This window comes from Sciurus carolinensis, chromosome 3 (assembly GCF_902686445.1).
Source record: "Sciurus carolinensis chromosome 3, mSciCar1.2, whole genome shotgun sequence".
Lineage (NCBI taxonomy): Eukaryota > Metazoa > Chordata > Mammalia > Rodentia > Sciuridae > Sciurus > Sciurus carolinensis.
Window position 1 is genome coordinate 71,735,776 of NC_062215.1, and position 144,179 is coordinate 71,879,954.

General features: G+C 37.1%; 2 protein-coding genes, 1 non-coding gene and 1 pseudogene across 5 annotated transcripts; 3 read left to right on the forward strand and 1 right to left on the reverse strand.

Moving 5' to 3' along the window:
* The first annotated feature begins 8,519 nt into the window (after positions 1 to 8,519).
* Positions 8,520 to 88,247, forward strand: Map3k2 (mitogen-activated protein kinase kinase kinase 2). The gene is given in 19 exon segments (XM_047544582.1): positions 8,520 to 8,997; positions 50,267 to 50,335; positions 54,496 to 54,614; positions 56,073 to 56,113; positions 58,100 to 58,199; positions 65,858 to 65,971; positions 66,448 to 66,535; positions 70,000 to 70,130; positions 71,207 to 71,286; positions 72,656 to 72,723; positions 72,893 to 72,985; positions 73,654 to 73,860; positions 76,326 to 76,474; positions 76,836 to 76,967; positions 81,836 to 81,965; positions 85,831 to 86,008; positions 87,261 to 87,399; positions 87,401 to 87,440; positions 87,443 to 88,247. Coding segments are annotated over 18 exon segments (1,860 nt in total). The 5' UTR covers positions 8,520 to 8,997; positions 50,267 to 50,328; the 3' UTR covers positions 87,487 to 88,247.
* LOC124979435 (melanoma inhibitory activity protein 2-like) lies at positions 9,137 to 22,439 on the reverse strand (annotated as a pseudogene).
* On the forward strand, positions 61,192 to 61,265 carry Trnat-ugu (transfer RNA threonine (anticodon UGU)). Its single transcript has one exon. It is a non-coding gene; the product is annotated as a tRNA-Thr (tRNA).
* Positions 88,248 to 102,823: 14,576 nt separating the features above from the next.
* Ercc3 (ERCC excision repair 3, TFIIH core complex helicase subunit) lies at positions 102,824 to 127,954 on the forward strand. 3 transcript variants are annotated; one of them, XM_047547016.1, is made up of 15 exons: positions 102,824 to 102,942; positions 103,283 to 103,488; positions 104,121 to 104,357; positions 106,051 to 106,100; positions 106,529 to 106,664; positions 106,843 to 107,007; positions 107,454 to 107,658; positions 108,479 to 108,793; positions 110,942 to 111,126; positions 114,892 to 115,094; positions 120,484 to 120,580; positions 121,425 to 121,542; positions 123,816 to 123,934; positions 125,788 to 125,940; positions 127,490 to 127,954. In XM_047547016.1, exons 1-15 carry the CDS (start codon positions 102,915 to 102,917, stop codon positions 127,619 to 127,621), a joined length of 2,349 nt encoding a protein of 782 aa, XP_047402972.1. In that variant the 5' UTR covers positions 102,824 to 102,914; the 3' UTR covers positions 127,622 to 127,954. The 3 variants fall into 3 exon arrangements, with proteins under 3 accessions (XP_047402972.1, XP_047402970.1, XP_047402973.1); XM_047547014.1 differs by having other exon boundaries at positions 102,844 to 102,963; XM_047547017.1 differs by lacking the exon at positions 127,490 to 127,954 and having other exon boundaries at positions 102,844 to 102,963; positions 121,425 to 121,541; positions 123,814 to 123,934; positions 125,788 to 125,920.
* The last annotated feature ends 16,225 nt before the right edge of the window (positions 127,955 to 144,179 follow it).

Consider the following 144,179-nt stretch of genomic DNA (forward strand, 5'->3'; position numbering starts at 1 on the left):
ATCTGTAATGGTGTGCACTGAGTTCAGTTGTGGTATCACAGGGTGGTGAAACTGGTATCAGTCCCAACGAGGCACTGCAGCTTCTCTGCTCCAAAATATCTGCAAACTTCACAATTTAATAAACCTCCTGGGAATAGCATTTTTCAGTTTTTTTGTCCTTTGGCATGAGTTACTTTCATGGCAAAACTTGAGTAGCTGGTTCTTAATGTTGGGTGGGGGTAATGGTGCAGGGGGGGTTTGGAGAGTATGAGTGGTCTTGGGGTCTCCCACAGTGATGGAAACTGCAGACTTCTGGCACAGACATTCTGCCATCCTCAAGGCTAATCGGTTGGCTGACTTGTGAAAGAGTCACTGATTGGAATGAACTGCTCCAGGAATTAGAGGTGGTGACTCATAATGTGGGGTCACAGTCTAAGAGTCTGGTCACATCTGGTACATTCTATTCTGAAGGGTCTGCTGGCTCTGGAATCTCCTGGGGTGGGTGTGCAGCATGGCCTCTTCTGGCCAGCAGGTGTGGGACAATGATATCTGTCACCAGTGGCTTTCACACATGCCTTACCCCACTGGCCTCCACCATGGTCCTGAGGACAGGATGCCTTTTTCTATCTTCTGGAGGCTCAGCAAGCAAGGCGAGAAGGGCAGGCACAAGTCCCTGTGATTCCAGCATGCTTCACAGTCCAGCCTGGCCAGAGCTGCCTGGGTTGGAGGTAGGAGCCCAGATGGTGTGTGAGGCTCAGGGAGCCCTACTCTCTAAGAGTGGTCTGAGCACTCCTGGAAGTCTGGAGGAAATAGGAAGCTGGTTGCACTGCTGCCTCTCAGGATGTACTGTCCTGCTTGGCTTCAGCCAGCCAGACTGGCCAATGATGAGAAAGCGAAGCCAACCCTTGTGACTTGACTTGCAGGCACTCTTTCTGGAAGGAGCTACATCATGCTGGTTTAAGGGGTATGATGAGCCATAAGGAGGAAGATGACTAACTCTATCGTTTCTGCTGTGTGAACCCGGATGATGGGAAACCCAGAGGGCTAAGGGTCCTGCAAATGAAATCAGGGAGGGGTCTGGAGGGTTTGGGTGAAGGAAGCCTGTGGTTTCAAAAATGGTAAGGCCCACCTTGGAGGTAGAGCCTAGGAGCCAGGAGGGGCAGCTGGAGATGACAAACCAGGGAGGGGCACCTGGAGCCTTAGGCAATCAGAAGGAGGGGCCTGCCAGATGGGCTCTAAGTTCCCTAAGGTATCCTCTGGCTGCTCCAATTGTGTCCCTGGGGCCTGGTGACAGGCATCCGACCTTTCTCTGCCACTTTTTCCTCATATGCAACATGAGAATAATAATTCTTCTGACCTACTTCTCAGGATATTTGTGAAAAACAACTAATAAAACATAGTAAATTAAAAAGGGCGGAGTAAAAATAGAGTGGAAAAGAGGAACAGGAAGAGAGTAAAAAGATGATATAAATGGGAACAAGGGAAGATACAAATAATTCTCATTTTGTTGCCCGGACAGACAAGCTACAAGGAGCAGACCATTAGACCCTTAGGACAGTGCCACAGTGATGGAGAACACTAGGAAGACCCAGGCAAAGTGCCAACTTCTAAATACTGAGCTATTGATGTTAACAGTGTGATATTTTAAAAGCCTATTCTTTTACTAAAGGCTCAGAATGCATTTACTCAGAAAACTCATTTGATTTAAGGACCTTTGGGTCCTTTCCCTAGTGTTTCCCCCAACAGCAGCCCATAATATTTCTTTTTGCTTGTATCGTGAAAGTGAGCAAAATTAGGTAATACTGTTAAGGACCAGAGGAATGTGCAAGGAACTTGTTCCCAGGCAAGCATGTGAGTTTCACTTCTCAAATTTAAGTCAGCATCTGTACCGTGGACTCTCTCTGCTTCAAACAATAGGGGCAAAAAGAAACCTCTCCCTATTGCATTCTCTAGTAACTGCAGTGTCATGAGCTCTATGTCCTTTCTTTTTCTCTTTTTTCTTTTTCTGGGGATTGAACCAAGGGGCACTCTACCGCTGAGCTACCTCCCCAAAGTTTTTTATATTTTAATTTTGAGACAAGGTCTCCCTAAGTTGCTTAGGGCCTAAGTTGTTGAAGCTGACTTTGAACTTGTGATCCTCCTGCCTCAGCCTCCAGAGAAGCTGGGATTATAGACAGGTACCACCACAACTGGTTTCTATGTCCATTTTTGAACATGTTTCACTTAAAAAATTAGAATACAGGTAAAATTTTAAATATAATTCCAGCTACTCAAAATTATGTCTGTAAATATTAAGGAAACTACGTGAAACTAATTATGCTGTGTTAAGTGAAAAAAGGATACAAAATTATATGTATAGGAGACATTCCAACCACCTAAAAACTATCTAAAATTGTATGCACAAGTAAGAAATACCCTCATGACAAAGCTGTATGCATAAAAATTGCAGAAATAAAAATACAAAAGGAATGAGAGTTCTCTTTTTCTTCCTTGTGTTTCCATATTTTCTAGTATAAATATATATAAAATGGAAAATATGTAATAGTTTGTTTATTTATTTTTTTGGTACCAGGGATTGAACCCAGGGTGCTTTACTACTGAGTCACATCCCCAGCCCTTTTAAAATATTTTTTATTTAGAGATAGGGTCTCACTGAGTTGCTTAGTGCCTTGCTAAGTTGCTGAGGCTGGCCTGGAATTTGTGATCCTTCTGCCTCAGCCTCCCAAGCCACTGAGATCACAGGCATGCACCATTATGCCCAGCTTTGTAAAAAACAATTATAAAGTCACAAGTTTATGTACTAGAAACTGATGAAAGAAACAATTAGAGATAATCAAGATCACAGAGAGGTATGGTGGCACATACCTGTAATCCCAGCAACTTAGGAGGCTGAGACAGAGTCTTACCAGTTCAAGGACAGCCTCAACAACTTAGTGAGACCCTGTCTCAAAATAAAAAATAAAAAGATCTAGGGATGATGCTTAGTGGTAAAGTGACCCTTGGTTCAATCCCTGGTACTAAAGTCAATCAACCAATTGAAATCACAGAAAATTCCTGCCAGTCCTCTGTGGAAATCTTTTTTTTCCCCTCTCTCTGTAGAAATCTTGACACACTGCCTCTTTCTAACTGTCTTAGTATGTTTTATGTTTCTATAGCAGAATACCTGAGACTGGGTAATTTATTTTTAAAAAGGTTTATTTTGGCTCACAGTCTTGGAGGCCTGCAAGTCCAAGAGTATACTGTCAGCAACTACTCAGCTTCCAGAAGGGCCAAAAAAAGGGAAACTGTGTGTGTGTAGAAGAGAGTAGGGAACAAAGTGGGAGGGATGCTTGATAACAACCTGCTGTCAGGACTCTGGAGAGAAATATGCTAATTTCTTCATGAAGGTGGAGTTCTCAACACCCCAGACATCTCTAAAAGGTCTACTATCTCTCAATACTGTTACACTGGCAATTAAATTTCAACATGAGTTTTGGCAGGGACAAACCATGTCCAAACCAGAGCACATACTCAGAAAACTTGGATGTGAATTCCAAACAAAAAAATTCTAGAAATGACTTTTCCTCAACTGTGGAAGCACTGTGGTCTTTTAATCAGATTTCCTTACTAATGTTTTGTGTACTGTAATGGTAAAGTGGGTCTCCATCCGCCTTCCATAAGGATAATCACAACAGATTTACACAGCACAGCACTTGCCTATGAGGTCCCACTCTGATTCCCCAAGTCCTGCCTCTCCATGGACTTCTTGGCAGACACCATTGATTGCTGTGCAAGAGACACCCATTCCTCTGCTCTCTTGTAACAAGATCCAGCTTCTGTTCAGATTTGGCAAGGTAGTTTGCCCAGTCAGAGGTGACCCCATTATGGGCATCCTGGTTCCTGCAGGGCATAGTCACTTGACTCCGCTATAGCCAATGTGATGCTATTAGGAGTATGTTCAGTCAACAGGGAAAATCATTTACTTCTCATCTCAAGGTACAAAGCCCTTGGTCCAGTCTGGGAGAGAGTTCTGTTCCCAGACTTACCATTCTTGTGTGTCTCCCCTTATCATCACCTTCCAAGATGGTCAGCAGGTATCCTGGTATGAGGAAGGGATGAAGGAGAAAAACCAGGGTTCTCTAAAGAAGGGTGTCTCAAGGAAGATACTTGGATGGACACTTCTTGTGATTCTTCTTTAGCCAATATTTAGTTAATTGGCCATATATAGCTACAAGAGGGACTGAGGAACAAACTCTTTATTATGGAGGTACTATGTGCTCAGGTAAGATATGATTACAATCTTAAGAAGACAATTAACTTGGGGGCACAATTAGCAAATACAGCTCTACATCCCACTTAGTTGGCTTTACTGCAAAATCAAAAGGACCAGTCTGCTGCAGGGGCTAATATGAAAGACTGTTCTTGAAGAAAAAGAGAATCCTGAGCATACCTAGCTTCAGATCTGGGTTTCTAATACCTTTCTCCAATAAAAGGAACTGGAAGGATCCCTAGAAGAAATGAACTGGGGAAGTAAATATTCAAGATGAACCTGGAACATCGGTAGCACCCGAAAGTAAGAAAAGTAAGGAAGTTCTCAAAAGCGGGGGAAAAAAAAGAAACAAAAAACCTATAATGATTGGGGTATATCCAAGTGAGTCAGAAGCTAACTGAAAGAGGTCCCAGTGACCCAACCTGGAATAAATGGAATTTAAAAAAAAAGTTGTATTAGACTGTAACCTAAAATATATACCTGTGAGTCTATGCTGACTTAAGAATTCCAGGGCTGGGGAGATAGCTCAGTCAGTAGAGTGCTTGCCTTGTAAGCACAAGGCCCTGGGTTTGATCCCCAGCACCGCTAAAAAAAAAAAAAAAAAAAAAAAGAATTCTAGGTAATTTATGTAGTTACTTTGCATGCAGGAAGGTGGAGCATAATCCCTTACTCCTTGCAAAGAAAAAGTTTGTTTGTTTGTTTTGGTGATGGAATTGAACTCAGGGCCTTGCACATACTAGTCAAATGCTCTATCACCAAGCTACACCTCCAGTCCTCCAGGGTCTTGCTGAGTTGCTGAGGCTGTCCTTGAACTTGTGATCCTACTGCTTCAGACTCTCAGGTTGCTGGGATTACAGGTATGTATTGACGTATCCAACAAAGAAGAGTAATTTTATAGTGGAGACAAGTGAGAAGCTCTACCTCAACCAGGTGATCAAGGTCAACACCAACAGTCATAAATCATGTCAACACTATGTACTTGGTATGTTTGAGTTTCTTCTTCAAATTCATGCGCTAGCATCTTGATCTCCAATGCAGAGTTGTTGGGAGGTGGGCCTTAAGAGTTGTTTAGATTAATGCTGTTACTGTGGGAGTAGGTTATTTATAAAAGGACAAGAATAAAAATAAAGGACAAGTTTGGCCCCCTCTTGTACACTTGCATGCTCTCTCCCAGTGACCAGTAACTCTTGCCATTCTCAGGAAGGGCACATTTTCTCATACTTCCAGGTTTATATGCACTTTCTTCTACCTGAATGCTCACTTCTCCCAGTAAATACCAACCTCCATTCAGGTTTCAGCTCAGGAATGTGCAGTAGGTGGGATTCTAGGATGTCCCTAAAGATCCCCGTCCACACAATCCTTAGTACTGTGAATATAATGGATTTTACTCCTGTGATTAAGTATTGTGATATGAGACACAGTTGACTTTAAGATCACCCAGATAGGCCTGATCTAACCATATGAACTCTTTAAAAGCAGAAAGTTTTCTGTTTGGTAGCAAAAGAGGAAGTCAAGAGATTTGATGTAGAGGTTTATATGACAACAAGAGTTCTCCATTGCTAGTGTTGAGGACAGAGGGGGCAGTGTAGCCAGAAATGTGGGTGGCTTTTATGAGCCAAAAGCAGGCCCAGGAAATAAGGACAATCACAAGGAGCTGAATTTTGTCATCAAGAGTGAACTTGGAAAGCTGGGTATGGTGGCACACATTTGATGGGTTAGACAGTATAGGGAAGAATGGTACAGTAAATTTTAAGAGGTATTTAAGGAAAGGAGAACAGATGGGGTGGAAAGGATGCTTTCTGGATGAGTAGGATAGAAAATCTCAATCCCAGCTCTTCAGAGGTTGAGGTGCATGGCCCTGGGTTCAATCCTCAGTATGAGTGAGGGGGAAAAAAAAGTGACTTTGGAAAAACTTCTACAGTACCTCCAGATGAGAACTAGCCCAGCTGATCTGGTTTATGACAACCCTGAGGAGAGACTCAGCCATGCCCCTGTGGAAATTTCAGATCCACAGAACTGTAAGCTAATCAGTAGCTGTTGTTTGAAGTCTTAAATGTGGGTATTGTGTTATGCAGCAACAAAAGCCTCAAAAGCCATGCCTCCTCTCTGGCATCCCCTTTCCCTCAAGACACACCTGTAACATCTTCCTCTTCACTGCTGGGGCACCTGATACACATCCCTGCTACAGTGCAAGTCCTTCTGTGTGCTCTTCTTACCAGATTCTGAGTCTGTAGGAGATAGGGACTATGTTATTTATCATGGCAAGCCAAGGCATAGCAGGAAGAAAAAAAAAAAAAAAAACTTCATTGAATGAAGTTTTCATTGGGAAAAAAATCCCAAAATCATTAATTTGTAATCATATATACTAAAATAACCAAGTATGTCAGAGATTTAATATCTAAGCAACAGAAGGAGGTACAAGTATAAAAAGAGAGTGGAGAGCTGGGTGCAGTGGCACACGCCTGAAATCCCAGCAGCTCCAGAGGCTGAGGCAGGAGGATTGAGAGTTCAAAACTAGTCTCATCAATTTAGTGAGGCCTTAAATAACTCAGCAAGATCCTGTCTCTAAATAAAATGTTTTTAAAAAATGCTGGGGATATGGCTCAGTGCTTAAGTGCCCCTGGGTTCAATCCCCAGTAATAAATAAATAAATAAATAAATAAATAAATGGAGAAAGAGTAGCTACTATAAAACATCCACATGAGGTGTTTCTAAGGACTCCAGTAGTGAGTGAAGTCCCTATTTGTTGTAGGTGAGGGGAGGGAGTGGAGGAGTGAGCAGAGGTATGAGGAAAAATCTATCTCAAGATTACTTGGTAAATAAGTATGTATTTATTGAATGCCTGCTATGTGGTCATGCCAGGAACTCTGGCAAATGAGGGAGAATTTTAAGATTTAAATGCTATCCTGGCTGTAGGTGTAGCCCAGTGTAGCTTACTTAGCATGCATGAGGTCCTGTGTTCTATCCCCAGCACCAAAAGGAAAAAAACAAAACCCAAAACTATCCTTAAGGATTCTAAGATCCTCCCTCCCTTCTGTGCCACACAGGTCTTAGAATGTTAGAATCAAAAGGAATCTTATAAAACTTCTTGAGATTTTAGGTGTAACTAAGTTTAAAAGATTTTCACTGTTTTAAACAACTGGGAGCAAACTGCTTTTCCTTTTAGCTCTGTATTTCTGAGGTGGACATCTTTGTTCCTGTGCTGTTGACACCTCTGCTAATGAATGTCTAATAAAAATTCCTGGAAGGGGACTCAGATATTTCGATATTACAACATGCTCTTCCTCAGTTCCTGCCCCATCCTTGACCAGGGCCTCTGAATTGGAGCAGCTCCTTCCCTCTGGGCCTGGTGTATGCAGTTCCCAATTCTCTCATTTTGTGCTGGAGTAGAAGTGTGGTCTGGAACAAGTAGGAAAGGGGCGTGATCTTGGTATCAAGAAAACAAATACACAGTACAGGGAAAATGGTACAGGAAATTTTAAGAGGTTTAAGGAAAGGAGAACAGACGGGGTGGAAAGGATGCTTTCTAGATGAGTAGGCTAGAAAATCTCAAATGCAGGTTAGTAACACCACGGAGGGACTCCAGGGATACCACGATTAATTTGCATTTTACCCCATGGACAACCGGCACCAGGGAAAGATATGGTGAAAGAGATTTGTGGTTTTAGTCTCTGCCACTAGTTGTGTGTGCGTGTGTATGTGGCGTGGTGTCAGCTTATCTCTCTGGGCTGAAGTTTCCATATCTGGTAAACTTGGTTAAGTAATACTTGCCGGGTCAAGCTAGAATGGTGGTAAGAACTAAACTGAAAATACACAAAACTTAGGCGGTCTTCTGGGGTTGGTTTAAGGTTGGGTAGGAAGTCTTTTAGGGAAGAATTCTGAAACTTGATTCACAAACTTCAGACGGCTCTTCACCTTGCAAACGACTTGCCATGGATTCAGTCTTTTGCACCACGTAGAAGACCCTTCTCCGGCTTCGCTTTGACCTCGCGGATCCGACACAGGCGCACGTGCGAGAGGACCACGGTGCTGCTGAGCAGTTACAGCGGGCGGGTATGCAGCTACAGCGGGCCGGAACCCCACGGCAGGAGCCAGGACCGAGTACACCGCACCGCACGGTGGGCGGGGCCCAGACGTCTGCACGGTCACAGCTGGCCACTGCGCAGGCGCCGACCCGCTCCCTTTGGTCGGGCGCGCGCCCGCGGCGAATTCGGCTTTCAGCGGGCCGAGGGGCTGCGCGCGCACGAACGAGCGGCCGTGACGTGCGCCGCGTTACGCCCGACGTCACGGGTCTGTGTGTAGTGGCGGCCCGGGCTGCCCGTAGCTGCGGAGCCTGACGAAGGTGGTGCGGCCGCTGGGCGCGGTATTCGGGGTCGCACGGCCAGTTGCAGCTACTACGAGGACGACGACTCTGACGTTCTGGGGCCCAGATTGCGGAGTCGTCGCTTCTCTCTCTTTTTCGGCCTCCGGCAGCGTCGGCCCACGGCTTCCTCCTTTCCTGCCGACCTCCCCGCGGGCCTCGGAGCTGCTGCGGCGAGAAGCACCCAGGGGCGTGAGAGGCCCCGACCCACCGGGGCTCCATGTGAGGGAGGAACGGGCCTGCCCCCGGCCCGCGCTCTACTCCTTGCGCGCCCCTCCGGCCCCCGGGGGCCCCGTGGGCTCCCCTGACCGGGGGCCGCGGTGACAGGCCGCGCGGGGGCGGAGGGGCTTGCTCGGCGGCGGCCGCCCCTCCTCCGGCCTGCGGCTCCCTAGGTCCCTCCGGAGCGCTGGTGAGTGTGTGTGTGTGTCGGGGGGTCGCGGGCCCGGCGTGGGGTGGAGAGGGTGCTGACGGTGGCCTGTGCGCTGCTCCGGGGATGGGATTTCGTTGGGTGATGGGCCTGATCCGGTAGGGTAGACATCGGGCCCCCATCATCCCGTCCCGAAGCTCGGATCAGCTACAAGTAGGCTGCTGGGCTGTTTAGCTGTCAGACACGTACTGTGCCGGGATTCTTGTCGCAAGGTTGCCGCTGATCCCAGGGGCGAAGCAGAAATGTTACATGCTGTAAGCGAAAAACTGCTTTGCATTGTCAGAGTGTGATAATCTATCCATTAGGGTTGTTTCCCCCCTTCTCTCTTTATGGAGCATTTAGCTTATTGTGCTCTTGCCCTATGCCCGGTAGTTGCGTGATATTTCATTCCGTTTTCCTAGCCCGGTGAGGTGGGCTTGTTGCCTTCCCATCTTACAGATTAAACATTGAGGCTCAGAGAGATAGATTTAAGGCATTTGCCCAAGGTCACGCAGCTAGTAATGGAGGAAGACGTGGCTCAGATATGTAGATGACTTTCTGTAGGACTATATTTCTCTGACTTGGAAAAATAAGTATGTGAGGATGAGACTGGCTGGATATTTTCATCTTGGGCGTAAATTCTAAACACGTAGATAGATAGTTTACTTTTCTCTGACGTAGGTTGCCCGATGTGTTTTGCTTCATCCCTGCCAAATCGTTTTTTTGATTGGAAAAAAAAATTACTTGTAAAAGGTGGACCCAGGCACTTTTAGGTGGTAGAACTGGATAGGGGAAAACAAAAACAAAAACAAAAACAAAAAAACCTTCTCTTAGAAAAAATAAATATATTTGATATATTTGATGAAACTTCACTTTTCTTGAGAAATTACAGTTTTACTTTTGCAGTTCTTGATGCATACAGGGAACTTGCAGTTGGGTTATTTGCTTGAGATTTCCTTATTGCAAAATTTGTTGCTGGATTATGTGGCAATGTCAACACGTAGTAATTTTGCATTGTCTTATGCAATAATTCTGAGTTTAATGTCAAAATTTAATGTGTAGAATATTGCAGGAAGTTTTTTGATGGTGTGATTTTTTTTTTCATTAGTGCAGTGTTACTAACCAATGCTTGTTTATAAACTAACTGAAAATTCTCATTTTAGCATTTTTCTGTACTGTTTAACTGTGGTTAATTAAAAAGTAGAGCCAGAGTTCTTTACAGAAAGATAAATTCTCTTGAGTAATTGAAGTTTCATGCAGTTGCAAATGTTTAAGAAACCTATTTATGCTCCGTTACGATATTCTGTAGTTCCATTAGTATATTATCAGGTTGAAGAAAATTTGTAGTTGAATGTCTTTCTAATGTCTGTAAGGAAAAGGTAACATTAAGAAGTTAACAGGTGTGCTGGGGATATAGCTCAGTTGGTAGAGTGCTTGCCTTGCAAGCATAAAGCCCTGGGTTCGATCCCCAGCACTGCAAAAAAAAAAAAAAAAGTTAACAGGTGAATGGCAGTATGTAGATTGCCTTGTTGTTAGGTTAAAATATGAACATTTGTTCAATCTTGTTGTTGAATTGGATTGAATTATGATATCACAGAATGGTTATCTAATTGTTTTCTCTTTGTGTTTTATTTTGAGAGAACTAGCTGTTAAGGGCTTATTTTAAATAATTGTTTTTATATTATAGACTGAATCTTTTAAGCACTGAATCTTTATAAAGCTTTTTAGGTGGAACTTTTTTCCTACTTTATTGCTATCAAAGGGGCAAACCTGTATTTAGTAGGTATATTAAAATGAAGTCATGTTTGATACTCTAGTTTGTACAGTTTTACTTCAGATGGATTTTTTTTTTCTTGTAGAGTTGACGCTTTCTAGGCACCCCCCCAACTTTTTATTATAAAACAATGTCAAATGCACAGAAAATTGGTAATAGTGAACTCTTATAATGATGATTCTTTAGATTCAACATTTGTTGACATCTTGCCTTTTTTTTTCTGTAAATACATGTATATTATTTTTGACTGGACCATTAAAAACTAAGCTGATGGTTTAATGGCACTTTATCCCCAAATATGTCAGTATGTCTTTCTTAAAGGTAAGGACATTTTCTTACATAGCTAAAATACTATTCTTGTTAATTTTTTTTTAGGTGTGATAATTCTTTAGTGTAATCCAATAACCATCCATATTTAAATCTTTTAATTTACACTAAAAGTTCTTTTCTGGCTTTCTATATCCTCCCTTACCAAACCAGGAATCCAGGATCCTATCAAAGTTTACTTGTTGCATTTGGTTGTTAAGATCTCTTCTAATGTAGAACAGCCTCACCCTCCTACCTATTTTTTTTGGTGGTACAGTGGATTGAGGCAATCTAGCCCTTTTTATTTTTTATTTTGAGGCAGTGTCTTGCTAAGTCTCTGAGCCTTGCTTTGAACTTGTAATCCTCCTGCCTCAGCCTCACAAGTCAGTGGGATCACAGGTGAATACCACCATGTCTGGCACCTCCTCCCTTCTTTTAAAATGACATTGATATTTTCTAAAACATCAAGAAAATGGTTCTTATAAAATGATTTTATGAAATTATGTCATTTGTAAGAAAATGGATGAGACTTAAGAGCATTGTGTTAAGTGAAATAAGCTAAATTCTGAAAGTTAAGGATCCTGTGTTTTCTCTCATATGTAGAAACTAGAGAGAAAAAAGGAAAAAAAAAAAAATCTGTGAAGGCACTCATAAAAATGAAGGGGGAAATAGAGGAAAGGGACCAGGGGGAATTAAGAGGGGAGGAAAAGGAAATACTGGGGAATGATACAGTCCGAATTTTATTGTTATATTGTGTGCATATATGAATATGTAACAAATCCTATCTTATATGGTTATAATGACCTGATAAAACATGTGGAAAAAATGATTCACATTCTGAATTTGTCAGAATTTTTCCTTTCATGGTATCATTTAGCTTGTTCCTCTATTCCCCCATACTAGCTATTCCTGTAAAGCAGGCTTAAAGGGTTGATTATTTTCAAATTAAAAATTTGGAACAAGAATCCCTAAGCGATGTTGTATACTTCATATTGCCTCCCATCAGAAGACATATACTGTCCATTCCCATTATTTGTGATGCTGTTTGTTTACTTGTTTGTGGGGTTTAAGGTAAGGTCTGTTTCCCACTGCAATTAGCAAGTAAACTGTGACATAATAAATTAGCACATGGTGGTGCAAGCCTGTTCTTTAATAATCTTTCACTTAATAGTTACGCTGTCTGTTGCTGATCCTTGTCAGGCTAACTTTTGAATTTCAGTGTTAATAATCTTTTGTTAGTCTATAGATGGAAACAAAGATCACAGAAACTGTAAAATATCTTGTGCAACTACATTAATTAAAATCTGATTTTGGGGGCTGGGGAGATAGCTCAGTTGGTAGAGTGCTTGCCTTGTAAGCACAAGGCCCTGGGTTCGATTCCCAGCACCCCCCCCCCCCAAAAAAATCTGATTTTATGGATTTTTAATATTTTTAATGACAAATCTAAGGTATATCCGGTTACAAGTTTTAAAAGAAACCTCATTTCAGAAAAATGGGAAAACTCAACACCTGTCTTTTTGTATACTCTTTTTTTTTTTTCTTTTTGTATATTCTTAAGAAGTATGTTTAAATTTTTTCTTGGTCAACATTTGTTGCACAAGAATGGCCAGAAATAGAAAGTAAGGTTGGATCTACTAAAAATCATTTTGAGGAGATTGTATTTTCTGGTATATTGGTGGGCTCTTCTAACTGGATTGAGAGTTGGAAGTTCTGGATTCTATTCTTCTTTTTTTTTTTTTTTTCCTGTCTTTTGTAATTCTGGGTTTTTTATTTATTTATTTATTTATTTATTTATTTATTTATTTATTTTTGCCGTACTGGGGATCAAACTCAGGGTCTTGTGCTTATGAGGCAAGCACTCTATCAACTGAGCTATCTCCCCAGCCCTAATTCTGGGTATTGAACCCAGAGCCTTACTACACAAATGAGGTAAGTGCTGTACCATTGAGTTATATCCCTTGTCCCTGGATTCTAGTTTTAATTTTATCAGTATGTGTAGTTGAAGAATTATAAATTTTGGGTTGGGGGTTATGTAGCTCCCTGGTAGGGTATGTACTTTGCATTTTTGAGACCCTGAGTTCAATCCCCAACACACACACAAAAAAAGGAAGAAAATTATGTTTTAAACTTTACTCTGTATTCTCATTTCATGATGATTATGTTAGTGAACATTTTTGAGTAAAGATTGAATTGATTTTTAATGATGAGATATATTAATTACATTTTTATTAAGTTGGATGTAAATAAATCAAATACATAATATAAAATTGATTTTCCAACTGATTAATATTTAGTTGATTATTTTTCTTTGTTTTTGTGATCCTCTTGCCTCAGCCTCCCTGCCTTACCCTCCTAGTACCTGGAATTAATTACAAGTGTGTACCTCTGTACCTGGAAGTAGATGATTGTTTTAAAGAGGGTTTCATGATATAATTTCCTTAAGCAATCCATTCTTATTAAAAATACAATTTAATTCATGAAACAGTTCACATGAAATTTTTTCACTTTTTTTTGTAAATCAGGATGAACCATATATATAGAAATAAAAAAATTTCCCCTTTATTCAAAAAGTACTCCTTTAAACAATGTAATTCACTTAATCCCTACACCAATCCAGTGAATTAGTTACTATTATATCTATATTGCAGATGAGGAAACTGAAGCTCAGGGACAATAAATAACTTGTCCATGGTTCTACATCTTGTCTGTGATGGAGCTAAAACGATTTAGGCTGTCTGCCTCCAGAATCTGCATTTATTTATTTATTTATTTTTCAGGGATTAAGCCTGGAGTGCTCTACTATCAAGAGATATCTCCAGCCCTTTTTATTTTTATTTTGAGATAGAGCCTTACTAAGTAAGCCCAGGCTAGCTTTGAACATGCTTCTGCCTCAGCCTCCAGAGTTACTGGGATAACAGGTTTGTGCCACCATGCCTGGCCAGAGTCAGTGCATTTATCATGTTGCCTCTGTGCTTTTTCCAGACAATGAGAAAATTGGATTTGATTTACCAAAGCGTAGTACGTATTATCATTTATAGCGTGTGTACTATGTACCAGGGTGGGGAGGGTGCTTCCAGAAGACCTTGAAGAATAGGCAATAGTTGAACTAAGTTAACAAGCACTATATGTTAACTAACTGTGTTTATAATATTTACTGAAACATTTAAAAATACAGAAAAGAAAATAAAGGTAGTAAATAGCAAAGAATATGAACTGGGAGTCAGACCTTTGTTAGTTTTAGTGCTGCTATTTAATTTCTTGAAACTTCATTTACCTTATTCATAAAATAATTATAATAGTGCCTAGTTTATAGGTTTGTAATGAAGTTGAAATGGGATAATGTTTGACACAATACCTAGCATGTATGTGTTCAAAAAGTCAAAACAGTTTTTGTACAAATCTTCCACAATCCACACAGATCCTGTCTTATTTTGATGTACATAGAAGCTCTCTTTATTTAATAAGGTTAAGGTTGATAGTATTCAGTTTAATTTAGAAATTATTAATTTCAGGGGAATAAAATGACACATTTTTATGTTAAATTTTTTTTGTTTAAAAAACATAGACATGTAAAGCAGTCTAAGTATATGATCCATCTAGAGTTATATGATCTTTCCACCTAGTCTTTTACAGTTGATTCACCTATAACTCAGTTTAACAAGTTTTTTAAATTGACTCTGAATCTTTCTAGATATTTGACATCATTTCTTAGAACAAATATTTTTATTAAAATTTTAGAAAACTTTTTACATTTACTGTTTTAGTTTACATATTTAATTACTAAATGTTATAAGCACATAAACATAATTAATTCTATTTTTTAACTTTATTTCTCATTTTTTTAGTTGTTTATGTGGTTCTGAGGATCGAACTCAGTGCCTCACATGTGCGAGGCAAGCACTCTACCACTAAGCCACAACCTCAGCCCCCATAATAAATTGATAAATTGATGGAGCAAAAATGTAAACTTAACTAGTTGTGAATGTTTAGTAATTGTTGGTGAACTTTCCAAATTTGTTAAGGAAGTTGGATGAGAAAATACTTTTGCTTTGCCTTCTAGTATCTCTGAGTATGCATATCTATTATTAAATAGATATTTAAACCAAGATTCAGAGCTACATAATCATAATACCTCAGCTTTGTTTCAGTTCTTTCAAGGATTTTTTTTTTTTAAATGTCTGTCGTTTTTTCTTTGTGTTCTAGTTCCTTTAGAACATGTGTGTTTTTTAGATTAGATCTCCATCTCGTATCTGTCATCTTCTCTCAACATTTTTATCTCTTTGTTATTTTACTTTGCATTTTAGTAGGTTTTTCTTGGATTTGTCCTCCATGCTACTCCACAGTTTTGTTCTCTATAACCCTCTGAGACAAATGAAATAATATTTTAAATCTCATGAGTATTTTAATTATGCATTTGAATCTGTGTTAATCTTGGCAGTCATTGATCTCACCCATTTCCTTTTTTATCATGTCCTTGTTTTGTCAATCAGCCTAGTCTCTTCTTTGGCTTTTTCTTCCTGTTTCAGAAGGCATGTCTTCTGGCCTTGAGAAGGCCATCACATAATTTTTATAAATTTCAGACTGCATTTTAGGAGGAAGGGGGAAGTAATATTTGAGTGTTTCCTATGTGCCAGAAACCTCATTCCACTGTGTGTGTGTGTGTGTTTTGCTGGGGATTGAATGCAGGTCCTTGCTAGGCAAGGACTCTACCACTGACCCACACCCCCCCAGCCCTCACTCCAGATTCTTTAACTTTATAGTAACCACGGTTGATTCTATTATCCTATTTTACTCGTACAGAAAATGGCTCCGAGATGTAAAGGATCTTGCTCAGACTCACATAATGAAGTTGGGATTTTGTATGGTTCTTTCAGTTAGAGCAAGGGTTCCTAACCCTTTCATGGCGTCCACATTGCTCACATGTTCTCATTATGTACAACATTCTCTATGGGAATGTGTGCACTGGAATCTTCTGTGATGGGTCAACATAGCTAAAACAACCCTCTCAGATTTAGATGTTCTTACCTCTCATCTTTTATAATTACTAAGCCACAGAGTTCTGATCAATACTTGAGTAAACCTGAATGATGTCTTTATATTACATATAAATAGAATGAGAGTAGAATGAGAATAAATTGATTTATTTTATTTTATTTTTTGGTATTAGGAATTGAACCCAGAGGCACTTTACCACTGAGCCACATCCTCAGCCCTTTTTTAAATTTGTAATTTGACACAGGGTCTCATTCAGTTGCTTAGGGCCTTGCTAAGTTCCTGAGACTGGCCTTGAACTTGTATCCTCCTGTCTCAGCCTTCCATACGCTGGGGTTACAAGCATGTGCCCGATACCATGCTGGGTTCAACTGATCTATTTTAAATAAATGGTATGAAAATTGTGTTCACTCTAGGAGAAAATAATTTGGAAGACCTTAATGTATTCCACTATAGAACTGATGATACATTTTCTTGAATAGAATAAACCTTAAAAATTTTCATTAAGTTTTAGACTGATTTTGAGTAGACTGTGAACATTAACTCCCAAATCTCCATGCCCCAACACAAAAGCTTATTTCTGCTCATGCTGTGTGTTCTTGGAGGGAGGGTACTCCCCTTCAGAACTCTAGGCCAGAAATTCCTCAGGCACATCCCTGAGTAAACCTTCTAACCCTAAGGCCAGCGTCCAGTAACCCCATGACCACGGGATAAAATTTTGTGATGCTAATTAATGTATATTGCACCATCTTAGAACACATAACTGATCTTCTCTTTCTTAAATCACAGGGCAAGATTACATGTGCCACAGACATAGAATCACTTGTGGGGAAAGTTTTTAGTAATAAAACCAAGCTAGTAAGCATTGAGCCATAGAAAATAAAGAGAACTGAATTATTCTGATGTTAAGAGTGGAGAAACCAAGAAAATTGAAATACATTTTTGGAAATATGTTTCAAAACACTTTTGCTAAAAATAGGGGATCATTTTTGGGAAAGGAAAAAAAAAGTATTGAAAAAGTTGTTCATACAGTCTGTTATGTCCAGTAGAAACTTAAAAATAATTTTAGGGAGATACTTGGATAAGCCTAAACTTAATCACATTTTTAAAAAGCAACTCTTCCCTGCTTCCACTGAACAAGACATTGAAGATAAACCATACACCAACCATATTTTTCTTCTCAGAATTTTTGTGTCCCTTGCCCTTTTCTTTTTTCCCTCTTGACATCACTAACCAAAGCACAGAATTACCCCTCAGTGTTCTCTGCTAATCTTGTTCTTAGCAAGTAAATTGGTATTGACATTTGCTAATCTGATACCCATTGTATCTAGTATTCTCCATTAAATCTGCTTGATCTTTTGTTAATAGGAGGATTAAGTAGGGAGGTGTGGAATCTTGCATTCCAAAGAAACAAAGAATCTTTGGAAACAAAGATGGGCAGTGCAGAACTGATAAAACAGGGTTCTATTGGAAGCAAGGAAAGGACTGAGTGGCTCTAGGTTGGATATATAAGAGAATATCAGAAGGCAAGGTGCACAGATTTCTTGTTCAGTAGATGGGAGGAGGCTTGAGTACTTAACATCATCTAAGAGTTCAGTCAAGGAAGCAAAAGCCATTATAATGTTTTGGAAACAGGAATTTATGAAAGGAATAAGATCCTATATAGTTATGGGCGAAACTCAGAATCAGAGAAAAGTCTCTAGGTGTTTTCCTGAAGCAGTGGTGCAGTGGGCAAGTTAGAGTTGGCAGGTGAGTCTGAAAAACCTCGTATTCCCAGCTGCTGGAGTGGGACCACACAGTGGAACTTACGGAAAGTCTGTGAAGAGTCATTACTTCTGCACAGCCACCTCCTTTGGTCCTCAGTCAGGCTTTTGGTGGTGGTGGACTTGGGGTTGCTGTTGACAAGTTGGGCAATCAGGAAGGTAAAGCTATATGCAGAGTAGGGGAGAGCAGGAATATGGTAGAATCTGCTGTCAACTCTGGCATCTCTAACAATGATCTTTAGAGAGTACTTTGCTTATTTGGAAGAAGATTCTGGAAAATGTATTTTGAACTTAACCATAGTATACACTGCCACAGCAGTTAAGGGAGAAAACAAAACAAAATGGGAGGATGTTAAAGTTGTGGGGATCCACTGTGGTATTTTCTAGATCTAGGCTTTAATGTGAGAGAGCAAGTTGCTTAAGCTCTCCAAGCCTGTTTCCCCTTCTGTGATTTGGGGAAGCAACATATACCTTATAGGATTGTTATAAATGGAATGTGTGTAAACCATTTAGCAGAGTGTCAGCACAATGTAAGCCATAAATAGTAGTTTTAATTATCAGTAGTAATTGCAGTAGTAGGGAGAAGAGATTGAGAAATAGGAAGGGTACATTTTGGAAGGAGATGGCAAGAAGAGAGATGAGAGAAGAAAAGAGTATGTAGTTCCTTTTGTTTGAGGATATTGCAGTCTGGTTACAGAGAATACATATACACATATGGACTAGTAGGAACCTATTATGTGAAGTAATAACCTTTAAGAAAAATGACTGTAATGAGTGGAAAGATAGTAAATGCTGTCATTCCAATAATAGTTAGGGTTAAGTGATATTGTTTGTGAAATTCCTAGCACACTGTCAGTTTACAGATCATAATTCTTTTCTGTAATTATAAAGAGAAAGATGAGTTGGTGTAGAGGACAGGGAGGGCTTGAGCTGAGTCCTTCTAAGATGGATTGGACAAGTAGAAGAAGGGAAGTATTTCAGACAGTACAGAGACAAAAGGTATGCATCCAAAGGCAAATGGAGTCTTTCATGTTGACCTCTACTGTTTTCTTTTTGCTTATTTTATGTAATTTGTAGAGATTCTTATGTTTAATTCAGCTTGGGTTGGTTGCCCACCCTCTGAACCATCAGTTATGGGAATGGTGTGGACCCACACTGCTGATTTGACACACTCTGTAATCAAGAGAGTAGTGAGGTGGTAGGTGGTAGAAGGGTCAGGTTTCTAGGAGAAGGGAGCTTCTGGAAAAAAGTTCCCACTGTGGGTGAATAATTCAGTCATCCCCTTTTATCTTATGTGCTATAGTTATTATGTATTATAATTCTACCCATTGTATCAGTTGCCCCAAATTAAACTTTTTTCTTGTTCTACACAATTAATATTTAAGTTTACAACATTTATCAATTTCTTGCTGAGCTTTGTTTTTCTGGAATCACTTTCTTGAAGTGTTGTATCTTTTGGAAGTTTCTCTAAGTTTGGTGGTAAACTGTTTTTTGCTTGTCTGAAATCTTTAACTCTGTTCTCAAATATGTTAGTTGTTGGTGACAGTCTAGATTTGATAGCTATTTTCCCTTCAGTGTTGTAAAAAAATATAGCTTCTGTCTTTTGCCATATAACCAGAAATAGGCTATATGGATGCTTTACTAAAAATGCTGTATTTTATTGCCATGTTAGAACATCTATAATTGGTTTTTGGATATTCATATATTAGTATTTCTTTTTCTTCTTACTATTGTCTATTGTACCTTTTTTTTTTTTTTTGGTGGTGGTACTGGAGGTTGAACCCAGGGTCACGCTCTACCACTGAGTTGGCCTCCCATTTATAATCATCCTGCCTTCCAGGTAGTGAGTTCGGATCAAATAGATTTTCACTGAAAATTTATTGAAAATCTTATGACATATCAAAGGGTATCAGTAAAATAAGCCTTTCAGTAATTTGCAAACTAGTTTTGGTTGTACACTTGCATTATTATCAAAATGTTTTGACTTCCTTTTCTGTATTAACTCTGAGGATAAACAATTAAATCAGTCATTGTTTCTATAATTGTAGAGCTTCATTCTGGTGGGGGAGAGGATTGTATTAGGGTGGCCATATAATTTATTAGCCAAAGCTGAGTGTGTAAGAAGCCTGATTTATGGGCCGGGGTTGTAGCTCAGTGGTAGAGCACTTGCCTCACATGCGTGGGGCACTGGGTTTGATCCTCAGCACCCATAAATAAACAAAATAAAGGTATTGTGTCCATCTACAACTACCAAAAAATTTTAAAAGGCTAATTTTAATAATTATCCTAGATGTATATTGTGCTGATGGTTTCATGGATGTATATTTAACTCCTACCCCCATCAGGTTGTATACATGAAGTAGACAGCTCTTTGCATGGCAATCATACCTCAATAAAGTGGTTTTTTTTTTCATATTGAAATCATCTTTATTTATATAGTATTATCCTCAGAATTCTAATTTAATTAAGCTTCGGTTGGAGCAAAAATATAATAACTAAAAGTTACTTAAACTAAAAATAAGAGATGTCATATTTTGAAGAGAGATCAAAATATTGTCAGGATTCATGTTGTGGTTCTGGATGTTCAATAGCAGGCTCATTTGAAGGTGGAATCAACCCTGAAGGGAACTCACTTCTCCTTTCAGAATGTGGGGGTAGGGGGGAAAAATTCAGCTCTTGGTGGAGGATAATGAGGAAAACGCCTCAGTGAATAGACATTTTTGCATTGGATTGGAGGCAGTTCTCCTGGTTCCGATATTATTAGAATAATATCCATGTTGCCTTTGTAGAAGAGAAGGTGGATTAGAATATGGTTGGCCTGGTGGAGGGATCATCATCTTACGTTCGGTTTCCCGTGGCAGTGACAGGGGCCCAGTGCCAGCAGGTGCTCTGTGAGGATCAGTTACTGAATCAGAGCTTGATTCTCTTCTTTCCATTGCTAATCTGATGGTCCAGAGGATTCTCTAGGCCTCCTGAGCCTCTTCCTCCTTTCCCTGGATGTAAATCTGGGTGAACCTGCTTTTCCAAAGGAAAAGCTCTCATTTCAGATGAAGGTCCACTCAATGGTGAGGGACCTTATGGGGACTGCCCTCTGGCAATGCTGTATTTGAAACATCAAGTGCATACCGATCTTCTAAAAGTTTAAATTGAAACTCCATTTCAGTTAATTTTGTCTCTTGTGAACATTTACTGTCTTGAAATACTTGAGGTTTTTTTTCAGCTCTCTAAGCTGCCAACGCATTATCATGTGCTTTTTTCTCATAGGAAATACTCTGCCTCTCATAATAATGAACGATTGTATCCAACTCTTCCTCAAGTTCTTTGGCTCGATTTCTATAGGTCTCCAGCTCTATAGCTGCATGGTTGATCTTTTTATCAACTTCGGAAAACCTCTCCTGTTCCTCTAACCGGCACTTTTCTCTACTCTTACTTTCCTGTGGAGTTTCACTGCGTTTCTTGATGTTGTTCCATCTTTACTTTAAATTTCTGCTGAAGCTCTGATTCTCATTTTCAAACTGTGTGTTTTCTGACTGCAAAGATTCTTGTTCAGTCTGAAGATTTTTAATACGTTCTATCGGATCTTTTTTGTTTATCTACTTCAGATAATAAAGTGTAAATTGATGTCTTCTCCTTCTAAGGTTTCTAAAGAGGCATTTAACTCAGCTGCATAAACCAGTTCCTTCAAGGCTTCTTTTGACTGATTACCTAAGTGAGCACCAATTTTGATTCACTCTTCATCTCCATCTCCAATTTACCATCATCTGTTAGGTCTTCTCCAAGCACAGGAGCCTGATCTTTCATCTTCAGCAAGCATTCAGTCAGAGTTTTAATGTGATTTTCTTTATCACTTAGAACTTGTTCTGCCTGTATTTAGAGTCTTCGAATGTTATTTTCTGTTTTTTAAGGTCACTCACTTTTTCCTTCCATACTTCAGCAGCTTGTAAAAGGTGTTTCTGACTTTCCTGCAGTTGGGAATTTTCATTCAAAGCCTCTTTTATTGCTACCTTAAGGTCTTCTTCATTCATTTGAAATAGTCTTAAGGTTGTTTTAGCTTCAGCTACTTGTGATATGAGGGATTTTGATTCCTCTTCTAGGGACTTTATCCTTTTTGATATATCTACCATCAATTCATCCTATTCAGAACGTTCAGATTTCTCTTCTTTTAGCTCTGTTTCTAGAAAGAGTGTTTTAGCCTCAAGTTTAGATTTGGACCTATTCAGCATTTCATGTATTATCTCCAAATGTTGCACTTCTTTTGATGCCTTCTCAGGATTGGCATCCTTGAAAGACAACTGTAAGCCTTCATGCTCTTTTTGAAGAAGGCTAACTTTATCAAGTAGTTTACATTTGTCTTCAATTAGTTCAGAAAGTTTTAGAGCAAGCTTTTTTCTCTTTTTCACATAAAGCCTGGTTTTAACAGACTGAACACTTCTCCACAAAAACAAGAGAACAGTAAAAAATCCAATAGCTGCACGTATTACTAGCTCCAGACGAAAGGTATCAGGATTAGGGCCTGGTGTGCCGTCTTCAGGCAATGCTGGCACAACCCTGAATATTTTTTCCAGACCCAGGTCCCAGTAAGACTGAGGGGTGGCCCTTGGCCCCTCCATCGCACCAAAACTACTTTGGCGACTACATCCTGCCCAGCCATGAAAACAGGCTTTAGACTTGGGGTGGGAGCCCAAACCTGCATCTGTGACCAAGCTGATCACTAGGAACAGAATGCCCGAGGTGGGTGGGGAGCCAGGCAAACTGGCCCCCACCAGCTTTGTGATTTCACTGCCCCGCCTGCCCCCTCCCCCTCTGCTATGCCCCGCCCACACCCCAAGCCACATAGGTTTAAGCCAGTCCTCCTGGAGCCCCCTTGCAGCCCACCCCTCTGGTTTCAGCCAGGCCGCCATAACACTTATTAAGCGCTACTTATTTTGTGCAGTCAAAATATCATCCAGTTGATATAACTAAAATTCTAAAGCTTAGTAAACTTTTTTGTAAGAGCTTTAATGTCATATATTTTTAGTTGTACCACATGCCCTTTTGTTTTAATGACTCATTCCTTTCTGTCTCCTCCCCTTTCCTTCCTTTTTTCTTTTTCCTTCCCTCCCTTTCCCTTCCTTCCCTGTCCTCTTCTTGCAGTGTTGGGGGGGTTAAACTCCAAGACCTTGTGCATGCTAGGCAAGCTCTCTACCACTGAGCCTCATCCCCAGCCCTGTTGACACTTTCTATGGAAGTAATTTGAATTACTTCTACAGAAAAACTCTCCTGTTAGGGCTGGGGAGATAGCTCAGTCGGTAGAGTGCTTGCCTTGCATGCACAAGGCCCTGGGTTCGATCCCCAGCACTGCAAAAAAAAAAAAAAAAAAAAAAAAAAAACACTCTCCTGTTAGACTATTTGAAAAGTAACTTTAGAAGAGTTTCTAACATGGGCACAAATTAGTTATGACAAGTTATTTTTTTAAAGTACAACATATCTAATGTTTTTAAAAAGAAGGAGCTTGAAATGAGTTGTTTTCACGTCAGTTATTCTAGACTACTATTTAAGAGACTTCAAAATCCTTTTTCAGATGTTCTTTTCTTTTGACTTCTCATAGGACTTAGAAACATCTAAATAACTTGGTGGTTATGACTATATAACAAAGAGAAGTTAAGGTATGACACTTAAATGGTTTTAGCTCCTGAAGGTGAATTATGTTGTTCAGATAAGTAGTTCATTGCTTTGTGTAAATAAAAGATATCCAAATAACATTTTTTATTTCTAGATATGCTGGAATTGTTGATGAGCCAGATCTAATATTTGAAGGAAAACATTCACTAGTAGTCATTGGTTTTCTAAATATCTCTAAATACATGACATGTTCAAAGGCATTATGCCACCATGTATGATGACACCAATTATTATTTATACTTCTATGGCCAGAGTTCAATCAGTGTAAACTAAAACACTTATCCTATTCTGTATGGTATGAAAGTTTAGGAACTTCTTAATGAATGTAATTACATTCGTGAGGTAATGGATATGTTAATTAGTTTGATTGTGGCGGATATTTCACAATGTATATATGTGTATCAGAATCAAATTATCAGCTGGGCATAGTATCTCACACCTGTTATCCCAGCCACTGAGGAGACTGAGGCAGGAGGTTCACAAGTTCAAGGTCAACCTCAACAAAATTAGTGAGACCCTGAGGAACTTAGTGAGACCCTGTCTCAAATAAAAAATAAAAAAAGGGGCTGGGAATGTGGGCCTAGTGGTTAAGTGTCCCTGGTTCAATCTGTGCTATGAAAAAAAAATATATATATATATATGTACATATTTTATATATATAAATTAACCTTGTCCAATGAATGTACCTTCCATATAGAGATAAAATACAACTTTGGGTATTATAATTCAGTACCCATTACATCCTAAACACACAGAGACTTAGAAATGTTATTTCACGGCTTACAAAAGTATTGTCACATACATTATCTCATTCATTCTTGCAAAATCCTGTGGGCTAGGGATGCACAAGAGGAGAGAGTTAATATGTGAAACAAAAGAAGAAAAAGAATAAGATGTCCAACAACTGCTTTTCTACTCCTCTACAAATGTGACTGGCTGACATATCTGGCTCCATTAGAATGTTCTAGGCCAGACTATGAGGGAATGATAAACAGACTCCATTTTGCTCTGAGACTCCATGTTGTGTAGGAAATAAGCTCCTCCTATGGGAAACACCGGCCTCTGTACCCATCACTAGTTACTTAGTGTGACATGTTTAACAATACAGAATGATAATTCCTATGTAAAGAAAATTGCTCTCTTTTGATTCCTATTGCTCTAAAAGTGTACCATGTGAACAGTGATTGTGTGGATGTTAGTAACCATTCTTTAGTTTGTACCTAGGTAAGGGTCACTTTGACACTCTTTCCCCCTCTGTTGATGATCTCATGATGTTAGTTTGTAATTTTGAATCATAGCAACAGACACTTATAATTGATGTGATTTTTGGTATAAGAACCCCTGCAACCCGGTGGTCGGGGCTGTTTTCCCAAAGCCATTTTGGGGGCATTGTGTGAAGACAGTCAGCCGGCCAGCTTAATAAAGACTCTCAAATTGAACTTCTCAGTGCTCATGGGTCTGTTCTTAAGTTGTGCCCCATAACACTGCAGTGTGGTGATCTTGGATTTTTAAGTTTCTTTTTCCTCTTACTTATGGATTCATGTGCATGAATATTATACCTGGTTCTGCTGAACTGTACTTAATTCCCTCTCATCTCAGTTTTCTTTATCAGTTCATACCTCAAAACTTATGGAACGCTTTGACATTTTTTTCAAGTAGCATTTTAAAAACTCTTTAAAAATTAAAACATTGTATATATAGCCTCATAACACCACATAGCTGTTTTAAACAAATCAGTCAATGCCACATGTAATTACACGGAGAGATCTGAAAAATGTAGAGTGGAAGTAACAGATTACAGATCAATATGCACAATAATTACCTTCTTTGCAAATAATGCAAACTGTGCACACCAGATACACACACACACAAAAGCGATACACACACACTATTGCATTCCCATTTACTCATTCTGCTGGTGAGTTAAATACCCTGCACTTCCTATTTTAAACTTTTCAACACCTTCCTCCAAGTATGCTTTCGTTTTTACAATATCAAAAGTATGTATTTTTTTTAAAATTTATTTTTATTGTAAACAAATGGGATATGTGTTCTTTTTGTACATGGAACATACCATTTGTGTAATCATACATTCACATAGGGTAATGAGGTTTGATTCATTCTGTTATTTTTTCTCCCTCCCACCCCTCTTTTCCCTCTATACAGTCCCTCCTTCCTCCATTCTTGCCCCCCTCCCACCCCCCATTATGTGTCATCATCTGCTTATCAGTGAGATCATTCGTCTTTTGGATTTTTGAGATTGGCTTATCTCACTTAGTGTGATATTCTCCAATTTCATCCATTTGCCTGCAAATGCCATAATTTTTTTATTCTTTATAGCTGAGTAATATTATATATATATATATATATATATCACAGTTTCTTTATCCAGTCATCAATTGAAGGACATCTAGGTTGGTTCCACAGCCTGGCTATTGTGAATTGAGCAGCTATGAACATTGATGTGGCTGTATCTCTGTAGTATGCTGATTTTAAGTCCTTTGGGTAAAGGCCGAGGAGTGGGATAGCTGGGTCAAATGGGTCCATTCCAAGTTTTCTAAGGAATCTCCACACTGCTTTCCAGAGTGGCTGCACTAATTTGCAGCCCCACCAGCAATGTATGAGTGTACCTTTCTCCCCACATCCTCGCCAACACCTGTTGTTGCTTGTATTCTTGATAATCGCCATTCTAATTGGGGTGAGATGGAATCTTAGGGTGGTTTTGATTTGCATTTCTCTTATTATTAGAGATGTTGAACATTTTTCCATGTTTATTGATTGCTTGTAGATCTTCTTCTGTGAAGTGTCTATTCATTTCCTTAGCCCATTTGTCGATTGGATTATTTGCATTCTTGGTGTAGAGTTTTTTGAGTTCTTTATATATTCTGGAAATTAGTGCTCTATCTGAAGTATGAGTGGCAAAGATATTCTCCCACTCTGTAGGCTCTCTCTTCACATTACTGATAGTTTCCTTTGCTGAGAGAAAGCTATTTAGTTTGAATCTATCCCAGTTATTGATTCTTGCTTTTATTTCTTGTGCTATGGGAGTCCCGTTAAGGAAGTCTGATCCTAAGCTGACATGTTGAAGATTTGGACCTACTTTTTCTTCTATAAGATGCAAGGTCTCTGGTCTGATTCCGAGGTCCTTGATCCATTTTGAGTTGAGTTTTGTGCAAGGTGAGAGATATGGGTTTAGTTTCATTCTGTTGCATATGGATTTCCAGTTTTCCCAGCACCTTTTGTTGAAGAGGCTATCTTTTCTCCACTGCATATTTTTGGACCCTTTGTCTAGTATGAGAAAATTGTATTTATTTGGGTTTGTGTCCGTGTCCTCTATTCTGTACCATTGATCTACCTGTCTATTTTGGTGCCAATACCATGCCGTTTTTGTTACTATTGCTTTGTAGTAGAGTTGAAGATCTGGTATTGCGATACCCCCTGTTTCATTCTTCCTGCTAAGGATTGCTTTAGCTATTCTGGGTTTCTTATTCTTCCAGATGAATTTCATGATTGCTTGTTCTATTTCTGCAAGGTATGTCATTGGGATTTTAATTGGAATTGCATTGAATCTGTATAGCACTTTTGGTAGTATGGCCATTTTGACAATATTAATTCTGCCTATCCAAGAACATGGGAGATCTTTCCATCTTCTAAGGTCTTCCTCAATTTCTTTCTTCAATGTTTTGTAGTTTTCATTGTAGAGATCTTTTATCTTTTTGGTTAGATTGATTCCCAAGTATTTTATTTATTTATTTATTTTTTGAGGCTATTGCATATGGAGTTGTTTTCCTCATTTCCCTTTCAACTGTTTCGTCGCTTGTGTATAAAAATGCTTTAGATTTATGCGTGTTGATTTTATAGCCTGCTCTTTTGCTGAATTCATTGACGAGGTCTGGAAGTTTTCTGGAGAAGGTTTTTGGATCCTCTAAATATAGAATCATGTCATCAGCAAATAGTGACAGCTTAAGTTCCTTTTTTCCTATTCGTATCCCTTTAATTTCTTTGGTCTGCCTAATTGCTCTGGCTAGAGTTTTGAGGACAATGTTGAATAGAAGTGGTGAAAGAGGACATCCCTGTCTTGTTCCCGTTTTTAAAGGGAATGGTTTCAGTTTTTCTCCATTAAGAATGATGTTGGCCATGGGCTTAGCATAAATAGCCTTTACAGTGTTCAGGTATGTTCCTACTATCCCTATTTTTTCTAGTGTTTTCAGCATGAAGGGGTGTTGTATTTTGTCGAACACTTTTTCTGCGTAAATTGAAATAACCATTTGATTCTTATCCTTAAGTCTATTGACATGGTGGATTACATTTATTGATTTACGGATGTTAAACCATCCTTGCATTCCAGGGATGAACCCCACTTGATCGTGGTGCACAATTTTCTTAATATGTTTTTGGATACGGTTTGCCAATATTTTGTTAAGGATCTTTGCATCTATATTCATCAAGAATGTTGGCCTGAAATTTTCTTTCCTTTATGTGTCTTTGCCTGGTTTGGGTATGAGGGTGATATTAGCTTCATAGAATGAGTTTGGTTGGGTACCCTCCTTTTCTATTTCCTGGAATACTTTGAGAAGTATTGGAATGAGTTCTTCTTTGAAGGTCTTGTAGAACTCGACTGAGAATCCGTCTGGTCCAGGGTTTTTCTTAGATGGTAGATTTTTAGTGGCTTCTTCTATTTCATTGCTTGATATTGATCTGTTTAAATTGTGTATGTCCTCCTGGTTCAGATTGGGAGGAGCATATCTGTCTAGAAATTTGTCAATGTCTTCAGTAGTTTCTATTTTGTTGGAATACAGATTTTCAAAGTAGCTTCTCATTGTGTTCTGTATCTCAGTGGTGTCTGTCGTGATATTTCCTTTTTCATCACGAATTTTAGTAATTTGAGTTTTCTCTTTCCTCTTTGTTAGTGTGGCTAAGTGTCTATTTTGTTTATTTTCTCGAAGAATCAACTTTTAGTTTTGTCAATTTTTTGAATTGTTTCTTTTGTTTCAGTTTCTTTGATTTCAGCTCTGATTTTAATGATTTCCTGTCTTCTACTACTTTTGCTGTTATTCTGTTCTTCTTTTTCTAGGGCTTTGAGCTGTAATGTTAGGTCATTTAGTTGTTGACTTTTCATTCTTTTCTGAATGCGCTCCATGCAATGAATTTTCCTATTAGCACTGCTTTCATAGTGTCCCAGAGATTTTGATATCTTGTATCGTCGTTCTCATTGACCTCTAAGAATTTTTTAATCTCCTTCCTGATGTGTTTTGTTATCCATGTTTCATTCAATAGCATATTATTTAGTCTCCAGGTGTTGGAGTAATTTCTGTTTTTTTTTTTTGTCATTGATTTCTACTCTCAGTCCATTATGATCTGATAGAACACAAGGCAGTATATCTATTCTTTTGCATTTCCTAAGGGCTAGCCGCTTTGTGTCATAACATATGGTCTTTTTCGAGAAGGTTCCATGTGCTGCTGAGAAGAAAGTGAATCCGCTCATTGATGGATGGAATATTCTATATATGTCTATTAAGTCTAGGTTATTGATTGTGTTATTGAGTTCTATGGTTTCTTTGTTCGATTTTTGTTTGGAAGATCTATCTAGTAGTGACAGTGGTGTGTTAAAGTCACCCAGAATTATTGTGTTGTGGTCTGTGTGATTCCTGAAATTGAGGATTTGTTTGATGTACCGGGATGCACCATTGGTTGGGGCGTAAATATTTACTATTGTTATGTCTTCCTGATTTATGGTTTTCTTAAGCAGTATGAAATGTCCTTCTTTATCCCTTCTGACTAACTTTGGCTTGAAGTCCACTTTATCTGATTTAAGGATGGAAACCCCCGCTTTTTTACTGAGTCCATGTGCGTGGTATGTTTTTTCCCATCCTTTCACCTTTAGTCTGTGGATGTCTTTTTCTATGAGATGAGTCTCCTGCAGACAGCATATTGTTGGGTCTTTCTTTTTAATCCATTCTGCCAGTCTATGTCTTTTGATTGATGAGTTTTGATTGATAACGTTCAGGGTTATTATTGAGATATGATTTGTATTCCCAGTCATTTGGCTTATCTTTGGTTTTTAAGTTGACTTGGTTTCTCCTTTGAATGGTTTTTCTCTAAGGTAGTTCCTCCCTTTGCTGACCTCCTTTGTTGTTTTTCATTTCCTCCTCATGGAATATTTTGTTGAGAACATTCTGTAGCGCAGGCTTTCTATTTGTAAATTCTTTTAACTTTTGTTTATCATGGAAGGATTTTATTTCATCTTCAAATCTGAAGGTTAGTTTTGCTGGGTATAGGATTCTTGGTTGGCAACCATGTTCTTTCAGAGCTTGAAATACGTTGTTCCAGGCCCTTCTAGCTTTTAGCGTCTGGCTTGAGAAGTTGGCTGCTATCCGTATTGGTCTCCCCCTATATGTAATCTGATGCTTTTCTCTCACGGCCTTCAAAATCCTATCTTTATTTTGAATGTTAGGCATTTTCATTGTAATGTGCCTTGGTGTGGATCTGTTGTGATTTTGTGCATTTGGTGTTCTGTAAGCCTCTTGTATTTGATTTTCCATTTCATTCTTCAGGTTTGGGAAATTTTCTGATATTATTTCATTGAATAGGTTGTTCATTCCTTTGGTTTGTATCTCTGTGCCTTCCTCAATCCCAATAATTCTTAAATTTGGTCTTTTCATGATGTCCCATAATTCTTGGAGATTCTGTTCATGATTTCTTACCATCTTCTCTGTTTGAGCAACATTATTTTCAAGATTAAATATTTTGTCTTCATTGTCTGAGGTTCTGTCTTCCAAGTGGTCTAGTCTTTTGGTGATGCTTTCTTTCTATTGAGTTTTTTATTTGGTTTATTGTTTCCTTCATTTGAAGGATTTCCATTTGGTTTTTTTTTTTTGAGAATCTCTCTTTGTTGAAGTGATCTTTTGCTTCCTGCAGGTGCTCTTTCAGCTTATTGGTATTATCATTCATTGTCTGCATTTGCTCTCTTATCTCATCCTTTGCTTCGCGAATCATCTTAATCATGTATAATCTGAAGTCCTTTTCTGACATTTCTTCTAACATACTGTCATTGGATTCTATTAATATAGAATCTAGATTTGTTTGGTTCATTTTCTTCCCTTGTTTTTTCATGTTGTTCATGTATCTTCCCCTCTAGCAGTGCAGATCTGGGGTATTGCAGATTTCCCCCTATAGGCTTATAGTGGCCCTATAGGTTTCCAAAACTTTCTTTAAGGGGAGATCAATATTAGCAGTGCCCAATTCAGATACTATGCAATCCTAGACCAAATAGCCCCTAGGAGGACAATAACAAAATTGTCATAATAAACAGAATGAGTTCAAATATTATCTTCAGTAAAAAAGATAGATTTGCAATAAGGTCTGCAGTTTCAAATGGAGGACAAAGAGGATGCAGAGGGGCAGAGGGATGTAGAATGTGACTGTTAATGGGATAAGAAAAGAATATACAGAAGTTCTAGATAATAGAAAGGGTGAGAGTGTAATCAAAAGAAATTGGATGTTAGCATGCAAAAAAGGGAGAAAAAGACTCTGAGGGAACAGGTAAACAAAAGGAAAATAGAGCAAGGAAAGTAAAGAAATAAAAACTTAAATTTTTTCAATAAGGAGACCGCATCCGACCTCCAGGACCTCATGCTGACCATGGCCACACCCTGAGCTGCAGCTCCCCATTTGCCAATATGTTTCGAAGCCAGAGTGGCCATCTTGGATAATCCTGGAAGCTGTAGCTGATCTTTAGGTGGGGCAAAGCCCATCCTGAGACGCCTGCTGGAGGCTTGAAGCTCATTGTCAGGTACCTCTCATTCATCAGGCTACTGAACTCTGGGAGGTTTCATTACTATATGACTGTTATACTGTAGATTTTCTTTTTTCTCTTTATTGAAAAAATAAAGTGGTTTTTAAAACAATAAAGAAAAAACTGGTACTGTCCTTAGAAACTAAAGTGTATGGTTTTCCCTACATATTTGAAAATGTGATACAGTGAGTATTATGGGAGTTTATGTAACAATATGAAATGTAAATGTTCTAAACAGAGTAAATATAAAAATTGTAAGTAGCATAATATTCAAATACTAAAGCTACATTTAATTAAGTAGTGATGGCACTTGTACTATTGGTCTTGTAGGAATAAAGCATACCTATATGTAAGCTTAGCCTAATGAAAACAAGAAGTAAATAGACAGAAGCCTCAGTTTGGCTACAGAATGCATAAATAATTCCAAGTGTGTTAGTTTGGAGACCATGCCCAGAAATGAGGTACAAAGTGCTGAGAGTGGCAGTGAAGTTAATTGGAAACAGTTTCTTGAATAAGTTGGAGGAAGGAATTCTAAAGAGGAGGGGAAGATGGGCAGAAACTAAGAAAGTCCATCTCCCCCACTTTTGTAAACCTTACTCCTAACTTGTGTCTCAAATGAGTGATCAAAGAGTAGAATCTCAGCACTGCCACTTTCCAGCCATTTGACTTGGGAAAGTCATTTAATAGTCCTGATCCTTAGCTCTAATTCAGAATTGAGCTAAAACTTAGTTAACTGAACCTTTCTATCCCTCCATTTTCCTTCTATAAGAACGAGGATAAAGGCCCCACTACCCAAATCCGTTCACAGTTCAGTCCTGATCTCAGTGGGAGAAAGCAGATATTTTTATTATTGTAAGGAGTTAAACTTGAGGTTTGTTTGTTTAAGGTGCTTATTAATGGCTACTATGGGCTAAACTTTAGGTGCAGTAGGAGATATAAAGATATGCAAATAATGTTCCTACGTCAAGGACCTTAACATTAATGAAGACAGCCAGGAATAGAACCTTTTTACAGAGCATGAATTGAAGGAGATTGTAGGAATTGCTTTGAGAATTGACTGGGGTAGGTTTTTTGTTGGAATGTGAGGTTTAGGTAGCATGTACTGACTCCAGAGGTCTGAGTGAACAGTACTGTGTTTGGTATTATTTGGGAGTTTTGATGTATATAGTAAGCAACAAAGTTTGAAACTCCTACCAGCAAAATGTGATTGTGCTCAAATCTATTTTGAAGATAGCCCTGGTTATTTTTTTTTTTTTTATACCAGGGTTAAGGTATAAATTTTGTGTACTTTTTAAATTTTGGAAGGATTTTAGAATTTTTAAAGACATTAATATTTTGAAACAATATTTTATTAAAAATCAGGAGTGAGGGAAGCGTATTAGTACATAGTAGGCTTGTGTTAAATGATGGAATAAATAAACAAATGAGAAGCAGAACAAAGTATGTAAGAGTGGATTCTGAACAAGATTGGGTTCAAATGCTGAAGTAAATTGTTAACTTTGTGTTTGTTTTATATGTGTATTCGTAACACTTGGTTTTTCTAAATGCTTTACAAGTAATATTTCTTTTAATCCTTGTAATAATCATATGAAGTAGATATAGTTGCTGTCCTCATTTTACAAATGAGGAAACAGGCACCGAGAGCCATTATTCTAGTTATTATTACATTTTTAAAGTAGGATCTTCTGTGTTGCCCACATTGACCTGGAACTTGTGATTTTCCTGCCTCAGCCTCCCTCCTTAGTGGCCCGTTATTGCCAGTGAACATTGAGCAGTGTTATTGGTAAACCAATTATGAGTTGAGTTGTTACTTTTTTTCCTGGTACCTGGTAGAAATACATAGGACAACAGTGATGGTTCCTGTGCAACAACTTAAAGTGATTTGAGAGTTGTTTTTTTTTTTTTTTTTAGCCTAAGCTTATTAGAATACTGACTTTTTTTTTTTTTTTTTTTGCGATGCTGGGGATTTGAACCCAGGGCCTTGTGCTTGTGAGGCAAGCACTTTACCAACTGAGCTACATCCCCAGCCCTAGAATACTGATTTAAAGAGCCACCCTCTTTCTCCTTTAAGATAATCTTACAAACTACAGAAGAAAATTGAGATTTTTTTTTTTAACTTTTTTTGGTGGTGCAGTATTTCAAACCCAGAGCCATGTGTATGTTAGGCAGGTACTCTACCACATTCCCGGTCTCCCTGTCCCCAAGTTAAGATTTGTGGACACTTAAGAAATTCTCTAACATTCTTAATAACGGTTTAAGAGGTTTAAACTGTTTTAAAAGGCAGAAGAGCCCCTAAGCATTTATGTCTTAATTTTGTGTTTCTATAATAGAATATCATAGACTGGATACAATTTTTTTTAATTACCAGTTTTCTCATTCATCTACTCTTTTCTCTTATTAAAGCTTTGGGATAATTCCAGACTGGATAATCTGTAAAGAACAGAAATTTATTTCTTATAGTTCTGGAGGTTGGGAAGTCCAAGATGGTATTTGGTGAGGGCCTTCTTACTGTGTCATAATGTGATAGAAGGCATTATATGGGTGGGACCCAGTAAGAGATAGAATTTATAGCCTCAGGCCATTTTTTTTGTCAGCATTAATTCATGGAGGCAGAGCCCTAATGGCCTAAACACCTCTGAAAGGTCGTTCTAGCTCTTAACACTATTGCATTGGGGATAAGTTTTTGACTTGTGCTTTTTTGAGGACACATTCAAATCATAACAGTATGTCAACTTAATTTTGTTTAACAAGTATTTGCATAATTATTACTATAATTCTAGCACTTTACAAATATTAACTTGTTTTATTCCCATAGTAATCTAGAGATGGTATTATGCTGTAGATCTCCATATTACAGGTAAGGAAAGGAAGCAAGGAGATATTAGTCATTTGCCTTAGTTCACACACCTGTTAAGTGGCAGATGCAGATTTCAAACCAAAGCAGTATGACTCCACAGTCTAAACTCTTAACCACTGAACTTGTTCTCTTTATTTTTTTAGGCAGCATGACCCATTAAGAGGGAAAATGTGGATGAGTAAGAATCTGTTATAAATTATAAATATATTTTTCTGTGTAATATCTGAAAAAGGAGAAAAATCAGAATTTGCTATTTAGTTTAATGTGCTTTTAACCCTGAGCTATTTGGGAAAAGAGGGGGAACTGACGTTCTTTAAGAATCTCTATGTCAGGTGTTTGTGCTCTGTGTGTGTGTTATTAAGCACTTAAAGACTATCTCAGATATAATCTCTTTTTTCTTCATTTTATATACAAGGACATGGGTTTATAATAGCTCACAGCCACAAACAACTCTTGGTGGATTTTGAACCCAAGTTACTGTGTGACTCTAAAATGTTCTGTGACCATCCTCTGCTTCCTAAGAAAATGTAAAAATTCAAATTTGATTTGTCAGATAAAGTACATATTACTTTGAAATATCAGTTCAAGAAATGATAAAACATTAACTAAAAAGCCTTTTTATAATCCTGGTAAGAGAAAAATAGATTCCTAAAGGTAATAATTATCAGAGCCTCAGGGACCACCAGATGAAAATTAGATTTTTCTCTGCCTTTCTGAGGATGCACAGGTCTGTTTACAGATGACTACCATTTTATATGAAGAGTGACCATTCAACCAATTTGAGGTTTAACTATTTAGTTTTTATTAAAACTTAAGTAAATGTATTTCATCTAGGGAAGTTTTGTTTCCTTTAAGCATATCAGGAGGCTATTTATCATTTTATTATACTTTTTAAATTCCCTTTAAATTTGAGTTTTATGTTATTTTGAGTAGATAATGTGGTATAGAGTTCAAAATGTGTGAAAAGAGATACAGTAAGGGGTTTTGAGACTCTTCCTTCCCTTTGCCCCAGCCACCCAGTTCTTTTTAACTAGAAGTGACCAGTGTTACTAGGGAAATCTTTCTCTGAAATTGTCTTCAGATAGTTTAAAATATCTGCAATCAGGATATGTTGAACCAGTGATAGCAGATTTGATTTGATTTTTAAAAAGTCAGAATTCATTTACAATCTGCCAGAGTTTAGGAAATATCTTTTTAAAAAATCAAAAGCAAGGGGCGAGGGTTGAGAATGTAGCTAGCTCAGTGGTAAAGTGCTTGCCTAGAATGCACAAGGCCTTGGGTTCGGTCCCGGGTAGAACATACACACATCCACATAAAAGGGGTGTGTCTGTAAGGTAATGAAACTTGTGGTGTAACTCATAAATTAGCCTAAAGTCCGTTTTAGACTTGTGGATCTACTAGAATTAAAGAATGAATTATTTTGTAACTTGATTGAGATAATTGACATTTAATAAGCTATATTAAATTACATAATTTGGCAAATTTTGATTTATGTATGTACTGGTGGAAACATCACACATCTCAAGATAGTAAACTTCTGTCACCTTCAGGAGTTTACTTGGGCCTTTTGTATTCTATTACCATCTTGCTTCAATTCTTTGTTCCTAAGTAACCAGTGATGCTTTATGTCATTGTAAATTAGTTTGCATTTTCTGGAATTTTATATAAATGGAGTTATAACGATATATACTCTGTTGTGGGGAAGGGAGTCTGCCTTCTTTTACCTAACATAATTATTATCTTCATTATTATTTTGGTGCTAGGAGTTGAACCCAGAGTCTCATGCATGCTAAAAATGTACCTGTACTACTGAGCTAAATCTCCAACCCTCACATAATTATTTTTGATTCGTTCATATTGTTTCCATGTATTAGTAGCTATTCCTGTTTATTGCTGAATATAAATAAATATTGTATACCACAGTTTGTTTAATCTTACCTGGTGATGGACATTTGATATTCCAGTTTGGGGCAATTACAAATCTGCTAAGCTCATTTGTGTTTAAGTACTTGGGTGGGCATAGACTTTCACACTTGCACTGTCTTTACAGTGCTGCCACTGAAAGCCTGGCAGCTGCTGATCTTTACTGCCTCCATAATTTTTCTTTTTTTTGGAATGTTATATTGTTGGAATCACACAGTATGTATCCTTTGCAGATTGACTTTTTTCACTTAGCAATATGCTCTGAAGTTCCTCCCATGTCTTTTGTGCCTTGATAGTTCTTTTCTTTCCTGAATACTGTTCCCTTGTATTATGTGCCACAATTTTCTTGCCTACAGAAGATTGTCTTGTTTGTTTCCCTTTTTTAGTTTTGGAAATTTTAAATAATTGTGTTCAGGGCTTTTATGTGGATGTATGTAATTTTTCAGTTCATTTGGGTAAATACTCTAGGAGCATCATTGCTGAATTAAATGTAAAATATGTTTAGTTTTGTAAGAAACTGCCAAACTGTTTTCCAAAGTGGTTGTACCATTTAACATTTTCAGTAGTGGTATGAATAGTTAACTTGCCAGTACTTTGAATTGCCAGGCTTTTGGAATCTTGTGTTTTTGACTTATATTTCCATTTACATTTTTACTAACAATATTGAGCTTCTTCCATGTGTTTATTTGCTATTCATCTATCTTCTTTGGCAATGTGTATGTCTGAATCTTTTTCCCATTTCTTTATTGGATTATCTTTTTTTTTTTTTTTTTTTTTTTTGACTGTAAGAGTACTTTATGTTTTCTTGAGACATATGCCAGATATGTTTTGTACATATTTTCTGCTAGACTGTGGCTGTGTTTTCATTTTCTTACTGGTGTCTTTTGAAGAGTAAAAGTCTTTAATTTTAGTGAAGTTCAGTGTATTTTTAAAAAGATTAGTGCTAAAAAAAGATTGATGCTTTTATTATTCAAAATACACTATTATGGGAATGAAAAGTTTAGCAAAGTATTCAAGAAGTATTTGCTAAACTCAAAACTGTTTCTTTTCTTTTTTTTTTTTTTTTTTTTTGGGTGCTGGGGATCGAACCCAGGGCCTTGTGCTTACAAGGCAAGCACTCTACCGGCTGAGCTATCTCCCCAGCCCCTCAAAACTGTTTCTTTAATAGATATAGGACTTCTCAATTATATTTATCTTCTTGGGTAAACTTTGGTAATTTGTTTCTCTTAAGAAATTTGCCCATTTCATTTATTGTTTAATTTATAGGTATACATTTCTTCATAATATTTTGTCATTTACCTTTTAATATTTTTAGAATTTATTCTCATGTTGAAGGCTTGGTCCCCAGTGCAGCAGTGTTTAGAAGTGGGACTTTTGTGATTGGATCATGAGGGCTCTAACCTCATCAGTGAATTAATTCATTATTGAATTCATAGCTGAATGGATGGATCAGGGAAGGTGGTGGAAACTGTAGGAGGTGGTAACTAGTTGAAGGGTGTGGATCCCTTGGAGGTATATCTTGTCCCCTCCTTACTTCTCCCCCGCAACAGGTACCTGCATGTTTGCTCTCTCTCTTCCCCTTTTCCCTATCTCTCTTCCTTCCTTGATCTCACTTTTTCCACCATGATGCTGTGCCTCACCCCAGGCCAGCAGCAATAGAGCCAACTGACCATGGACTAAAACCTCAGAAGCAGTGACCCCAAATAAATCTTTCCTCCTTTGTGTTGATTTTCTCCAGTATTTTCTTACAGTGACTAAAAGCTGATTAACACATCTAATTTTTTTTGCACTTTAAATTTTTTTATTTTACATTTTTATTTATGATCATACATAATAGTGGGATTCATTGTGACATATTTGTACTTGAACATAACATAATTTGGTCAGTTTCACTCCCCAGTAACCTCCTCCTTTCCTTCCCTGCTCTCTCTCTGTGATCCTCATCCTCTCCTCTACTGTTCTCCCTTCTGTTTTTAAAACACATGTAATTTAAATTATTTCTATTTTGGACTTCTTTTACTCTTTATTTTCTGGTATGTTTAACTGTAAACTGAAGTCATTGAGACTTTAATGTAGAAATTTTTAGTGCTGTAAATTGCCTTAAATATGCCATTTCATGTAGAATAAAAAAAACTTCAACAGTATACTCCCATTATTCCCCTCCCTTTTCTGACCTTTGTTATATAGTTGTGATGCTTTTCATTTTTATATATGTTCAACTTCATAATACAGTTATCTTTTAAAGAGATTTTTAGAATAGGAAGAAATATACCTATATCTATATAACATTTCTCATGGTCTCCATTTCTTTGTATTTTGCTAGACTTTTATCTGATAATTTTTCTTCTGCCTGAATGACTTCCTTTAACTTTTGTGGTCCTTATGTGCACATCATTAGTTTCTTCTGGGTTTTTTGTTTTTGTTTTACTACCTGGAAAAGTTTTTATTTTTCATTTTTAAAAGATGTTTCCTGGATCTAGAATTATAGGTCAGCCCCCCCTCCCCCTTCAGTACTTTAAAGATGTTGTTCCAACTGGAAATAGTGGCACATTCCTATAATCCCAGTGATTTGGGAGATCTAGACAGGGGGATTACAGTCAAGGCCAGCCTCAGCAATTTAGTGAGGACCTGAGCAATTTAGAAGTGGGGCTTAGCTGAATAGTAAAGCACTCCTGGGTTCAATCCCTAGTCCCCCACCCCCAATGCAAAAAAAAAAAAAAAGTCTTCCCCTGTCTTTTAACTTTGCATTGTTCTGATGAGAAACTACTGTCATCCTTTCCTTTGTGTATAATGTACACCATGACAAGGAATTTTTGATTTATTCAAAGTATGATGGGAAACTACTGGTAGTTATGAGCAGAGAAAGAGCTATTAACATTCTCTGACTACTTTTAAAATTAATTAATTAATTAATTAATTAATTTATTTATTTTTGGTTCTGAGGATTGAACTCTACCATTGAGCTACATCCCCAGATCTTTTTATTTTAAGACAGCTTCTAAGTTGCTGAGGATTCTAAGTTGACCAAGCTGGCCTAGAAGTGGTCTCTGACTCCTTTTTTAAGAAGATGATTCTTCCTGCTCTATAGAAAATGAATTGTATGAGGGCTTGGAGTAAAAATAGGTTAAAAATCTATTTCAATAATCCATGCATAGCCAGCCAGGGTGGCGCAGGCTCCCAATGACTTGGGAGGCTGAGGCAGGAGGATTGTGAGTTTAAAGCCAGCCTCAGCAATTTAGCAAGGCCCTAAGCAACTCAGTGAGACCCTGTCTCTAAATAAAATACAAAAAAAGGCCTGAGGATGTGGCTCAGTGCTTTAGCTGGTTAAGCACCCCTGGGTTCAATCCCTAGTTCCAAAAACAAAACAAAACAAAACAAAACAAAACAAAAAATCCCTGCATGGTATGATCATGGTTTAGAGTGATGGTGGTATACACACACATATATACATCTCAGGATTTGCTGATGAATTTGAATGTAAGGTGGGAGAATGAGTGAAATCAAGAATATTCCAAACTTTTTATCTTGTGTAACTGGAAAAACCAGGTGCTTTGTGATGAAGTGGAGAAAATGGGAGGAATTGGTATTATGTTGTTTTTCAATTTTTTTCCTTTGAAACAATTTGAATCTCTATAAATTGCATAAACAGTATGAAAAAAAAAGTTTTTTAGATCATTTGAGAGTAACTTGTTACCATGAGGTTCCATTATCCCCAAACTCTTCAATTTGTAGTTGTTATCAATAAGCACATTTGCTTCCATATACAGAACCCTACCATCAAAATCAGGAAATTTAACATAACTACAATACTTATCCACAAACCCGTCAAGTTTTTCTGGTAGACCCAATAACGTCCTAATTTTTAGCAAAATAATTTAATCTAGAGTTATATTTTTCATTTAGATGTTATTTGTGTCTTTTATTTTTAAATAGTTCTTTAATTTTTTTTTTTTTTTTTTTACTTTTATGATTTTGACTTTTTTTTTTAATGCTGAGTATTGAACCAGAGACCTCACACATGCTAGGCAAACACTCTACCATGCAACTACAACCCCTACCCTTTTAAAATTTTTATTTTTGAGAGGCGGGTTCTTGCTAAACTGCCCAGACTAACCTTGAACTTGTGATCCTCCTGTTTCAACTTCATGAATAACTGTAATTACAGCTGTGTGCCACCACATCTGATGATCATGACAGTTTTGAGGTTAAAGAGCAATTAATTTTGGAGTAGTCCTCAGTTGGAGTTTGCCTGATACTTCCCTGGGATTCAATTCATGCCTGCTTTGGGGCAGGAATATCACTGAGGTGATGTGGTATCTAATTGTTCCATATCAGACGGTATTTGATTTTAATTTGCCCATTACTAGTGATCTAGTGACAATAACAAGGCTCACATGACTGAGCATTCTGTTTGGTGGGTTAATATACTAAAAAAGTTTCTTTTTTTTTTTTTCCTGTGTAATTAATGAATTTTTGTAGGGGAGGGTATGTTGAGATAAAGTAACTCATTCCTCATCACACTTTCCCTCTAGTTATAGCATTTATTGATTTTTCTTGGCTGAATTATTACTACTAATGAATTATCCACTATTGATAATTACCAAATGGAGATCTTTCTATTCATTGCACTATTATAATTTATTAGTTAACATTCTACTGAAGAAAAATCTTTGTATTATTGAGTCATTTGTTTATGTCTAAATGAACTCATTTTAAAAATTTTTATTTAGTGGATAAAGTGCATCATTTTTTTTTGATAATTCTATATTTGGCTAATGGAAGCACCTTCAAAATTTTTGTGTACTTTTGACATGTTCCCATAAATCTTTATGTGCTTTCTTTCTTCTTTCAGTAAGATGATGCAGGCTCCTTTTGTAGTTACCTGCTTCATACTTGGAATCAGCAATATCTCAGTCATAATTTGTTTCTCTTAGTGGGGAAAAATACTTAGAAACTAGCATCTGACATGAGCTCCACAAAAATGTATCCATTGTGAGTAGGTTATCACTGCTCCCAAGTTCTCTCAGTGGACAAGGCTATAAAATATGTACACACATACATCCTTCTTTATCTGTACATACTGTTTCATAATGATGTCTCCAGTCCCAGTTCAATACCACAGGGTACATTCTTGCCTTACCCCTTACTATATTTGTAATAGTCCAGAGACATTAGATGGTGCATTGTGAGGGAATGGGGGTAGAAGGTACCTATTTTCATGTTTTAATTCTATTTCATCCTGTGTATTTTCATTTTTGGAGACTTTATTTTAGCTGTGCATGTATACTGTTTATTTTCCACATTTGGAGATTTTCATGTTGTTTTTCTTTTATTTGTTTCTAGATTGATTCTGTTATGATCAGAGACGTACTTTATGTGGTTTTTATTCTTTTAAATATATTAAAGTTTAATTTATGGCCCAGGGCTATTTTAGTGTATATTGTTCTATGGATGTTTGAAAAGAACTATGTATGTAAATTAGCTTAATAAAATTGTATGGTGTTTAAGGGTTGTAATTGTGTTTTTTCCCTTATATAGGATCTACTTTCAAAATTTTGTCTTTCTGCAGTTTGACAATGTTATGTCTAGTTGCAGATCTTTTGGTGTTTAATGTATTTAGAGTTCATTTTTAAATTTCTTGGATCTGTACTGTGATGGTTTTCATTATATATTGGAATATTTGCAGCCATAACTTTAAATATTTTTTTATGTGTCTTTCCTTCTAGAGCACCTATTAACATATTTTGGCATGGTTAATGTCTCTCAGTTCTCTTAGACTGTTGGTTTTTCCTCAGTTTTTTTGTTTTTTTTTCAGTAGGTTGTATATAGTTTCTGTAGATCTTTTGTCAAGTTTGATTTTTTCTTCTGCCATCTCAGTTTTACTGTTGAATCTATCTAATGTGTTTTACACTTGGATATTATGTTTTTGAACTCTATAAAGTTTCTATTTTCTTTCTTTCTTTTTTTTTTTTAATAGTTTCTTTATTGAGGCTTCCTGTTGGTGGAATCATTTTCAATATATTTTCCTTTAATTATTTTAAATATATTTATAATAGTTGCTTTGATGTCCATTAATTTTAACATTTGAGTCTACTCAGTTTCTTTATTTTTATTTGTTCTTTTTAGATATATATGACAGTAGAGTATATTTTGACATACTATACATAGCATGGAGTATGACTTGTTCTAATTAGGATCCCATTCTTGTGGTTGTAATGATGTGGCGTTTCACTGGTTGTGTATTCATATATGAACATAGGAAAGTAATGTCTGATTCATTCTACTGTCTTTCCTGTTCCCATCCCCCACTTCTTTCTCTTTAATTCTCTTTGTCTAATCCAGTGAATTTTTATTCTTCCCCTACTCAGAGTTTTTGTTGACTTCTTTGTATAAGCTAGTGATAAATATGTCATGGAGACCTAGCAGTTTGTTCCTGAGTATGAAAATGACAGAAATATGGGTTTATATTTGCCAAAAGACATGTTCAAGGAAATTGATAATAGCTTTCTTTGCATTAGCCCCAAACTGGAAACAACCTTCTTGTCCATTGGTAATAGAATTAGTTGAGTGGACTGTTATATGTCAGCAAAATGGACTATTTTGCATGGACTATAATACATCAATATAATGGACTATTATATATCAATAAAAATGAACAAAAATACTAATGCAGATAATGTAAAAGAATTTAGAAGATATAATGAATATTGAATGACAATAATTATAAGACCATGTCTTATATGATTCAACTAATATGAAAAATGTGAAAATCTAGTCTATGGTATTAAAAGTCAAGTTAATGGTTACCCATGTGGGGAAACTGGGAAGGAGTATAAGGGATCCTTCTTGGGTAGAAGTAATGTCTTTGTCTTGATTTGTTTGGAGGTTTTATATGGATGAATGCATATGTAAAATGAATGCTTAAATTTTGTACATTTTATACTATGTGAGTTATGTGTTAAAAAATCTGGGTGTTGGGCTGGGAATGTAGCTCAGTGGCAGAGTGCTTGCCTGGTATATGTGAGGCCCTGTGTTTGATTCTAAGCACCATGTAAAACTAAATAAAATAAAGGTCCATTGACAACTAAAGAATATTTTTTAAAAATCTGGGTGATAAGTCAAAATTTCCTATCATTTTCTATATGCTTGAAATATTTTATAATTTAGTTAAGAATAAAATTAAGAATAAGTTTAAAATACTTTGCATTTTTGGCTATCATCAATAACAAAAATCAGTTGAGTGAATCAGGAAAAAGTTATAATAGATACTTGTTTGGCTTTGGAATATACTCTTACTCTAGGCCTGAGATGCAATTAAATCTTGAACAACATTCAGAAGTTGTTGAAAAGTGGTACGTGACAAAGAGTGTAGCTCAGTGATAGAATACTTGCTAGCATTCGAGAAGCCCTGGATTTGATTCCCAGCACGGGGGTCGGGGTGGGTGGGGTGTGTGTGCAATGATTCATGATGGTTCTTTGACTGTCCTGGCTATTTTCATGGTCTTTTTTTGCAACCAGTTTGGTCTTTATATGAGATACATATTGTGAGCCTGCATCAGACCTATCATTTTTTTTTATAGATTACTTGAATATTCAAAAACTTAGGTACTAACTGTATCATTGTGAATATTCAAAGTGAATCTCTTCTCTCAAATCTTTCCCCAGAAGAGGAGGAATGTGTTTAATTCCAAAGGTGTACACGTGTGTATGCACATATGTGTTCATGTATATATGTTGGGTGAATATAGGCCTAGATTCAACCTTCAGGGATGAAAGCAGAGAACCAAAATGTATGCTCTCAGGAGAGGGTAATGCTGACAGAATAACTGAGTAAGTATTGGCAGTGAATTGAAAGTATGGAATACCCACACGTGACGAATTATAATATTTTACCCTCAGTTGCTTGAAACACAGTCTGAACAAAAGTCAAAATAACCTGTGGGTAATCTTATAAATAAGATCTTTCAAATTGATATGTAATTGTTATTTCACCTTAGTATTTTTAATTTGTCATCCACTTAATTTTGTAACTTTTTCATGATTTTGCCTATTTTAGCCTCAGAATATTGGTAAATGTACCGTTGCTGCTTTACAGAAATGTAACCTTGATTCATTTCCATTAGATTTGTTTCTTTTTTTTATATGTTGTAGCTTGGGAAATTTCTGTTGCTTTTCCTAAAAGAAGGAATATTACTGATTTATATAGTTGGAAAAATTTAAGTTTTTATAGTATTTTATTTCTGAGGTTAGTCAAATTTTGTCTTAAACTTTTTTTTTTTTTTTTTTTTTTTTTTTTTAGCAGTGCTGGGGATCGAACCCAGGGCCTTGTGCTTGCGAGACGAGCACTCTACCAACTGAGCTATCTCCTCAGTCCCCTGTCTTAAACTTTTTAAGTCAAAAACTTTGAAAAATTTTGTTGAGGCTTTCAGTTTGTAGATACAGAACATAATAAATGAAACTTCATCAACCTCTTTGTGATTTTTGTCTATGTGTTATGTATGGTAGAAAATTTCTTATGCTATTTCCCCAAAAAGTAAACTGCAATGACAAATGGCATTATGGAAAGTTTATTTGAGTGAGAAATAAGAAATAGGTATTCACATTCTAGCTTTGCTTAGTTTCATGACTGTAAATAAACTTATTTATAAGATAGGGTGCTCATTGATCTCATAAGATAGGGTGCTTAGGCTAAATCTTTATATCTCATTGTTTAAAATTTAGTCCTAACTGGGCACAGTGGTATAATCCTAGCTACTTGGGAGGCTCACACTGGAGGATTGTGAATTCAAGGCCAGCCTGGGCAAAATAGTAAGACCCTATCTCAAAAACAGAAAAAAAAAATTTAATTCTGTACTTGCCTTGATGAAAAAGTCCTAAAAACTCAGGCTGATGATATAACTCAGCTGTAGAGTGCCTTTTTAGGATGCACAAGGCTCTAGGTTCCATTCCCAGCCCTGGAGGTGGTGGGGAGAGGGAAGACAAGAAGTCCTAAAAACTGAGGTAATATAGTGGTTGCCCCTTGAAATGATACTGATTGGGTGATGAAAGCTGCATTTTCATGTCTGATGTTATATTCCAAGTATTCATATGTTATAACATTTTCTTTGGCAATTCTTTTATGTTACTTGACATTGCAAAATAATATTACAACTAAGAAGAACTTAGAACTGTTGTGATGTTAAATTTATTTTTTTCAAACTGTGTGTGATCCCCCAGTAGAAAATTCCCTACAATAGGTAGGTCAGTGGTTGCAAGATGGTAGCATGAAAGAACACACACAATATTTTTGTAAAAATTTGAACTAGTTGATAATATTTTAAAATGGAGAGATCTCACATTAAAAATTGGATTTGGAGCTTTTTGAAAAATCATCATATCTGATACTGTTGAACATGGAATTCCTGTAGTAGCTATTGTGATTGAACTGAGACTCTTGCTTCTTTAGATGGAGAAATGATCTGTTGCTTATAGAACCTGTCTGCTGTTCTTTCTTTCTTCTCTCCCATAATGTTTCCCTTCCTTTCCCCTCCTGTCTTACCATTTTCTACTGCTATAATAGAATGTCACAGCCTGAGTAATTTTTGAAGAAAAATTTATTCCTCACAGTTCTGGAGTCTGAGATGTTCAGGGTTGAAGGACTGAATAATGGTTGATCATATTCCATTGTATGGATATCTCATATGTTGTTTATTCATTCATCAGTTGATAGACTTTTGGGTTTCCACTTTTTGGCTCTTATTGCTGTATTGAGTATTAGTGTAGGTTTGCAGTTCTCTTGGATATATTTGTAGGAGTGATAATATGATTCTTATGGTTCCCAATTTTCTACATTTTTACCACCACTTGTTCTTGTTCTTTTGTGTATATCCATCCTACTGAGTGTAAAGTGGTATGTCATTGTTTTTATTTACAGTTTTCTAGTGACAGATGGTATTGAGCATCTTCTCAAGTGTTTATTGACCATTTGTGAATCTTTGGAGAAATGTCTTTCTAAATCTTTTGTTCATTTTATGATTGAATTAGTTGTCTATTCTTATAATAGTTTCTTATCAGATATATTAGGCTTGTAAATGTTTTCTTCTGTTCTTTGGGTTGTCTTTTCACTATCTTGATAGTGTCTTTTGATGAACACAGTTTTTAACATTTTTCTTTGGCAGTACTGAGAGTTGAACCTAGGGGTGCTCTACCACTGAGCTATATCCCCAGCCCTTTCTATTTTTTATTTCGAGACAGGTATCACTAAGTTGGTGAAACTGGTCTTGAACTTGTGATCCTCCTGCTTCAGCTGCCCAAGTCACTGGAAAAATTTTAAATTTTGATGAAGTCCCATTAATATTTCTTTTGTTGCTTCTACTTATAATGTCATATTAAGAAACTTGTTGCCTAATCCAAAGTAATGAAAACATATACATTCCTTCCCTTCTGAGACTTTTATTTAACTCTTACTTTTATGTCTGATCCATGATGAACTAATTTTTGTGTATTGCGTATTATGTGAGGTAAGGGGTTCAACTTCAGGCTTTGCTATGTGGATATCTAGTCACACAGCACCATTTGTTGAAGACCGTTCTTTCTTCATTGAATTGTGTTTACACCCTTGTGAAAAATCAGTTGATCATAGATGTTTAGCTTTGTTTCTGGACTCTGAATTCTATCCCAATGAACTCTCTTCTTGTGCCAGCACTACACCATTTTGATTACTGTAGCTTAATAAGTTTTGAAGTCAGTATTGTTTTGGCTATTCAGGACCTATTGCACTTCCATATGAATTTGAGGATTAACCTTTCCATTCCTGAAAAATGGCCACTGGTATTTTGATAGAGATTGCATTGAATCTATAGGTTACTTTGGGGAGTCTGACTTCTTAAAAATGTCTTCCCATCCATGAACATGGATATGGGATGTCTTTCTGAATATTTAGGTCTACTTTAATTTCTTTCATTGTTTTATAGTCTTCAGTACATAAGTATTGCATTTATTTAAATGTATTCTTAACTATTTTATACTTTTTGATGCTATCATAAATGGAATTTCTCAATTTCATTCCAAAATGTTTATCGTTAATATGTAGAAATAAAACTCATTTTTGAGTGTTGATATTGTATCTTGTAACATGGTAAACTTGTTTTATAGAGTTAATAGTGTTTTTTGTGAATTTAAGATTTTTCTGTGTGTAAGATACATCACTTGCAAATAGGTGTAGTTCAACTCCTTGTCTAATCTGGGTCTCTTTTATCTTCATGCCTTATATTCTGATTAAAAACCTCCAGTACAGTATTACATAGAAGTAGTAAGATCGAACATTGTTTCTGATCTTAGGGGGAATGCATTTAGTCTTTCACCATTAAGTATGATGTTAGTTGTGAAGTTTTTATAGATGCCCTCTATCAACTTGAAGATATTCTCTTCTGTTTGTTGACTTTTGAGTGTTAAACAGTGTTGACTTTTGGCATTTGCTTTTTTTGTTGAGATGATTATGTGGTTTTTGTCCTATTAATGTGATTTATTGCATTGATTGAATCTATTTTTTTATATTATGAATACATATCCCATGTATTCATGGTATATATTTTCTTTTTTCATGTTCTGGATTATGTTTGCTAATGTCGTGCTAAGACACTTTACATCTGTATTCACAAGGGATATTGAGCTGCAGTTTTCTTGTGTTGTCTTTGTCTGGTGTTGGTATCAGAGTAATACTGGCTTCAGAATGAATTGGGAATAATTAGTGGATTTTTAAAAATTTTATTTGAAGCCATATGGCTTTTTATTTGTGAGATGTTTTTCATTTCTAATTCAATATCTTTGCTTTTTTTTAGGTCTGTTTAGACTGTGTTCTTGACTCTTATGGTTGTTTGTTTCTTCTTTTCTCAGACTAGCTGAAAATTTGCCAGCTTTGTTGATCTTTTCAGAGGACCAATTTTTGTTTCATTGATTTTAAAATTTTTTATGGTATTTCTGTTTTCTAGCCTATTTCTGTGATAATTCTATCTTGTAGTTTCTTTCCACCCACCTCTATTGTTTCTTTTCTTCAGTTTGCTTTGGGTTTAATTTTTTCTCATTTTTTTAAGATGTAAGTTTAGGTTATTGATTTGAGGTCTTTTAATGTAGACATTAACAATTACAAATTTCATTTTTACTAGCAATGTATCCAATAAATTTGTTTATCTCATGATATGTTCTAACTGCCTTGTGACTTTTCTTTGATCCATCAGTTCTTTTTGAGTATGTGGTTTGATTTTCATGTATTTGTGAATTCCCCCAATTTCCTTCTGTTACCAGTTTCTAATTTTACTACACTGTTGTCAGAGAACACATTTTGGTTGATTTCATTTCTTGAGATTAGTTTTATCATCTATCATACAGGCTATCCTGGAAGATACTCTACTTGTGCATTCTGCTGTTGAGAGTTGGATGTTCTACAGGTGTTTATTAAGTCTAGTAGTTGTATAATTTTGTCCAAATCTTGTTTCTTCATTCACTTTCTACTTTTTTTTTATTCATTATTGAAAATGGGGCATTGAAGTTCACTACTCTTGTGTTTGAATTGCATGTTTCTTCCTTAAATTCTGTCATTTTTGTTTCATGTGTTTTGAGACTATTAGGTGCATATGTTTAAAAATGTAGTATGTTGTCAAATAGGCAACATACTTACTATAAAATGCCCATTTTGCTAATAAATTTTATATTATAATCTAGTCTGATATTAGTATAGCCATTCCAAGCCACTTGGCTACTATTTGTGTAGTGTATCTTTTTTTTTTTTTGGGGGGGGGGAGGAGTATAGGAGATTGAACTCAGAGGCACTCAACCACTGAGCCACATCCTGAGCCCTATTTTGTATTTTTTTTTATTTAGAGACAAGGTCTCACTGAATTGCTTAGCGCTTCCCTTTTCCTGAGTCTGACTTTCACTTGGGATCCTTCTGCCTTAGCCTCCCAAGCCGTGGGATTATAGGCATGAACCACTGGGATTTCAGGCATGTGCCACTGTGCCTGGCTGCATAGTATATCTTGTTCTGCCCTTTTACTTACAAATTATTTTGTCTTTAATTTAAATGTGTCTGTTGTGGGCAGTATGTAATTGGATCATGTTTTAAAACCTATTCTGTTAACCTCTGCCTTTTAATTGGTTTGTTCATTCCATTTATATTTAAGGTAGTTGCCCATAAAATAAGATTTTATTTACTGCTTTTTACTTGTATTCCTTGTATGTTGTCTTTTTGTTCCTCATTTTCTCTATTACTGCCTTTTGTGTTGAATAGCTCTTTTTTTTTTTTTTTTTTTTTTTTTTGGTACTGAGAATTGAACTTGAGCATTTAACCACTGAGGTACATCCCCCAAACCCTTTTTTGTATTTTATTTAGAGACAGGGTCTCACTGAGTTCCTTAGGGCCTCTAAGTTGCTGAGGCTGGCTTTGTGCTCTCAATCTTCCCTCCCTAGCCTCCTGAGCAACTGGGATTACAGGTGTCCGACATTGTGTTCAGCTAAATAGCCTTTTTCTAGTGTGTTATTTTAATTCTCTTGTCTTCTTTGATACATATTTTAAAATTCGTTTTTTAATGGTTGACCTGAGTATTATAATTAACATTTTAATTTATAAACAATGTAGTTTTGGTTGATACCAGACTTTATTGCACTAACATACAAATACTTTTTTATATTTTATACAACTCCCCTTTTCTTTGTGTTATTATCTTGTAAATTATATCATTATATATTGCATTCCTTGCAACAGTTATAATTATTGCTTTATACTGTTTTCTTTAAACAAATGTTTTAATTTCCTGTTGCTGCTTATATAGAAAAGAATTAATGTGACAGGCCAGACAGCTTATCCTTAGAAAGCCTGCTTATAAGGTTAACCTTTGGCTGGCACTTGAGATCTTGGGTTTCAGAGTTCCAATATCCCTAACTAATAACTGATAATGGCTCATTGTCCCTAGGCTATATGAACAAACACTGTGATTTATTCTGAATGCTTTTCTTCTAGGAGTCTGGACTTTTGGAGTGTTATGCAAGGGTGCCTACATAATAGCTTCCTTATATAAAGTACTTCCCTTAGAAAAAAATATATATTATATTCATATTGTATATTTCTCATTAGTGTTGTTTGTACCACTTTTCTTCTTTTTGTGGCTACCTCTTCTATTTCTTACTATTAATGTGTTTGGATTTCTTTTTTTTTTTTACTTCTTAAGGCAATAAAGAATACTGATGGGAGAGCCATTTTCCTAACTTACAAATTATCGAGCTGGTTGCCATGATGGGTGAGTTCAAACTAAAAACATTTTCAGTTATAATTAAGGGTTAGGATGGGGGAATTTTTTCTCTATTATGTGTTATAATAAACTTTTTAATAAATTCTATGCTATATCAGATTTATATGTTTATCTTTATTTACTTATAGATTTTTCAGGTAAAGCACTTTTGTGTTAGTCATTAATAGTTTTAGAATGATAATTTAATGCAGGAGACACAAGTTAGGACATTCAGAATAAACTGTTCAGATGTATTATGATTTGCTTAAGAGTCCAATGGCAAGAGAGAAATAAATCATAAAATTGTATAGTCAGGTAGGGCCCACAAACCATTGATGCTCAGGAATGCTAATTTAAAGGGAGAAAGAAATACATAAGAATGGATTGTGGGGCCAGATACAGTGGTATATGCCTGTAATCCCAGCAGCTCAGGAGGTTGAAGTGGGAGGATTGAAAGCTTAATCCTATCCTCTGCAATTTAGTGAGACTCTGTCTCAAAATTAAAAGGGTCGAGTAATCCCCAACACAGGGGGGAAAAAAAAAAGAAAGAAAGACTGGATTGTGGGTATTCAGTTTACATATTTTGTCCCCACTTCCCATTTTCTCCTTGGTCTTGAGGGTTCTATTCTGAGGCAGGGATTAGAGAAGGAAACACTAGAAAGAAATGGAGTTTACCCTATCCTAAATTATGAAAAGTGAACTGAATAATTGGATGCCAAACTTTTTATCTTAGGTGAGTTCTGATGTCTTAAATCTGACATTTACTTGCCAAAAATCTTTGTCACATTTTTTCTACCACTTGCTTAGGAAAACAAATTTATATTTGTACACACACACCTCCAACAACAATCATAGGCTGAAGAGCTTAAATTTGCCCATGTTCTTCAGTGGAGGGGCTAGTGCACTTTTAGTGTGTGTATTTTGTGGTAACTGTGTAGGTTGCCTTCACCTTCCTGCTTTAAAATTCATTTTCCACTTTCTCTTTTGCATTGCTTTCTTGTAAGTCCAAATACACTAGATCTAGTTAGCCACCTCTAGTTCCAAATTAGATAGGCTTTTTTTTTTTCTGATTTTTCTATCAGCTTCTCATTTTTGTTGCTTTCATTTCTACTGTGAGCTACATATTAACCTTCAAATAATATTGCACTCTAGTAAGCAACAAAGAACAGTTATTGCTTAAAAACATATACAGGGGCTGGGGATATAGCTCAGTTGGTAGAGTGCCTGCCTCGCATGCACAAGGCCCTGGGTTCAATCCCCAGCACCCAAAAAAATATGTATATATACAAGGATAGTCACAGAAAATCATGACTATTTAAAAAATGTGAATTACAGATGCTTGAATTGTTAGAGTGTTCTCATAGTTATTTTTCAAATGTAATGAATAAGTATATAAAGTACCTAATTCAATGTTTCTTATTAAAGATTTCATTTGAAATTATCTCATATAGTTTGATTTTGTATTCATCTGAATGTCCTTTTTTTCAATATGTGTTAGAAATCCACTGCTTTTTCTATGTGCTCGTTTGTCAGAATCTGGGATGCTCTGGTCATTCTCACTGTCTTTTGGGTCCACTCATGACCTTTATGACTTTTATAATCTAATATACCTACTATCCTGTGACCACCACAGGGCTTCTTAATATAGTAAAACAGTTTGAGAATTGTTTACAACAGTGGTTATTTTAATTTTGAGTATGTTCATTCTGTGTTTAATCTTTTGTGGATTTGGGATTTGTTAGCTCACATCTTGTCACTTTCCTCAAAGTAAGTTTCTTGCTAGGTACTTAATCTACCATTTAATTCTTGAAGCCTGAAAAAGAAGAAACTCAGATTTCCCTTTGTTTTGTATGTTATTGTCTCAAGATTTAAATTTTTGTTCAGTTGGACCTTTCCTTTTTACACATATGATATAAAATGGTACACTTTTTTTGTGTGTGTGCATTGTGACTATATATAATAGTGGGATTCATTGTTTCATTAGATGTCTGTCTTTTTTTTTTTTTTTTTTTTTTTTTATCTATTCTGGGGATTAAACCCATGATCTCATGCATACTAGGCAAGTACTCTGGCCCTGAGCTACATCCCTAGCCCAACTTACTTTTCTTAACAAGGAAATGAACATGTAAACATGATAAAAGAGTTTAGCTAAAGCTTTTTCTATTTGGACATTGTGATACTATATATATTAAAACTTCTGAATTCAAGTGCTCAAGTTTTTTCTTATAAAATAATTAGAACAACATAAATACATTTAAATGTTCAAGTTCTCTTCTCTCCTGTAGAAGAATTAAGCATTTTAACATTTCTCAAGAAGGTCACATCAAATGACTTTATTTCAGAGATCATTCTGATTGAGATCATTCTGAGTTTAGTTAGACTGAAGGAATATTTATTTTTTATCAGTAATTGAAATAGTCTGGCATGGACCTATTTTTGCAACACTCATGATTATATTGTATCTGATTGACTCAGTTACCTGTTCGGCTAACATGACAATTTTATTTTACAAAGGATTCTTTGCAAAGGATCATAAAATTTTCTCTTATCCTGAAATTTATTAATAAAACTATTGTAATTATTACTTTTAAATTTTAACATCCAAATGCTTTTACTATGGAATAGAATACCTTGAATATTATTAAAAATTGATAAATTAGAGAAGTCAACTGTTTTGTGTGTTTGAAAGACTATCGAACTTTTTTCTTTTTTTGGTTCCAGGGATTGAACTCAGGAGCACTTTACCACTGAACTACATCTTTAGCTCTTTTTATTTTTCATTTTCAGACATGGTCTCACTAAATTTCTTAGGGCCTCACTAAGTTGCTGAGGCTGATCTCAAACTTGGAATCCTCCTCCCTCCACCTCCTGAGTCGCTGGAATTATAGGCGAAGGCCCCTGGACCCAGCCAGGAACATAAATTATTACTCAATAATAACTATAAAGTTATTAAAAACTATAAAGTTTTTGTTTCTTTTATTTATCAATTGTTAATAGTTATTAGTAGAATTGATTTTTAATAAAAATCAGTTAACTCGTCCCCAAAGTCTTCCAAATAGTTTATAACTGGCTTTACTGAGAGACACGTTCTTAATAGTTTCAAAAAGGAATCTTTTCTTTTGTTTTCTGTTTTTTAAATTTACTCTTTTTAGATACACACGGCAGTAGAGTATATTTTGACATATTATACACAAGTGGAATCAAAAAGAAATCTTCAGGGGCTGGGGTTGTGGCTCAGTGGTAGAGCACTTGCCTAGCATGTGTGAGGCACTGGGTTTGGTCCTCAGCACCACATAAAAATAAACAAAGGTATTGCGTCCATCTACAACTAAGAAAAAATTTTTTAAAAAATCTTCAAATGGAACAAATTGTATTAATGTGAACGAATATGTAATATCAAATCCCAGTATTATGTATAATTATAATGCACCAATAAAAACATTTAAAATTAAAAAAAAAAAAAAGAAATCTTCAGTATGTTTGGAAAAAGCTAAAAGTTTGTGGTTCATGATTTTTTTTCCCTTAGTTTTCCAGACTTGGTACTTTTTCTAAAGAAAGAATTTTTCTTGTAGTGTTGACCTTTTAAATTGTTGCTGTCCACAATTGTTAGATATTCTGTTGTTTGGTCTTGTCAAACCTGATGGTGAAGAAATTTGAGGGAACCATTCCAAATATCAATAGACTAGTATCCACAGATGAAACTTTGTTTCTGACTCTAAGCATTGATGAAAGAAAAACAACTCTAAAGTGAAGTCTGTACTTTAAATATAAATGCTTTAATTATATTATACAAGTTGGTTTCTTTTTTCCCCATTTCTTTTTATTAAGATTTTAAGATGTCTTGATGTTTGTTTAGGTGTTATGCAAAAGAATTTATTGTAATAGGGCTGTTTTCATTCTTATCCTAAGATGTTTAATCTTCAGAAGAATCAGAATGACTTTGTCTTGCCTGTAAATGTTTCATGTGTGGATCCCCCCCACCTTTTTTGTCTTCATTTAAAAAAACAATTAAAATTTTATTTCACCAAAAGTGTAGGTATTAAAAATGTTCTAGATGTATTTTTGCATTAAATTAGTGTGCTTTTATTAACTTTCATATCAACTTTGTTCAATGTCTGTAATAAGTATATATTGCAATTACAATTTTGTGTATTTTTAAAAATACCTAGATGATCAGCAAGCTTTGAACTCGATCATGCAAGATTTGGCTGTCCTTCATAAGGCCAGTCGACCAGCATTATCCTTACAGGAAACCAGAAAAGCAAAATCTTCATCACCAAAAAAGCAGGTATTTGTTCAATAATATTTTAATAAGTATATTTTGTTCTATGAATTATTTTCCTTCAGTGTTCTGATATTATAGAGGACTTGTTTAATGTATATAGCTTTTACACTTTTGAGCCAAATGTTTTGTTATATACATTTTCCCATGAGAGTATACATTTAAAAAGCATAGTTTTGGACTGGGGATATAGCTCAGTTGGTAGAGTGCTTGTCTCGCTTGTCTCGCAAGCACGAGGCCCTGGGTTCAATCCCCAGCACTGCAAAAAAAAAAAGAAAAACAAAACATAGTTTTATTTAATGTGGTAACTGCTCTCTAAAGATGTTATTTTATCCGTTCTTAAGACACTTTAACAATTTTTTCTTCAAATAATCTACTCTGGCTATTCGCAAATGAGGGTGATTTTAATTCTTATAAATGAAATTAATTTGTGATGCTCAGTATGAAAAGTGGAAATTCAGTAACTTCCCCTTATCTGTGGTTTCACTTTCCACAGTTTTACCCATAATCAACTGAGGCCTAAAAGTATTTGATGGAATATTCCAGAAATAAGCAATTCTTAAATTTTAAGTAGTAATGCTGTTCTGAGTAGCATGATGAAATCTTAACACTATTATGTTCTGTCCTGCCTAGAACATTAATTTTCATTTGTTCATTTTATCTTCGATGTATATGTTACCCACCTGTTAGTTACTTGGTAGCTGTCTCAGATTGGCTGCCACAGTATCATGTGTTCAAGTGGCCCTTATTTTACTTAATAATAGCCTCAAAGTACCAGAGCTGTGTTTCTGGCAATTTGGATATGCCAAAGAAAAGCTGTTAAATGCTTTCCTTAACTCTTTTGACCCATCATCTTATATACAGGACAGAGACTCTAGAGGCTGAGGCAGGAGGATCAGAATCAAGGCCAGCCTCACTAACTTAATGAGGGCTTAAGTAACTGAGCGAGACCCTGCCTCAAAATAAAATAAAAAAGGGCTGGGGGATGTGGCTCAGTGGTTTAGCACCTCTGGGTTCAATCCCTGGTACCTCCCCCACTCCCCCAAAATTAAATTTGACTTTTATAAGTTTTTGTGTGAACCCATATACAGATTGATGGGACATATGGGTTAAGAGAAGAGGTGAAAATTGTCAATAAGTAAAGATGAGGGTAGAATATTTACCACATGAATAAGGGGGACTGTGATACAGTATTATGTATTTCCCTATAACAGAATCAGCAAATGTTTCCTATCCTTGATGCCTTCACTAATAGATCTTAGTGCTCTTTCCTCTTGTGCCTAGTTTCAGCAACATAATTCTCAACTCAGTTTTTTAGCAGATACTATCAAGTGATTGGAGCTGGCACTGAAAATGAAACCTTCTTTCCTTTCTGTTTTACCTTAAATGAGTGGCTAAGAAAAGATATGATTTTAGAAATTCTAAAGGTTTTATCTGGATGATTGATTTGTCATTTCATTTCAGAATGATGTCCGAGTAAAATTTGAACATAGAGGAGAAAAAAGGTAAGGAAGAAAACAATGTGTCAATTCATTTAGTAAAACATGTATTCTGGATTAAGCTTTTAAAAGTTCCTTCCATATTTGAATGAAGTTTCATGGCTTAAAATTGAGAAAAGAGTAGCCTTTTGTAATGCTTAGACTAGAATCTGTCAAAATTCTTCCTAAACATTAGAAATGATTAATGTTTTTACTTAGCAATATTAGGAATTAAATAAGGTAATTACATAGTGCAACCCTTATTGCCATTTCCTTTTACTTTTGCTCAGTGGAGATTAAATATATTTCTTCTTACAATTGTATCATCCCTCCAGATACTATACAGAATTTATGTATGTGGACTTAATATTTGTAATTTTGATATTCTCAAGAGACCTCAATGCTATGACATGTATTTCATTGGTAATGTTGAGGAAGGTGAGTTGGAATGGTGGCTGCAGGTTATTTTAGCAGAGATACAAATTTAACCTTCTACTCGGTATTTGTATGTCAGTGCAGAAGTGGAAGTGGTGATAGTTAACAACAAAATTACTAACATGACCTAAAACTAGTTGGAGAAAAATGATTTTATTTCTGCTTTAGTTCTCTTTAATTAATTTACTAAAATGTCTGTTGGTTCTAAAGACTTTAAAATGGGTCACAAATCATAAAATTTGAAGATGTAAAGATGTTTTACTGATAGATTTTGGGAAAAATGAAATATACCAGATATACTATAGAACTATTGTCCAGTCTACTTTCTTACTTAAGATTCTTTTAGGAATATTTTCCCAATTTTTCATTTAGACCTATTTATTAAATTAACTATATGCTAGACCTTAAAGGCATAATGTGAGCAAAGCAGATGTGAACTTTTGTTATGGAGTTTATAATTCAACATGATAGTGTCCAAGCTTTAATTCATGCTGTCAAGGGCAGTGCAGACTAGTCCTTTGGGATATGGGAAGAAATGCTGTCATTTTATTTCCTTTCAATATTTAAATCCCTTTAAAAAGTTTATTTTGGAGTCAGTCTTACATAATATATATGCTCAAAAATGTTGAGTTGAAGCCAGTCGTGGTGACACATGCCTGTAATCCCAGCAGCTCTGGAAGCTGAGATGGGAGGATGGCAAGTTCAAAACCAGCCTTGGCAATTTAGTGAGGCTCTAAGCAACTCAGTGAGATACTGTCTCTAAAGAGAATACAAAAAAGGGTTAGGGATGTGACTCAGTGGTTAAGCACCCTGAGTTCAATCACTAGGAACCCTCCTGCAAAAGTTTATTTTATAAGGATATTGAAAGCAAAACTTGAATCCCCAAAGAACAGTTTCATTCCTTTAAAACAGTTTCATTGTATTCTGCTGTGCATTTGTCATATGGATTTGATCACTTTCCTCAGTGGATGTTTTATATTGCTCTATAACATTTTCAGTGCAGATTATAAACTGTAGAAAGTTTTGAGAATTTCCTTTTAAAAATTAGGGTGGAACCAACTTCAGAGCTTTTAAGTTTGTGTTGAAAATTTGTGTACTATCAAAAATGAGCTGTTACAGTCATAAAGAAAAATAAAATGTCATTTGCAGGAAAATGGATAGAACTTAAGACTGTTACGTTAAGTGAAATAAACCAAACTCAAAGGGTCATTTGCTATATTTTCTCTCATGGAAGCTAGAGAGAAAAAGGAAAAGAAAGACATAAGGGGTGATTAATAGAACAGAGGAAAGGGACCAGGAGGTGTAAGGATGGAGGGAGGGGGAGAAGTCCTGGGGAGTGATATTAGCCAAATTATATCATTATATTGTGTGCATATATGAGTATGTAACAACAGATTCCACCATTGTGTATAACTATAATGCACCAATAAAAAATGTGGAAAAAGTAAATAAATAGAAAATGAGTTGTTGAAGTGAATATGTACATAATTTTTGCTTAATTTTGTATTTTAAGTAGTTGTACATATTTTACTTAACTGCCTAAAATAAATAAAATACTTAAAAATTTTGTCTATATAGAATCCTTCAGTTTTCCAGACCAGTTAAACTGGAAGATCTGAGGTCTAAAGCCAAAATTGCCTTTGGACAGTCTATGGATCTACATTATACTAATAATGAGGTAAACAAATATAGTTTAACTTTTGGTAGTCTTTATTTTAGAAAATAGTGTGTTCATTTGATAGATTGTTTTTAGGACTGTTGTGTTTTTATTTAGTAATTGGTAAGATTATGATATGTTAGACAAAATATCACAGGTAAATTTGTAAATTCTAACTGATCAAATGGATTTTTTCCATTATGGAAATAATAGGAGATTCTACTGTTGTGCAAATAATTGAATGAGTCCATGCTAGCAGGAAATATATATATCATTTGGTTATGCTTTATATGTAACTACTACTTATATTTTTAAGTTATTACTTTCTTACTTTATTGCTAAGTGGTCTTTTTCTCTCATACTATACTTGGCTACAGACAATAGAACTTTGGTAGTCTGACAGTTTAGTTTAAACTTAAAGAATTATTTTAGTGTTAATTAGGACAGACTCGATTGTTATGCTTATATTTGGGAGTCAGAACATGTGATTTTCAGGGTTCTGGTTCTGAAAAACAGCTCCTCCTGGGGTAGGCATTATAGATTTGTAGTACGAGCAGACAATTTATAAATGAATTGTTTATGTATATGAAGTTCTTTGAAAGAAATTCATTGTGATGATGAATAAAGGCAAGGGCAGTGCGTATTTATGATATTCAGGAAATAACTGAGGTGGTAAAGTTTTTTTTTTTTCTTGAATAAATTTTTCTTTTTAGCTATACATGATAGTAGAGTGTATTTTGACATATTATACATATGTGGAGTATAATTTATTCTAATTAGGAAGATGGTGACATTTAGTAGCTCCACTAGAGGTGGAGACTTTAGTATGAAACCCTGCAGCAAGTTTCAGGGGAAGAACATTGCTGGGGGAGAGAGAAACTTGAGAGCAGTGCATATAGAGGTCCTAAGATGGAAAAAACTTGTATGTTTCAGAAATAGGGAAGGTACCAGTGTAGAATGACAGTGTAGAATGACAAATGTACCTTAAGGGAAAACATGTGAAACTGCTTTGCAAGTATTAAAGCATTGTTCAAATAAAACATTTGAAAATAGATTTTAAACAAGGTGATTAATTTAAAGCCAAATTAAATGCTAATGTAGCAAACAATTTTTGTCTAAAGAAATCACTTATATCTCACAGATGAAAATATTTTGATAAAGTAGAAATCCATATCCTAAACAAGTAATATCTCTGAACAAAATGATGAGTACTGTACTGTAGTAATAGCTTGAAATTTTATTTTTCAAATATTTTTTGGGTTTTTAATAGCTTGAAATTTTATTTTTCAAGTACTTTTTGGGTTTTTATCTAGCCATAAACACATCTTACTGCCCTGCCCTGTCTTGGCACTTTATTTCTGTACATGCTGGTCTGATTTCTAGCTGCTAGTTCTTGCTACTCTGAGGGCTTTCTAGAGATATGGCTCCAGAAACTGAACTATATATAGGGTAGTAGGGGTGGATGGACTGCACTTGCCCAAATAACTTGCTGAATAATATGCCCTTCATGAACCTCCTTCCTTTCCTCGCCTCCCGCATTCCCCTGCCAGTATCTTTTTCCCATATAAAAACCTTGAATCTTTATCTCACAGTATGATACTAGGGGAACCAAGAATCTTACTGTGTGTGTGTGTGTGTGTGTGTTGTCTCAAGTTGTATCATGGAAAACTTTCAGATGCCTGAATACATTAGGACTACAATGTTGTCTTGATCTACCACAAAAAATGGGGTTAGTTTGACATTTGTCCATACTATACTTGCACTGGCTCCTAGAATTGCTGGGTTTTTGTTTGTTTGTTTATTTTGCTTTGTCTGTTTTGGTTTGTTTTTTTCCTTGAGGTTTTTTATTTTTTCTGGGGTTTCATCAAATTATCTGATTTTACAATTTCAGGAACCTTTTCTTATTTTCTTAAAAAAATGAAGATTTCTCTCATTTTAGTTGATTTTTCTCATGTTTTTTGAAGGGCTTTTGTGAGTGACTCTGGCATTATAAAATGTGAGTGACTTTTTGGCAGGAATGTTATAGAGGTGGCAGTGGGGTAAGATTGCATTTAAGATTTCTTGCAGCCCTTAGGTTCGGTGAGAATCTGTGATTCCGTGAGTTAACCAGTCCTTATTCACATCAGGACATTGTCCCAAACCAAACCCAGGATGTTGTATGTTGGTGGTATTAGGAAAAATCTTTCAAGTCTTATTTTTCCTTTTTTACTATCTAAAATAGGAAAATCCTTCCTTTGCCCAAACACCTCCATACCCATCTCCACAACACATATAACCATAACTTTATTAAGTAAAGAGGAGCCAATTCAACCAATCCCAGCTTAAATTTCTTGGTTATTTCAATTCTGGAAAACTAGGTATTTATGAAATAATGTTCATTTTGAAAAAAGAAATTTATATTATACTAGAAAAAATATTTATAAGGAAATAGAAAAACATACCATAAATGAGTTTTTTACTTGTCTCCAGATCCACAAAATTAACACCCCCTTATATTGACTGTTTTCAGGTTTCATTATGTAAAAAAGTCAGGTAGATAATTTTCTCTCTATTAAGTTCTATTTAATATAAACTTAGACTTAATTTTTAGTTTTCTTTTTAGGAAGTATTTATAGAAACATACTTCTGATTTATCAAAAATAAGCCAGAGGGAAATATTTCATGAATGAGACTGAAATGATTTACTAAACAAGCAAACATTCTGTGATTTATTTAGCATAATTTAGATAAACTGGAACTTATTCTTTACTCTATCTTCATTTTACATTTTATAGTAGGTGACCTTAAAACATGGGAGGGATCATATCAGGATTATAAAAAGTAGAATATTGAAGATAGGAGGATAATAATACAAACATGGGGCTGGGGGCATAGCTCTGTGGTAGAGTGTTTCCCTAGCATGCTTGAGGCTATGGGTTCCATTCCCAGCACTACAATAGATATATAGATATAGATACAGATAGATAGATAGATAGATAGATCTTGTTTTAAAAAAATTCACAAATGGGGGGCTGGGGAGATAGCTCAGTCGGTAGAGTGCTTGCCTTGTAAGCACAAGGCCCTGGGTTCGATCCCCAGTACCCCCCAAAAAAAAAAAATTCACAAATGTAGTTCATAATTGGTGGGAAAGTGAAATGAATTTAATTAAGCAGATCAGTAGATAAGGCTTGAGCTATGATACCAAATAGTTGATAATTCTTTTATTAGAAAAAATTTGTCATAGAGATAAAAGAACCCAGTACTTGGTGAATAATTTGTAGTAATACACAATTAGCTACAAAAAGAAATTAGAAATAAAGTTTAAGTACAGAGTAAGTAAATGCAAACAGAATGGATGACAGAATTCATATTACTCCTAGATTATATTTGTGCCTAGCATCTTCATTAAAACAATGACCTTTTTTTCACAGAGAAATCTGCACAGAGTGATTAAAAGTACAGCATGCCAACTAGAGGGTTTGTGTGCAGATTGAGCTCTCACTCCTGTGATGCCTGGCAGGCCATTGCCTGGAGTCAGGGATCCTTATCCTTAAGGGATTTATACTGTAGAGGACCTCTAACTAAGTAGGCTTCACATTTTATTTTTTTTTATTTTTATTTTTTTATTGTAAACAAATGGGGTACATCTTCTTTCTCTGTTTGTACATGGAGTAAAGGCATACCATTTGTGTGATCATAAATTTACATAGGGTAATGTTTGATTCATTGTTATTTTTTCCTCCCCCCACCCCACCCCTTTTTCCCTCTATACAGTCTTTCCTTCCTCCATTTTTGCCACCCTCCCTAACCCTAACCCTAACACTAACCCCTGCCACCCCCCATTATGTGTCATCATCCGCTAATTAGCGAGATCATTTGTCCTTTGGTTTTTTTGAGATTGGCCCATCTCACTTAGCATGATATTCTCCAATTTCATCCATTTGCCTGCAAATGCCATAATTTTATCATTCTTTATGGCAGAGTAATATTCCATTGTGTATATATATCACAGTTTCTTTATCCATTCATCAATTGAAGGACATCTAGGTTGATTCCACAGCCTGGCTATTGTGAATTGAGCAGCTATGAACATTGATGTGGCTGTATCTCTGTAGTATGCTGATTTTAAGTCCTTTGGGTATAGGCTAAGGAGTGGGATAGCTGGGTCAAATGGTGGTTCCATTCCAAGTTTTCTGAGGAATCTCCACACTGCTTTCCAGAGTGGCTGCGCTAATTTGCAACCCCACCAGCAATGTATGAATGTACCTTTTTCCCCACATCCTCGCCAACACCTATTGTTGCTTGTGTTCTTGATGATCGCCATTCTAATTGGGGTGAGATGGAATCTTAGGGTAGTTTTGATTTGCATTTCTATTATTACTAGAGATGTTGAACATATTTTCATATATCTGTTGATTGCTTGTAGATCTCCTTCTGTGAAGTGTCTGTTCATTTCCTTAGCCCATTTGTTGATTGGATTATTTGCATTCTTGGTGTAGAGTTTTTTGAGTTCTTTATAGATTCTGGAGATTAGTGCTCTATCTGAAGTATGAGTGGCAAAGATATTCTCCCACTCTGTAGGCTCTCTCTTCACATTATTGATAGTTTCCTTTGTTGAGAGAAAGCTTTTTAGTTTGAATCTATCCCAGTTATTGATTCTTTTTTTTTTTTTTTTTTTTTAAAGTATTGGCTCTTGTGTGTTTATTGAGTAGATAAATTTTTTGGGTAATAGATAGAAAAACTATCAACATCCTCCTCTGGCAGTTAACCCTTTCCTCCTCCATGTGGGATGTGGCAGAGAGAACTCCACAGTGTTTCACTGCCTGTTCATTCTACTCCCTCAAATCCGGTCTTTTTATTTGTTAGCTTTCCATTGTTGTGATAATATACCTGACATAAACAACCTAAAAGAAGGGAAGATTTATTTTTCCAGTTATTGATTCTTGCTTTTATTTCTTGTGCTGTGGGAGTCCCGTTAAGGAAGTCTGATCCTAAGCCAACAAGGTGAGGATTTGGACCTACTTTTTCTTCTATAAGATGCAAGGTCTCTGGTCTGATTCCAAGGTCCTTGATCCATTTTGAGTTGAGTTTCGTGCATGGTGAGAGATATGGGTTTAGTTTCATTCTGTTGCATATGGATTTCCAGTTTTCCCAGCACCTTTTGTTGAAGAGGCTATCTTTTCTCCATTGCATATTTTTGGCCCCTTTGTCTAATATGAGAAAATTGTATTTATTTGGGTTTGTGTCCATGTCCTCTATTCTGTACCATTGATCTACCTGTCTATTTTGGTGCTAATACCATGCCGTTTTTGTTACTATTGCTTTGTAGTAGAGTTGAAGATCTGATATTGCGATACCCCCTATTTCATTCTTCCTGCTAGGATTGCTTTAGCTATTCTGGGTTTTTTATTCTTCCAGATGAATTTCATAATTGCTTGCTCTATTTCTGTAAGGTACGTCATTGGGATTTTAATTGGAATTGCATTGAATCTGTATAGCACTTTTAGTAGTATGGCCATTTTGACAATATTAATTCTGCCTATCCAAGAACATGGGAGATCTTTCCATCTTCTATGGTTTTCTTTAATTTCTTTCTTTAATGTTCTGTAGTTCTCATTGTAGAGGTCTTTCACCTCTTTTGTGAGATTGATTCCTACATATTTTATTTTTTTCGAGACTATTGTGAATGGGGTAGTTTTCCTAACTTCTCTTTCTGAAAATTCATCACTTATGTATAAAAATGCATTGGATTTATGAGCATCGATCTTGTAACCTGCTACTTTACTGAATTCACTTATGAGTTCTAAAAGTTTTCTGGTGGAATTTCCGGGTTTCTCTAAATATATAATCATGTCATAAGCGAACAGGGATAGTTTGAGTTCTTTTCCTATTTGTATCCCTTAGCTACACTAACAAAGAGAAAGAGAGAGAAAACTCAAATTACTAAAATTCGGAATGAACAAGGAAATATCACTACAGACACGAGTGAAATACAAAACATAATTAGAAGCTATTTTGAAAATCTATACTCCAACGAAACAGAAAACCTCGAAGACATCAAAAAGTTTCTAGAGACATATGAATTACCTAAACTGAACCAGGAGGACATACACAACTTAAATAAATCAATTTCAAGCAATGAAATAGAAGAGGTAATCAAAAGCCTACTAACAAAGAAAAGTCCGGAACCAGATGGGTTCTCAGCCGAGTTCTACAAAACCTTTAAAGAAGAGCTCATTCCAATACTCCTCAAAGTATTCCATGAAATAGAAGGGGAAGGAACCCTCCCAGACTCATTCTATGAAGCCAATATCACCCTGATACCTAAACCAGACAGAGACACATCAAGGAAAGAAAATTTCAGACCAATATCCTAAATGAACATTGACGCAAAAATTCTCAACAAAATTTTACCAAATTACATACAAAAATATATTAAAAAGATAGTGCACCACGATCAAGTGGGTTTTATCCCAGGGATGCAAGGTTGGTTCAACATCAGGAAATCAATAAATGTCATTCACCATATCAACAGTCTTAAAGTTAAGAATCACATGATTATTTCAATAGATGCAGAAAAAGCATTCGAAAAAATACAGCATCCCTTCATGCTCAAAACACTAGAAAAAATAGGGATAGTGGGAACATTCCTTAACATTGTAAAGGCCATCTACGCTAAGCCCATGGCCAGTATCATTCTAAATGGTGAAAAACTGAAGCAGTCCCCCTAAAAACTGGAACAAGGCAGGGATGCCCTCTTTCACCACTTCTGTTCAACATCGTCCTTGAAACTCTAGCCAGGCTTCACATTTTAAATGGCTCATATGCTGTGTGCTTAGTAGAGTTAGTTAATAGGTATGAGATTTTTTAAATTTGTTTTTACTCTCCCTTTCTCAGTGAAATGGAATGTACTTTGATGTTGTTAACAGAGTTTTCCTAAGTCACTAAGTTGACATCCTTTTTGGAAAAGAAAGGACATTTTGTTTTTCTTAAATTGTGTGAATCCCACTTTATCTCATAGACCTCAGGTACCTCTGTTCTGTATAGCATTTTATCCATGAGAGAACCAGTGGAAGCAGATTCTATATTCAGTTTGCTCTGAGGTGGCTGACCCATTTAGCTTACTTTCTTTAGACTGTAGTGGTCAGATCGCCAGGGTTATGGAGATAAACCCCAGGTGGATCATAGGTTACAGATTTGCTGCTAGTAGCACACTTCTGTGACAGCTGTCGCAGACGTTCAGTGTTTGGTATGTGTTACACATTTCGTATGAGAGTGAAAATTTGTGGTTGCTATTAGAAAAAGAACCAAAAGTTTTATCTATACATATGAAAAGTAATACCTTTATTTTATAAGTTTGTGTATGTACCCCTTAAAACTGTTTTAGAATGAATAACAAATTTAGTAATATTATGACAATACCCTAGGAAATTAATAATTAAATACACTTATTAGAAAAATGTGATAATTAATAAAGCAAAATTTTAAAACATATCCATATAGTCAGGGTAAGATTTCAGTGTTGGTAGGATGGAAGGAATAGAACAATTAGATACATATACTCATTCAGACTTTCATTCTAGTAACAAATCAAAGAGTAAGTATTTTGAGATTTATAATTCCCTAGTAATGGAGATATTCATGGAATAACTTGACCTGGTGAGATGGCTACGTAATTCCTTATATTCTTTTTTGTTTAGTTGGTAATTCCATTAACCACACAAGATGACCTGGACAAAGCTGTAGAACTGCTGGATCGTAGTATTCATATGAAGAGCCTCAAGATATTACTTGTAATAAATGGAAGTACACAGGTATGAATAAGGTTCCGCCCCCTCCAGGAAGAATTATGGGACTTAATTCTATAAAAGTTAATATAGGAGACAAGTATGTTTATATATGCTATCATATCTCTATCCCTCAAAACCACATGCTCAGAAGTACAAATAAGAATAATATATTATACTATGAAACTAATAGAAACTGACAACTTTGAAGAATTGTGTTAGGATTAAATCATCTTTTTTTTTTTTTAAACAGAATTTCACTCTGTTGCCCAGGCTATCTTTGAACTCCTGAACTCAAGTGATCCTGCAACCTCAGCCTCCTGAGTAGCTGGGATTGTAGACATGGGTCACTGTGCCTGGCAAGATTAAAATTTCTAAGAGTAGAAAATTTGATAAGGCCCTCTAATAATATATAATAAGTAGGTTGTATTTGGTAGGGGAGAGGATTGTGCTTAAAGGCCTAAAGAGAAAAAAATGGCACTCATGGCCTTTTTTTTTTGTAGGCTACTAATTTAGAACCATTGCCATCACTAGAAGATTTGGATAACACAGTATTTGGAGCAGAGAGGAAAAAGCGGCTTTCCATAATAGGTAAGAAAGCTCATGTCTGAGTCAGGAAATGGTTGATTTCTTAATTTCTTCTCCATCTTTTAATGGAGGGCAACACTTAAACATATCCCTGATAAATAGCACTCCATTTCTATACTCTGTAATTTATCTAAGTTAAACTACTTTTTAGTATCCATTGTTTCATTGGAAATTAGTTTCATGTATTATAGGATTAACAATCTCCAATTTAAATTCTGTTTATGTATCCACAGTACTTTAATGTTCAACAAATTCAAATAAAACCTTGTAGAACTTTAATTATGCAAATAGAATGGGGGGAAATCTAAGTAATTCTAGCATATTAAAATTAATAGACTAGATTCTAAGTTCCTGAGTCTTTCTATACGGTCTTAGTTACGGCCAAGAATGCAGTCACAATAAAGATTGCTAAGGGCTGGGGATATAGCTCAGGTGGTAAAGTGCTTGCCTCGCAAGCACAAGGCCTTGGGTTCAACCCCCAGCACCGAAGGCGGGGAAAATAAAAAGATTGCTAAGAATTTGCACATTTTGCCTTTACTGTTACTTAGTATGCATGTTTTATTTACCATTAATAATGTATCGCTATTATTAATGTTATGGTATAAAGAAACAAAGATCCTGTGTGCTGTATTATAAGGTGACCTTATCAGTGAGGTGTGGAAAGGCAGGTGTTTTTTGTTTTTTGTTTTTTGTTTTTGTTTTTGATACTGGTGTTAGAGGCCAGAGGCACTCCACCACTGAACCACATCCCCAGTCCTTTTTTGTATTTTATTTAGAGACAGGGTCTCACTGAATTGCTTAGTGCCTTGCTAAATTGCTGAGATTGGCTTTGAATTTGAAATCTCCCTGCCTCTTCCTCCTGAGCCACTGGGATTACAGGCGTCTGCCACTGCACTGGGTGGCAGGTGTGCTCTTAACTTATCAATTCTATGTGTTGTCTTCAGTTTGTATAAAGTGTTGGTAATGTGCCTTTTTTTCAGATAAAAGCATTTCATTGTTCAAAAACCATAAATGTTTTTAACAGGGTAGATGATTTTATCATTAAAGATAACATGAGATTATGTATGAGGGATGGATTTGAAGGGCAAAAGTAGAAGAGGCAAAAAGGACAAATAGGAAACAGGAGAGAAAAAGATTTGATTAGGAGCCCAGAAAACACTGGTAACAGGAGTATTAATAATGAAAGAAAAGATTAAATCGTCATGTGAATCACCAAAAAAATTATTCATCTTCTCTTTTGGTGTCCAGAAGCAGCTATTTTATGACCATTCTTTTTTAAGTGTCTTGTTCCATTTAAGTCCTACTTTTGGTTTCAGAAGTGCTGGGAATGTGAGTAGGAAAGATGATGCACAAGTAAAATAAAAATGGCTTGTAGTTCTCATTCAGATATATTTGATATAATTAAGAATTTTGGTGAAAGAACATTTAGGATTCCTGAATTCAAATTTCAACTGTCCGATTAATAATCTGAAACCAATAAATTTGTCTTTATCTTTAAATTATGGAATTATAACAATAAATCAAGGTAACACTTGTAAAGTACATTTTACTTTTCAAACTGGAAAGCATGACTACTATTAATTGTACATTTCTTTTTAAATAATACTTATCTTTAAAAAAATTTTTTTAGTTGTAGGTGGATGCAATATCTTTTATTTATTTATTTTTATGTGGTGCTGAGGATCAAACCCAGTGTCTCACTTGCGTGAGGCAAGCACCCTACCACTGAGCCACAATCCCAGCCCAATACTTACCTTTTTAAAGTAAAAACCAGCCAGTTCATTTTAGTTGCATTTGACAGAACAAAATGAACGTATTAAGTCGATGTTTTAAATTCCTTTTGAATTAAAATTGCACTGAATACCTCAGTCTTATTCTACCAATAAGTATTTTTCAGTGCCAGCATTAAGGACAAAAACTGGAAATTTTCTAAGAATTACCAAGATTGCATTAGCATGCCCATTACTAACAGAGGTTAAGAAAAATGGGCTATCAAGAAATGAAATGGAGGAATTTTTATATCCTTTTTCTTCCCTCTTTCCTTTTAGTAATTGAATATATTAGTCTTTTATAAATTGTGGTATGCGGAAGAGGTAAAAATATTAGGGTCCAGTTTGTTCTTTTGGTTATTATTTGTTAACAAAGCCCCAATCAACCCTGACTCAGATTGAGCTCCTAAACATTTTACAGACATGTGTGGACAGTGATCTCTCATGAACATCTCTTGATAATCATCTTTCTCTCTTTCTCACTAACAAGTGCTCGCATGCACTTAAAATGACTCTTTGATACAAAGATAAAGCTTTTTTGCTTTAAATTTAAGTAGAACCTAAATAGTCACATACTTCCCTGTATCTGTTTTATAGTTTAATATCAAAAAAATTACAAGGAGAGGGAAAAATTATATTAATAAACATAACATTATTTTCAAAGAACCTTGTAAAGTTGGATTATCTCATAACAATTGTGATTAATTAAAGAACTATCTTAAATGAAAACCAGATTTTTCCATTTTTCTAAACTACAAAGAAATATAAATTCCAGGAATATGGTTTACCACACAAATTAATTTAAGTACCCAAAAATAAAGTCCAGGATTCCAAATTTAAAATACCCTAATAAGGACTAAATGACTTAAGTAATTTTACTTAAGGTTTCTGAGTATTAGAGGAAAAGAGTATCATGGAGACAAATGTGGATAGCATACTTTTGTTAGAATTATTTTATCACCACAACATACTTGCAAAGAAGGGAATTAGTCCCATGTTTACAGATGGGGAAACAGGTTCATGGTGATCTTGTAACTTTCCGAACACTTAGTTGGTAAGTAACTTGAACCAAGATTAAACTAAGGTCTGACTCCAGAGCCTTCATACTTTCAGTACATCATGATGCTTTCCACAAATTATGTGAAAAGCACACAACTTATCTGCAGAAATGCAGAAGCAGTGATATTTATTTATCTAAAATTCTATAATATATTATCAGCCATGATGTAGTTGTCAACAGAAGAGCACCTGATGAGTGTAAATGGATATTACAGTGAGGTTAATAATTAAAGTAGGGTGGGAGTTTAGAATGGTTGTAAGAGTATTTGAAGTTTTACAAACATGAATGTTCTGATAAGTGTTAATAAACACTGGATTTCATTCACTGAAATTATTTTGATACAGTTCAGAAATACAGCCTACTTAGTGTTTTTTGGTAATGGGAATTGAACCCAGGGATACTTTGCTACTGAGCTACATCCCCAACTCTTTTTATTTTTTAAGACAGGGTCTTACTAAATTGCTTAGGGCCTTTCTGAGTTAGTGCTGAGGTTGGCCTTGAACTTGTGATCCTCTTGCCTCAACCTCGCAAGTTGCTTAGGTTACAGGCATATGCCACCATGATGGCTTATTTAGTTATAACAAAAATTTTTTTTTTCTTACTGATATTTATAAAATCTATGATTTTTCTCCTTTCAGGTCCCACTAATAGAGATAGAAGTTCTCCTCCCCCAGGATACATTCCAGATGAATTACACCAGGTTGCCCGGAATGGGTCTTTTACTAGTATCAACAGTGAAGGAGAATTCATTCCAGAGAGCATGGACCAAGTAAGCCAAAGTCAGATGTTATTTTTCATTTTATTTAAAGGGATATTGGTCAGGGTCAGTGTGATTTGGCAAGTACCTCTGTGTATGTTTGTGTGTGTGTGTGTGTGTGTGTGTTTGTCTGCCCTCTTCTCCAACCCTGTATCTTTCTTTAAAAAAAAAAAAAAAATTTAGTTGTAGATGGACACAGTACCTTTATTTTATTTATATATTTTTATGTGATACTGAGGATCATACCCAGTGCCTCACACTTGCTAGGCAATCACTCTACCACCAAGCTACAACCTCAGTCCAACCCTTTATCTTTCTTAAGTGAATAACAACAACAACAAAAAAAAGAAAATGCACACAAATTTGTATGTACCTTTATGAATATACATACACATAGGAACTACATAAAAATATACATAAAACTGCTGAAATAAGGCTACCTTTCTTACATTGCTTACCCATTAATGAATGAATGAATGAATGAATGAATGCATTTGTTTTTAAGCCCAGATAATTAGCATTCAGATTTTTTGCACTTGAAAGAGCAAAATTACAAATATTTAACTTTATGAAACTGAGGTTTGTGAACTTTTTATAACTTTTTAAAAATACTTGTGTTCTGCAATATTAAAATGTTTTTATAGAGTTGTTGTTATTTCCTTAACATTGGATGTTCACACTACTGCAATAGCAGTCACTGTGTAATTAGTCTTAATTAGAGTGGGGCCATCATTCAGTTTTCAGTAAGCAAAATTATGTGAAACATTTTAACTTGAATTATTTTAAAGGACTATAGAGAAAGTATATTTTTTTCTTAGGAAATTTTGAAGTAAACCTACCTATGCAGGACATTTAGAGATGAATGACTCTGGAGAGTGACTGCTATTATGTATGGGGTTCTTTTGTAAGTAATGCAAGTGTTTAAAAATTGTGGTAAGGGTTACACAGCTCTCATTATATCAATAGCCATAGAATTATGCCCTTTAGAAATAGGATTATGTTATATGAATTATATTTCAGTGAAACATTTTTTTAAGTAACTTTTCATTATACCAGTTGAATCATGATAGAACACTTTATTTTCCTAGATGCTGGATCCATTATCTTTAAGCAGCCCTGAAAATTCTGGCTCAGGAAGTTGTCCATCACTTGATAGTCCTTTGGATGGGTAATATTAATTGTAGTTTTGTTTTTTAATACATATTAGTAATATACACATCTACACATGTAGAATTATCAATAACTCTTTGTACTACATTCAGAGGAAAGTAGTTAATTGATATTTGTTCTTACTAATGGCAAATGAAATTCTTTATATAGTGCAGATAAATTCCTTAACCTCATGGAACTCAGTCTTTGTTGGCTAAAATGATATCTGATTATCCTGTTGTGTTTGTTTGCCAAAGATGTATGTATGGAGCTAAATGCAAACTTAAAATTTATATATGCTTATCTTTAAAACTGTACTTATGAAGCTGTTATCAAATTTTTCATTAATTTTGGTTTTGGAAATATTGAGTTTCTTCCCTAGTTAGGATTATGTTCACCCTGGCACCAGAAATAACTTACATTCCTTGCAATTGTGGCTTAGTATGTTGGTTGACATTTTAGAAATTTAAGTTCTTTTCTTTTTGTGTAATTCAGGGATATGAACAGGATCAAGTAACAACTGAATTTTTTGTTATAAATATGCACTCTTCTGGTTGCAGTTGGACGTTGTTCTTGATACTCACATTGTAGCACAGTCAGTATTAAAATCTTCACTTATTTAATCCTCATAACTGCTTTATGAAGTTTTTTTTTTAATTAATTAATTTACTTTTGGGGGTTCTGGGATTGAACTCAGGGGCACTTGACCATTGAGCCACATCCCCAGGGTCTCCTTAGTTGCTTAGTACTTTGCTTTGGCTGAGGCTGACTCTGAACTGCGATCCTCCTGCCTCAGCCTCCCAAGCCCCTGGATTATTTTTATTTTTTATTATAGTGTTGGAGATTGAACTCAGGGCCTTGTACATGTTAAGCAAGCACTTTATGAACTACATCCCCAACCCTAAGAAAGCAAATTCTGCATAAATAACTAATGTTATTTGGGAATTTACATTTATTATTCTCCTATCTATCTATGTGAAATCCTTGTCTGTGTCATTGTCTTCCTGAAGGTAGACATTTAAGAAAATTAGGGAAAATAGTAATTAGAAAACTATGTAGTGAGTACTGATTATTTGGAATGTACTCTCCTGAATGCTTATATGTGATGAGTTTGAAATTATTTTCTTTGCATACATGCAAAAACAATCTTAGATGATTTTGCCAAGGTTACACAGAGCTTGAACTGATAGGTGTTTCTAGATAACTATGATTCCAAAATGCATCATTCTTACCACTAAATAGGTTAATTTTAAAAGCAAGGCTTCTTTCTTATATGTATCAAATAAGTGTTTGTAAACACACACACACAGATACAGATGTTGATTAAATATTTTTCACATTTTATTTACATATTTTCTTTCATTTAATGTGATATTTTCTGTTTGTAGAGAAAGCTATCCAAAATCACGAATGCCCAGGGCACAGAGCTACCCAGATAATCATCAGGAGTTTTCAGGTTAGGCTATATAAACTCTAAATGTTTAAATATTTATGTCATAATAATGTTTTGGCTGGGAGGGAGAGAGTGAGATTTTTGAAAAATCACGTAAAAATTTTGTCAGTACGCTTTTCATCATCAGAAATACTTGACTTTTTTGTAATGTAGCTTTCTTATGTCTCAATAGACTATGATAACCCTATCTTTGAGAAATATGGAAAAGGAGGAACATATCCAAGAAGGTACCATGTTTCATATCATCATCAAGAGTATAATGATGGTAAGTTTCTGGCAGTTAGATCATAATAACATTTTGTAAAAATCTCAAATATAAAAATAAATACAAAATTTTAGGAAAAAACTCATTTATGTAATATAAAAATTGTTCTTGAATCAGTTTTCTGGTTAAAAAAGGTTTTTTTTGAGGAAATTGAGTCATAACTAAAACTATAATAACATTTTAGCATGTCTAAAATATAATAATACCTTTCTCTTAAAAAGAGTAATTCAATAAATTCCACTATTAAATATAATTATAATGTACCAATAAAATGGGGGGGGAAATGAGTAATTTAAAAATGATATTAATTAGAAAATTCCTCCTTGATGAAATTCATATAAGGGGAAAAACTATCTATAAACTTTCCAGTTTTTGTTTTATATTTTAAAATCATTATTGGAAATGAGAATAAATTATTTTTTTCTCCTTTTTATCCAAAAATGAAGAACTTCGATTCTGTAGTTTCTTTGGTGTGTGTACATCTGTGTACATAAGAAATTATTTGAATTTATGTTTAGATCCTAGATTTTTTTTTAACCCCACAGTTATTGCATTTCAATTCTCTAGCCTAGTTACAGGACAAATGTCTAGTTTCCTATGTTAGAGATTTTAAATACTTTAAAGCATATTAATAAAAAGAGTAAGTTAAGTCTGTTTTTATTTTGTAGGTCGTAAAACTTTTCCAAGAGCCAGAAGGACCCAGGGGACCAGCTTCAGATCTCCTGTGAGTTTCAGTCCTACCGATCACTCCTTAAGCACTAGTAGTGGAAGCAGCATCTTTACCCCAGAGTATGATGATAGTCGAATAAGAAGAAGGGGAAGTGACATAGACAATCCTACTTTGACTGTAATGGACATCAGCCCTCCCAGCCGTTGTAAGTAATAGAAATTGTCATAGTAAAATGAATAGCAGAACCTTTGCAGAATTTTATAACATTAACAGGAATAAATACCAAGTGAGTCTTCAGGGTAAGACAAGACTCCTCAAAAGAGGTCATAATGGGAGTTTCTAAAAATGGTCAGAATGTCACATGAAAGAATGGTATTGTTGCCGATTCCTCGTTGTTAATTCTGTCCTTCATTTTTTACTAGAAAAATTGTTACCAAGTATTCATTTTTTCATTTATTCCATTCCATATATCCTTGTTGAGTTCCTAAGACTGAGATTTCAAACTTGACCTCTAAGATATATTCTAATGGGATAGATGGTATTTGGAGAAATAATTATAGTATAGCTTTTAATCTAGATCTTAGATGTGAGTGGAAATTCACGAGTTAATGAAGTGACATGTAAGAGGTCATGACATTTTGGAAAATGAGAGTAATTCATGTTTGCTGATGTGGGCGATATCTTTAAATAGTGGGAAAAGACTACGTGATAACTAAGTCTAGATTGTAAAGTATTTGGAGTTTACAGTCTTTACAAAGATTCATTCTTAAAGATACTTATTACAGTAAAATTTGTTTGCTATGAATTTCTCCCTTTTATGCTAGTGTTGTCATTCTTTTCTTTTATGTCTATAACCCCACACTATATTGCTTTTTTCTTTGTTTTAGACAGCTGTCTTTAAAGTGATCAAAAATAAAAGAATATCTTTTATATATATCTTCTGTTTGTCTATTTCTATAGATCTTTGTTTATATAGATCCAAGATGCAGTCAAGTATCACATTCCTTTTCCCTAAAGAATTGCATTTAGCCAGGTGTGTGGCACATCCCTATAATCCCAACTATTTGGAGGTTGAGGTAGGAGGATTTCAAGTTCCAGGCTAGCCTGAGCAACTTAGCAGAACTGGGTCTCAAAGTAGAAAAAGGGTTGGGGATTTAGCTTAGTGGTAGAACTCTTGTCTAGTATGTGTGGAGCCCTGGATTCAATCCCCAGTACTGCACCAAAAAGAAAAAGAATTGCATTTATACTTTCTTATAAAACAAGACTGCTGGCAATAAGTTCTTTTCAGCTTTTGTTTGTTTACAAAGGTCTTTATTTTTCATTTTGAAAGATTTTTTTTTCTGGGTATAATATTTTGGGCATTGTTTTTGTTTTTATGGCTTTTAAAAAAAATTCAGCACTTAAAAGTTATCTCTCCATTTTCTTCTGGTTACCTACTTTCTAAGGAGAAATCTGTTATAATTTTTGCTTTTTTTTTTTAAATCCTGTATACAATATCTCTACACATCAGCACTGTACCCCCGGTCCCCCATTACCCACCACCCTACCAGCTGCTAAGATTCGTCCTTTGGTTTCCAACAGTTTGAATATGATTATGATGTGTCTAGATGTATTGGTATGAGATTCTCAACTGGTGTTCTCTTATATCTCTTATATCTTATATTGCCTCAAAAATATTCTAACATTATCTCTTTTTTTTTTTGCGGTATTGGGGATCGAACTCAGGGCCCTGTGCTTGCGAGGCAAGTACTCTACCAGCTGAGCTATCTTCCCAGCCCTCTAACATTATCTCTTTAATTTTTTTTTTTTTTTTTTGTGGTGCTGGGGATTGAACACAGGGTCTTGTGCTTACAAGGCAAGCACTCTACCAACTGAGCTATATCCCTAGCCCCTCTCTTTAAAAATTTCTTCTACTCCATTTTTAATTTTTCTTTAAAGATTTCAATTACCTGTGCAGTAGACTATTTGATAATGTCTGATACACCTTTATGCACTTGGGTTCACATGCATTCTCTCTCTCTCTTGGTTTGGAAAATTTTTGTTGATCTATTTTCAGATTCATTGATTCTTTCATTAACCTTCCTAAGTCTGTTTATGATTGTTTTGAAGGTTTTTTTTTTAAATTTCAGGCATTTTCATTTGATTCTTTCCTGTGGTTTTCATCTCTTTTGAAATTCTTTGCCTGTTATTAACTTTTTTTATTAGAACCTTTAACACTGTAGTCATAGCTACTTTTAAATATCCTATTTGAGGGTTGGGGTTGTGGCTCAGTGGTAGAGCGCTTGCCTAACATGCATGAGGCCCTGGTTTCAATCCTCAGCATTACATAAATAAAATAAAGGTATTGTGTCCACCTACAACTTAAAAAAAATTAAAAATAAATAGTGAATCTTACAATCAGTAGCATCTTAGATTCAGTGAAAGATGCTGTCATATTTGTAATTGGGGGGAAAAGTTTTGTTAGAAAAATACGAGTTGTAGATATGAATCTTACAAGATTGAGTAAAGAGAAAATTTTTGAAAGAAGGTGATGATCATGAATTTGGATACTCATTTGTTTATATCCAAGCTTGTTCAATGAAGGGTAGCACTATCCACAATACTTGTTTAGTTCTTAATCCATTGTGTGCATCTGATTATTCCATTTTTGAGACAGTGTTCTTTTTTCAGCACCTCGAGCACCTACCAACTGGAGATTGGGGAAACTTCTTGGCCAAGGAGCCTTTGGCAGGGTCTACCTCTGTTATGATGTTGATACAGGAAGAGAATTGGCTGTTAAGCAAGTTCAGTTTGACCCTGATAGCCCTGAGACCAGCAAGGTAAAAAACACTGTACAAACTACTTTGTCACATTATAAGAAGCATTTTTACTAAAAAAGGTAATATACAGAAGAATATTTGGCTTTTCCTTAATACAAATGATTTGCATAACAACTAGATGATTACTTTGTACTATGGATATTTCTTTTTAGTATTTAATTTGTCTTCCTAGTCTCATATAGTATTGCTTTAGTTTTAGCATATTGTCAGGGACTGTTAAAGAAGTTATTGGTTAGTGACTTTAAAATGTTTGTTCCTTGGGAAATTAAAATTCCAGAATACAATCACTTTGATAGTCCATGAAGTTAGATTTTTGCTTCTACAGTGTTGTAAAGACTTAACAGTGAATTTTGTCTTTTAGGAAGTGAATGCACTTGAATGTGAAATTCAATTGTTGAAAAACTTGCTGCATGAGCGAATTGTTCAGTATTATGGCTGTTTGAGGGATCCCCAGGAAAAAACACTTTCCATATTTATGGAATATATGCCAGGGGTAAGCTACTACATTTTTTTAAAAGTAGACATTCTATTTAATAAAATATTAGTTGAACTGGACGTGGTGGCACATGCCTGTAATCCCAGTGGCTCAAGAGGCTGAGGCAGGAGGATCACGAATTCAAAGCCAGCCTCAGCAAAAGTGAGGTGATCAGTAACTCGGTGAGACCCTCTCTCTAAATAAATACAAAAAGGGCAGGGGATGTGGCTCAGGGGTCATATGCCCCTGAGTTCAATCCCCAATAACTGCCCCCACCCCCCAAAAAGAAGTATTAGTTGAGGAAAGGAAACAAAATTTTTGTTATAAAATGTTAACCCTAGTTAAGGACATTTTTGAAGAGTTTTAAATTAGAACTGAGTAATATTTTATTTTCTATCCTCTTCTATCTTTGTATTTTTTAAACACATTAATGGTGAAATATTTTGAAGTAGGTTACAGACATCATAGCAGTCCATCATATTTCTCTAAATGCCCTAAAAATATCCTTGTAGCCAATCTATCCAAACCAGATTCCAGTCTAGGACCACACATTACATTTTGTCTCTGCACTCTATTTTTATCTACCATAGTCCATTTTTACGTGATATAGATTTGGCAAGACAGGAGAGTGTTCTTTTAACAGTCACATCTCATAGATTTCTCTAATTGCACCTTCATGGATTTTGTTTAATTTGTTCCTTATCTCTTTATTTCTTGTGAACTTCAGGTTAGGTATAAACTCTTAAATTACATTTCACGCTTTTCTTATCTCATACATCATAGATGAAACTGTACTTTATGTTGCATCCCATCAGGAGACATAGGATTTGTGGTTAGTTCACCATAGAGATGCTAAGAGTGATTTCTGGATTTGAATGACTGACATCCTGATTCCTACATTGTAAAGTTTCGGTTTTGCCTGCAAACCAGTGGCACATATGAATATTCAGTTCCTTTCCAAACTTCCCCCTAATTTTTTTTTTTTTTTTAAATTCTGGAGATTAAACCCAGGACCTTGTTCATGCTTAAGCCTGCACTCTACTGCTAAGTTAGAGTCCCCCCCAAGCCCCACACTTAATGTTTTTAACACTGATTTATAGCCATCACTAAAGTCAATAATTTCAGTAGGAGTTGTAAAATAATATCAGTGGGGGCTGAAGTTGTGGCTTAGTGGTAGAGCGCTTGCCTAGCATACATGGGGCACTGGGTTCAATTCTCAGCACTACATATAAATAAATAAAATAAAGGTTCATTGACAACTAAATATTTTTAAAAATGATATCTGTGACCTCTTGTCATTCCTTCTTCTTATTTTTTTGTATCTGTAGAGGACATTTTAATTTCAATGATTTTTCAGGATGATGGTTGGGATATTCATTTAAACATACATACAGTCTGAAATTTTAATGGGTAGAATGTGTTAGAAAAAGGAGTTTGATTTATAGGTCTTTATGGAGGTACTTGATTATAATTGTATGTAGCAAGTACAGGTTGCAGTGTGAGCTTTTGGATCAGTGAAACTTTCTGTGGACCAATACCTAATAGCAATGTTCTTAACCAACCTTAGTGTAACAGGAACAATGATACACTTTTTTTTTATCATAATGAATAACTAATTGTTTCTAATGACACTATTGCTACTCAGTAGTTATATTTTCTATTTCTATTATACTTTCAAAGATTCTGTTTCCAGTATAAACAGAATACTTTTTTTAAAGTTCTCTTTGGGTTCTGGGAATGTGACTCAGTGGTAGAGTGCTTGCCTAGTATGTGTGAGGCCCTGGGTTCAATTCCTAGAACTAAAAAAAATAAGTATAATAAATCTTCCTTGGTAGCTGTGCTCCTGTGGTGTGTGCTTGTAGTTTCAGTTCCTCAGAAGGCAGAATGATTGCTTGAGTCCAGAAGTCCAAGAAAAAAACACACACACCCTCTTTGGAAAGCAAATTGAGGGAGATTTTAAAAGTAATAAAAATGTTGAAGCCATATGACCTGGTAATCTCACAGAAATTTTTCTACAGTAGTAATCTGAAAGAAAGGGAAAACTCTGTATATATATTTTAGTATTACCTGATAGTTGAAAAAAAGGGAAGTATTAGTGACCACAATGGAAATAAATTATGACAACATTCTCTTGAGAATGTATGCTAAAAAATTAAAATTATGAAAATCATTAACTTGAAGTTTGAGGAAATACTTTAATAAGAAAGAGGAAAAGAATATAAAATGTTTTTAAAATAATGATTACAATATTTTAAATGTGTCTGTTTGAATAAAGAAGAAACTTAGAAAAATGAAAATGTTATGTTGGGATTATGGTAGATTTTTCTTACATTTCTTTTATGTAAGTGCGATAATTATTTACGTTAAATAGAAAATTATGAATAAGTATGAACAGAAACCCATATCATTGAAGGTAATATAATTAAAATGGTTAAAAATGATTTACATCACAAGTAGAGATGTATAATCTTTATATAGTCTTTATATAATCTTTTTGAGAATGTAAATTTCCATTTATTGAATTGTGAGATAATATGCAAATAATGAAACCCATTTAAGTACTTATTGTTTAAATATTTAGTTGAATTGGTATATAATGAAGTGATACTACATTTAGAAAGATTTCTTAAATTGAATATTATAATATTTCAAAACTTATTTTTATTATTTTTAATTTTCAAATCCAATACAATTTGCCCTTCCTTCTTTCTCTTTTTTCCTTCACAATTGCTTTCTTTTCTTTTTTTTTTATTAGAACATTATAGTTATACATAGCAGTTGGGTTCATTTTGACAATTGTCATATAATCTTAAGACTAAAGCCATTATTATTCAGGAAGGGAGAACTGACTGATCTTGTTTCTCACTTGGTTTTGTATGGGAATCTATCTCCATCACAGCATAGGTTGTCATTCCTTGAATTTGAAAAACATGTTACTAAATTAATAATCTTATTGATAATCTAAGTGAATTAAACATGTGCATATAGCAAGATTATGGCAATGACTGAATTTATATATATGTTCCTGTACTTTCTTGAATTCCCAAGTGTGTGAAATGCTATATAATTTCTCTAATTAAATTTAATGTGATGGGCTCCTTTGTGACCTAGAATCACACTATCAAAATCATTCCATTCTTCAGTTTACCCAAACTTAGCTTTCCATTCCTTAATTTGTATAGAACTACACTCATTCTTGGGACCATAACTTTTTTACCTAAAAAAGTTTTTAGTTACCTAAACTAGCATTTGGCTTCTCTTCTCTCTCTCCACCCTCCTCCCTCTCTCTGCCCCCTCCCTCCCCTGTCCCTCTGCCTCTCCTACACACACACACACACACACACACACACACACACACACACAGTTGTGTTTTAAAAAAATATTTTTAGCTGTAGATGGACACAACACCTTATTTTTATTTGTCTATTTTTTTTATGTGGTGCTGGAGTTTGAACCCAGTACCTCACATGTGCCAGGCAAGTACTGTACCACTGAGCTATAATTCAAGTCCTACAGAGAGTTTTTAGCTAGCATAGTTCTTCTCAACCCATTCTAGTTGTACATGCTGCAGAAGTTAATTTTTTGTAGTATACAGGTGTGAACAGACAACATTGATGGAATTGTTAGCTGCCAAAGGCCACTAGTCCAGCTGCCCAGAGGATCCATATCTCCATCAACCTAGAAGTATTTTTGTACCTGATGTTTAGAGAGCTCAATTATAGTTTGAGATACCAGATTACTGTGCATCACTACAAGTGGAGACATAGTAAATAAACTGTGAACAAATGGGCCACAGTGGTTTACAGGTATGAGTGGTAAACTTTCCACATGTGTGTTTGGAAGTTTATGTCTGCAGAATTGCACACTGCTACCTCTGCAGGGATCACTCATGAGTAGTGGAAACAGCACATGAGTAAATCTGTAACATCCAAAGATCTGTTTTATTTGACAGAGTACATAGTTTTCCAAATTGAAGAAAAGACAGAAACAACTTATTTTTTTAAAAAATTTTCCCCTGTGAAGCATTTATTTTTATCTATTAAAGTTTTGATAAGTAACCATAATGTGCACATTGGAATCACTAGAAAAACTTTTTCAAAATTCAGGTGCCTGGGTCTCAACCTCAGGCTGATTCAGCATACTCAGAAAAAGACACCTCATTATGGACCTATAAAAACACATAAAAATTTTGGAATTCCCCTTTCATATACTTTCTTATGTTTTGAACTGGAGTGTTGAGTGTATGTAGTGAAAACTAGAAAATTGAATTGGTTCTGATTTCTAGTCATACCCTTTCTTTCTCCTGAGAAATAAATTAGCAAATGTCAATAAAACAGTGTTTTAAAAACAGTAAGAACAAAAACTAAATAAATAAAATTTAAGTAGAAGATAAATGAGTAAATAAGAAAAACAAAAGAATATTCAGGGCAAAAAAGGCGCAAGATGAATGTACTAGAGGACCTTTAAAAAGATTGCAAGGAATAGGAGGTTGTTAGAACCAACATACTCATAGGAACAAGGGCATCAGTTAAAACACAATTTTAATAGCTTCTCTCAGCTATAATATATACTCTTTCCCCAGTTAGAGTCAGGGAATATAGGTGACTTCTATGTTAAATTGTGTGGCATATTATATCTTTACTAACAATTTCTGCACTCTCCAACTACAGCTTCCAGGTCATGAACTCTAGGCCTCTCTTAAAAACAAAGATTTGGGGCTGGGGAGATAGCTCAGTTGGTAGAGTGCTTGCCTTGTAAGCACAAGGCCCTGGGTTCGAACCCCAGCACCCCAAAAAAAAAAAAAAAAAAAGATTAAAAACAAAGATTTAATAGCAATTTTCATTTCAAACCATTCCATAGTTTTGTGTTGTTTTCTTTTATCCTAGGGTTCAATTAAGGACCAATTAAAAGCATATGGAGCTCTTACTGAGAATGTGACTAGGAAATACACCCGTCAAATTCTGGAGGGTGTCCATTATTTGCACAGTAATATGATTGTCCACAGAGATATCAAAGGTAAGTGTTTTTTACCTAAGTGCACAGTTGTTTGTGAATGCAAATGAAATAAGTGATATGGTAAAGATATTTAACATTTAATACATCTGCCTCTAAAATACCACAGGGAAACAGTTCTCTTGCTCTTCTCACAGACTGTCAGTGTCCTTAAAACAGTTCTGATATTTAGATTTCCATGAATGAGTAGCTCCACTATGGGGATTCATGAATCAATAAAGGTCAAAATAACATAAATGGCACCGCATTTTCATGTATAGTGTGTAGGCATTATGATGGCACACACCTGTAATCCCAGTGATTTTGGAGACTGAGGCAGAAGGATTTCAAGCAACTTAGCAAGGCCCTAAAACATTTTGGTAAGACCCTGTCTCAAAAAATAAAAAATAGAAAGGGTTGCGGATATATCTCAGTGGTAAAGTACCCCTGGTTCAGTCTCCAATACCAAAAAACCAAAGCAAAACAAAAGAACCTAGTGGTTAAGAGTTGGGGCTCTACTACTAAATAGCCTGATTTAAATTCAGGCTTTATTTGTCACTGACTGTGTAACCTTGGACAGGTTACCTAATCTCTCTATACTTTAGCTCCTCCTCTATGAGGATTCTTACAAGGATGAATGAGTTTAATTCATGTAATTACTTAGAATAGTGCCTGGTACCTAGAAAACATTCAAAAGTTAATGCAGTAATGGCAATTTAATGTTGAGATCATATTGGATGTCAGATGAATGGATGTCATTATCTAGGGGTAGGACAAAGGCCAGGACTGAGTTTTGAAGAACTCCAACTTTTTTTAGGGATTCAAGCATGTAAGTAGAATATATAATTGACAAAATTGTTAGTAATGTGTAAAATTTGAAGAGTGCTTAAAAAACTTTGGCAAAGCATACCTGGAGATCTGATTCTATACAAACTGGGTTTGTGACCCCAAATTTAGAAATCACTTTTATCAATCAATCAAAAATAAATTAGTAAGTGTAATATGTGTATATAATACATTATTCATTGGTCTTCCTGAAGACCCTATGAGTTCCTCGGCTTTTGCTTTCCTCCCTGTAGTATGGCACATCCTGGCTGTGGCCATATTAGGCAAAGGAGAACATTCATTCCTAGTTTCTGCTGAGGACTATTTCTTTACGATGCTGAACCAGATCACTGTACTAGAGTAGGGCTTATTAGTGAATATGAGAGAACAAGAAACATGGCCAGTGATCTACCCATTTGGGCAGGCCTCAGTTGTTCAGTATCAAACCTAATCACTTAAAAGAAACTCATAGAGAAATTATTCAATTAGGAATAATGTGTATTCAAGGCAACTTCTCATTGGCGTTCGTAACAGGCAAAGCATAGAAACTGAGTGTTTTACCCACTATAGGGATCCTGTTTCATCTTTCCAGAAAGACTGATACCCCCTGCCCCAGCCAGATAAGGAGGGTAGAAGCAAGATGATTTTAAACCATTATTGGGCAAATAATATTGATGAGGGAGAAAAGTAAAATGTAAAGTAGATGTATAATAGAATCTCAAGTTTGTAAAATTCAGGTCTGACCAGAAGGAAAATGTCCACATGATTAAATCTATCTAGTGGCAAGATAGTGATAGTTGTTTTCTACTATATACTTTTTACTGTATTTTCCCAGGTCCTTTTTTTTTTTTTTTTTTTTTTTTTTAGTGGTGCTGGGGATTGAACCCAGGGTCTTGTGCATGCAAAGCAAGCATTTTACCAACTGTGCTATATTCCCAGCCTTATTTCCCAGTTTTTAAGAACAACTTTTAAATGATAAGGGAAAAGAAAAGGAAGTTGGTTGTATGTTGCAATCCATGAGTTCATAATGAAACTTGTGATAAAACTTAATTGAGGGACTGGGGATATAGCTCAGTTGGTAGAGTGCCTGCCTTGCATGCCCAAGGCCCTGGGTCAATCCCCAGCACCACAAAAAAAAAAAAAAAAAAAAAAAAAAATTGATCAGCTGGGCGTGGTGGCACACACCTGTAATCTCAGCTACTTAGGAGGCTGAAGCAGGAGAATCACAAGTTTGAGGCAGCCTTGAGCAACTTAGCGAGATTCTGCCTCAAAAATAAAAAGACTTGGGCTGGGGTTGTGGCTCAAAAGACTTGATGCTTGGTGTATTGGTACATGCCTATAATCCCAGCAACATGAAAGTCTGAGGCAGGAGAATTCCAAGTTTGAGGCCAGCATAGGCAATTTAGCAAGATTCTGTCTCAAAATTTATAAAAGGTGTGGGGATATATATCAGTGGTACAATGTCTGCTGAGTGTAAGGTCGTGGGTTCAGTGTTCAGCACTGCAAAATAAATGGGGACAGAGGATGAGTGGGAAATAGAGAATAAAAACAAATGAGTCTAGAGTATCAATCTTGATTTTTGATATCATTCTCTCCTAAAAGGAACCAGGGTTTGTTGGAGAAATGACTGATTCTGGGACTGGGGCAGAAAATATAAGATAAGCCTAGTCATTCTAATACTGCGAGAAAGTTAAAAAAAAAATGTACTTAACTCAGAAAACAAAAACAAACAACACAATGATAGGGATATGGCAAAGAGACGGAGGAGCCCGTGGAAACAGCTCCCAATTACCAAAGGTGATAAAACTTGAACAACAATAAAGTAGTACTAGATTATAACTCAAAGTAAAATATATATGTGTGTTCAGAGAGAGATAAATGAGTGATTTAATAATAAATGGGGAATAGGGAACAGTTCTACCTGCAGAATAATTCCAAATAATTTAGGAATTATTTGATCATAATTTATGGAACCTAATTCCCTTCCCCTTATGAACTGCACAAAACGAATTTCTTTAAGAGAATACAGTATGGAGCTGGGTGTGGTGGGAGCACACCCAGTGGCTTGGAAGACTGAAGCAGGAAGATCACTACCCAAGCCAGCCTCAGCAGCTTAGTAAGGCTCTAAGCAACTTAGTAAAATCTTGTCTCAAAATAAAAAAAGGGCTGGCGATGTGGCTCAGTGGTTAAGCACTCTTAGGTTCAATTCCCAGTACCAAAAAATAAAAATAAGTAAATAATACAGTATAGAATGGATAAAGTGACCTTACACTGGAGAAGGCAACAAATACTGCCTCCAGCCAGGCAGTCAGTATCAATGATAACATCAACAGTAATGTTGACAGTATGTGCCTGTAAATAGCTTGTTTGGATTTTAGTTAGTAGTTACCTCTGGTTTTCTTCCCTAAAACTCATAACCTCAGTCTAATCATGAGAAGAATATAAGACAAATCCTAATTGAGGGACATTCTATAAAATCTCATCTTAGAAATGTCAGGTTATCATAGAAATGGAAAAGTAAATTAATATAGATAAATCCAGTATTAAGAAAACTTTAAAATACAGGTAACTAATATTTAAGTAATGGATGAAAGTGCTAGAAATTTTTTTATTATAAAGGACCCTCAGGAAGTTCCTGAGGAGAAACCTGACCTTCTTGGGAAAATAATTTTCAACCATGCTCTTACTCCTTTATGACACAGAAACGGGCCATGAACCTGCTAGTGGTTTTTTTGGTGCTTCACTGAGCTTCCTTCTTACCCTTTTTCCCCCACTTTTCTCTCTTGTTTACCCCCCACCTTGCCACAGTTCTTTTTCAGTGGGAGAACCTTTTTACGTCCTGAAGTATAACACAACTGATAAAAAGTTCAGTGTTCACCCAGTAAATCCTTAATTAGCAGCAAATGTGTGTAACTGGCAATATGCCAGGTCCGGCTCAGAAGATGAAAAACAGCAATTTGGATAGATTGAGGAATCCACTAAGTACTTCTCTGCTATTGTTCTTTTGTACTATATTCCAGCATGCCAGTACACTTAATGAAATGAGGTTCTTTCTTATTTTTAGGCGCAAATATCCTGCGAGATTCAACAGGCAACGTCAAACTAGGTGATTTTGGGGCCAGCAAACGGCTTCAGACCATCTGTCTCTCTGGAACAGGAATGAAGTCTGTCACAGGTACACCATACTGGATGAGCCCTGAAGTCATCAGTGGAGAAGGCTATGGCAGAAAAGCAGATATCTGGTATGTTTTGATGTGAGATGTGCCTGAAAACTTAGACATTATGTGTATTTTCACACAGGATTGAAATATTGAGCCAGATTTAAATTATCTTTTGAACTTTTGAACTAGGATGTTTAACGAATTGTAATGATTAAGATCATTTTGGGGACAGGGTATGGGGATTGAACTCAGGGGCACTCCATCACTGAGCCACATCCCCAGCCCTATTTTGTATTTATTTAGAGACAAAGTCTCACTGAGTTGCTTAGTGCCTTGCGTTTGCTGAGGCTGCTTTGAACTCAGTGATCCTCCTGTCTCAGGCTCCTGAGTTGCTGGGATTACAGGCATAAGCCACCTTGCCCAGCACTGGTTAACATCATTTTAATTGTGTCTCATTGATGCTTATAGTTAACAAAATATTTAGAGTCCTTGAACCTGTATACCCTTCTTTAGGAAGGCTTTTTGTCTAAGCAAACCCAACATTAGATAGGTTTCATTTCCCTGAAGAAGTTTAAAAGTAATTAATTGCTTTTTAGTGTTCTTAAAATTCACTTGATCCTTTAATTGCTTAATAATTTTTAAAACACAAAATGTCCATTTCCTATTCTCACACAGGAAAAATTTTAGTCAGTGTTTACTTTAGGTACCCCCAAGGCAAACAATTTCTTTTCTTTTTTTGGGTGCCAAGGATTGAACTCAGTAGTCCTTAACCACTGAGCCACATCCCCAGCCCTTTTAAAAATACTTAATTTAGATACATGTTCTCACTAAGTTGCTAGGTTACTGAGGCTGGCTTTGAACTCAAGATCCTCCTGCCTTAGTCTTCTGAGCTGCTGGAATTATAGGCATGCACCACTACACCCAACCTAAAAAGTCTACCAAAAATTTCTAATACTTGTATTCTTTATAAAATAAAGACAGAAAATTATTATTTTTTATTATTATTGTATACAAATGGGATACATGTTGTTTCTCTACAGAAAATTATTGTTAAGATTAGGCAGATAACTATATAAAACAAAATAATAAAATGAATAATGTTCTTGCCTAATCCTATTGGTTGCTTGACAGTAATTAAACTGTGGTACGTTTTTGATTTTTATGTTTATTTTATGGTTTTATGTAATCAGCAACCTTTTAATGAACTTTTAACTTGAAATCAGGTCATATTTAAATGTATGTGGATTTCACTCCGGTTTCTCATTTCTAGTAGCTTTCTTTCTTTTCCTGATGTTATTGCTCATATTATGTATTTCTGTTTATTTCTTTTTAGGAGTGTAGCATGTACTGTGGTAGAAATGCTAACTGAAAAACCTCCTTGGGCTGAATTTGAAGCAATGGCTGCCATCTTTAAAATTGCTACTCAGCCAACAAATCCAAAGCTGCCACCTCATGTCTCAGACTATACCCGAGGACTTCCTCAAACGGATTTTTGTAGAGGCCAAACTGAGACCTTCGCTGATGAACTCTTAAGGCACATGTTTGTGCACTATCATTAGCAGCTGATAACCTCTCCTGTTGCCTCACCCAGCTCCCATCTGATAGTTTCACCTTCTCTCTGACTGCACTTTTCTTTTTTATAAAAAAGAGAGATGGGGGAGAAAAAAGACAAGAGGGAAAGTATTTCTCTGATTCTTGGTTAAATTTGTTTAATAATAATAGTAACCTAAATTTTTTATATGTAGTTTTTTTCCCCTTACAAGAACTTGAAATGACTTCTTCTTCTTTTTTTTTTTTTTTTTTTTTTTTTTTTTTTAAATAATGTACTGATGTGGTTCAGAGAGATAAAGCACTTTAGTACATAGTAACTCTTTTTAGTACAAACAAATCATTTGGAATACCGAAAGATTGTAGAGTCTTTCCCTGTATCACTGACATATTGATGGTGTTGGGGAGACATGAAAGACAAGGAGATAATGATGTACAATTTGTAGTTTTTAGTGATAGTATTTAAAGTAGTTCCACATTTGTGGGGTAGAGCCCTGAACTTGAGTTTAGGGTAGGTACTCAACTTAAAGAATATAGATTCTTTTTTATATCTGTATTCTTTAGATCATAACCTCCGTCTACCAAGCTTTTTGCTCAGTAGGAATCTTGATAGAAGATATGAATATCTAAGAGGTATGTTTATTTGTAATCTTACAGTATAGTAAGCAATACACTATAATAGATCCATGTTACTGGAAACTGTAAACCTTGAGGGATAGTGTTCTGCTTTAAAAAAAAAAAAAAAAAAAAAAAGGTACTGTTTTATTTTAAAGCAGATATGGGAAGTCAATGAGTAATCTAACTAAAAGACAAAAAGAGATTGCTCTCATTAAGTGTGTGAGCAGTAAAAGAGACCACATTTGCTATGTAAACAGAAATAATGAAAAAATCAACTGAGTATCGTTAGCCTATTTTAAATCATGTGCTTTATTTGAGGGGGAAAGTTCCAAAATTAAGGAAATTGAGAAAAAATAAAGATCATTTATTCTGTCTTCCTATTTCTAGCTCCTGATTTCCCATAGCTAACAGTCTTTAGGAACTAAAGGCAAGCCTGGAGTTATCCATATGTTAAAGCTAATGTAATGAGAAGAAATCCTTTTCTTGGGATCATAGAATACTGAAGCGCCTCAGAAAACAAGACATCATGTAAAATAGTGAGGTTGTCATGGTGGCACAGGGATAATTTCATTTCACTTGGGTTTAGCAATGCCTGGAGACATTTTTGTTCATCACAAATGGGAAAATACTTCTGGCGTTAGTGGGTAGAGGCCAGGGATGCTGCTAACAAGGACTAATACACAAGGAAAGTCTCTCCCCCCCAAAGAAGAATTATCCTGTCCCAGATGTCAAAGTGCTGAAGTTAGAGAAGGAAAGGCCAGTCCCAATTATATACTGAAAACACGATTTACAAAGTGACAATTACAAAAAAAGCAAATTTCAAGAAAAAAGGATGTATTGCAAAATAAGGGTTTTATAAGAGCAGATGCCACTGCCTTAAGCCCAAGATGAATGATCTCAGCAGATAGCAAGTAGCAATCACTTCTTTACCAGCAGCCTGTTGCATCCAAATCATAATTTTTCCATTTCAGAAAGTGTGTTTTGATTAGAAGATATGAATCTTGATAGATGATATAAATCTCTAAGAGGTATGTGCATTGTCACTAGCATCAGTGAACTCAGCATCAGTGTGTATTAAAAGTCAATTCATAATCATGGGCAGAGAAAAACATCAAAACAAAATGTTTACTGCAAACAGGAAAGTTAAACACTGTTAGGCATTTTTAGTATAGGGTATCAATTAAGAGCAAGGACACAAAATGAAAAGTGATAGCTGGGAAAGATCCCACTATCTCTAATGGAATTGTGCTAATTATAAAGACGAGGATGTCAATAATTTGGTTACTTGTAATTCTTTTCAGCATATCAAAGCAAGTACTAAGTACTTTGTTTTTAAAGATCTAGAAAATAATTGTCTTCCAGGAGGCCCTAAAAATGATGCCTTTCATAGAATTCATAAGGGACTAAGGTATTATTTTCTGCCACAAGGTATGCTCATTTAGGGATGCAAAGTACTGTGTTTCAGAATAGAATAGGTCTTGGTTTACCATATCAAGGTCTCACCTGGCATTTCCTGTAGGAATATTTGAAATTCCACTAGCTAGTCTGAGAAGTCAAAGCACAAAATTAGTTGTTGATGCTTCTCCTATACTCTGAAAAATCAAAGGAAGCAGCTTGCAAAGAACAATAATCAGGTGCCTCCTGCTTTGATAAATCCACTACCTAATCTTTCAGCTAGAAACATAATCCCCAAGTTTGTGGATCTATTATAATCTCTTTATCTTTTATGAGTGACGGTATCTTTTCTACTTGAGCAAGATTATGCTATCTGGACCAGTGGACTTTTGTTTCTTTGTCTCCTGTGATTTCCTTTTGGCTCATTTTTGGTCTGTCAGGGTAACCAGCAGTGCAGAATATGAGGCAAATGCCTTTAAGAAAGAAATCTAGGGAGAATATGGAATGCAAAGCAAAATTACTTGCTTTTTTCAGTCTCTGTTTTCTAAATGCTACAGAAAATGAAGGCACCAAAAATAAACTACTACCTTAACACTGCTGCAGAAGACCATTGCTATATATTAAAAAAAAAAGAAAAAATTATTAGCTATAGGACAATAATGTTCTTTTATGTGAGGACTTAAAAATAGACTAATAGTTTACAGAGTTATTATATAGAATATGATGTGAATTTATTCCAAACAAGTTGTGAAGGTACCAAAAACCAAATAAAGTTAATATATATAAAAACTACTAGAACAAAAAAGCTTGAAGTGGTGGTCAGGCATGGAAGACCAAAAGTAAATTACAAAAAAAAAAATCGGAAGGAAACACTTTTATCAGGGGAAATTAGTTACACTCTGTTTTTCTTCTTTCTAATGATGGTATGGGTCAACAAATGAAATTTGAACTTTTAAGATGACTATAAATGTACTTTGTTTTTTAAATGCACAACTGATTCTTCTACTATAGTGTTTCTTTGCTTAGGCTGGAAAATGGCCAGACTGCTGACTTTGTGCCTTTAAAATGCATTCTGCTTTGACAGTGGCAGACTTTTTGGTGCTGGAGAAGATTTACTAGCAGTCTTATATATGCTTTTCAGGAAATACCTTTATACTTAGGCCTTGAGAGATTCAAAGTGGCATGACTTAGGCTTGGACCAAATATAAGATCTTTTACATTGTGCAGTATATTGAATTAAAAAAGCTGAAAAATATCATAATGACTAATGACTAATGGAAATTTCAATGGATTGATAATTCTTTAAAGTGTATTTAAAGACTGAAAATTTCAGAATGAGTGTCTTGAAAAATTTTAGCACTTTTCCTTGTTTACAAAGCATGTTTTTAACTTTAAAAATGACTAAGACTGTATTGCCTTAGAAAGTTTTAAAAGGCTCAGTCACCCTTAATATATGTAAGAAATTGAGTGTGCACATGCTGAACTACAAAAGGAAATTAGAATTTTGATTTCAGAATAAATCAAATTGGCTTTCATTTAAGAGTCTACCCTATTCCCAATAGGAATTACGTAAAAAGAATGAAATATTTCTTTACAGCTTTTTGCTATGACAGCTCTGACAGAGGTCAGGTCTGATCTGTGGTTTCTCTGAGATGGAGTTGTTCATAAGGTATATGAAATCACTAAGAAAATAAAATTAAATCTGTGTAGTTTAGCAAGATGACCAAGCCAGCTACAGACCCCTTGACCCCTGGCAGAGTTCTGTGCCAACAATATCGTTTGGGGGTCTAGGAGCTAATAGCTTGATATAAAACCACATGGTGTCAATCAAGTATGCAAATCTATCCATTTTCTTTAAAATAGGGTGATTTTTAAAATTTATTTATTCAATAATTGTGACTTACTTTGTACTAAATTAATATCCTAAGTCACAGTCTAAGAAGAGCATAGACAACAGATACTTTATGGCATATCCTAACTCTGAAAGTTCAGCAGTGATGTTTTAGAATATTATTATTTTTTGATGAAGTAAGGGGAAAGCAATTTGAAGTAAGGGGAAAGTAAGGGGAAAGCTAATCTTAGTTGAGTTTCATAAACTAAAATGTCATTAACAAAAGAAATTAGAGAAAAGTGTCTTAAAATTGGAATCCTGCCCTCTAGCCTAGACAACCTCTTTCTCAGGACCACCCCCCCTTTCTACAAAACACAGCCTCTACTCAAACCATCCCAGGGATAGGGAACATTTATTCCATGACACAGTGTTTTTCCCCCCCCAGAAATTTCTCTTAAAGAAAAATATATTTTCTTTTTGTCTAAATTGTGAAAATACCCACACTTTCACAGAAAATGAACTCTGTCAACAGTGTTATTTATATTAGGACTAGGATAATTCTCAAGACCATATTGTTTTATCTTTAAGCTTAGCATTTGTTTTAAATGTAATGTTCATATTTATTTGAATTTTAAAATTGGTTAACTGTTAAAGTAAAGCAATTTAATTGTTAATTTTTAGTAGTGCCTTTTTCTCTGTATGCCTTAATTTTATTTTATATTACTAATTCAAATTACCCACCAAAATGAAGGTTTTTTTTTTCCAAAATCAATAGACTTCATGAGTTCATTTGACCTTAAACTGTGTATTGGCCCTTAAATGTTTCTTAATGCCTGCTTCCTCCTATCTTTTCCTACCTCTTTTTTTTTTTTTATGTCAGGAGAGAAGAAACATTAGCATTTGTGATAGACACATTACAGTCTCCTCTAGACATGAATTCCTAAGGTAAACTTAGTAAGATGTATTCTCATTCTAAAGAAACATAGCAAATTGTTTTCTGAGTTGACTACTTGATTTTTAATCACATTGACATTGTCCAAGTTCTTAATATTATGGTTTGGTTGTGATTTTTCATAGCCAAGCTAGAGTGGTTGTTTTTGCCCTAAAGAGATCATTTAAATAGTTTTAAAATGTTGAGGCAATGAGGGCATTGAGCAGGAAATACAGGAGTAGTGAATTCTAATCCTTAGTTTTTAACTAACATTTTGACTAATATTCTAGCTTGCTTTTCTGTGAAGAAAGAGAGAATGAGAGAGAGAGAGAGTGTGTGTGTGTGTGTGGTTGGAGTTGAGCAAGGGTGAGAAGGAAGGAACTGTATGAGTGTTGAATTAGATCAGTCTATTCTTGGAAGAACAACTCAAAAAATGTAAGACCTACTGATGATGGATGAGAGTAATTACCATCCTCAAGTAGGAATGCCAGTACACTTTTTGTAAGTAGCTAGTATAATTTTTAATGAAGGTATTTATTGTAAATTGCCAAACTCTTGGTGCTAAAAATAGACTAAAATTCAATTTGTGTGTGTGTATGTAAAAATGAGCTTATATATAATTCTTAAATAGAAACTAATTGATCTAACATAGTTCTTCATGAATTCTTTTGGATAAAATTTCTGCCAGACATTATCTAAACCAGCTTCCTTAGCTTACCAAGTATTCAAAAGGAAATTCTCTTATACCTCTTTTTGGTTGGCTAGGGAAGGCATGCTGTGAATCCACTGTTCTACTTCATAGTCATCTTTTAACTTTGGTTTTACTTCTGCCATTGTCTGAGCAACATGCCCCAATACGTATGGGAAGGATCAGGGCCACCCATCTTCCTCCATCCTCTCCTTTCAGAGCTGTAGAGAGCTCTTAGGAGCTTAGAGATTCTTTTCTCAGTGGAAGTGACTGTGGTTAATGTTGAGCTTCAGGAAGGTGAGGAAGGAGTCATAGTAAAGAAAGAGTAAATTGTATCTGTTGTCTGTATACAGTCTTATATAATTCTTCATTTCTTTCATACTTGTACATTTTAATTGACAGTCATATTGTTGTTAACAACAAAGGCATTAAATCATGAATACCATTATTCCCTCTGCCTGATGACTTCTCGTTTGCATCACAATCTGTATTTTTATAATTACTTTAAACCAAAGCTTTTATATTCCCTGCACACATAGCCAAAATGATTCGCACTGTTACATCTGCCCACTGTAAGCTAATAGAATACAAATAATAAAGCAGGTACTAGTATAATTTGTATGCTGGTCTATCATTCAAGGAAAAGGACAGGTGCTCAGTGTTTGCATTTAGAGGTACAGAATTTACTTCAACTATTAAGGAGTTATGTAGACATTACAAAATGAAGCTTGTACACGTGCCAATCTTACTAACGTCACTTGAGTATAGGTGCATGTAGGTACACATTGACGTCCAGTGCCTCGGGCTGATGGCATATCTTTTTTCTAGTGTCTTAACATTTATGAGCTTGTATTTGACTTGCGGGGCATTTCAGCAAAGCTGTGAAGAAAAATAGGTTATGACTGATGTCTGCTTTGTGCCATAGACATTTTGGAACATAAGGAGATATCTGCTTTTCAGTATATGTGCAGAATTTGTCCCCAAATAAGGATTTCTAAATCTCTTAATGTCAGTTGAGAAAAGTTGATGACTATCCTGAAAAGCACTTTTGTGTTCACTTATTTATATATTTTTAAAGCTTCTTTTTAAAAATCATATGTAATTATAATTTTAGAGGGGAGAGATAAGTAACACAATTATATCTTAAACTCCGTTAGATACTTAGACTCCAGAATGAATTTGACATATTCTCATTTTTCCAAAGAATTTTTTTTCCACCTGAAGTAAAGAAAGGACTAGTGGAAATATTTGAGTGGAAAGGTTTATGGGCAAAAGAAAAGGAGGCCAAACCCTTAAAGTACTCTTTTCAATTAAAAGTACAGTATCTAGGGATAAGAATACTTCTTTAAACACAAACTGTTGTTTTAATACAATCTTAATTAGCAAAAGGTTTACATTTTTTCTATCACTGTTGGTTTTTAAATTTGCTACCCTGCATCCTAAAATATTATAAAAAAGTTAATACCAAAAATACTTTTAATGTCTGACATCTCTTACATTTCACATGGTTCTTTTTATTCATTGTAAATAAAAGTAAACGGATAAATTTAAAATAAACTTTTAATTGTTGCAAACTATGATTATCAATTTGTAAATTGACCCTTTGACTTAATGTACATTTTTTAAAGTAGCCATTAAATTCTCTATATTTAACATTGGTTTCTCTCAGTAGATGTTTTTAATCTCATTTGAATGCTGGGCAGTTTGTAATTATGTACAAAGGTTTTTTGTTTCCTATTAAGGTTGAATTTTTTTGCACAATTTTGAAAATGTTTCATTTGTACACTGATTTACTACTCTGACCAATAATTGTTGAGTGTATGAGCGTCATGAATGGGTGCATTAAACTACTGTCTGTGTCTCTGTTTCCACTTCTCTCAAGATGTAGCCATCAGTTAATGCACTGCTATGTCTGACTGACTTCTACAACTTATCTATGGTTCTATCTTTGTCTTAAGAACTCAGGAGTTCCAGTTTACTTTCTAATTTTATAAATGTATTCTAAAATCCATTACTAAGTTGTAAGTATGCTTTGTAACTCTGTTTCGGGGATGTGTGTTTGTGTGGAGATGTCTTTTTCTGTTTGTAGGCACATGTATATATCCCAGTAAATTCTTATTTTTCATTTCATTTCTACATTTTTATGAACTTGTTTTATAAGGGTACTATTTAGTTAGGATAATTAAATATATATAAAAGCTTTCTGAGAGATTTATTTACTATATGAATATATTTTCAGCTGGCTGATCAAAATATTTTTTTAATTTTGTTTTTAACCATTTAGATGTATTTGTATTTCCAGAATTGGAGACAAGTTGTACTTAGAGCTCAATTAAAATATTCTTGCAAGGAAAAGCATTCTTTTGACAATTCTGTGAAACACAAATTAAAAGAAAGACAGGCTTTAAGCAGTAGCAAAAATATACTATCCACTAACATGGCCTTTGAATTCTCAGAGCTATGAAAAAAATGTGAGAAATGAAATTGTTTTGAAAAGATGTCAAGATTTTTATATCTCTAGTTGCTGTGGGCCTGTCCTACTGTTGTTTTAAGATATTTCCTTTATTGTACCCCCAAAAGATTACAACTTTTAGTTTTTCCCCTATTGGGCAAGGTCAGACTGGTTTTATAAAACAATACAGTGGTATATTGTGATTCTCTGTAATTGATTAAAAATTGGTTTAGAAATGTCCAAACATATGTTATTGTGTCTTTATACTGTACTGTGTGTTTTAAGTAACTGGCAGAAAAAGAATTGGAAATTAGTTTTCTGATCTGACAATGTTATTGTATTTGAAGAAAATCTTGTTTTAATATGCAGTACCACGTAAAATTACTAGTGTTAGGAATAAAAGTCCAATGTTGAGGTTGAATGTCACTAAGATTACTGTTAAAAGGAACCAGTGTGATTAGAACCTACCAGAAGCCAGATATAGTGTGGTATGTGCCACATTTCATGCACATTTTGAGTTCATGTTCATTCAAAATTGTGCTTGTAAAAATGTATAAAATTCTTGAGTTTTATAATTTCTATGTTCTTATTTTTTTTCTTGCTGGTAAATAGCTTTTTTTAAAAAAATCTAATATAAAAGAAACCATGTTTATATTTTGTTAGTGATCAATGACTTTGTTTATATGGAAATTTGTATATTGTTGGCACACATTTTTTGTTTAGATTTATCATGCATGAAGGCTTGCAATAATTAGCACAATGAAAATTGCTTTTTCTTACATATTCTTTTTTTTTTTTAAGATTGTGGTGCAAAGGCTTACTCTAAGTAACCTGGACTATGGAATGAATATAAATGAATGGCACTTTGAGTGTTAATAAAGCTGATATTTATTTCCACTGTGATTGTCTTGTTTTGATGTCTTCTTGGACACAGTGTGTTGCACTTGTCCCTTCTTGCTTGAGTTGATGACTCTCTAGAAGAGAGCAACTTAGTGAGACCCTGTCTCAAAGTTTAAAAAAGGGCTGAGGATGTAATTCAATGGTAAAGTGTCCTTGATTAAATTCCCAGTAAAACAGACAAAAAAGCCCAAAGCCTACTATTTTACCTACTAAGGATTAGGAATGTTCTCTCATAAAGGTAATTTAAATTAATACATTCATATAGCATGCAAACCAAAACCCAGAATCCTGTCCGACCTAGCAGTTTTAATATCTAGGAATGAATCCTGTATAAATGATTATGAATGTGGTAAGATATGCCTATAAAAACCTAAAATCAGGCTGGGGATATAGCTCAGTTCGTAGAAGTGCTTGCCTGTCAAAAAAAAAAAAAAAAAAAAAAACCTAAAATGTTCAACAATAAGGGCTAGCATAACAAAGTACCACAAACTAGGTGGTTTATAACATTTATTATCTCATAGTTCTGGAGTCTAGAACTCCAAAATCAAGGTCTTAGTAGGTCCACCCTTCTCTGATACCTGTAGGGAAATCCTTGCCGCCAGTAGCCCCAGGCATTCCTTGGCTTGTGGTCACCGTCATTCCAATTTCTGTTTCTATAATCACACGGTATTCTCTCTATGTATCCCTTGATAGGTGTTCTCTTTACAATGACACCATTCAATTAGGACATAATCTTGTGACCTCATTTTGATTACCTCTGTAAAGACCCTTTTTCCAAATAAGGTCACATTGTAGATATCAAGAGTCAGAACTTACAAATATCTTTTTAGGGGATGTGGGGAGACAACACAGTTCAACCCATCACAGTCTGTCCTCTGACTCCTAACACTTCATCTCCTTCCCAGATATAAATACATTCACCCCATCTCAACATCACCAAAAGTTTTTAATCATTCCAGCATCAACTCTAATAAGCCCAATGTTTTGTCTAAATACCAGCTCAAATCTCATCATCTAAATAAATTAGGCTGATGAATGTCTTTGGGTCCACCAGGGCTGTACGGTTTGCCCTGAAGCACTGAGGAGGTGACCCAAGGAGACAGCATGTGGATGCACACCTTCAACCAGTTCCCCTGTGAGCCTATGATGGAAGAAGCAATCCCACTGACCTCTGAACTGCCTTTGGGGTCTTTCTTCCCTTTCCTTAAAGGATAAACTATGTTCATAGCCATAGAGCTCTACCTTCCCTTTACTGTCTACAGAATTTCCAAAGCCCAACAGTGTTCCTTCATTTTATCCTCTGTCCCCTTCAATCCAAACAGAGCTTCTACTGAGATTGTTGATTGGTCTATAAACCACACACTTATTCTCTTGCAAATGGTCATCCAGTCATGCATGTCCTTTGTGTTTTCTCCATTGCCTAGTTTTTCATTTTTTACAATTTGGATAGACTTGGGTTTATCCAAATCTTCAAATTCCGGTTCCTTTTTGTTCTGCAATTCTTTCTTCAGTGCATTTCTTTCCTTTCATGTTTTACTGTCTAAGCAACAAGGAGAAATCAGGCTTCATTTTAAACCTTTCATAGGAATTTTCTCAGCAAAATATCCTAATTAATCACAAGCTCTACTTTCCACCCAACAGAACAGAATTCAAGAGTTTTCTGCCACTTTATAGCAATAATCACCTTTCTCCAGTTTCCAGTAACACGTTTTTCATTTCCCTTTGTGTTCTGTGTAGGATCAACTTTAATGTCCATGTTCCTACTAACAATCTCTTCAAGAAAACCAGTTTTTTCTATCATTCACCTCAAAATTCAGCCTTGGGATGTAGCTCAGTGGTAGAGACCTGCCTAGCATGCGAAAGGCCCAAGTCCAATCCCCAGTACTAGGGAAAAAAGAATTACAGCTTCTACCCATTACTCAATTCCAAGCCATGTCCACATTTTTAGATATTGGTAATGGCAGCACCCTATTTACCTGAACCAAAATCTGTAGCAGTTAGAGAAATAGACTCCTATGTCTGTTAAAAATAAAAAAAAAAAGTCTGGTGGTCCATTTTCAGAATATAGTATTCGACTTTAATTGGATCCAATTGTAGCCATTTTAAATTATAGCCCTTTTGTTTTGCTTATTGTGTAGATTGTACTCCTAATTGTGCCAAGTCTTCTAATCAGAGTGAAGGGCAGCACTTCATTAGGTACATAAACCAATGGACTATTCAGCCAGGTGTGCTTGCTAGCCAGGTTCTGTAGCATGCCCTTCTGTCAGAAGTAAATGCCTTATTCCCCGCCCACTTTTGAGCACGTATTTGATTTCTTGTGGCACCTTGTTCTAACAGTGTCTCCAAGGAGGTGTCTCCAAGGGGGCAACAGGACCTTAACTTAGCCAGGTGGGTTCTTGACTTATGAAACTGTAAAGAACTCCAAGATGCATCCAAAGAAAGGCACAAGCAAAAATTTACTGAAGGCCAGCAAAGGACTGTACACCCCAAATGTGTACAGGTGCCCCTCACCTCTCAGAGAAAACAAGTAACACACCCAGGGTTGAGCTCTCTGATTACACAGGACTTTTCTGGGAAGAAATATGCAGATTCTCAAGGAAGCATTTTTTTTTAAATTTTTTTTTAGTTGTTGCTGAACCTTTACTTTTATTTATTTATATGTGGTGCTTAGAATCAAACCTAGTGCCTCACACATGCTAGGCAAGTGTTCTGCCACTGAGCCACAACCTCAGCCCCTCAAGGAAGCTTTTTCGAAAATCAAATCCCATGACAATCATTTGATATCTGGGGTGAACTGTTTCTTTTTGGCTACACAGTCTAGCCATAAATTAGTTTTGGGCACATTGTGTAAGTCTTTGAATCTGGTGAGTTTAAATTGGTTATGTTTTTCTTCCAGTTGATCTGATCTTCTACAAGTGTATGCTGAAGGTTTTGTTCACCTAACTAAGGGGAGAAGCATGACTGGTTATGCTTCTAAACCTGGGTCTCCATTACTAAGAATTTCTTTCTCTCTTCTGAGAGTTCACCTATCTCAATTGGAGGTATGTATCTTCCATTGACAGAGAATGAGAAAGCAAGAGAGCAATGTATTTTAAGGAATTGGTTCACATAGCTGTGGGAGCTAGCAAGTCAGAAATTCATGAGTTGTACTTTTCCCATCAACATGTACAACTATAATGCACAAATAAAAATGTGGGGGAAAAAAAAAGAGTTGTGTCCTTGAATCCAAAGGCCAAAAACTCAGAATATCTGTTGTAGTCTGAAGGTGGAATTCCCTTTTTCTCAGAAACCTGTCAGCTTTTTTTTTTTTTTTTTTTTTTTTTTTTTTTTGGTGGAGGTACTAGGAACTGAACCCAGGGCATTCTAGCACAGAACCATATCTTCAGCCCTTTTTGTTTTTATTTTGAGAGAGGGTCTTGATAAATTGCCTAGAAAGGCCTGGAATTTGTAATCTTCCTGCCTCAGTGTCCCAGGTCACTAGGATTACAGGTGTATGCAACTAGACATGGCCTGTCTTTGCCCTTAAGGCCTTCAACTGATAAGATGGGACAACTCACATTGAGGATAATCTGCTTTATTTAAACTCTAGTAATTGTAAATGTTAATCATATCTAAAAAGTACCTTTATACCAACATTTAGACTGGTGTTTGACCCAATCAACCATCACAGGAATTTATCAAATGGATTGTAGTATCCATGCAATGAGTTTCTCACATATTATTTTTTTAAATATTTTTTTAGTTGTCAATGGACCTTTATTATATTTATATGCAGTGCTGAGAATTCGACCCAGTGCCTCAACATGCTAGGCAAGTGCTCTACCACTGAACTACAACCTCAGTCCTCTCACATATTATTGGCTGAAAGAAAAGCAACTTATATAAGATGTATAACATGATTCCACTTTTTTGTTTAAAAATACTTAGAAAAAAACTATTTGGGAGGATGTATGTCACTCAAGCGGTGGGAGAGTTATGGGTGAATATTATCTGTAATTTTAAAAACTTTTTTGATAATTGTGGATATGTTTGCTTAGTGCAAAATAGTTTCTTAATTAATATTAGATTAGCAATTGTTTCTCATTGCCCCCTCCAGTCAAATTAATCAGGTTTGGGAGCAGGAAATTAAAAAAAAAATCCACGTTTAACCCAGTATTTCCATTTTTCAGTATTTGCCAGAAGCAAACAATCCAAGACTCAGTTTAAGATTTGTGGTCAGGCAGAGTGGCACATGCCATAATCCCAGCAGCTCAGGAGACTGAGGCCAGAGAATCTCAAGTTCACAGTCAGCCTCAGCAATTTATTGAGGCCCTACACAATTTAGCAAGATCCTGCCTCAAAAGATAAAATAAAATGGGCTGGGGATATGGCTCAGTGGTTTAGCGTTCCTGGGTTTAATTTCTGGTACAAAAAAAAATGTATCTGAAGATATTCATCATAGAGATATTTATAACTGGATAAACAGGAACTATCCCAATGCTCCCAATTAGGGTCTGGCTAAGTAAATTATGATATTTCCATGCAACTGAATGTTAAATAGTTATTAAATACTTTGAGGAGTGAACAAAATTCAGGAGGATATAAAATTATCATATGTTGAAGTAATATTTTCATGATATAAAAACACACACACACAAAAAGAAAAAAAACTACTCACAAAACAAATAAACAAAAAAAACCCCCAAAGCCTGGGGATGTACCTCAGTGATAGAGGGCTTGCCTAGCAACTGCAAGGCCCTGGGTCCCCCACCCCTACCCCTCCTCCCATAGCAAAAGTAGACAGCTAGAAGGTAGTGTTGTGTGGTTTAAGTAACCTTTGCTATACTTTGCACCAATTTCCAAGAGTTTTACTTTAGTTATTTATTTTTTAACATTATTTAATTATATACATATTTTTTGACATTGATAGACCTTTATTTTATTCATTTATGTGGTGCTGAGAATCAAACCTAGTGCCTCACACATGCTAGGCAAGCTCTCTACCACTGAGCCACAACCCCAGCCCTGAGTTTTACTTTAAACAAAGGGAAAACATGAAAATATTAAAGTCAGTTTCACTTATTAGTTTGTTTTTTTTAATGAACTGGGGATTAAACCCAGGGATATTCTACTGTTGAACAACATTCCCAGACTTTTTTTTTTTTTCCAATCTTTTCAGGAGGAATCTTGCAAGATTGCTAAGGCTGGCCTCAAATTTGCAAGTCCTTCTGTCTCAGCCTCCCAAGTAGATCGGATTTCAGGCGTGTGTGCCACCACTATTAGTATAGAAGACAGTTTAAAAAGTGTGGTTTTTTCACATCTTAAGTGAAATTCACTTAGATCATCAGTCAATAGCAAACCTTCAATGTATTAAGTCATTAGGCAGAGAACTGATCTCTACTTTGCAAATCTTGAGGATGAGTCTCAATCTTCAATCTAATCTGTTGATCAGAAGCATTTGACATAGTTGATTCCCTCTTTCACTTTGAAATGAAATCAGCACTTCCAGGACTCCTGATTTTACCATTTTCTGATTGCCCTTCTGGTGGTAATGCCCAAGACCCCTTCATCTTCCAACCTCTTCACTATGAAAGGTCGCCAGTACTTGGGTCTTTTCTCTACCTGCATTCACTCCTTAGGTAACCCCAACCAGTTCTATAGCTTTGATACCAGAGATATGTTGACAGTTCCCAAATTTATAATGCTAGGTCTCCGAACTTCAGACTCATATCTAGTATTGTTCTTGACATTTAATTTAATTGTTTAATAGGCCATGGCTATGAGAATAGCATCTTCCCCCAAATTCACATATTGAAGGCCTACCCCGCAATGTGACTATTTGAAAATAGGACCTGTAAGGAATAATATGGTTTCAAAGAGGTAGTAAAGGTGGGGCCCTACTCCAACAGGACTAGTGTCCTTATAAATAGAAGAGACGTCAAAAGGACACAGCAAGAAAGTGGCTTTCTTCCAGCCAATAATCAGGCCCTCACCAGGAGCCCAATCTTGTTGCACCTTATTCTCCAGAACTGTGAGAAAATAAATTTCTGCTGTTCAAGTCATGTAGCCTGTAGCATTTGCTATGAGAGAACGAACGGACTAATGCAGCCAACTCACATATAATATGTTCAAAAGCATCCTCCCAATCTATACCTTTCCTAGGTACATCATTTCTTGGCTCAAATAACTCCACTTCGGAAAGCTATTCCTGGATCATTCAAGAATGGCACTTGCCTATCACTCTGGGCCCGTATTATTTTAACTCAAGAGTACTTCGCTCCATATTTATTCGTTCATGGCTCCTTTGGAATTTAAACTCTAGGACAAGGCCTCTATCTCTTCAGTGTTCTACCTCAGCGACTAAAGCAGGTTGCCCGATGACACAGGCGTTCAATAAACACTTCACTTCAGGACTAGAGGTGTGCCTGAGGAGAAAAGCGTCCGTGGTACGTTCGCATCACGTGGGGGATAACCCGCTACACTGACCCAGACCCCCCCCGCGCCGCTTCCGCGACCCTGAGATTAAAGGCGGGACTTCCTGTTGTGGTGCTAAGCTTCCGGCATGGGCCGGAAGTTCTTCTGAAAGAAGACGCCTCGTTGAGCGGGTGGCGCCGGCGGTATCCGAGGTTTGCGACTGTAGCTGCCATGGGCAAAAGAGACCGGGCGGACCGCGGTGAGAGGAGGCACGGGCGCGGTGTGTCTTTTGTTCTGGTCGGCCCCGCCCTCACCTCTCTGTGTCCGAGCTGCCCAGGGTTTATCGGCTGCGGCCGAGCCGGCGAGTACACCTTGCCCAACTGGGTTGGGGAGATGCCGGATCTGGGCGCAGCCCTGCCAACGGCTCTGGGTGGGAGGAGGTTGAGGGTCTTGACGCCCGCGGGGTGCATATGGCTCTTGCTTAGGTGGTCGAGGCGCAGGTGGAATGAAGCTGCTGGCAGGTTCCCGCGAAATACCTGTAGGCAGTTCATTGTGACCTTAGGTTCCTGCTGTGCTTACCTCTGTGTCGGTGCCCGCAGACAAGAAGAAGTCCAAGAAGCGGCACTATGAGGATGAAGAGGAAGATGAAGAGGACACCCCTGGAAACGACTCTCAGGAGGCAGTTCCCTCGGCGGCCGGGAAACAGGTGGATGAGACCGGGACCAAAGTGGATGAATATGGAGCCAAGGACTACAGGTTGCAGATGCCATTGAAGGACGACCACACCTCCAGGCCCCTGTGGGTGGTAAGCATGCCTTGTGTCAGGCAGGGCCCAAAGGTCTAGAATGGCAGCTAAATCTTGGACATTCATAGAACCCAAAATGTGAGATACAGCCCCTCAGAACCAGCTGGGAGACAACTTTCATTGTTGTTTGAACAACTGGTCACACATAACCCAGCCAGACCTGCTTGGACTTTCTTCATCCCTAACCCTTTTATTTCCCCTCTTTTCCCTAGACCTACCTACTACATGTTGGAATGTACTTTACCTGTTTAATAAATAGCATTTATTTTGTTAACAGTGTATTTCATCATTTATTTGTAGCCAGTTTTTGCCCAACTTAAAATAATTAATGTTCTACACTCAGTTGAAATCTAGCCAAAAGTAGCTTGAGGCTAGTCAGTAAGGTGGGGAAATTTTTCCTCTGTAGAATAGTAGGAAACAGACAATAAGTTGCAAAACCTTTTCTTCTGTTTTCTCCTGCTCTTTTGTATCTGGTTAAAGTAACAGTACCTACAATGGTCTGAAGGACTGGTTGCACAAGTATCCCTGGTGTCGGATAGCTTATCCTTTCTCAATAACCATATGGGGAAAAGTCTTAAGTTTATGCATCTCATTAGTTTTCCTTCCTGCTGCGTCCATTTGTTGTTTCTCAGGCTCCTGATGGCCACATCTTCTTGGAAGCTTTCTCTCCAGTTTACAAATATGCTCAAGACTTCCTGGTGGCTATTGCAGAGCCAGTGTGCCGACCAACCCATGTACATGAGTACAAGCTAACTGCCTACTCCTTGTATGCAGCTGTCAGTGTTGGGCTGCAAACCAGTGACATCACTGAGTACCTCAGGAAGCTCAGCAAGACTGGAGTCCCTGATGGAATTATTCAGTTTATTAAGGCAAGTGGGGACTGAGGCTAGCAATTCTGCCTGCCTGACAATGTGGTTATAATGGGGATAGATGCTACCCATTAATTATCCTATTATAGCCATGAAAATGTGCCATTCATATCTTTTGTGGGAAGCATAATAACTGAACACCCTGTTGCTATTCATCTGGACCTAGTGTTGTTTTCTGACTGGGGCCTAGAGTTGCTTCTGGCCGTGGTACTAACACAGAGGGGGTACTAATTCAGGGAGTTCTGGGCAGGGTTATTTGGGAAAGTAGCCCAAAATAGGTTGTGTGGTAGAATAGATTTTGTCCCCCAAAATTCATATGTTCAAACCGTAAATCCCATATGATTATATTTGTTACAACCAAATGAAGACCTAAGAGTGGGGCCCTGATCCAATAGGATTAGTGTGCTTATTAGGAGACACCAGAGAACTCTGTCTCTCTGTTGTATTATACAATGAGAAGGCGGCAGTCAATAAGACAGGAATAGAACTGTCACCAAAAATTGAGTCAGCAGGTACCTTAATTATGAATTTCTAGCCTCCAGAATTCTGGGAAAATAAAATGTTTAAGTCACCCAGTCTGTGGTATTTTGTTATGGCAGCCTGAGCTGACTGATATAGGTGGCAAACTCCATTTAAGGCTAAATACTTGTGTAAGACCTATAGTCAGTGAGTACTATTAGGGATAGTAAAAAAGAACTTCAAATGTTGAAGTAGAGAGGGTTCTGTGTGAGCAACAGTTGAACATGGATGAATGCTGTTCAGAGGAGATGAACAGTGACTTTTGTTGTCTGCCTAGTCTAATGGGAATTTGATTCAGATCCCAAATCTGGAGTAGCAAAAGGGGCCAATGGACATCCAATCCCAGGGATGCTGGCAGGAACCCTGGAGAGAGTTCTTTTTTCTTACACAGTATCCAGGGAGAGGTTACTGCTCCAGAAATGTCCTGTATTGGTCCCTGGGGCAGTGCAGTTGTGAATTAGAGGGCAGCAGAGGCAAGCAACAGCCCAAGGTCTGAGTGGCAGGTTTTCACCACATCATCTCTGCTAGATTTCTTCCTGAAGATTGTTGGAGAATTTAAGCTGTATTCCTTACATTCTAGTTGAGGAAATAGGAACATTGATGGGATAGGTAGGTGGTTTTATATATATATATATATATATATATTTTTTTTTTTTTTTTTTTTTTTTGGTGCAGTACTGGGGATGGAACTCAGGGCCTTGTGCTTAGGAGGCAGGCACTCTACCACCTGAGCTATCTCCCCAGCCCCCGGTTTTATATTTTATTTATGCAGCAAGTAATTAGTGAGCAAACACTACGTGCCCACTCAATGCTGGGAGCCATAGTAATATTGGTGTGATAGGATAAACCTCTGGATTAGGGTCGGGGCTGTCAGTATGTAGAGGAAAGCAAATGGGAAACACAAAGGGGAGAATTTAAGCAGTGTTTTATAAATTAAGAGATGTGGCTGAGAATTAGCTAGATAGGTGGAAGGTTTTGTCTCATAAAGCAGAGGCCAGTGAAAGAAGCTCTGTTTAGGTTTATCTGACTGTTGTAGGATTGCACATTGGGTTTTGCTAAAGTCAACCCAACTGTTCACTTGGTTGGTAGGTGGTAAGATGTGACCAGTAGTGAATGTTTCTAAGCGAGGTGCTCATTGCTAATTTTTCTTATTTGGTGTTGTGTTTACTTGCAGTTGTGTACTGTCAGCTATGGGAAAGTCAAGCTGGTCCTAAAACACAACAGGTAAGAGATTTTGTGATAGGCCCATCCCAAGGCACTTCCATCCTTTGCACATAGATAGGAGGAAGGGCTCTGGGCAGAAGGTAATGTTCAGGGACTGTCCGCTCTGGGCAGATATCTCTCTCCCCTGAAGTGCAGATAAGAGGAACAAGAGATGTGGCCCAAACAGGAAATTTATTTGCTGACCACTGTGTTCCCACTAGTAGGGAAGCTAGACCTCAAACCCTGGGCCGACTTGACTTCAAAGTGGGGAGTTGCATTCAACCCTGATATATTCTATCAGAGCCAAGCTGTGATTTGTTTGGGGAGCAAAAGAATGAGGAAAGTCATTATGAGGCCACTCTTTCCAGACCATTGAATTAAGTGATTAGTGGAATCTTCTGGAAATGAAGAAGTGGTCACTAGGCACCTCCTTCCTTTCCTGTTTGTAGGTACTTTGTTGAAAGTTCCCACCCTGATGTCATCCAGCATCTTCTCCAAGACCCAGTGATCCGTGAATGCCGCCTGAGGAATGCTGAGGGGGAGGCCACTGAACTCATCACAGAGACTTTCACAAGCAAATCTGCCGTGCGTGCGTGGGCTCCTGGGTCACCTGGGTTCTGGATGTTTAGGATTTCAATTCTGTCCTTTAATCTCACACTGGCAATCTAGCAGCCCAGGCTTTTACTCCCCCTTTGCGACTTCATTTCTTATTTGATTATAGCAAGTTCTGTGCAAGTTCAGAAACCTGCCTTTCTCTTAACAGATTTCTAAGATGGCAGATGGCGGCAGTGGGCCTTCCACTTCCCGGGTGACAGATCCACAGGGTAAATCCGACATCCCCACGGACCTGTTTGACTTTTATGAGCAAATGGACAAAGATGAAGAAGAAGAAGAAGAGACACAGACAGTATCCTTCGAAGTCAAGCAAGTTAGTGAATGCATACTCCTTGCTTCTCCACTAAATGGCCCTGCGCTAACATCTTTTGTAATTTGTGTGACAGAAAGGGATTCCTTTCAGTTCCCTGATGGCATTCTCCATTTTTGTGTCTGAGTTGTCATCATATTATTCTTCCTGATGGAATTGGAGTGTCTTCTTCCTTATGCTGGGAGGCTGGTCCCTGCAGATTCCTGAGGAGATATGAGAAGCAGTTGCTGAGGCTCCATTTGATTGGGGGAGAGTTCATTTTGACAGTGTTAGTAGTTTGGATTGCTTTTTGTGCTTTAACCTAATTTTTAGCAAGCAAGATGTGAAATTTATTCTTTTTGAATAAAATGCCATTTTCTAAACATTGGATCCCACTGAATATGTATTGTTTTTGAACACACTTTTGTAGTTAACAAGATAATAAAAGCTCCTTTATGCTGACTTCCCAGGAAATGATTGAGGAGCTTCAGAAACGTTGTATCCACTTGGAGTACCCTCTGTTAGCAGAATATGACTTCCGGAATGATTCTGTCAACCCTGATATAAACATTGACCTGAAACCCACAGCTGTCCTCAGACCCTATCAGGAGAAGAGCCTGCGGAAGATGTTTGGGAATGGACGTGCACGTTCAGGGGTCATTGTTCTTCCTTGTGGTGAGTGGAACCTGAATGAGGAAGGTGGTCAGGCTCCTCTCGCTGTATCTGCCAGCTGCCTCCCACTCTCCCTTTGCAGATTTCCCTAAATCACACCTTGCCAAGAGACAGCTGAGGTCAGGTATCTCCCCAATTCATGACTTGACAAATATTTATTGAGTGCTTACTGTGTGTGACCCTTTGCCTAAGCCCTGGGGCCACAATGGAGCTCCTTCACCTGGGGTGCAGACTGATCATAAACAGATCAGCTAAGCAACCTATTAAATTTCTGGCAATGATAGAGGAAATGAAGAAAAACCAGAGCAGGATATAGATTAAGACAGTGCTGGAAAAAAAAAAAAAAAAAAAAAAAAGACAGTGCTGGTGGGGATTCTGTGGTACAGGGGGATTAGGTTCTCATTCTGTGAAATCATTCGCCGTCATTCGCTGAGTCCTTCCTTTGCAGGATGTGTGCGCTAGGTGCGCTGTTCCTAGCACTAGTGTCCTAAGGCCACAGGCAAAGTGCTTTTCTGGTTTTCCTATCTTTAAAATGGTGGTAACAGGAGTATTTCTTCTCAATGTTTGGTTTTGAGATTTTACCATTTAAAGGGGATCTATTTAAGGATCTAGAGAAGGACTCAGCACCCACTGATTCTCACTAATGTGTGTGAAGTGGACATGCTTCTTTATAAGGAGGAAAGCAGGCTGGAGCAGTACATACCTCCAAATGTCCTCTGTGAGGACCAGTATGAGAGAAATTTGCCTAGATTCCTGTGCTAATGAGTCCCTGTCCTTCATTTCAAGCTGGCCTTTGGTAGGATTATCTCTTGATTTCCCATAGGTGCTGGGAAGTCCCTGGTTGGTGTGACTGCTGCGTGCACTGTCAGAAAGCGCTGTCTGGTGCTGGGCAACTCGGCTGTGTCTGTAGAGCAGTGGAAAGCCCAGTTCAAGATGTGGTCCACCATTGATGACAGCCAGATCTGCCGCTTCACCTCTGATGCCAAAGACAAGCCCATAGGCTGTTCCATTGCCATTAGCACTTATTCCATGCTGGGCCACACTACCAAGAGGTCCTGGGAGGCTGAGCGAGTCATGGAGTGGCTTAAAACACAGGAGTGGGGCCTTATGATCCTAGATGAAGTGCACACTATTCCAGGTAAGCAGGTTGAAGCTGAGCTATCTGCTCATTGTACAGACAAAAATTAATTTCTGGTTGTTGAGTTGGGGAGAGACTGCTGTGTAGTTCACCCAGATGATGAGAGAGACTTGCTGACTTGCTTTAAACTAATTCTTAAGCATGGGTAGATGGGACTGGGTGCAGTGGGGTGTACACATTCATAGCTTCCTTAATCACTGACTCAGCATAGTCATTGAGAAAGTAATATTTTTTTTCCTTTGTTCATCTTTCTTACTGTTGCAACTCACCTTTACCCTTTCCCTATTTTTATGGTCCTGTGAAACTGGACCAGGAGTCCTGCCTAACCCTTGTAATAATTCTGTGTTTTATTTGAAGACTTAGTGTTGGTCCCTAGTTAATATCTAATAGAAACTCTAACTATTTGTAGTCAATTCTTGTTTTCTTCTCTAGCCTCAGGCAACTACTGAACTGCTTTCCGTCTCTATATATTTGCCTTTTTTGGAAATTTTCATATGAACAGAATCATACGTGATATATTTTCTTGTGTCTTAACTTTTTTCACTTTGCATAATGGTTCATCCATATAATAACATTTTGGATGATTTGTTCCTTTTATTGCTGCGTAGTCTTCTAGGCAAATCTTTCTCTTTATTTGAGATGGGATTTCACTACATTGCTCAGGCTTGTCTTGGACTCGTGGGCCCTAGTGATCCCCTGACCTCAGCCTCCCATTAGTGGGGCAGCTGGCCTGTGCCACCATGGCTGGCTAGTCAGCCCTTTCTTCATAAAACAGATTATGGGGAACCCTAAGAAATTAGTAAATCCGAAGTTGAGAATACTCTAAAATAAAATGAAATGTGAAGCATACGTAGAACATTCAAAACATTGTCAAAATGACCCCAGCATCTGGTTCTTTTTGTGTAGCGAAAGCTCCTCCAGCATCTATGGATGTCTGAAGATTACTTAGACATGTTCACAGAAGGCAGGTTAGGGATCCAGTTGTCTTTCAGATGGAAGCAACAGGGCACAGGCTCTGTTGTAAGAAGTTACTTGATATGTTCAGACAACAAAAGATAGCCATGCAACTAGAGGAAGGAGAGCCTGGTAGTCAAGGATAGGGCAGGATGGAGATGTCAGGCCATAGCAGGGACTTTGGCTTGTACTCTGAATAGGTGGAAAGGCATCTGAGGGATGGAGAGAGGGTGACCGAACTGACTTACATGTAAAAAAGATCACCATGTTAAGCTTGAGTGTGTGAAACGAAAAACAGTATTTACTTGGAGTTAGATATCTGTGTTATTCTTCTGTTCTTGTGTTTTTCATTTGCGTTTTGCTGCATTCTGATCTCTTATTCCTTTGATTGTTGTTTTTTACTTATTTCTGAAGTATCACTAGCCCTACCTTTAATTATGTTGTAAGATAAGCACAACTCTATTTAACCTCTGTTTAGAATTTTTTAAAAGTTTAGCCTATGAAGATGTATAAATTGAGTCTTCTAAAATGAATATCATATACACTTTTTGAGTTTGATAGATGAGAAAGAATTATAACATTTAGAACAAAGGAAGAAAAAGTATTTTGTTAGCTGACCAAAGTGAATCTGATTGGTAGTGTCTGGAAAGGGGAGTTTCTGCCCCAAGCACCCCTAGGTCTTTAATGCTTGGGGCAGAATAATGCCTGGGGTTTCATTTCTGTCTTGGGCTCTCTTTTCTCCCTGGTTTCTGGGAAGATGGTGGGAAGCTGAGCATAGTTGACTCCTTTTGTTCTTTTCTCCCTTCAGATCCTCAGCTGCCACCTGAGTACAAGTTTCAGGATGAGTAAATTTTATGTGCAAGTTAGAACTTAATGGTATTCTAAGATTACATTTCACATTTAGCTATTATCAGGAGATTGCTAACTGGGAGTTTCCTTGAAGTCATTTCTCCATTGTTTTTTTTTTTTTTTTTTTTCTCCCTTGTTCTTGATTTCATCTTTCAAACAGGTCTTAAAGTGTTGATGAAGTATTCTTGCCTTGTCATTTTTATATAGAGTCAGGCTACTATGGTCCTGAGTCCTAGGAGTTAGCCCCTGTGGTATCGTAGGCCAGTGCTAAGTCATAATAAGGCTACCTGTGATAATCAAGCAGTTCGGAAAATGATCCTGTGAATGTTTTCATTGTTCCCCCAGCCAAGATGTTCCGACGGGTGCTCACCATTGTGCAGGCCCACTGCAAGCTGGGTTTGACTGCAACCCTTGTCCGGGAAGATGACAAAATTGTTGACTTAAATTTTCTGATTGGGCCCAAGCTTTATGAAGCCAACTGGATGGAGCTGCAGAACAATGGCTACATCGCCAAAGTCCAATGTGCTGAGGTAGCTGGGCCTGATTGGGTGGATATCTGAGGGAAGGATCCCTTCCAAGGGCAAGGGGAAATGATCAGGTTGATTCCTTATGGGCAGATATACAGGTCAGGATTTGAACTAAACTACTGCTACCTCCTACAGTACCCTCATTTACCCTGTGGGGTGGGCATTGTTAACCCACTTCACAGATGAGTGCAGCAGGATCCCTTGTCCTGAGTCACATGGTTAGTAAATGGTAAAGTCAGAATGCTAATGGAGGCCACTGGGTCTATACTCCATGAGCCTCCTCCTCTTGTGAATGAGTCCCTGAGGTGTTCTGCCTACCCTTACACTGAGGAGTTCCTGGAGGGTCCATCAAAGCCACTCCCAGTGTCAAAGCCCCAAGAAGACAGATTGTGGCCTTAATCGCTTTTGTTTCTAAAAACACATTTTCCCAATATTTTTCTCTAGTGAATACTTGCACAGGTATGTGTTAAAAATCCTTGTTCAAAGCTAAGTATTTTTAGAAGGAACAACAACAACAAAAACCCTTTTTGGCACTTTAAAATCACTGTAACTCAGTGATTAGAGTAGGGTGGCTTCTGTCCTGACAGGTTGAGAAATGGTCTTTTGGATAAAAGAGTGTGAGTAACCTGTGAAGATTCTTGCTGTGTTGAAAAAATCCTCACCCTTTAGTATGTCTGTAGACTTACCACCATCTAAGATCAGTTTCTGGGACCTTCAAAGCCTTCAGTTCCTCCCCACTTGCATTTCCTTTCTACCTGTCAGTGCTGACCACCATCATCAAACTTGTATTTGTCATTGTCTGACTTTTATTATTTTACCTTCTACGTATATTTCCCTCAGTATGTTTGCCTGATAGAGTAAAAAATTTATGTAAGTGGAATAAGGTTATTATATATCTCTGTGAATTTTGTCTCTTCTCAGCATTTTTATTCCTCACATGATGCTTTATTCCTTTGATGGTGCATATAGTTGTAGTTCATTCCCTTGAGTCACTCACTGTATAGTATTCCATTATACAGATATATCACAATTTGATATATAACAATACTACACAGCAATAAAAAATCTTTTTTTAATGTTGATAGACATTTGAGTTGCTAAGTTGTTCTTTTACCAGCTTTTTGGGTTTTAATATACACATCAGTAAAATTTTATGGTTTGGATATGAGGTGTCCCCCAAAAGCTCAAGTGTGAGACAATGCAAGAAGGTTCAGAGAATTGATTGGGTTCTAAGAGTCTTAATCTAACCAGTGATGTAATTCCCTATAGGGATTAACTGAAGTGGTAGGGTGTGGCTGGAGGAGATTGGAATTGGAGTGTGACTTTGGGGTATATATTTTGTTTCTGGAGGGTAGAGTCTCTGCTTCCTGATGATGTGAGTTGCATCCCTCTGCCATACTCTTCTGCCATGATGTTCAGCCTTACCTCGAGCTCTGAGGAATGGAGCCAGCCATCTATGGATTGAGACCTCTGAGACTGGGAACCCTCAAATAAACTCTTCCTCCTCTACAATTGTGCTGGTCAGATCCTTTTAGTCACAGCAGTGAAATAGCTGATTAAAACTTAAATGTACAATTCTGTGATTTTAGTAAATTTAAGAACCATGCACCTATCCTCACAGTCCACTTTAAGAAAAATTCCACCACCCCACAAAGTCCCCTGTGCCTTTTTGCAGTGCAGCTCTACTCCTACACCCAGTCCTAGGCAACCACTAGATTATTTTCAGTCTCTATAAATGTGGAGGTTAGATTTTTTGAAATTTGACAATGTTGCTGCATTTATTATTTATTTATTTATTTATTTTACTATTTCCTGGCGCCCTCTGTAACCACAGAGTTTTTCTAAAACAGTGTTATTCACAATGTGGACTGTGACCCTGTAGTGTATGGGCCCCTACCTGGCAGACATACCTTGAAGGAATGTTCTGGGCTGAAAATCTCAGTATACTAGTTGTGTTAGCTTTTCATTGCTGAGACCAAAATACCAGACACAAACCACTTGAAGGAGAAAGATTTATTTTGGCTCATAGTTTCAGAAGTTTCAGTCCATGATCGGCTGGTTCCATTGTTGTAGATCTGAGGTGAGGAAGGACATGCAGAAGGAAGCTATCAACTCTTGGTATCTGAAAGAAGATGAGGGATGGGGGATGGGGAGAGCTCTCAGCTGCTTCCTAAAGTGGGTGTTCCAATAATCAGCAATGATTGATGCTTCACATCTCCTTTAATACCCAATAGTGATTTTTTTCTTTTGTTTTCTGCTAACCTGTTAAGTGTGAAGTGGTATCCCTTTATGGTTTGAATTTATATTTTCCTATTTACTAATGATATAGTATGAACCATCTGTTTTTCATACTTTGTGAAATGTAGGATTTTAAAGATTACACTATGAAAAAGAATTGCGTTGGCTATAAAAACTAGAATTGCATAGAGTCACAAGTAGGATGTGGTCCAGAGGGAAATCAGCAGCACCTATGGAATTTGAGCTCTGGTTGGTGTTTGGCATATGGTATTGGTCACTAAACTGGCCATGGGAACTTTATCATACACCTGAATTTGAAATTATTATTTTTTACCAGCCTCTGAGCTTGCCAACTGTGGAGTTTTCAGTGAAATTTGGGGTGCAGGGCACAGAAATGAATGAAAGCCCCTGATACCAGCGTGCAACAGGGTAGCTTGGCAGCAGAGGGTTTTGTACTCATATCCCTGAGAGTCTAATTAAAGTGCTCCTGGCCCTGCTGGGGAGTAGGAGGAGGAGTTCTCAGGAGCATTGCTGACTTGTGCAGAGGTGTGGTCTAAGTGGAGGGGTTCCTAGCATCAGTGGTTGGGATTCCCTCACTTGCACGTTGCATGAAAATAATTCCTTGGGTATGATTGCATTTAAAAAATGATGAACATGGGAGTGTCCCAGTTTAACATTAGGTATTAGATTTGGTTTAGTTTTGTGCGTGTATTTACAGCTATACAGAAGTTCCCCCTTACCTATAGGGGATTTTTTCCAAGAACCCCAGTGGATGCCAGAAACCTCAGATAGTACCAGGTCCTGTAACTTCATGTGTTTTCCATTTTTGCTAAGCACTTATGCACCATAGCTGAAAATTTTACAGTGTGTAAGGTATGACAGCAAAAACCAGCAATAATTTCTTTTCCTTTAGAATTTCGCAGATAAAAGGTTTGAACTTACGTAGAACTTAGCAGCCTCAGTGTGTGATTGTTTTTTCTTTCCTAATAAATTGAGAACTTTTACCTTTTTTACTTAAAGGAAGCACTTCATGTTTCTCTTTGCACATCTAAATTGTTAGCATCATTACTCTTGTGCTTTGGGCCTTTATTAAGTAAAGTAAGGGTTACTTGAACACAAACACTGAGATATTGGGACAGTCAATCTGATAACTGAAAGGTCTGCTAGATGATTAACAAACAGGTAGTTATATAATGTGGATATACTGGGAAACGGATGATTCACATCCTAGGCAGAATAGAGCAGGTCCATGTGAGATTTCACTGTTACTCAGAACCAATGTGCAAGTTAAAATTTGTGAATTATTTATTTCTGAAATTTTCCATTTAATATTTTCAGGCCCCCATTGACCATGGGTAACCAAACCACAGACAAGGGAGGACTACTGTTTTGAGATATAATTCATGAACCATTGGCTTTGTTTCGAAAAATTTTAAAGTTAATTCTGTTAAATGAAAGGGGCTGCAAAAGTTTCCAATTATGTGATGTCTTTGAACTTGCAAAATGATCGCTTTCTCTTATTGCATCCAGGTTTGGTGCCCGATGTCTCCTGAGTTTTACCGGGAATATGTGGCAATCAAAACTAAGAAACGAATCTTGCTGTACACCATGAACCCCAACAAGTTCAGAGCTTGCCAGTTTCTGATCAAGTTTCATGAAAGGAGGAATGACAAGATTATTGTCTTTGCTGACAACGTGTTTGCCTTGAAGGAATATGCTATTCGTCTGAACAAGTAAGACTTGAAACCTTGGAGTTGCCTCCAGACCAGTTAAGCTTTCTCACTGAGAGGAGAGATGGTGCCTGTTGCTTGGGGATCTACAGGTCTGATTCTCTGCCCTTGGTTCCAGGATCCAGGCAAGACAGAGAAGCAGGTGGTCAGAGTCAGAGGTTAGAACATATAAGAAGGTGGAACCTGTTCACCCTGACCTCAGAGAATAGGGGCTGTAGAGTTGTGCTTTACTGGGAGGGCACTGTCTCAGATCTGGACTCCAAATGTAGATGGGTGTTGGTGTCTGGAGTTTCAGGCCGAGTGAACACTGTAGGTGGAAATTGAGGCCATACTATATGGTTCAGGAGTAAGGAAGGAAGGTAGGATGGATTGGGCCAGCATCATACATGTAGATTAGCTTCTGAACAGATCTTCTTGGGAGTTGTTCCCTGAGCATTCTCATCAACCCACAACCCCACCCTGTGCTTAAACCCCAAGTGGCAAAATGGCTGCCAAGTCTGAAATAAGAGGCCTGTGCTTCTTCCTACAGTGATGCAGTCCTTCAGGTGCTGTGTCACAGAAGACAAGGTCCTCTTTGGACACAGGTCTTTGAATTCTTTTTGTGGGGGGGTGGATGGGGAAGAACAAATATAGAATAGCTTCTTCCTGGAAAGCTGTGTGCTAGGAGTACTATATGTATATATGATTCAGTTCTCACCTCAGCCATATGAGGTATTATTCTCATTGTATGGATTGGAAAACAGGCATAGAAAAATTAGGTAAGTTTCTAAAATTGTACCTTTTTTAGATTTAGAAAGGTTTTTCTTTTTATTAAAGCTAACATTTAGATTATTAAGAAAAAACTATTCTCTGTATCTGTCTGCCTACTCTGTTGTCTGAATGCAGCCACTTTGAACCTTTTTTTCTTTGTTTACCTTCATATTTTTAAGTAGTAACTTATGCAGCAATTTCTGGATTATCAATTACAGAAATTGGTTATTAACTTCCTACTATGGGAGTTGAAGATTTAGCTTTCTTATATACACCACTTTCCACCCCACCTCTTTGTTTCTTCTTTCACCATCCTCCCAATATAGTAATGGCACAAGTTTGGGGTTAAATTAAAATTCAGTTCTACATTATTTTGACTGTACAGTATTGTTCAGATGGAGATATATAAATGTACTCTGATTCTATTTTCTTTTGTTTGCCTTGTTGTTGCTTTTGCCTGATTTTCTATATACTTGATTACTCTTTTCCAGACTTTTCAAATAACTATTAGTTCCCTCTCAATAGTGTCAGGTAATCTCTAAATTCTGGTTTTCTCTCTTTCCCTGGTCAGATTCATCAATTCCTCTTCCCCTCTGCTCTGGCTTGCTTGTTATCTAAGACTAGGGATACCAACAGCTGTCATTGTGGACTTCCCTCGGATATAACCTGTGAATTCCCTGGGCCTCACTGCTTTAATTTGTGTCAAGCCTTTATATCCTAATCTCAAATCTCCTCTTTCTTGGTCACTTATTTTGTTGGAGCACATGCTCCATTAGATTCTTGAGAGAAGATACTTAATAAGGTTTTAAGACTTGAAGTGCTTGTATATGTCTTCACTCAACTCCTTCAGTAGTTTGGCCGGGCTTTGCCATTTACATCAGAGTTTCCAATATGGCTTAGGCATCTGGTGCTATCCAATTCCTCTGTTTGTGGTCTGTTGTGCTATTTGTGTCTTCCTTCTCTGGAAGCTGTTAGATAGGATCTTCTTTCTCTTTTTTTCTCTTTTTAAATTTCAGAATTATATGCCTAGGTAAAGTCTTTTTTCTTTCACTGTAATGGGCATTCATTAGGTGCTTTCAGTATGGAAACTTGTTCTGAGAATTTTTTTTCTCCTTTGTGAATCATCATCTCTTTGTTTTCTTTTTTTAGAATCCCTATTGGTCAGATGTTAGATCTTCTGAACCACTTCCCTGGTTCTCTTATCTTTTTTCTCTTATTTTTATCCCTTTGTCTTTTAATACTTCTGTTGAAATTTCTGTTAATTTCTGAGAGTTTTTTTTGATGTTGAGGTTTATACTGGGGATTGAACCCAGGGGCCTATATCCCTAAGTCCTTTTTATTTTTCATTTTGAGGTAGAATCTTGCTAAGTTTCAGGGACTGGCCTCAGTCTCCTGAGTCACTGGGATCATAGGTGTGCACTATTGCACTTGTTTACAAGAGTTCTTTTTAAATAACTGTTCTTGTTGCTTGAGTATAATGTCTTCTTATTTGGGGCTATGAAAGCTTTTGAAGCTTCCTTCTGTTTCCTACCCTGTCTCTCCTTTTTATTTTATTTTTTTATTTTACTTTACTTTGATTCTTTTAACTTCTTTCTTTAGAGTCTTTCAGAGTTTTATAATCTGTGACTGAATTTTCTTATTTGAGGGTCAGTCACTAAAAAGGTGACAGGCCATTCTGTATCTCTTAGTGAACATGAACTCCCTGCAGAATGATCAGGCAGGCACCTGGCTGTTTTATTGACAGATTGATAAAATACCAGTCAGTATCTCTAGGTCTTTTCTTGGGTTCTGGTCTTTTCTACAGAGAGAAATTTTCCAGCCTCTGGGAACCAGTTTGTGGAAGCAGAGGAAATGGGGTTGTTTGAAGTCTTAGCCTTGAGGAGATGCCTTAAACTTCAAGCCTCACTTTCTGTCTTGCCTTTGCTCTCAACTCTGCTGATGTCCTGAGTGCAGACATTCCTTGTTCAGATCCTGGAAAGGAAGGCTCCAGGCTCCAGCTTCCTGTCAGGTGGCAGGAGTCATGCCTGCTGTGGGGCTGGAGTCTGCTCCTTACACATACTCCCAGGCCTGCTCTCTGCTATCCTGCTTACCACCTCACCTTCCAGCCCAATTGGGCACCAGTTCTTGAACCCTTCTGTGTTTTGCACAGAAAATTGGCTTGTTCTCTTTTGACTTTCTCTCCTGTCAGCTCAGGCTTCTGCTTTCTCTAATCTATTAGCTCAGTCACTGTACCAGCATCCATCTGCTTTACAGCTTCCAGATATTACTCACTACTCTCATCTGCTGTTATTTTTTCTCCTGTTCTCTTTGTGGATTTGTGTCCTTTTAGTCCTTTAGTGTCACATTAGTGTTGATTCAAGAGCAGCAGCAAGACAGTGCTTATGTTTACTATGTCATTTTTAATAACTATATTCCTTCCCATCCCCACCCCCCACAGTGCTCATCCAGATTTTCTGGAGCCTCCCCACACCTATGTTTGAAACATCCGAGGCTTTCTTGTGATTGCAGCCTCTTGAGCCTGTGGACAGAGATGTTAATTTGCCTGGTGTTGGTGCTATCAGTGCTGAACCAGCCCAACAGAGATAAAGGTAGCCAGCTGTGCCTCTCATGTATAATGGAATGATAATTACAAATTTTGCTAATAACTTTTTTTAAAATAACTGGCCTTTGGAAAGGGACCAGGCATGGTGGTGCACAACTGTAATCTCAGTGGCTCAGGAGACTGAGGCAGGAGGATTACAAGTTCAAAGCCAGCCTCAGCAACTTAGTGAGGCCCTAAGCAACTTAGCAAGACTATCTCAAAATAAAATATTCTAAAAAAGGATTGGCAATGTGTCTCAGTGGTTAAGTAACCCTGGTTTCAATCCCTGGTACCAAAAAAAATAAAATAAAATAAAATAAAATGTTTTTTGTTTGCCTTATATTCTTGATTTTGAAATGATTCTGTGAATCCATTCTTAACTTACGGTAGACAACCTGATGTGTCCAGTGGTGGTAGAGTGTGTTCTCCCAGCTTTAAAGAAAGAAATGGGTGTCACTGCACAGTTGCAGGAGACACTGTTGGGGTATATGCAGTGTGGAATAACATAGAACATCATCTATGGAGACAGACTTTGATTTGGGTACCAGCTCCTCCTCATAGAAGTTGTATGACCTTAGAAAAGTACTTTTTCTCTCTGAATCTCCTTTTATTTCTTGATCACTTAGAGCAACCACAGCGGATTCTCATGCCTGGCATCTCACAAGGATGCTCCAAATATTAGTTTCTTTTCACTAAAACTACAGACTTGTACCACCAATTCAGCAAGACAGTCTGTGTGGCTTCCCAAGTTTTTTTCACAGCAAGACATATAGAAAATGACAGATTGTGTGGTTCCCTGGATACTTTATGTCTGGGTTGTCCAGAGGCAGTCAACCTGGGTGTACAGCTGTCCCAGGCTCTGCCCAGCCTTCCTGTGGGTGAGGGGTTTGCTCTCTCAGGTAGAAAACATCTGAGACCATCTTGTAGTATATTGTTGGATATTGGGTAGCACTGCACAGAGTTGCAAAAGCAGTGGATCTTAAGTCCTTACCAGTCACTGTCCTGGACACTGTTGGTCCTGGTCATGGGATAGCCACATCTGGGCTCCACTCCCTCAGATTCCTGACCCTATTCTTTCTTTTTTGGTACTGGGGATTGAACCCAGGGGCACTCGACCACTGAGCCACATCCCCAGCCCTTTGTTGTATTTTATTTTGAGACAGGGTCTCACTGAGTTGCTTAGGGCTTCACTGAGTTGCTGAGGCTTGCTTTGAACTCGCAGTCCTCCTGCCTCAGCCTCCCAAACTGCTGAGATTATAGGCGTGCACCACCTCATCTGGCTTGACCCTGTTTCTTTTGTGTAGATTGAGGAATGTGAAACAACCTTTTTAGTTCTGAGGGATATTGGTGGTGATGGGTGAATTATTTTATTTCATTTCTCTTAAGTAGTACTAGTTCAGTGCTTGGTGTAGGGGGGCCCTGGATCTTTGTACCTATCCTCTTTGTGCTTGTTATCATCGTTGTTGCTGTTAACTTCTTTGGGAAGCTATGGAAACTGATCACCAGCACATTCTAGTACAGAAGGCAGGGATATGACCTCTCTAGGTGTCATAGTCAATGACCAGTGAGATTTCCAGATAATCTGTAGCAGGAAGCTAGAAACTGAAGAGAAGCTTTTGAAGTTCTTGTTCTGGGAGTGCAGTGGAGAAAAGGTTGAAGGGCCCTTTTCTACTTTCTGCTCTTTTGTTGGAGGTTGCTTGTGTCATTGGAGAATATGTAGAAATGTTTTCTCTGCCTTTAGGCTTCGTGAAATTGGGGATTATCCTTGCCTGGAGTGACAGATGTTGAAGGAAAAAAAACCACGTGGGAGCAAGTCAAGGAGGAATCCTGAAGAGGGTGGTGGGCCTGAGCCTAGAAGCAGAGGGGGAAGGGCTGGGGCTGTTGGCAGGGTTGGATCTGTACCTAGTTATTGTCCTGGATCTTCTGATAACCCAGCAGGCATGACCAAGGGCTTCCTCTCAGAGAAAACCTTACGTAAGCTTATTTTTTTCTCTGATATGTTTTCAGGATAGCTGAGGTATGAGTCTGTGATTTTTCTAATACATCTGTGTTCTTCTTTAGACCATATATCTATGGGCCTACATCCCAGGGAGAAAGAATGCAAATTCTTCAGAATTTCAAGCACAACCCCAAAATCAATACCATCTTTATATCCAAGGTTTGTGTGACAATGTGGGGAATTGAAAGAAGCAGATTTAGGATTTTCATGTATCATCTATAAAGGCTCTTCACTAGGCTGAGATTTTTCCCACCTCTTCTTAGGCTGTAGGAACTTTAAACTGTATTTCCTAGGAAAGGACCTATAGTTCATCAGAAGCTGTGGCCTGGTGGTTTGCAAGTCATTCAGATGAAGACAGACCTAAAACCCGGAAGTACATTTTACCTATAGAGTGATCATAGCTAGGAAAGTGAGCACTAGACCTTGCCTGTGGCACTTTGGTGGTCAGATCCCCCAAGCTGAATACCCTGTGCACAATCAGGATCCTGTGCAGGGCAGTGGCCTAGACCACATTTTCCCACAGGTGCTATTGATGGTCTCAGTGGTCATCAGATAGGAGTGTGGATGATTTTGACCTATTTCTATAGCCACAGAAACAAAAAAGTCACTTGAAGTGAGTCTTTGTTATCCTTGCATGCAGCATTGTGAGCCTTGCTGCGTCACAGTGGTGATTGTGGGTTATTAATGGCAGTGATTTTTTTGGCACTCTTAGAACTCACACGAGGTCCTAGAGAGGCCTTTCTGGGGTCCACTTCACTGTTGTCTGCATCAGAAGGACCTTAGTATGGAGAGGAGAGTGTTTTTTAAAAATGACCCACAGAGCAGATTTAAATTATAGGCCAGAGCTTGGAATGTAGCTTAGTGGTAGAACACAGTTTAACAAGCTTCGGGTTCCGTTCCCAGCACCACAAAAATAAGTAAAATTTAAAATTCTGGACTAGTTGACTGTGTGTGTGTGTGATGTAAAAACCTTCCCAAACTCACAGCTGCTTCACTTCTATAGGTAGGTGACACATCCTTTGATCTACCAGAAGCAAATGTCCTCATTCAGATCTCATCCCATGGTGGCTCCAGGCGGCAGGAGGCCCAGAGGCTAGGGCGGGTGCTTCGAGCCAAAAAAGGTACAGGCAGCTTTTCCTTCTTTGCTGTGAGTGGAGGAGACTCTCCTCTAAACCACTTTGGTTGAGGGGAGGGGAGGGATGAACCACCAATGTGTTCAGTGTCTCAAGATTTGTCCTGGGACTGGAAAGACCCTGAAGAGAAGAGATCCTGAAGCAAGGACCAAGAGTACATGGTCCTTATTTCCCATACCACTGGAGTGAATATGGTGTGTTTTCCGTGGCAGTGGCCTGCAGTTCACATGGGTGTGCTCTGATCTGATTAGTCTTCATGAGGGGGCCTCCTGTGTGTGTTGACTGCAGCAGAAGGGCCCAGACCTCAGCTTTGGGCATGGCAGGGACTGATGTTGGTGAGATGTGGCTGCCTCTCTCTTGGGATCAGGCACATCCTGAGACAAGGACGTAGGCCCTGTCCTCAGGGAATTTACTTATCAAACCAGGAAGCACCTGAACTACTGGGATGTTTGAAAATGCCAAGATTGGTGGGCATAAGTTGGAATCATATGGTACTTAAGAATGAGGCAGCTAGTTGATTAAATTTTAAATGAAAGCAAGACAGATGTCAAAGTAGCATGGACTGAGCTCCAGATTAGCTGTGTGACCTTAGGCAAATTATTAGCCCCTCTGAGCCCTGGTTTCCCCTTCCAAAGTGGGGATGATTGTGTTGTCTTTCTGGACTGTTGTAAGAATGAGCCTATAAGACATAGAATACAGTAGGCTGCTTGATAAACTTTTATAAACTGATAGGAATATAGTCTACTAGCAGATGTGAAAATCACTCATTACTTATTCCTTATTCTTCACCACACAAAAAAGAAGCAAAGCTAAATTGAAAACACTTTTGAATTTGATTAGAATTGTATTTTCTCAGTCAAAATATTTGGCATAATGTGTCTAACCCTTTGCATCTCTGAGCTCTTATAAGAGAAACCATTGAATTCAAAGGCAGTATATAGATGCTTAACCTCCTGATACTTGAACTGTGAAGTAGAAATGTTTGCATTTTCCTGAAAAAATCAGATCTTTCAGGCCTGAGTATTTTCTGTCCTAGTTTCTGTGATCATTCTCCCTGTTTAGAGGTTTTCTCTCTGAACTGCATTTGTTTGCTTGTTTTTAAATTAGTGGCTTAAGCATCTGTGATCATTTAAGTATACATATCAGTGATTTTTTTTTTATTTTCTAGTATATTCACAAAGTTGTGCAACCATCACCACAGTGTACATTTAGAATATTCTCTTCACCCCCAAAAAGAAGCCCTTATCTGTTACCAGCCATTCTGCATTTTCCTTGCTCCCAACCCCCAGGCCTAGGCAGCCACTAATCTACTTTTGTCTCTATGTGCTTATTCTGAATGTTTCATTAGGAGATCACACACTGTGGGGCACTCTGTGACTCAGTTCTTTCACTTAGCATAATGTTTTCAAAAGGATTACCCATATGTATCAGTACTTTATTCTATCTTTATTGCCAGTTAATATTCCACTTTATGAACATACCACATTTTATTTGTTGATAGACAGACAAATGGGTCATTTCTGATTTTTGGCTCTTAGAATAGTGCTATTGTGAAATTCACATACAAGTTTTTGTATGGATGTTTTCAGTTCTCTTGGATATATACCCAGTAGTAAAATTGCTGGATCATGTTTTAATAATTCTGTGTTTAACATTTTGAGGAACTGCCAGACTTTTCCAAAGCACCACTTTACATGCTCACCAGTAGTATGTGAGAGCTCCAGTTGTTTCATATCCTTGACAACAGTTGTGATTATCTTATTTTTTTGATTCTACCATCCTAGTGGAGGTGAGGTGATATCTCATTGTGGTTTTGATTTGCATTTCCCTGATGATTAATGGTATTGATGTGTTCCTTGGCCATTTGTTTGTCTTTAGAGAAATGTCTGTTCAGATCCTTTGCCCATTTTATAATTGGCTTATCTGTCTTATTGAGTTGTGGTAGTTCTTGATATATTTTAGATGCTGTCTTATTGAGTTGTGGTAGTTCTTGATATATTTTAGATGCAAGTCTCTTATCAGATATGTGCTTTGCAGGTATTTTCTAATTTTGTGGATTGTCTTTTTTAGTTTCTTGATAGTGCTCATTGAAGCACAGAAAGCTATTTTGATGAAGTCCCATGCAAAATCAGAGTGATCACACTGTGCCTGCAGAAGTGTCCCACTGTGGTGCTTGCTTCTGAGCTTAGGACCTAAAGTTCCTGGCATTCTAATGGCTAGTGTTACCTTTTTCCCTGCCTTCTTTTGCCTTCTCCCTACAGGGATGGTTGCAGAGGAGTACAATGCCTTCTTCTACTCACTGGTGTCCCAGGACACACAGGAAATGGCTTACTCTACCAAGCGACAGAGATTCTTGGTAGATCAAGGTTATAGCTTTAAGGTATGTATCCTCTAGGCCTCTGGCTAGGCCATAACCAAAGCCTTTCTGGTATTCTGGCCTCCAGAGATGTGCGGGCACCAGCCTGAGACAGACCTCAAGCAGGCAGAGAGCCTTAGGGTATTAGAGGCCTTGCCTCAAACTCCTTTGTCTCTGCATAAACTTCTGGGGACAGCATTTGATGTTGGTGGGAAATGTGGTATCTTGGCAAAAGGGAGGTGCCAAGACCCTGTGGCCAGCCCTGTCTGAGAATGAACCTCTTAGGCTTCCTTTCTCTGGTTGGTGCCACTCCAGGTGGCTTGGGTTGTCCTTTCTTGGCTGATAAACTCCAAGCCTCAGTGTGCTTCCCAGATATTGGAGCCATCTGTACTATAAACTGGGTCATCAGATAACTTGGGAATTACTAAAGCTCTGGCTAACTTTCATTGCTGGGGTAATTTGCTTTCTTTCCTGTTGACATAACTTGTAAATTTATGTTAGGATTTAGTGTCCCAGAGGGTCTTATTTTGGGGGGTGAGTGGGCTTGAAGATTCTGAAGCAGGGGAAGAAAATTCCCTGAGGTCTGCTGGAAGAACATTCCTAAAACATATATGTTCCTCTGGTTCTTGTTTTGCAAAAAACCATAGTGCCTTTTTTTAGATACATTTTCAATTGTCTTTTTTTCCTCCCCTTGGTGCCAAGGATGGAACCCAGGTCCTTATGCATGCCAAGCATGTCCTCTACCACTGAACTGCACCCCCAGCCTTCAGCTGTGTCTCTTAAAATGTTGGTGAGAGTTCCCATGGTTAGCCTTAGACAGAGGACAAGGTATCCCACACAGAAGGTCAACAGGAACCCTAGTGACTGTACTCCCCTCAGTAGTCTTCCCATATTGAAACAGGTAATGAAGGGAAGCTGATAAAAGCTATGCCCTTTGACAAGGATCCTCCACTCTGCTGTGCTTGGCACCCAGGGCTTCCAGTAAGAGAAAGCACTTAATAATTTCAGAATAGTGAGAATTTATTGGCCAGATTTTCTCTAAAAGAGCAAGATGACAGCAAGATGGAAACTGGGTTTTCACATCTATAGGGATAACTTACTATGAAGTCTACCTAAAACTGCAGAAAGCCTGGGTTGATTACGTAAAGGTAACCCCCAGTGCCCCCCCTCCACTCCAGTTCTCTGCATAATGTTAAAGGAAAACTTCTAGAAGTGAGGATCTGAGTCCTTCAGGTGGCCAGACATCCAGACTGCAAACAGTGGGACACATCAAGTTCAGACAATCCAGGAATTCTTACTGGCTTCTCTGGACAAAGGCAACTTGGCCCACATAGACATCATGTGTACATGGTCCTGTCAGGCTAGCCTTTCAAAGAACTGAGAGAGTTCTTTCTGAGTTGGCATTCCTGTTACCCTGAGGTACTGTAAGAACCCAGAGTTATGAGTGTTGCTAACAGAATGGATGAGTGGTTGGGTCATGATGCAAATCTGCTAAAAAATTGGGCTCAAAACCCAAACATCTTGTCCTCCAACCAAGCTGAAGAGGTCTGAAAAGTGTCATTGCCCCTAGCTAAAAGAGAAGAAGCCAGACAACCTTGTCCTGTGTTCCACACAGATCAGCAGGAAGCCTGTGTGCACTGGGAGCAGAGATTCCTCTGTAATTCCTTCATCCCTGTCTTGGAATCATTAGTATAGCTTCCTGTTACTGGCAGTTCTGAAGCTGGTCTCTGGAACACCAGAGAGGAGCTTCTCCATTGTTGGCCACAAGGCTGACTGGGTCTATGGGAGGGAAGCGACAAGAAGTGGACTTTGGAGAAGGCCGAGTGGGGCCAAGGGGAAGATAACAGAAAGGGACATGTCTGCTATTGAATTTTCAGGTGATCACAAAGCTTGCTGGCATGGAGGAAGAAGAGTTGGCATTTTCCACAAAAGAGGAGCAACAGCAGCTCCTACAGAAAGTCCTGGCAGCCACTGACCTAGACGCAGAGGAGGAGGTTGTGGCAGGAGAATTTGGCTCCAAGTCCAACCAGGTGAGCAGTGGGTGAGGCTCCAAGTATTAGCGCTCCTGAAGTACAGCCACTTCCATATGCACACAGTCTTTGTGTGTGTGTGTGTGTGTGTGTGTGTGTGTGCACGCATATGCGTACCTGGGGAGTTTGGAGAAAAACTTGAAAAACAGAAAAACGTGGAGAAGAAAATAATAGAAACAACTCCTGTTCACCTTTTGGTACACATCCCTTCCTGAATATGTGTTGTCCAACATGGTTGGACTCCCAGTGGCTGTGACTCATCTCCTGCTTGTTCATCTAACAGTATAGCAGGAGCATTTCTTAGTATTTTGGTTTTGGAGCCCAGGATGGTAAACGGGTGACTCCAGGCACCACTTCTCAGGCTGTTGGGGTAGATGGGGTGGAGTAAGTGGGGTGGGGTGTGTGTGACAGGACAGTGCCTGTTGTTGGCCTTGGACAAGTCAGCTTGCTTTCGGGTTCCTCCTCAGTGATAGAGTTGAGCTTTCTAGTGTGGGAGACGGATCTGAGGATCAGTTTGTATGGTAGCTTCAACATGTATTTTGAAAAATTTAGAGTTCTTTGGACGTACTAAACCTTTCATTTAAATTTATTGAGTGCCTACTGTGTTCCCAGGCAAATGTAATGTGGTATAATTAATGAGGTATTGTTATGGAGAATTGTTACTAGACCTTTCCAAAGAGAGAAGTACAATTGAATCAGTGCTTTTTAAAGATTCAATTAGTATTAAAGCCAAAAGGTAAGCAATGACTGGAACAAGGTAAGAAAGAAGCAGCTCTCACCTGGGCTGGTGCTGCCCTTCCTTCAGCTCAAGACTTCCTCCTGCCAGAGGGTTGCAGCCTGCGCTAAGATTCAGGAAAGTCTAGTTTTCTCACTGACCCTAAAGGGTTAAGGTGAGGCCCTAACCCTGAGGTCAGTGCTTGGCTGCGTATTTCCCCTGTTACATGGATTCAGTGGTGTGCTGGGCTCTGAGCCAAGCCCCTGACCTCTGTGACTTCTGTTCATACCTCATCCGTCAGGGCAGGTGTGGTTATCTCCATTTCACAGATGTGTTCATTGAGGCATGTATATTCAGTACTTGGCCAGCATGCCCAGGGAGAGGTAGAACCATGAGTCAAGACCAGGGATTTTAGCTTTCCCCTTGATTCAGAGTCTTAAGTGATATCTCAGGAGATTTTAAGGGATTTCTGCCATGTTTAAAATAATGAAACTCTTGAAATTGTCATTAAGGAAAGTAGTGTAGCATTCTACAAAGCAGTGACTCAAGCCAGACTGCTTGTATTCAAGTCCTATTTCCTTAGGAGCTATGTGATCTTGGACAAGTTCCTCAATCTCTGTGCCTCCATTTCCTTTTCTGTAAAATGAGGTTTATAATGATGACAAGGACTTCATGAGGTAATACATGTAAAGTGCTCAGAACCATGCCTGAGACACAGTGACCAGTAAACTTTGTTTAAAAATAATAAAATATATTGAATTTGATTTTAAACTTATAAAAGAAGTCTTTTTCTCTTGGAGACTAACTGGCTTGGGTTCTCCTCCTCCCTTGCAGGCGTCCCGGCGCTTTGGCACCATGAGCTCCATGTCCGGGGCTGATGACACTGTGTACATGGAGTACCACTCATCAAGGAGCAAAGCTTCCACTAAGCATGTGCACCCACTTTTTAAGCGCTTTCGGAAATGACACCCACCTAGGTTATTTGGTTGAAGACTGGGTGCTTGGCCCCAGCATTGGAAAGGGATTTTTCAGTATAACATCTTTTCTCTATATTTATGTACTTTCCTGCAGCATCGGCCAAACTGATCTAAACTCAGTATCTGCTGACCATATTGAAGAAAATCCACATCAGGGGTTCTGCCTTCATGGGTCACCCAGGGTTTTAAAAAAGAAGGCAAGATTATTATTTCTTTTTTTCAAACTTGTTTGGGAGTGGGGCATTCCTGTATATAAAAATCGGTACTGTTTAAGATATATTTATCTTGATGCTCAGTTAAATAAACAAAATGGAACTTTTCACCCCTTTGTTGAAGAAGTGTTTTTATGCCTTATCACAGGCATGGGCTTTGTCTACCATGACCAGCCTCCATCAAGGATCTACTTAGTAGCAGGTATGGAGGAATAATATGAAGCACATCCCCAGGGATCTCTTGGGGATATACACCCCAAGATGGAAGAAGTGTTGATGGGGAACAGCCTGGGAATCTTGGAAATGGTTAGTCCGATGAGATGGGACTTGAACAGTTGGCACTGGACCAATTCATGGGTTTGGGTCTCTCAGCTTGGGGCTTTTGCCTCTACAGCTCTCTTCTTCTATGGCCCTGACTGCCTCCCACAGGCTGTTCTGTGGTAGACACCCACAACATGTAGGCCTTCCAGGCTAAAAGCCTCCAGGTTAAAGCCAACACCTCCTCTGGAAGCCTCCATGTACATGACTTGTGGTACTTCGAGTCTGAGAACCATCTCTTATTTCTCCCCCAAAACACATTTTAGATATTGCTAGGAGGTTGAGTTCCTCTTCTAAGGTCACTTTAGAACCCTTGAATCCTTAATGGTGAGTTTTTATTCTTAAAACTGTCTTTGAGCTTTTCTGTTTTCTTCCTGGTATGAAAGAAAATGTGTTGAGGACAAGATAGGCAAGGCAGGATTGTTCTGTGAAAGGTAGGCATGCACAAGGTGAAAACTTGATATTCTGAGGAGGAGGCTATTCTAATAGCAAACAGTGTTCACACCTGGGGAGTGTGAAGCCTGCACTAAGCCTCCAGAATGACTGGAGTCCCTGCAGCTCAGCCGCAGCATTCCATTTTTGTGTCACCAGCACCAGCACAACTCGACTGCTGCTCTGTAAAGCAGCCACAGGCCCTTCCTGGGAGGAGACAGGGTCTTACCTTGGAGACTCTGAAGCAAGGTCTGCCTTCTCCACATTCCACTTCAGGAGCTTACCTTTGGGAACAAACATTCTCAGAGCTGGGTCAGCTGTTGGTGCTGCCAGGCAGGTAGGACTGTGTCAGTGCAAATCCCAGGAGATGACAGTAGCCCCCACCTCCTCCATGCAAGGAGAAGGCCCTGGGCAGCTGGTACTGGGGCTGTGTGCAGGTGTGCATGCCGAGCCCTATGGACTTGCCTGGCAGCCCTGATGGGCTGGCACCCAGATGTTCAAACTTGAGTAAAAGCATTATCTTCAGTCTCATCTGTCACACCTTGTAATCGAAATACTCAAAACATTACCACACACATTCTGTATTTTCCCATTTCTTGCCCTTGTGCTCACGGTTCTCTTGACTACTGACTTCTTGACTGCTAATGATGTTGATTTTTACCTGAGCCCTGTGATCCTTGAAAGTAGGGATGGGAGTGTAGCTCAGTATAGAGCACTTGTCTAGCATGTGGGAGTCCCTGGGTTTGATCCCCTGTACCACATACACACAAAGTAGGAATGTTTAAAGGAATTTCTGCCCTTTGTTCTGGAAAAAAACTTAGAGCAAAGAACCACCCTTTGTAGATAAGACTCACAGGCCTCCCCCTTGTTTACCTGAAACAGGGCCAGACATAGGCCTTCCAAATTCCTATTCTTGGCCTCAATGATAAAAGTTCTTGTCTCCTCCAGTGATTAATTAGATCAAAATGATTGTGAACCAAATTTTAGTGGAAATTTTTCTTCTTCACCCAAGCCCTTGAATTTTAGCCCACCCTCTGCCTCCTGAGACTAGACTGACTTCAGAATGAATCATCATGTGATCTGTCTGACCATGCTGCCCAGTTTGTCCATCTACCTGTCACTCTTTTTCTTTATTTTTTTATTTTTGTGGTACTGGAACTCAAACCTAGGGGCATTCTACCACCGAACTACATCCCTCTTTTTCTCTTTTTAAAATTTAGAGACAGGGTCTTACAAAGTCATTGAGGTTGGCTTCAAACTTGAGATCTTCCTGCCAACAGGCTTGCACCACCACACCTGATTTTGCCTAATCCTTTAAACAAGTCCCTACTGAAATGATGCCCTCTTGCAGTAATCTTTTCAAAATAGTTTACCAAGTCCATATTTGTTTGTTATTCATCTACTGTGTAACAAGTTTCTTTTTTTTGGCAGGGGGAGTGTCAGGGATTGAACTCAGGGACACTTGACCACTGAGTCACATCCCCAGCCCTATTTTGTATTTTATGTAGAGACAGGGTCTCACTGAGTTGCTTAGCTCCTTCAAGTTTGCTGAGACTGACTTTGAACTTGAGATCCTCCTGCCTCAGCTTTCTGAGCTGCTGGAAGTACAGGCATGTGCCACTGTGCCTGGCACATGCTCCTTTTTATTCTCTTAAGTTTCCAGATGTTTGTTGCTAGAAAACCATATTTTGCAACCATGCTGAATTCACTCGTCAGTTCTAGGAGCTTTTTCAGTAGATTACCAGAATGAATAGACTAAAATCAGTAAATATTTTGAGGACTTGAACATTTGTAGAATACTCCACCCAATAATAGCAGACTAAGCATTTTTTCAAGGACACAGACCATTTGTCAAGATGGGATTAATTTCAGATCATATACGACTCCCAATAAATTTAAAAGGATTCAAGCCATACAATTTATGTTCTGTGACTAGAGTGGAATCAAATAGAAAATCAAGAAGAATCTCTGGGAACCTCCTGAATATTTGGAAAATGTGATGGTTAATTTTATGTGTTGATGAGGCTAAGGGGTGACCAGATGGCTGGTAGCACATCATTTCTTACTGTGTCTTTGAGGGTGTTTTCAGAAGAGATAAGCATTTGAGTTGGTAGAGTAAATAGAGAAGATCGCTCCACCAATGTTGATGGACATAATCCACTAAACCAGAAAGAACAAAAAGGTGGAGGAAGGATGAAGTTGCTCTCTTCGTTTGACTGGGGCATCAACTATCAGCTTCCTGGCATTGGGGCTTCCGGTTCTCAGGTCTTCATACTCATACTAGGGCTTTACATAATTTGTTCTTGTTCTTGAGCCCTCGAACTTGGACTGCAACTACACCACTGGCTGTTCTGCTTGCAGATGGCAGATTGTGGGGGACTTCTCAGCCTCCATAATCACATGAGCAGGTCCCTCAATATGAATGTCTTTCTAAATGTACTCCATTAGTATTTTGAATTGAGTGAAAATGAAAACTATTGTTTATATATATATATTTTTTTTCTGTGTTTTCTATGTTGACATCTTACTTTGAGATAGTGAAGGCCTACCCAGTAGCATGCCAGACATTGGCATGGTCAGACACACACTGACCAATCCAGAGCCACACCTCTGATCCACATACTTCAGGAAGCAATATTCCTCTGCCTTAGTCATTCCAGTGCCAGGTGCCAGACATCTAAAAACCACCACTATAGCTTAGAGCCCAACAAAATTATTCACACTAGGCAATTCTAAAATGTTTGCCTTTCTCAAGAAAACCCTGATAAAAACTTTTGCCTGGACTTTCCCCTCACTCCTGTTTCTGTAAAACTACCATGTATCTTCCCCACGTGGAATTATGTGCATAATGTGACATGCCACTGGTTTCTAGGACTTCTGAGTATAATAAACTTTTGTTTACCTCAACTGTGTCTCCTCTGTCTTGTGGCTGCTTCTAACCGACCTCACAAAACCAGAACAAAATTCAACTGCAAAATTTGGGGGATACAACCAATGAAGCATTTACAGAAAAGTGTACACCATTAAACTATACCAGAAGAGAAGAAAGATCTCCAATCAGTAGCCTCTTCTTTCATTTTAAGACAGTAGAAAAAGATCAAATGAAACAAAGCAAGTTAAAGAGAGTAGGTAGTAAAATTCAAAGCAGAAAATCAATGAGACAAAACAATACAGAAAAAATCAATGAAACTAAAATCTGGTTCTTTGAAAAGAGCAATAAAATTGATAAACATTTAGACTGAAAAGTCAAGACATGAATTACCAATACTGGGAATGAGAGAGGTGATATTACTACTAATTCTACAGATATTAAAAAGACAGTAAGTGAATGCTATGAAAAACTACACAAAATCTCCTCCCTGAAATTTTTCTATGAAGAATAATTTGTTACTTTGATAACAAAGACCTTTGATAACAAAAGTGCAAACTAACATCCTTTATAAACTTACAAAATTTCTTAACAAAATTATAGCATATCAAACTAAAAAATCCACTAAAAGGATATCATGACTAAGTGGATTTTGTCCCAGGATTTCAAGATTGGTTTACCATTTGAAAAAGTCAATTGATATAATTAAACATACTGAAAAACCATGTGATTGTCTCAATAGAAGCATTTCACATCCTTTCATGATAAAAATTCTCAGGAAATCAGGAGTGCATGAAAATTTCTCAGACCAGTAGAGTGTATCTACAAAAAAAAAAAAAAAAAAAATCTTATTTAATGTTGAAAGACTGAATGCTTTTTACCTCTAAGATTAGAAACTTAGTGTGTCCATTCCCACTACCTGAACTTAGCAATGTACTAGAAGTTCTAGCCAATGCAATAAGGTAAGAAAAAAGACAAATAGATTGGAATGAAAGGAATAAAACTATCTTTATTCACAGATGATGTGATTATTTGTGTTTAAAATCTCATGGAAACTACAGAAAAAGTTCCTAGAACTAATGAGTGAATTTAGCATGGGTGCATCATACAATATTTTTTCCTCTTCCTCTTTTCTCCTCCTCCTTCTCCTTCCCCTCCTTTTCCTTCTTCCTCCTCTTCTTCTTCCTCCTCCTCTTCCTCCTCTTCCTCCTCCTCTTCTTCTTCCTCCTCCTCCTCCTCCTCTTCTTCTTCTTCTTCTTCTCTTCCTTCTTTTTCCTCTTCTTCTCCTCTTCTTCCCCTTCTTCTTCCTCTTCTTCTTCCTTCTTTCTTCTTCTTCTTCTTCTTCTTCTTCTTCTTCTTCTTCTTCTTCTTCTTCTTCTTCTTCTTCTTCTTTCTTCTTCCTCTTCTTCTTCCTCTTCTTCCTATTCTTCCTCTTCTTTCTTCTTTTTCCTCTTCTTCTTCCCCTTCTCCTTCTCCTTTTCCTTCTTCTTCTCCCCCCCCCTTACTTATAGGAAGGATTACTATCAAACTTCACTCATTGGGTCAGGATGGAATATAAGTGAAAAGTTTTCTGTTTATGTACAAATATGTTTTTATATATTAGTAACAAGTATTTGAAAATTGAAGCTAAAATACTATTTACAATAGCATTGAAAAGATGAAATGACAAAAAGAACAAGAAATATGTGGAGATAATCTGAAAAAAGATGTCAATTTGCCTGTATTATATTATATTATTATATTATGTCTCCTCTGTCTTGTGGCTGCTCCTAACTGACCTCACAAAACCAGAACAAAAATCAACTGCAAAATTTGGGGGATGCAACCAATGTAGCATTTACATAAAAGTGTACACCATTAAACTATACCAGAAGAGAAGAAAGATCTCCAGTATAATATTATATTAATCTACTTAAAATCATATTCTATCCAGATTTTATGAAAATTGATAAATGGTAAAATATCATAGAATAATGAAACAAAAATATCAAAGATAATTTATAAAAAGAGTGCAGTAGGCATGGAAACAAAAATACACTGATGAATCTGGACATGGTGGCTCACCCCTGTAATCCCAGGGGGTTGGGGAGGTTGAAGCAGAAGGATTGAGACTTCAAAGCCAGACTCAAAAGTGAGGTGCTAAGCAACTCAGACCCTGTCTCTAAATAAAATACAAAATAGGGTTGGGATTGTGACTCAGTGGTCGAGTGCTCCTGAGTTCAATCCCTGGTCACCGCCCCCCCCAAATACACTGATAGAATGAAATAGAAAGCTTAGAATATATATTGTGAACTTGACCTCTGATAGAGGTAGCATTATGTGACCAGTCTACACACATGTACACTGTTATGGTTTGGATATGAGGTTTCCCCACAAAAGCTTCTGTGTTAATGAAGGAACATTCAGAGGTGAAATGGTTGGATTGTGAGAGCTGTAACGTAAGCAGTCCATCCTAGTTTAAATGGACTAACTGGGTTGTAGGCAGATGGGGCATGGCTGGAGGAGGTGGGTCACTGGGGGCATGCCCTGGAAGGGTTCATCTTCCCTGTGGCCCCTCTTTTTGCTCTCTCTGCTTCCTGGTCACCATGAGTAGAACAGATTTCCTCTGTCATGCCCTTCCCTCAGGATGCCGTACTTCACTGTGGGCCCAGAGTAATGGAGTTGGTGGATCATGGACTAAACCTCGAAATTGTGAGTCCCAAATAAATTTTCCTTCCTCTATAATGTTCTTGTCAAATATTTTAGTCACAGTGATGAAAAGCTGACTAACATATACACACCTTTCTACATCTACATCCACTTTAATATTATCTATCCAGCTTTTCATCCCCATGAATTCATACTGTTACTTCTATGTGTAGGATTTATTTTGCCCTTCCTTTCATATTTACGGCTTCTTTCTCTGAGAATGAGAAATCTGGCAACCATTTTTTCACAATATGTTTTCTTATTTTCTCAGTCCTAAAATGTGCATAAAGTATTTCAGAAGTACTAATTTATGCTGCTGTGAAAGAAAGATTTCTGATTATTGTTTGCAATTTGTTTAGGGTTGTTTTGGGTTTGTAAACTGAGGGCATAAAGTTCTAAACTTATGTTCAAATTCCTTGGGTTCTTTCCCTAATGCCCCTTTAATGTGGTTATGTTATTCATTTGATGAGTAGTTTGGTTCATTTGGACTTTTTGTTTATAAAAATCTTCCCTATTCTTGTTGATTTTATTTCTCTTTTTTGAATATGTAAAACACTAACATGATTCCAAATTCTGAACTATACAAAAAATATATTCAGAAAAGTTTTTCTCTCACCTCTCTTCATTTGTCTTTTCCATCCATTTCCTGACATTCCCTATAGTTATCACATCTCAGTATATAGTAGTATATAGTTTATTTTGCTTATGTTTCTTTTTGCTCAAATAAGCAGATAAATGTGTATTTCCTTTCCTTTTTTTCTTATTTTTCTTCTTTCTTACATGATGATGTAGTATGTAACATTTTTCATTTTTCTAAAACGTCAAAATAAATTCTGGATCACCCATACTAATTCCTACAGGGTTTTCTCATTCTCTCTCTCTCTCTCTCTCTCTCTCTCTCTCTCTCTCTCACACACACACACACACACACACACACACACACACACACACACACAGGGGATGGAACCCAGGACCTCACACAGGTGCTATATCACTGGGTTATACCCCCAGCCCACTTCCTCTTTCTTTACAACTTCATAGTGGTCCATTGTATAAATATTTTAGTCTGTTTTTCATCCTCATTGTGATCAAAACACCTGGCAAGAACAATTTAAAGGAGGAAGAGTTTGTTTTGGCTCACAGTTTCAGCTATTCAGTCTATGGCTGGATGACTCCACAGCTCTGGGCCTAAGGTAAGAGACTGAATGTCAGCGGGAAGGGCATGGCACAAGGAAGCAGCTCAGGACAAGACAACCAGGAAGCAGAAAGCCATGCTCACAGGGGCAAAATATAAATCCCAATGTCACAGCCCCAGTGACTTATTTCCTCCAGACACACCCTACCTGCTTACAATTACCACCCAGTTAATCCATCAGAGGATTAATCCACCAATTAGGTTGCACCTCTCATAATCTAATCATTTCACCTCTGAAAATTCTTGCATTGTCTCACACATGAGCTTTAGTGGTACAGCTCATATCAAACCATAGCAGCAACTGAACCATATTTCATTTAAATTCTCTTACATGTATAGCATTTAGATTGTTTAAAATATTCTGCAATTGTAAACAATGCTTCAATAATGAAACTTGTGCAATATATTTTTTCATTGTTGGAAGTATATCTTTAGCATAAATTTGTAGAAATAAGATTGCTAGTTAAAAAGGTAAATGTCTGTGTAGCTTTCTTAAATACTGCCAAGTTTCCCCTCTGTAAGGGTTCTCCTAATTCTCATGTTCCCAGCAATGTATAAGATGCTTGTTTATCCACTAGGTCACCATCTGAGTATACTATTTTAAATTTTTAAAATTTGCCAATATGATGGATTAGAAGTGATATTTAATGTAAATTGACATTTCTCTTATGAATGAGATTGAAATTTTTTTTCATTTTCATATATATTATTTTTCATTTATCTGACATTTACTTGAATTGCCCATTCTTTTGTCAGTTTTTCTATTGGATTTTTAAAATCCCCCCTCAACTTTTTTTTTTGTTGTTATTGTTGTTTGTTTTTGTTACTGGGAAAGGAACCCCAGGGCACTCAACCACTGAGACACATCCACACCCCTTTTTTGCCTTTTTTGTATTTTATTTAGAGACAGGGTCTCACTGAGTTGCTTAGGGCCTCACTAAGCTGCTGAGGCTGACTTTGAACTTGCAATCCTCCTGCCTCAGCCTCCCAGTCACTGGGATTACAGGCATGCACCACCATGCCTGGCTTCCCCTCGACTTTTATGTCATTTATCTACTAGTATATTGGCCTTTATTGTAAAATATGCTGCAAAAATTTTCATTAAATGTGTTGGTTGCATTTTTACTTTGTTTATGGTGATATTTATACCAAATAAATAAACAAATCTAGTTTTTAATTTGAATTTAATCAAATTTATCAATCTTTTTAAAAAAATGTTTTTAGCGAATCTGGATTTTGAGTTATACTTAGAAAACCTTACACACACACACACATACACACACACACCACACACACACACACACACACACAGAGGCTAATGATAACTTCACCTAGTGTTCTAATACTTATAGGAGTTCAGTTTATATTTAGTTCTATTATACTTAGATCCCAAATCATTTGGAGTTTATTCTTGAATAGGTGTGAGACGTAGCTCAATTTTATCTTTTCCCAAATGGTTAACCAATTGTCCAGGATCAATGTCTAGGGCATTTTTGCCCTAGTGATTTGATTTGCTACCTTTATCATATATTGTAATTCCACATGTATCTAAAATTATTTGTTTTTTTCTATGACAGACTTGACAAACTATGATAGATTTGCTCCTTGTACAAAACCTCTGTTTTACAGAGGTTTTATAATGTGTTTTAGTGTCTAATAGGGCTAGCCACCTTTATATTTTTCTTTTTGTGTTTTCCTGGGTATAGTTTTTTTCTTTCCTGTGGTGCTAGGAATTGAGCCCAAGGCCTCATATATACTAAGCAAGTACTCTACCATTGAGCTACACCTCCAGCCTTTTCTGAATATTCTTGAATTGCATATTTATTTTTCCATAAGAAACTTAGCATTAACTTGTCTAGTTTCATTTAAAAAAAACAACCTTGGCATTTTATTGGGATTGCACTAAATTATAAATTAACTTAGGGAGATCTGACACTTTCATTACATTGAGTCATTCTATTCAGAATAAGAAATGTCTTTCCATTTGTTTAAGTCTACTTTTTATGTGTTTGAAGTTTTTCTCATGAAGATTTTGTACACTTTCTATTAAATTTATTCCTAAGCACTTTATCTTCTTTGCTGCCATGTAAGTGGAATTTTCTCTACCATCATATATTCTAGCTGGTTGTTATTTGTATATATAAAGGGTATTTCTTCCTATATGATAATTTTCTAGTCAGCTACTTTATTGGATTGTTACTTTTATCACTGATATTCTAGGATTTTCCCTGTACATTTATATCATTTACAAAATAGAGATTACTTTCCTTTCCATTTTCATGCATCTAGTTAATTCCTCTTATCTAACTGTGCTGGATAATATCTCTAGTATAAAGTTGATTAATAGTGGAGATGGCAAATGAATTTGCCTTGATCATGATCTTTGTGGAAAGTTCCTAGTATTTTTCCATTAAATGAGATGTTGGCTTTTGCAGCAAGGGGTGTGTGTGCACAAGTGCACATGTGTTTATCTATTGAAGAATAATATCAATTCCTCTTTTCTTGAATGTTGCTTTTTTCTTGGTTGTTTTGTTTTTGATTTGTTATTTATGTTGTGGGGATTGAATCAAGGGCCTTGTGCTAAGAAAGTAGTCTACCACTGAGCCACATTCCCAGCCCTTTTTATTTTTTTTATTTTGAGACAGGGTCTTGCTAAGTTGCTTATGGCTTCAATAAATTGTTGAGGTTGGTCTTGTACTTCGATCCTTCTGTCTCAGCCTTCAGAGTTGCTGGATTGACAGGAGTGCAGCCACTGCATCCAGCTCTTGAATGTTTTTAATAGAAATAAGTAAGGAATTTTGTCAAAGGCTTTTCAGAGTCTTTGGAAATAAACATGATTTTTCTCCTTAGATTTATAAATGTGGTGTGCTAATTCATTTATTAGTATTTAATTGACTTATATTCAAGTTGGAATAAATCCCAGTGGGCTATGTTGTATTACTTTCATAGTGTGGTGTTGGATTCTGTTCAGTAGTATCTTACTTACAACTTCTGCATCAATATTAATAAGTGAGCCAGGCGCAGAGCCTGTAATCCCAGTGCCTCTGGAGGCTGAGGAAAAAGGGTTGCTAATTCAAAGTCAGCCTCACCAAAGGCTGGGCCCTAAGCAACTTGATGAGACCCTGTCTCTAAATAAAATACAAATAAGGCTGTGGATGTAGCTCAGTGGTGGTGTGCCCCTGGGTTCAGTACCGGGTACCCCTCCACCCCAAAATTAATAAGTGGTATTTACAATTTCCTTTTTTTTTTTTTTTTTTACTGTCTTTGCCAGTTTTAGGAGTCAGTGTTATATTTCTCATAAAATAATTAAGAAGTTTTCCTTCATTTTCACTGTGCTGGAAAAATTTGTGAAGCGTTGTGACTCTAGTCCTTGAAGTAGAATGAACCTGTGAAACCATGGTTTTGTTATTTTTGTGGAAGTTCCTTAATATTTTCCTATTTCTTCCAGGGAAATTGGTCTGCTTAAACTATCTCCAAATGTATTCCCCTAGTAAGTTAGTTCATAAAAGTTTCCAATATTTTCATAGAGGTCTAAAAAGTAGTCCTTGCCAAGTGTGGCCTATAATCCCAGCAGTTCAGAAGGCTGAGGCAGGAGGATCGCAAGTTCATAGCCAGGCTCAGCAAGGCCCTAAGCAACTTAGTGAGACCCTGTCTCTAAATAAAATATAAAAAAGGGGTGCTCAGTATTTGAGCACCCCTGGGTTCAATCCCTGGTACAAAAAGAAAATGTAAAAAGTAGTCCCTTAGGGTCTCAAAATATCTTCTGCTTCAATGATTAGTTCAATATTAATATTTCTTGCTTTGTATATTTGTACTTTCTCCATTTTTTATCAAGCATATATAGGTAGTAATTTGTCTATTTGTTATTTTTCCCCCAAATTAAAGATTTTGACTTAATTGAATCCATTATTTTCAGTTCTTTACTTTAAATTTTTGCTTTCATTTTTATTCATTTTATTTCATTTCTCTAGTTTAGAATTTCCCTCCTTCTGTTGGAGGTAATTTGCTCTTCTTTTTCTAGTTTCTTAAGAGGGAAGCTTAGAGATTATTTAGATTTTCCTTCTTTTCAAATATATGCATTCAGTGCTGTAATTCTCCCTCTAAACATTGGTCTTGCTGTGTCCCTCAAATGTCGATAACTTGGATTTTCATTTTCATTTAGTAGTTTTTCTTTTGTGGTGCTGGGGATTGAATCCAGGACTTCGAGTATGCTAGGTAAGTGATCTACTACTGAGTCACAGCCCAACCCTAGTTTGAAATATTTTTGAATTTCTCTTGAGAAAATTGAAAAACAAAAATAACTAAAAATAAAAAGGAAGGAAAGGAAGAAACTAAAAGAGAAGAAAAATACTAAATAAATAAATAAATTCCCTTGAGACTTCTTTGATTTGTGAGTTATTTAGAAGTGTGTTGTTTGAGGGCTTCTTGGATCTTTTTTGGTTATTGATTTCTAGCTTAATTCTATTGTCATCTGATAGCAAGCTTTGGATGATTTTCATTCTTTTAAAATTGTTAAAGTGTGTTTTATGGTGAGGAATGTCGTCTATCTTGGTGAACTGAATGACAGTCTGTAGATACCAATTAGATTCAGTTGATAGATGGTGCTGCTCCATTCAACTGTGTCCTTGCTGATTGTCTGCCAGCTGAATTTGTCAATACTAAAAGAGTGGATTCATCTAGGTCTCCTTCCAATATTATCATTATTGTCATTATTATTTTTGCTATACCTCAAATTGAACCCAGGGGCGCTCAACCAATGAGCTATATCATCCTCTCTCTTTATTTTGAGACAAGTTCTAAGTTGTCTAGACTGGCCTCAAACTTGCAGTCCTCCTTCCTCAGTCTCCTGCCATTGTTGGGATTACAGTGTGCAACTAGCTCCTTGCAATATTATTATTATTATTATTATTATTATTGCCTCATGTTTTTGGACACTGCGTTGGTAGCTCCCTGAGTCTTTCCTTGGTGGTGTCCAGTCTACTGAGGAGCCCTTGAAAGGTATTCTTCATTTGTTACAATGCTTTTTTAACTTTTGGCGTTTCCTTTTGATCTTAAAAGTTTCCATTGTATGCTTATGTTCTCCACCCCTTAGTGTATATTGTTCACTTTTCCATTAGTCACTAGCAGACTAATTAATCATATTAATCATATATTTCTTAAGTTCACAGTTTGATAAGTCAAGCATATCTGCCATATCTGAGTCTTGTTCTAATGCTGCTTTGTCTTTTCAAAATATTTTCTATCTTTTAGGGTACTTTATTCTTTATTGTTGAAAGCCAGAAACTACATAATGGATAAAAGGAACCAAGGTAAAAATGACTTTTTGTGACATTTTATGTTTGTCTGTCTAGGAGTTAGGCTGCAGATATTAGACACCAAATTTCTTCTGGTGTTCTTAGTTTTATCTTCCCGTTAGCACAGGTGCCCTGTAGAAGTGCTAGCAAGATGTGGGGGCAGGGGACACCTTTTGTAGCTCTTTAAGTCTCAGTTTAGTGAGTGTGCATCTGGCCTGTGACCATCACCACGTACATTTCAATTTCCCCCTTTAGTGAGTGGGACGGGAGAGCAAGAGGGTGCTGGAGTCGGTATTTCCTTTCCCCCGGGATATTTAAGCTCTCCTAAAGCTAGAGTTAAGTTAAGCTCTAAATTATAGTTAAATTCGAGTCCAGCTAAACTCTTGGGCTCTGATAAACTTGTTTCTCTTGAGGCAGGCCTTTTTAGGAAAGAGAATGCTCTGGCATATTTCAAAATCTCTAATTTCCCCCTCACCTTGCCAGGAATATGAAGGGATTTTCCTATTAGAGAACCTGAAAGGATTCCCAGAACTAAAACTTAGAAAAATATAGGGACCCTCCCCGCAAGATTGGGCCTATTGGAATTTTTAACTCTTAAACTGCCCACATAGAGCCTCCAGCAATTCAGCAATTAAAGGTTTCCTGTCCTAGTACTGGTTCCACAGGGGTTTCTGCTCTTGGGCTTCTACTTGAGTAATAAATCAAGAAGTGATTCTCTGTATCTACCTGTCTCCAACTTATGGGACAGCAGTTTGTCTTATGACCCTAAGTTCTCGGCTGGATGTGAGAAGAGTAGTCAATTTTTAATTTGTTAAAAATTTCTTGTTAGGATGGGTCTCATGACTTCCTAGCTCCTTACACACCAGACCAGAAACTGGCAGTATAATCTTAGGGGACCACTGTTATATACATGGTCTGATGTTGATAGAAACATTGTCACTGGTGCATGACTGTCTTCTACTGCAGCCTTCTGTGACGTGCACCTTTCTTTCAGAATTCACTACAACCATCTCATTTTTTTTTTTGTCTTACCATATCATTTGTGCCTAAGAGATGGTGGATGCTATGAAACACATCACCTGCTAATGCAAACAGTGCTGGCCGACTGGAAATGCTCTTCATCTATATATAAAGCATAAGCCTTCATAAGCCTTGGAAGCAGATTTGGATTCGAATGTTAGCTTTGTTCCTACAAACTCAACTCTTCTTGGTCAGTATCTTTTGCTTGTTTCTTTATCCATAAAACAAGGATAATGTGTCTATGTCATAGGGACGTTGTGAGAACTGAATGGATTAAAGGGTACTGAAGTGCCTAGGATAGTGCCTGATGCTTCAATAAATGATTAAAGTTGACCCTCCATATCTGTGGGTTCTATATCCATTCAACCAACCTCAGGTTGAAAATATTTGAAAAACAGTTTGTATCTCTACTAAACATGTACAGACTTTTTTCCTTACTTACCAAACAATGTAGTGTAACATTATTTACCTAGCATTTACATTGCATTAGATGTTACAAACAATATAGAGATGATTTAAAGTATACACAAAGATTGCATATGCTATTTGCAAATACTATGCCATTTTATATAAGGGACTTGAGCATTTGTAGATTTGGGTATCTGCAGGGAATTCTGGAACCACTTCCCCTTGAAAGGACCATATTAAAATGTAAGATAATATTATATGAAGCTGTTCAGTGAAAATGATAGTTCTTTGTCACAGAAATCTAAAGCTTTTTGTGGCAGCTAAATAATTGATTCTAAGGTGTGCTGGCTGGTGAATCCACTGGAGTGCCCACATTCCTTGTGGGGTGATATTTATTATCTGCCTCAACTAACCAGGATTGTTGGGTGGGTGTCAGTCCTGGCTTAAACAGCACCACCTTATTCACAGGAGAGGTGATTCTCTGACTTCTGTCTTCTGGTATAACTGTCTCATTTTTTTTTTTTTTTTTTCTCTCTGCCTTTTTATTGATGGATTTGGGGAAGAAATAAGATCATGCCGTTCCTTTTCTCTTTTACACCATTAATTCTTAAACTGAAACCAGTCAGTGCATGGAATCAGAGCCCAGGCAGTTGCCATGCGTGACAGAATCCGATGCAGACCAAAGGAATCCTGGTAGGTCATTCCTGCCCCACCATGAGCAGCAAGGCCAGGTTTCAGAATTCAGAGCCTTGCTTTCTAGAATGACTAGTCTAGTTGTTCCTTTTTCAGAGATCCAGTTTGGTCATCCCTGTTCTATCCCAAGAATGTGCTTCCTCAGGCTTTGCTTACCTAACAGCCTCACAGTCCCATTCTGCATTCTGGAGATTTGTGGTGGTTATCTGAATCTGAGTTCTGAGAGGTGTTCATGACTATCTTTTGGATTTACATCCCTACATGATTAGTTGTTGAACTTAGAGTTCATTTGTTTAACTTTTGTAGGGCAACATTATCCCCCTCTTTCTGCTGGGGAAGGGCAATCGTTGTTTGTCTAGATACTGTCAACAAGTTGGTTTTCTTGAGGGAAAACATCTGCACAAAACCTCCTGGCTTCATTCAGACAGGAACAAATGGTGCTCCCATGTCTACTTGAAATTGGAGACCTGCATCTGTTTCTCTTGCTCACAATTATATTATTATTTTTCATTTATGTTTAAGATATCTTTTTTCTTTTCTTATTTTCTTTTGGCAGCATTGAGGATTGAACCTAGGACCCTCTACCACTGAGTTATAGCCCCAGCCCTTTTTAGTTTTTTAAGACAGAATCTTGCTAAGTTGCCCAGGCTGTCCTGAAACTTGCTATTCTCCTGCCAATCTCCCAAGAAGCTGCGATTATCTGTTTCTGTTTAAGATTTCTAAACTTGTAGGCTGTACCTGTGTGTAGTCCCAGTTAATCAGGAGGCTGAATAAGAGGATCCCTTGAGTCTAAGAGTTGGAGACCAGTCTAGGCAATATAGTGAGACCCTGTTTAAACAAAAAACACAAAACAAAAACAAAACCAAAAAAGGTTTCTTACAACATTTCATTGAATCCCCCCACAATTATGATTCCCATTTACTTTAATTTTTTAAAATAATTTTTTATTATAAAGACAATATCATTACAGAAAACCTGGACACAGACCAAAGTAAGTTAATTTTTTTGATTGGAATAAAAAATTCTCTTAGAATTTATTCTATTTCTGGATTCATATTTTTCCATGAGTAATAATTAGCCATGAAATAGTACAATACCCTTTCATCCATAGTTTTGCTTTCCATGATTTCAGATACCTGAGCATATTAGTTTGTTTTCCATTGCTATAACAAAATATCTGGAGAGATGAAATACTTTATAAAGAAAAAAAGTTTTTTTCTTTTTTCTTTTTTAAATACCAGAGATTGAACCAGAGGTGCTTGCTTTACCACTGAGCCACATCACCAGCCCTTTTTAAAAATATTTATTTAGAGATAGGTTCTCACTAAGTTGCTGAGGCTGGTTTTGAACCTTTGATCCTCCTCCCTCAGCCCCCTGAACTGCTGGGATTACAGGTATGTGACATCTCACCCTAAAGA

Bases quoted from the DNA above. Each gene is read 5' to 3' on its own strand.
- Ercc3 (XM_047547014.1), top strand. From the start codon at position 102,915: ATGGGCAAAAGAGACCGGGCGGACCGCGGTGAGAGGAGGCACGGGCGC. The intron at 103,489-104,120 runs GTAAGCATGCCT...GTTGTTTCTCAG, and splicing joins CCTCCAGGCCCCTGTGGGTG to GCTCCTGATGGCCACATCTT. The intron at 107,659-108,478 runs GTGAGTGGAACC...GATTTCCCATAG, and splicing joins GGTCATTGTTCTTCCTTGTG to GTGCTGGGAAGTCCCTGGTT.